Source organism: Populus nigra, chromosome 19, assembly GCF_951802175.1.
Source record: "Populus nigra chromosome 19, ddPopNigr1.1, whole genome shotgun sequence".
NCBI lineage: Eukaryota > Viridiplantae > Streptophyta > Magnoliopsida > Malpighiales > Salicaceae > Populus > Populus nigra.
Genome location: NC_084870.1, coordinates 2704625 through 2848803, shown reverse-complemented (window position 1 = coordinate 2848803; position 144179 = coordinate 2704625). Strand labels below are relative to the sequence as shown.

Sequence of the window (144179 nt, the reverse complement as noted above, 5' to 3'; positions counted from 1 at the left end):
CTGGCCTCTATATAGCTGCTCTAGTAATGGATCCATAAAATATTTTTAAGTGGGGCCAATGACTCAAATGGTATTTATAATACTCCTTACATAATGAAAATGTAAGCGTTGCATAATTTTTTTTTTATATAATTCTGCCTTAATTTTTTTCTTTTGTTTTGTTTTACTTTTTCCGGAACGCCTGATATAAATAAATTTCAGTAATTGACCTCAACTAACTAAACTGAGACAGCACAAGGCAAATTTATTGAAATGAAAATACAGGAGCAAATTGACAGCTGACCACAAAAATAACCTCGACTCCATTAAACGATCGTCCTGGATACATGTTTTGCACCGCAAAAGAATCAATGCATTATCCAATTGTCACCCCACATTCATCATAAATTTCCAATTCCAGCCCTGGGCTGCTGCTCCTCCTAACTAGGGAACCAACACCAGCACATGCTGATGATGAGGGGTAAGGGGAGTTGCGGAGTTAAGAGTTATCATTAGTTGTTTAGTAGTTGAAACGAGGAGGGAAACCGGTGATGAATCCGGCCAGTTTCAGGCAAGAAATGCTTGTTGCTAGCAACTTGCCATTTTCTCCAGGGGGTGAGACACAGAGCTGCCAGCATTTACTGACCTCTCCAATTATCATAAATGAGACCTCCTCAAATCATATCATCAATTCTCTTGGCAGGAAGCTACCACTAATTATTGTTGGATTTTCCAAGCTCAGCATTTTATCTTCTACAATTTTATTTTTTCCAACTCTAAGATATACATATAGTTATTGATTTCTCAAATTCAAATTCGTCTGCAGCAACCAGGATGTTCCTCGATTTAAATTCCAGAAAAAAGAATTACTGACTCTAGCTAGCTGGCTGGCTGGCCAGTCACCTCTCTAACATGTTAAATTAAATCAATTGCCTAAAACAATTAATCAGAAAAATCAAACCCATAAATAAATACATAAAGTAAAATAAAAAAGTTACTTTGAAAGTAACAATACTATCCAAAGGAAAAGAAACAAAACTATCCGCAACCTTTTTTCCTGCCATGATTATTTACAGAAATATCAAAAAAAAAAAAAAGGAAACAAAGCATTCAACTGCCGAGTCAAAGATCCGAAATAGAAAGCGATCCTTTTTTTTTTATTCGGGTTGTACGCTCAGGGACTAACCTTGCTGCGATATAGCTTGCCAAAGACATGGAGAGCAGTGACAAAGCCAATGAAGCAGAGACTTATCACCAGGACTATCGTGGGCGAGATCTTCAAGCCCGGCGCATCATCGGTGTAGAATCGAAGCATGTTGCCGCCAGGGGCTCCGATTCCGCTACCGCTACCACCGCCGGAGGAGGATCCGGAGGATAAGACGCGGCGGCGGCGCATCCCAGCAGTGGCGGCAGCGGAGCCGCGAGGAGCCGCAACTCCAGCACGGGAAGAGGAAGAAGAGGAGGTGGTTTGCGATTGAGAAGCACCTCTCGCCATCGTTGAGGATAACTACAGAAGAAGGGAGAATAAAAATTGAAAATGGCAAATGTGGCAGGAGTGTGAATATATGGAAATTGAAGGGGGTTTGGAGAGAGCTGCGGGTTTTTTGGATGGATGTTATCTAGACTGGACGCGCGGATCAGGAATGCTCACGCGGTTATAATTACTTTCTCGATGTTGACTTTTGTCAAACTTTTTGAGTATTTAATGATTAATTTTTCATGTCCAAAACTTAGCTAGTGTATAGTTATTACAATTACTTTTTATTCTAAAATAGATTTATTTTTAAGCTTTTTCTCCTTTAATAAAATACATTTTTATCTCAAAACACTAAATTAATTTACAATTAAGTCAGTCTGTTTAGGTTCAATGGATGAAACTAAATCATTGCCCACGTAGTGTTGAGAGTAGGATAATTTTTTTTAATGTAAGACGAATTATGCAAGTGATGGTAACATGTTTTTTAATTAAAAATACAAGACTTAATTTCAATTATAAACTAAATATAATACATGTTGAAAGATATTTTAAAAAAATATTAATATAATTATATATTGGATAATTTATTTTTCTAATATTGAAACTGCAATATATTAAATCGACTTGGTTAATCTATCAAATCTATGACTCGGGTCACGAGACCGTGATAACTCTATAAAAAATAAATCATAATAAATTATAAAGATAAATTCTTAATTATTTCAATGTTGAAAAACAAAATTAAAAATAATCAAAAAATAAAAAAAATTTATTCAAGTCAACTCAAGTTAACCTGTCAAATCTGAAATCTAGGTCATGAGATTGGAATAATTTCATAGATAAAAAAATTTAAAAAAATCATAAAATTCAATTTTCAATCATAAAACATGTACCATTTAAGGGTTTTATCAAAACTTTTAAGTATCACCTCTATATAATATTGATTGACATTTAATTTAACTATCAATACCCTAAAAAATCAATTAATTAAAATGTTAAGTTTTCATCCCTGACAATTAAATATTAACAATTAAAATTTTTAAATCGTAGATTATCTAATCTAATTATAAACTATTATGCTTTATATTAAATTTTATCCCTCGAGTTGCACAAATGACAAGACCATTCCAGCTCATGCTTAAGAAAGATGCGGATTCCTGGACAGAAAAGCAGACTCAGGCTGTCAGAAAATTAAAGACAGCCACACAAAATCTGTCTGCTTTAGTCATTCCATCCATAGGCCAGCGCATACTCCAAACTGTTGCAGTTTTTAACTATCCAAAACGATGTTATTAGAATCGATCTGGTTTATAAATTGATAAGGGTGTCGAATCACTAGTTTTCTCTTCTTCTTCTTCTTTTTCAAATCTCAAGGCATAAAAAAAAAAACTTTTTTCTTTAACCATTAAAAGTTTCCTTACAGTATATATAAAAAAAACAAATAACAAGAGAATTTGCTCGTGAGAATAAAAAAGTTGTTGTCCTAAACTTTATTCATTAAAAAAATAGAGAAAAGTTTTTATATTTTATATTAAAAAAAATCTAAATAATAATTTGATGTTAAAACAGCACCAAAATTGTTGAATTAGAGCTTAAAAACCGACCTAAACAAGAAATCTAAGTTAAGTAGAAAACAAATAATTAAAATAAAAAATTTCCTTAAAAAATAATTAAAATAGAAAAAACAAATAATTTGTAAGCCTGATTCTAGGAGATCCAATGGTTAGATGACCAAAAAAAGGCATATACTAAAGAACTTGACCTGTTGAATCATCTGATCAAATTTGAGCATGATCCAACTATTGAATCTTACATTATCGTTATTTTTGTCAAGTTTCATATTTGATGTGTCTCAACTTCTTCACGAACTTCTTTTCAAGCTTAGCTTTGTCTATTTGGCTCATAAACTAGTTTGCAATAAGTTCCTACTCCAATCCCTTTTACTTGCAAAAGACTCAACCTCGAATCAACTTCAAACTCTAGATATAAAGGTTAGTTATCATAAAAATAAAAAATATCTGAAACATTAAGAGTTTTGAAAATACTTATATTATCTAGTGGATCGATAACATAAGTATTGTCATTAATATTCTTTATGATGGTGTAAGGGTTGTATTTCTTCTGTCACAGCTTACTATACAACCCACCGTAAATCTCTTTTTGAGCAGGAATGTCATTACCTTCTTTGAACACTTTAGCACAAAGTATTTTATCGCCAACCTCCTTATATATGGCATTAGCCTTCAACAACTTCTACCTCACATCTTTCATTATAGCTTGTGTACCCATAATCATCTTTTATGCAACCTTGCTAAATCCATCACACCATTCTGAATTCGCATAAAATCCAGCATATGCTTAGGACACCACAAATATATAATTTTAATTTGTGATTTATTTGTGGCATTGTACTTAGTATTGTTGTATGTAAATTCTGCTTGCACAATGGCATAATCCCAATGTTTTGGTTTGTCACCATAAATGCTCCATGTTATATTTTCAAGAGTTTGATTTAGCAACTATGGTTCCCTATATGTTTATGGATGTGCCAAAATATTGAATTATTTATGCAGACCCGAGAAGGTAAGAACCCTATAAATCATAGTCAAGATTGAACACAACCTAGAAAAACTAAAATCAAGTTGAAAAGAACTAGTGATTACCTGAACCAAAGAACCGTAGTTATTGAATGAAAACCTTGACTTGTTGATTATAATGAATCAATAATTAAAGTTATAAAGGTTGAACTTCATATAAATAATAAGTCCTATATAGTTCAATGAAAAACCAATAGTAAAAAAAAAAACCAAGTCTTAATAAATAAAGCTCAGTCTATATAGTAACTTATGAACCTTATTAGAAGGCTTTTCGATGTTTGATCACTACAAAATTGTAGCCTTATACAAAACATAGCCTTTAAAAAATTTTAGCAAAATTTCAGCTTGATGTAACAAGTAAAATGAAAGTGATGACCATTAACATAAAGTTATATAGTCAAGCTCTAGTACATGTTAAACAACCTCATCTCTTGCTTGGATCATGTTGATCAAGGCTTAACCCTTATTGAACTCAATTTCATACTTGATACCATTTTAGAAGGAATTCTCAAGGCTTACTTGGCATAAATATCTTGAATCAATCCATTGAGTGTCTATTTGATCTTATTGGCTTTTACCTTTGTAATTTGTCTCATCGGTACATGCAGTAGATTCTACGGTGTTGCTTATTGATTCTCATCACCTATAGTGATAAATCATACATCTTTCATAATATATGCTAAAAGTGACTGAGAAACTTATTGTCTCAGTCAGAAATAATGATCTTTAACACCCTATATAAACAAAACCACCTCTCAAAAGAAAAGCCCAGCAATTTCATATGTATTATTCATCATTTTACAAGGAATAAAGTGTTTAAGAATCTGTCAACTACAATAAATACAAAATTTGTCAACTACCATCCCAAGTGGTCAACCAAGCCTTTTTCATGTAAATACTTAATCATTTTCTCATGCAATGAAGATTGAGAATGCAAAATTGATTGCCTTTCATTAAAAATCCCTCATGAATATAAATATTATTAACAAAAAAATTTTATCTCTTTATCCACAACTCATCGAAATCCTCATCATGTTGTATAAGACAATGATCTCACCCCTTAAAATAACTACCAAGGTTGTTATCCTACTTATAGCATCAACAATTCTATTTTAAATAATTGTTACAAGTAAGTGACCTACCTTGCATACATATCATTATTAATTCTTCTCTTATTATGTAAGAATTCCAGTGCCTTATGATCAAAACACAATATAAAGTCCTTATTTATTAGATAATGCTCCCACTTCTTAAGAGTCTGAAAAACAATATAGAACTTTTTATCTTATGGGGACCACTTTAACCTAGCATCGCTTAACTTCTCACTAAAGAGTGCTATAAATCTTCTCTTTTAGGATAATGCACCATCAATCATATACCACAAGCATCACATTCCTCTTTGAACAATTTGATAAAATTTAGATGTAACAAAACCAGAGCATTGCTTAATTTTATTTTATTTTTATCAAAGCGAAGTTTTTTTTTTTTCCAATTCTCCCTAATTTTTTTTTTCATGCATTTGATAATGGGTGCAATAATATTGTTGAGATTTTACATGAATCTCTAATAAAAAGTAACTAATCCATAGAAACTACGAACCTCACTAACTATTTTAGAGGTTGGTCAATCTCTAATAGTCTAAACCTTCTCATCAATAATAATAAAGCCTAAAAAACATTAGTTTGATAATTAATAAGCTACACTTTTCTAGGTTCACATATATTTTATTGTCCAACAATACCTCAAGCATCATAATTAAGTGCCCCCACATAATCAACTTCAGATCTACTATAAATTAGAATATCTTTAAAATAAACAAGTGCAAATTTATTTATGAAAAGATGTAAAACTTGATTTATCACTCTCATAAAAGTTTTTGGAGTATTAGACAACCTAAAAGGCATAACCAGCCACATGTACAACACATTTATCTTGAAAATTGTTTATCACTGGTCCTCTGACCAAATTCTAATTTGATAATATTTGCACCTCAAATTAAACTTTGTAAAGATTGATGCCCCATGTCATCTAACTTAGATATTGAAAACTTATATCCCACAGTTATTTTATTGATGATGCAACTATCCATACATATATGCCAACTACCATTATTTTTCAAGATCAACCATGCTAAAACTACATAAGGACTGAGGCTCTTTTGAATTTATCCATTTCTCAACAACTCTTATACTTTCTCTTTTAATATATCATCCTCTATAGGACTCATTCGATAATGTGACAGATTTAGAAAGATAGTTTCTGACACCAAATCAATTTGATGTTAAATATGTTTTATTGGTAACAATACATTTGGTAATTTATTAGGTAGAATCTCTTCAAACTCATCAAGTAAAGTTTTAAATGCATCATGAATGTCTACTCTTTTATTTTATGTTTATCCATCCACTAAAGCCTTCATAATCAGTGCATGAATCTGTATAGTTTCTTGTAGATTAACTTGCATCTCAAGTTTTGAATTGATTAATGTAAAACAAATCTTTCTTTTTACCTTAGAAGCTTTAGGGTTAGGTTCTCCCTTTAATAGTACAAGAGTATTATAATTCACTTCATTCTTTCTAATCTTATACAAATTAATTCTACCGAGGAGTATAGAATCCATATCATATTGTTAAACCCTATCGAATATCAAATTACATGCATCCATATCTATCATATCATAATACATCTCATCCTTATACTTAATAAATAAAAAATAAAAAGGCACTATACAACATTGAGTTATGCTTATCTCTTCAACTGACTTAATTCGTCCAATCTTGTAAGGTTAAGGATGAGGTTCTAGTGGAAGTTTCAATTTATTAGCAATATATTTAACAATAATAGTTTCAAAGATTCCATTATCAATAATTAAGTCCAACATGGTTTTATTTATGGTATATCGGGTACAAAATAACTTTCACTGTGAATATTTAGCAATCTTTAATGTTAGCAACATCTTTCTAACCATATAAGTTTGACTTTTATCATCATCATATATACTTATACAAATCTTCTCCATCTAACTCACACTACCCTTGTCATTTGAGGGTTCTAGCTCATATTACCTTTCAATCGCATTAATAAATTTTTGTCTCCTACAATCACTAGAACAATGTCTTGGCTCTCTATATTTAAAGCACTTATCATTGGTTTGGCATGGAGGTTATTTAGTTTGTTCATTTCAGCTTGCTTTTCTAAACCATGGTCAGGTTTAGTAGCATCTTGTCTTACTAGAGTGAGCTTTGACGGTATATGTTGCCTTCTTCTTATTAGCAGGATCAAATTTGTATGCCTTATATACGTCTTAATAGAATGATCAAATATGTTACTACTACCATCCTTTTTTTTCATTAGCATCTTAGCTTTCAACGTCATATTACTTGCCTCAAAGAGTGTGTACAACATCTGCACTCCAATCTTATCTTGGATTGTTGGCTTTAACCTCTCAAAAACCTTGTAACCAACTGATTCTCCATCTCTTAAGTCTATTATGTTCTATCAACCTTTGAAATTCAACGGTATACTTATTGATAGATTTATTACCTTATGAACAATCTCGGTATCGTTGAAATAAATATTGCTCATAGTCAGGAGAAATAAACCTTTCATGCATCAACTGCCTTATATGCATCTATGACGTAATAGGTCATTTTTTAACTACATATCTATCTAACATTTCTATCAGAAAGAAGCTCCACCCTTTAGATTATATATGACCAGTTTCACCATCTTTTCTTTCATGAAACATGCATACTCATTAACCCTATCACATTCAGTGATCCGATCAAAGAATTCTTATATGTCTAGATCTTTATTGAATGTAGGAATTTATACCTTTATGCAATAATCATGTTTCTATTATGGTGGTCTATCTTGGAATGCTAAGGCTCTACGACCTCCAGCAAATTTATCTTCATTAACACCCTTTATATAGACAACTAGTTGTCTAAGTAGATCTTTAGAAATAGGTATGAGGTTAGACTTGCCCCGAGATAAATCTCCAAACATATTCCTTTCTTCCCCATTATCGTACCTCTAGTCGGTTTAAATCTATTTGGAAACTAAAGCCTCGTTTGTTTGATGAAAAGTGGTTTTCAAGAAACCATTTTTCAAACTTTCATGTGTTTGTTTGTCATTAGAAAAGTTGGTTAACGGAAAACACTTTCCAGTTAAAGGAAAATTTGGCTTGGTTTTCAGGAAAGTGTTTTCCTTTTTTTTTTAGCGGAAAACACTTTCCGGAAGTTATGAAAAATTTAAAAATGTCATATTATTTACTGATTATATCAAATTTTGTCCTCAAACTTTTGATTGCTATTTTTTTTTTTTTGAATATTTTTTTTTCAATTTCATCCCTTAGAATTTGATTTTTATATTAACTTTGATCCTCATTTTTATAATCGTTATTTGCTTTTTCCTTATCATTTTTTAATTGAAATTTTTTATCTATAAAATTTGGTCCTCATTCTTTTGATTGTTACTTATTTTATTTGGAATAATTTATGAAATGGTAATTATTATTATTTTAATTTCTTCATCTTTTAATTTTTTTTTATTTGTTAGATTTGATCTCTATTAGTTTGATAATTATTTATTTTATTTGAGATAATTTATAAAATTATATTTTTTTTCAATTTTATTCTCATTCAACTTTTTAATTTGTAAGATTTGTTCTTCATTATTTTAATAAACTTGAAAAAAATAAAATATTAATAAGTTATTTTTTAGCTCATTTTTCATGATATAACAAAATACTAGAAAGTGTTTTTCAACTTATTTTCAATTACGCTACCAAACATCAAAAAATAATTCACTTTTCTAGAATTCACTTTACAAAAAAAAACTACTTTCAAGCAAACAAACGAGGTCTAAAAATAAAAAAGCTAGCTTTCTGTCTTATAAAAAGTAAGTTGTTTTGCCAATAAAATTACTTGACTATTGAATGATATGTTATTTTGTATTTAAATTTAAAATTTATTGGAATATATATACAGTAGCTACCAAATTCATTATTTTTTGAAATTTGATAAAGAAAAAACATGAATGAATATGTAAAACGATCAATATTCCAAATAAATAATAAATACATCCTAATTTTATTTGATTTTATTATCAATGCTGTCGTGCATCAATTTACATAATGTAACAAATCCAACAAATAACAAGAAATTCGATGGATCGTTGTATATACTTGCACGCACATTTCTGCCTTAAATGGAATAAATAATTAGCAACGGGTACGTGCATGCATGCATCTCTCGCATTTCCAATCTCGATGAAATGAAAGCATGCATGTTCCAGCTTGCAGTGTCTTCTTCATCTATATAAATGTCCCAAACGAGTAACTATATACTTGTTCTTCTATCAAATGAAAATTCCTTTTTCACAATATCAATCTCGTGGTGGGTTGTAGGTGGTTGTGGAAGTTCTGTTGCGGCCACTTGATCGCGATTCAAACCTGTTTCCATGTCATGAATATCCTTGTCATCTTCTACGTAACCAGCTACTGAAGCTAATTCAAGTTGTTGCTGGTGGTGGTGTGACGATGAGCCCTCGCCGGCGTAATTGGGGTGGTGAGAGGGCGAGGGAGACTCTGTCTCCCAATGCTCAACATCAAAGTTGGATCTTCCTGGAGAAGCATGGAGACTGTCCATTTCACCGCGATAGTGGCGCAAGAGGTGAATGGGAGACGTATGGCGAGACGGTGTGGTTGGTCTGCTAGACATAGGAGTCACACTCACAGACCCCTTGTTTCGTTTGATTTGCTTCTTAGCTGTGTGGTGCCAATTCCGCAGTGCTGTTGCTACTCTTTCATTGAATATGGTTGGTTTCATCGACGAGCCCATCTGTTCATATGAAATCAAAAGCCGATCAGTGGAGCTCTAGCTTTTTTATATCTTCTTCCCAGCACTGCACAGAGCATACATCACGTACCTGTGTTACAAGGGCGTAGAGAGGGAGAGTGACATAGCTGCATAGTATTTCTATGAGGACCCTGGGGATTCACAAGTGATTAATGATCTTCTGCTAATTGAAATATTTGCAACATTAATTAATTAGTTTAAGGAAACTAAACGTCTTACTAACCCCATTGAAACTCTAATGACTATGTCCTCCACGTGCTCATGGAAACAAGATTTTATACCAAATTCATACTGCCGGAGAGAAATTAGACAGAGAGAGAGAGAGCTTCATTAAATATGTAAACTCTTAAAAATTACAGCATCAATCTATCCCAGATAATCATCGATCAGACTTACCCAAGACCACGCAAAGAACGCGAGCTGGAAGGCATTCTGCATCGGTGGAAATAAAATAGGATAAATGGATGTCAGGATCATCAAACTGTCATCATGTCGTCATACACTAGACCAGCAAAAAAAACAATCCAGATAGACAAAATATAATGATTTTTGTACGATTCTGTCTATATATCTTACGTTTATTAAGTAGGTTTTGCTTGGACAAAAGCCCTCGATCGTATTGTTCTTGTTTCTAGTTAATCCATATATACTAGCGATTCATCACAGTATATATAAAAAAATCAACTAAGAAAAATTGAATATTCATATTTATTTTTAATGTGTTTTTGCATGTAAATTTTTTTCAATATTTAATTAAATAAATAAATATTTAATTAAAAAATAATTAAAATTAAGATATTAAAGCTTGCAACAAAGGTTATAGGTCACGTAGATAGTTATATCTAGTAACTTTGTTTCTTAGAATAATATTTTTTATTCAATCAAACAAAACAATGATCTATGTCTATAAAAAATAACAAAAATCATTAACAAAAGCAAATTAAATAAAAATATAAAATTTAATTATCGAACAACCCGCTATTAAATAATAAAACAAAAACATTATTCGACTAGCCACATAAAAAGGAAACCAAAAATCAAAAAAGCAAAATTTTTAATAAAAAAGCTTAGTGACGAAGCATAAAACATTAATTTTAAAAAAAATACAACTGAGGTAACCCAAGATTAAAATGATCTCACATTAAAAAAACACACCAATTAAAAAAAAATCAAAGCACCCCTCATCTCTACTGACAATAACAAATTAGTACAAAAATACCAAAATACCCCTTATCCCTCCTGACATCCAAGATTTAATTATAATTTTATTTTATTTTTTATCCCAAGGACATCCAAGATTTAACTATACATCAAAAAATGAGATTCCAATAAAGTCATGGACCATCCACAGTGCCCCCGGCCCCTCCCCGGCGTTTTAACTAGTTTTAAAGTGCACGTGAAGACTTTATACGTACCTGAAAGAGAACAAAGTTGATGAGATAGAGAATGAGGCGTGGGCGGTTGAACCAGAAGAGGTCGTCGCCTGGCTGGACCACCGGCACTCCCTTCACAACCTCTCCCCTCTCTTGTATTCTAAGCCCCATTTTGGTTATGATCACCTGTAGCTTAGTCCCCACCAGTATTATGATCTAATACATTGATTAATCATTAGCCGTTCGATCCTGTTATCGCTTCCAAGGTCTTTTCAAGAATTTAATGAATTAAAATTGAGAGGTCAATTTATTTACACTTACAATCAATGGGATAAATGGAAGCCATAGATAAGAATACCAGCCTGCACAGAAAGAAGCAGCTTTCCTGGTCAAGCTATTTACTCTTGACTTCCGGCCTGGTTTTAAATCTTGTTTCAACTTATTTTTTATATATATAATATCCTAGAAAATTAATGTTAAGGAATTTAATAAGTGATTAATAAAAAGAGTAGACAAAGTAAACAGTGGATTCTAATTTTAAATGGTTTTTTAAAATGTTTTTATTCTTACAAAACATCATATTGATGTTTTATTTTAGTTTTTTTGATAATTCTAATTTAAAAATTTAAAAAGATATATTTTCAAGTGAAAAATTATTTTAAAAAATATATACTTTTGAATTTAATCCCTAAACACTGAAATCTTAAACATTAAAAATAAAGAAATATTAAAGACAACCATCAGATTTAACTAGGTACCCACCATGAGTGTTGAAGAGCAGGAAAACCACGGCAAAGAACCATATTGGTGGACTGAAAATCGACAACAAGAATGATACGACGTTAATTAAACACTTAAAGCAACTGAAAATCGACAACAAGAACGATACGACCGTTAATTAAACACTTAAAGCAACGTATAAATGGAATTAAATTGAAGATTACGTTACTAACCTTATGCCCACAACAACCTTGAAATCCTCTTCCAGTGATCTATTAATGTACTTTTGGAAATCGAATTTCGTATGGCTTTGGGGAGCCAAATGTGCCTGGATTTGTTGACTAATTAATTACAGTGTTGACTTATTCGCTAATATTAATTATTGCCTGTCATTAAACAGCTTGTCTCAATAATTGATGGGGAATAATTAACATTAATTACCATGATAAAGCCATGTCTCAGAGTCAAGTAATCAACTTTAGGAACCGACCTCACAAATTGCCTAAAGAAACAGACCTGCAATCAAGATAGAAACAACCAATTAATAAAGCTTCCTCATAAATTAAATTGTTTAATATTAAGACTAATTGCATGATTTGGGGGGGGGGGGGGATCTGTCTAGAAGGGCAAATCGGTCATCGCGTGATAAAAGTCAATACAACTTAAAATGAGACAGACGTCGATGACTGGAGAGAGGAGATGTAACGGCACAGAATACTTTATAAACTTGGCTGGACGGCCATCTCTGGTCGTTTTCTATCAAAGCATGCCTGGACCGTTACTATCTTTTATTTTCCACCTTCTACCCTCGCCGAGACCTTTTCTCTTTTTTTTTTTCTTTTTTTTTTTGTTTATCTTGGTATTTATTTTCAAATACAATGCTCATCTTTATTTTAATATTTTTTCTATTTTTTTTTTATTTCACTTACTATCCAAATTAGGACGGGTGTCTTGGTCCAGAAGCTCAAGTGCCTTCTTCCAAATGATGTTTCTCTTGCAAACCTGAACCTTTCTGGATCTGTTGTGCAATAACACATATATTTATATATATATATATAGATAACATCAGCAAGCGATTTTAGTCACAGTTGTGAAGGATTATATATAAAAAAATGAGGACGACTTGCTAGAAGAAATACTGATAAAAAAAGGGACTGGTAATTAAATTAATTATAATAAATAATATATACTAATAATTAATTAATTAATTAGAGGTTTGAATTACTAACCGTGTGAGAACTGGTATTCAGCTGTTCTTGTTTCCTTTTCCCATCGTTTCCAACTTTTCATCTATTTGAACAAAAAATAATTCGTAATTAAATCTTATGTGTTCATAAGAATTAGAAAGATTACAGTTTCTGATATGCTAGAAGGAAAATAGCTGGTATATATATATGGTGATTCACCTTGGCTCTGCCCAAAGCCATGGTCAGAATACAGTAGAGGATGTGAAAGATTGCTAAAACGAAGATGAAAATATGGAGTTGATGAATCCCATCTGAAGACACAAATGGAACTTTACCCTGCACGCACGCGTAATTATCACATGAATTAATATGCACATGCATGTTTAAAACGACAACGACTGTTCAAGAGATTAATTGGATATGTATTACAAGAAAAAAAACATAAAAATATGCTTTATGGGCTGTTAAATCTATAACATTATGCATGATTTGATGATTCACATCACAGCATTTTCTCGCAATTTAAAAGGAAAAAAATCTTCCCATGGTGTCACCTTCACAAATTAGTTTTGATGCGTACAAAGGGAGGGGGGAATATAGAGAGGTGCAGTACGTACTTTCAAGTTAATTATTAATAATGGAAAATTAACCATGTTGTTGTTTCCCAATTTGTTGATCTAGTAAATTAATCAATCATCTTTTCTTGATATTCATTACTTATACTGGTTAATGCTAGCTAGCTAGTCATTAATTAGTTTGAATATGATTGTATAGGGTTGAACATTCACGATATGAGGTGAGAAAACAAGTTGGTAAAAGAGAAGAATCTGAAGAGATCATACCTTGGCAGCGCATTTGTCAGTTGATTCGCCAGCCGCCAAGACACGCCGGAGACTTTCACCGGCAGAATCCGACATGGAAAGAAGTTTCCTGCGGTTTTCATAATCTGTTTCTTTTATGTTTTCACCGTTGAGTTTTGCCTCTTCCTTCTTATTGCATGGATGCCAAGTAGCCCCAGCTTTCTTAGATATACATATATTTGATATTGGACTCTGTCCTACTGTTAGCAGCAATGATATAAATCCTAGTAGCATAAGTTCTGCATAAAGAGAATCAGGATCGATGATCATGATGAAGTTAATTTATCCATTCATATACTAAAACAATATCCACCCTTTATTGTATTAAATACCGAGAGAGATTAATCAAGGCGCATGATGATCAGCTAATTTATATGATTAAATATTTACCTGATTTTATCTTTTCGAGTGCTTCATAAAGTGCTTTCTTGCGTTTCTTCGTTAACCACTGCGCATGCAATTTGAGGACCGAATTAATATCACCAAAAGCTAAAATAATTTACGGAAGTTGTTTTTCCTTATTTAATTTCTTTCTTTTTTTGTGATAATTAATTAAGGGCACATGCAGTAGTTATACACCCTGTAAATACCTTTGCAATAAGATGAATGATGAACTCAATGATTATTGAAACGGAAACCAGAACAAAGCAAACTACGGCAACAGCCCATGTTGGTGTTTGTTCCAAAGATCTTCCTGCGCTGCCTCCTGCCATGTTTGGAGCTTCACTCCCTCTGCCCAGCTATGTATCAAAGCTTGCCAGAATATATACAGCAGAAACGAAGCAGCTATATACAAGCTTAAGAAAATCTACTACGTACTTCACCAATGTTATCAAGAAATGAAGAGATTTAAATGAACAGAGAGAGACGAGTGTGTGAATATATTTATAACAAAAAAATAAATGATTTAACTAGTTTGAAACTGAAGGGCATTATATGAAGTATGAACAGAAGGAAAGAGGAATAGAAGGGGCAAGTGGGTGGCTTGACTTTCTTAACGCGTGTCAGAGAGAGAGAGAGGGATTAACTTGATCAAATAATTCTAGTTCAAATATATAAAGGTGTCTTTGACCACGACCTAAAACAGGTGCAGTCTCATCCGTTGATTTCTTAGGGTTCTTTCATCAGCGTTGATCAGTTCCTCCGGTCAACGTACGCTTACCGGAGTTTTTTTTATTAATAGAAATTCCATTGGGCTTGTGTTTTTTACTCAGCTCGGACGTCCCCCCCCCCCCCCTGTTATCATCTCAGATTAAAAATATCAATCAATTATAAATAGTATATTTAGATGGAATATTTCAATTTCACGAGGAACGAAAATATCTCGTAAAGAACCACATCAAATTAAATATATGTTGTTATCAATAGATAAAATTACCCTAATTAATTTATAATTTAATTGTAATTACATTTATTATTTGTGTTAAGAAAAATTATAATTTATATCCTTGATTAGTGTAAATACACTAAATTATAAAATGATTTAAAATACAAATTGTTATTTGCACAGCATAATTATGATATAAATTATAATTTTATAAAGCACGGAAAATAAATATAAAAACAAATTATAAAATAATTAATATAACTTTCCAATTACAACATTACCATGTGGCCACTTCAATAATTAACAACACCATGTATTGGCACTATTATTGTGTGTTCGCCATCACATTATCACCTCCCCCATCGTAATCACATTTTTAATGAGATACCAACATATATTATCATTATTAATTATATTATTATTATTATCATTATCATCCTTAATTTTATCATAATCATAGTAGTTATTGCCATTACCAAAGAATTTTTTATTTTTTTCAATCAACGTTATTTTTTTAATATTATATTTATTTTTTATTGGTTAATCTCACTCTCATGATTTAGATTGCGGGTTTGGCGAGTTAACCCAGTTGACTTGAGGTTTTTTTCTTTTTCTAATTAATTTTTTTCTCAATTTCATTCTTTAATATCGAGTTGATTGAGAAATAAGTTTCATGATTTGTTTTGTTTGCTTTCTGTTAGGTTATTTTGATCTAATAACGTGAAATAGTGTTTAACGAGTTAACTTGAGTTGACTCAGATTGTTTTTTGTGCCCTTATTTTTAATTGAATCTTTTCAATTTTATCATTCAATATTTGATTGATTGGCAATAAAACTTCATAATCTATTATGATTTACTTTCTATGGGAATATTTTGATCTCATGATCAGGATCACAGGTTTTGACATTTTAACCCTAGTTAAACAAGTTATTTTTTTTTATTTTCTCTCTAAAAGGTAATTTTGGTCTCATGATTAGGATCACGGATTTTTGGCCTGAGTCATGAGTTTAACATATTAACTCGAGTTATTTTTTATGTTTTTTTTATCTCGTCCTTCAACATTAAGCTGATTGAAAATTAGACTTCGTAATTTGTTTCGATTTGTTTTCTATGATGTTATCATAACCTTATGATCCGAGTCGCGAGCTTGACAAGTTAACTTGGGTCACTTTTTTAGGTCCTTTTTAATTGATTTTTTTTTCAATTTTATCATTCAACATTGGTTTGATTAAGAATTAGACTTCATAATTCTTTTTATTTATTTTCTATGGGGTTATCATATTCTTATAACTAGGGTCAAGGATTTAACATGTTAACACGGGTTAACCCAAGTTAATATATTGTTATCTTGATATTAAAAACATGTCATCTTAAAAAAAAATTGAGTCAAACTATATTTTAACAGGTCGTTTGAGTTATTTTTAGATACGCAAAGTCAAATGAGTTACATCATGTTAGCCACCACACGGTTTAAATTATTTTCCATTAGAAAACAAAATTAGCATCATTTAAATATATTTTATGTTCAAGAAAAATTTAACCCGACCTAGCACGGGTCAATGATCTAGTTTGGACATATAATTTATAGATGCTAAGTGGTCGTTCTTGTACCCTCTACATTGTTGTTGATGTGTTTGCAATTGTTGTATATAATGCGTTTTAAAACAGTTTTTTATTTAAAAATTTATTAAAAAAATTATTTTATTTTATTTTTAGCATCAATCATCAAAACCATGAAAAACATAACTAAAAAAATATAATTTAATATTTTCTTAGACTGAAAACACTTTTAAAAATTATATAAAACCAATCCGAAAACCTTATAACAGATGTATTAAAATTTGGTATGACAATTTTCCTCAACAACTTATTTGAATAACATCAATGTTAAATCCATCATATGAGATAATTAAGAGTCCTCTGAAACTAGATAAAGAAGGAAAGGAAGGCATCAATGTCTAATCATGGCTGCAGAAAAAAAGGACAAATTATCAACAATATTTGAAAATAATCTTGATTCACATGTCTAATCGTGGCCGTTAACAATTGCAAAAGAATCGCGGCTTCGAGATTTTTCAACAGTGGAACGAATTTCTTCCCACTCCGTTCGTTGTTGTCATCGAACATAGAACTATGAAAATTGTTTAACATGTTTATTGAATGATGCACGTGTTAGTCATTCGGATTTTATTAAAATAAAATTATATTATGGTGAAAATTGTTTAAAATCTTTATTAAATGATTTACTTTTATTCAATCGAAAATATCAAATATGATTTCAACTTTCATCCATAAAATTTAAAACAAAATGACAAATTAAAAACAAAATAAAAAACGCTCGTTAGTTATTAAATACATATTGTATAAACATTATAGTTTTGACAATACTTGAACTTAACCATTAATTATATATAAAAAACAAAACATTTAAAATCCATTATGCACCCCCTTATGTTTTTTCCTTCATTCATTATACAATTCTTCCACATCTTTATATATTTAGTCCTTGTAATTGCAAGATTTACAATTCAATCATGAAAATTCATTTTCTTCGTATTTTAGTTTCAAAATGTTCAAAGAGATGAGAGAGTTGTCCATAAAAGATTATGAGAGATAAATATTTTGGACGACCACATTTCAACAACGAAAAACAACCATCTTGTTTCCAATGGCCTCGTCTTCACGAGGGTCGTTCCAGGAAGGTGATTTTGGATCTCTAATCATGTTAAAAAATATAGATATAGGCTTAAAAAATTTCAAGGCTTAAAAAGTTTTTGTGAATATTAAAAGGTTTTTGGGTGGAATTAAGAAATTACCCATGCCGTTTCAATTTTTTAGCCTTGCATTTAGGGGCTGTGATTGCCATCATATCATGTAACCACTTGAAAAATCAACAACACATGATAGTATTTTCTATTAGTTTATTTTAACCTCATGACCTAGAAATAGTGTTTAACAGGTTAATCTAAGTTGATTCGGGTTGTTTTATGTGTCTTTATTGTTAATTAAATATTTTTCAATTTAACCATTCAACATTGAATTGATTGGGAATTGAGTTTCATAATTTATTTTGATTTACTTTTTATGAGAGTATTTTGGTTTCATGATCAGGATCGCGAGTTTTGACATTTTAACTCCAATTAAATAAGTTGTTTTTTTCTATTTTCTATCTAAAATGTAATCTCGACCTCATGACTTGAGTTATAAGTCCTTCAACATTGAATTTGCTTTGATTAAGGTTGTCATCGTCTCATGACCCGGGTCACAGGTTTAACGAGTTAACCCAGTTGACTTGGGTTTTTTCTCCTTTTTTAATTGATTTTTTTTTCAATTTCATCATTTAATATTGTGTTTGATTGAGAATTAGGCTTCATAAGTTGTTTTGGTTTTCTTTTTATTAGGTTATCCATGCTTCATGACCCGAGAATAGTGCTTAATGGGTTAACCCTGGTTGACATGTCTCATTTTTTGTGTAATTTTTTTAATTAAAAGTTTTACAAATTTCATTGTTCAACACTGGATTCCACAAGGTCGATTGAGAATTGAACTTCATGATTTATTTTGATTTGCTCTCTATAAGGTTATCTTAGTCTCATAATTATAGTTATGAATTTGACAGGTTAACTCAAGTTAAATCATTTAGTTTTTTTATTTTTTTTTCTATGAGGTAATCTTGGTCTCATGACCCGATCATAAGTTTAGCAGATTCACTCAAGTTATTTTTATGTTTTTTTTTAATCTCATCCTTCAACATAAAGTTGATTGAGAATTGAACTTCGTAATTTGTTTTGATCTGTTTTCTAAGAGTTTATCTCATTCTTATCATCTGAGTCACATGTTTGATAGGTTAACTCGGGTCATTTTTTAAGGTTTTTTTTTAATTTTTTTTTCAATTTCATCCTTCAACATTAGGTTGATTGGAAATTAGGCTTCATAATTTTATTTTTATTTGCTTTCTATAGAGTTATTATAGTCTCATATCCGGGTTGAGGATTTGACATATTAACTCGGGTTGATCCAAGTCAATCAAATATATTGTCATCTTAAAATTTTTTTACATTTTTACGAGTCATCTGAGTCGTTTTTAGACATGCAAAGTCCAATGAATCACATCAAAGTAACCACCACAAGAATTAAATTTTTTTTCCACTAGAAAAGAAAATTAGCAAAATTTAAATATATTTTTTATGTTCACGAAACATTTGACCCACCCTAACATGGGTCGATGATCTAGTTTGAATATATAAATGAATAACTCATGTAACTATTTATAGAAGCTAAGTAGTCATTGTTATGCCCCTACATTGCATAGATTTCTTGTGTTGTTGATGTGTTTGTGATTATAATATAGAGTATTTTTCAAAATAGTTTTGTTGTTTAAAAATATATTAAAATAAATTTTTATTTTATTTTTAACGCTAGTTATCAAAACCGTAAAAACATAACTAGAAAAGACATCAATTTAATATTTTCTTAGACCGAAAACACTTTTAAAAGTTATGTAAAACGAATCTCAGAACCCCTATAACAGATGTATTAAAATTTAGTATGGCAATTTTCATCAACAACTTATTTGAATAACATGAATGTTAAATCCATCATATGAGATAAGAGTCCTCTGAAACTAAGATTTGGTCATGGCTGCAGAAAGTAAGTACACCTAAAAAAAGGACAAATTATCAACAATATTTGAAAATAATCTTGATTCACATGTCTAATCGTGGCCATTAACAATCGCACAAGAATCACGGCTTAGAGATTTTTCAACAGTCGACCGAATTTCTTCCTTCTCCAATCACATTCACTGTTGTCATCAAACATAGAACGATGCATTATCCTATAATACCATAGAAATCAAAGCATAAATAGTTACAGTTATAATGGAAAAGAAGGAGCTGATTTGGAGGCATTAGCGGTGTAATTTTTACGTTTCAAAAGAGATTTTGAAAAAATTTGATTTGATTTGGAGGCATCAGCAGTGTAAAATTTTTGCGTTTTAAAAGAGCTTTTGAAAAAATTTAAATTTATAAATTAATATTTTTTTATATTTTTAAATTATTTTTATGCGCTGATGTCAAAAATAATTTTTAAAAAATAAAAAAATATATTATTTTGATACATTTCCAAATAAAAAGTACTTTAAAAAGCAATCACAATCACACTTTCAAACACGCTCTTGTTATATAATTTTTCTAATATGGTTTTTAAGATATCAATTATTTGTAGCATGATTTTTAAGATCAATAAAGAAACCACAATTACACTTGCAAATAAAAAAATTATTGTTATATAATATGCTAGTACATTTCTAAATAAAAAGTACTTTAAAAAATAACCACAATCACATTTCCAAACATGCTCTTGTTATATAATTTTTCTAACATGGTTTTTAAGATATCAATTATTTGTAGCATGATGTTTAAGATTAATCATAAAAAAAAACACAAAAACAATTACTAGCACATGTTTTGAAAATGACAAAGAATGATGAAAAGATATATAGTTGATCATTGTCAATTTCTGAATAGAATTGAAAGTCTAAAAATCATGAATGGGACGACATGAATTCACATGTTAGTTATCCAAATTTGATTCAAGTAAAATTAGATTATGGTGAAAATTGTTTAAAATGTTTATTGAATGATGCACATGCTAGTCATTCGGATTTTGATTAAAATAAAATTAGATTATGGTGAAAATTGTTTAAAATCTTTATTAAATGATTTATTTTTATTCAATCGAAAATATCAAATATGATTTCAACTTTCATCCATAAAATTAAAAACAAAATGACAAATTGAAAAGCAAAAAAAAAAAAGAAACGCTTGTTAGTTACTAAATTCATATTGTATAAACATCATAGTTTTGATAATACTTGAACTTAACCATTAATTATATTTAAAAAACCCAAACATTCAAAATCCATCATGCACACCCTTATGTTTTATTTTTCATTCATTATACCATTCTTCCAAATCCTTATATATTTAGTCCTTGTAATTGCAAGATTTACAATTCAGTCATGAAAATTCATTTTCTTCATATTTTAGTCTCAAAATGTTCAAAGAGAGGAAAGAGCTGTCCATGAAAGACGACGAAAGTGAGAAATTTTGGACGAACACATTTCAACAACAAAAGACAACTATCTTGTTTTTCATGGGTTTGTCTTTATGAGGGTCATTCTATAAAGATGATTTTGAATCTCTAATCACGTTAGAAAAAATAAATCTAGCCTCAAAAAGTTTAAAAGTAGATCTAAACTCAGAAAGTTTTTTTTTAATATTAAAGGATATTTTAGGGTTGTTATTGAGGTTATTGATATTCTTATTGATATTAAAATTTGAGTTAAGTGTTTATACATGTCTGGACCCTGATTTTCTAGTCATTATGCACAACATTTTATTTTAAAATATATAAAATATGAAAAGGATGGAAGGTCAAGCACTCTGGGCTATGAAAAATCAGACTTACGTGTTTAACATTTAAGAAAATCTAGCCCATATGCCACCTTTTTTAAAATAAAAATAAAAAAGAAAGAAAAATTCCGAGAGATGGCATGTCCTTTTTTATTTTTTATTTTTAAAGTAAAAAAAAATAATTAATAAATGTGATGTTATTTGAATTTTCAAAATAATATTTAAGTTTCATAAAAGGCGAGAGCCATAAATTTTATAGGACCAGATCGAAAGCCACATCAAACACGCCTACAAGTGGGGTATGAAAGCGACAAAACACAGTTGAACTTGGTGACCCGCATCTCAGTTATCATTAAGAAACATGTCGGCCCGTTAGCATCGGGTCGTTTCAGAGGAACATCTAGCGAGATTTTGTGATCTGGGTTACAATTTGCCCCACCGCACCCAATAATATCTCTACTGCGCTGATGAATGTGCAGCAAATTACGGATCCCACCACTTTACGATTCCCAGAGCACGGGTGTCTATTATAAATTAGTTGTATCCTCCTCCTCCTTCTTCTTCTTTTTTATGGCATATTTTTTTTTTATGTTTTAAAAATATTTTATAAAAAATTTAATTTTTTATTTTTTTATTTACTTCAAATTAATAATTTTTTTTATGTATCTAGATCATTTTAATATACTAATATCAAAAATAATTTTTAAAAAAATATTATTTTGATGCGTTTTGAAATAAAAAACATTTTAAAAAGCAACCAGTATTACATCCTTAATCATCCTCTAGTTTAAAAATTAATCAATTACTCTCTTTACTAGTGTTGACCATGTTTAATTTTTCAAAAAAAAATTCTTCTTTTCTTATTAATCTTTCTATATTTTGTACTTGTTAAAACTAAAAAAAAATATAAATAACATGAAATTGATTAAAAAAATCAAAAATTATTTCTTAATTTTTCAAAAAAACGTTTCTCATCAATTAGTATGTCAGTTTGTTTCATTAAAAAAAAAAAACTTAAAAAGACGAAAGAAATATATAAACCTTATGGAAATCTCTTAAAAATTATAACTAATTAAGGGAGCATAAGGGTCCGTGGGATATAGATGATTTAAGAAAATTATCCTTTGAACCCAAAACAAATGCCAAATTAGATGGGTCATACTCTCTCCTCCATGTCTGTCTGGGTTCTGGAACAAAGAACATCTACCAACTCAGCTTTGAATTGCTGCCGGTCCAAGTGACTCACTGATTTGAGGTATTCGGTAGTATAGTAGTGAATGTTTTTAAAGTGTGTTTTTATTCATAAATATATTAAAATAATATTTTTAATACTAGCATATTAAAACAATTAAAAAATATAAAAAATAAATTTAAATTTTACCTGACTCTTGTTTGAAACACCGTACCGAACAGGACTTGTTTGAAGAAGATCCCCCCATCCAAATTTGTGAGGACCAAGTTAAAATACTACTAGAAATAATATGCCATTGTGTACATGCTTATACATTTGGTTCTAGTGAAATTAGCCATGTTTGTTTCCTGGAATTCATTTTCCGGGAAACTACTTTCCAAACTTTCCTGTGTTTGTTTGCCATTAAAAAAGTTGGTCAACGGAAAACACTTTCCGGTCAACGGAAACACTTTTCGGTCAACGGAAACACTTTTCGGTCAATGAAAAACACTTTCCAGTCAAAGAAAAATTTGGTTTGATTTCTAGGAAAGTGTTTTTCCTTTTGGCTGTGTTTGTTTTCCGGAAAGTGGTTTCCGAGAAACCACTTTCCAAACTTTCCTGTGTTTGTTTGCCATTGGAAAAGTTGGTCAACGTAAAACACTTTCCAGTCAAAGGGAAATTTGGCTTGGTTTTCAGGAAAGTGTTTTCCTGAAAAATTTGGGCGGAAAACACTTTCCGGAAGTTTTGAAAAATTTAGAAATGTCATTATTTGTTGATTATATCAAATTTGATCCTCAAACTTTTGATTGCTATATATAATTTGTTTTGAATATTTATTTTTCAATTTCATCTCTTAAAATTTAATTTTTATATTAATTTTAGTCCTTATTTTTATAATTGCTATTTTCTTTTTCCTTATCATTTTTTTATTAAAATTTTTTATCTATCAAATTTGGTCCTCATTCTTTTGATTTTTACTTATTTTATTTGAAATAATTTATGAAATGTTAATTATTATTATTTTAATTTATTCACCTTTTATTTTTTTAATTTTTTAGATTTGATCTCTATTATTTTGATTATTATTTATTTTATTTGAGATAATTTATGAAATTATATTTTTTTTTCAATTTCATTCTCATTCAACTTTTTAATTTGTAAGATTTGTTCCTTATTATTTTAATAAACTTGAAAAAAATAAAACATTAATAAGTTATTTTCAGCTCATTTTCCATAACATAACCAAACACTGGAAAATGTTTTCCAACTTATTTTCCATTACACTACCAAACATCGGAAAATACTTTCTCGGAATTCACTTTTTCCGGAATTCACTTTCCAAAAAAAAACTACTTTCCTGAAAAACAAACGGGGCAAAATTAGAAGAAACTTGTAAAAAACAGCACATTTGTTGCTATTTTAGATGCTAATTTCACAAAAACTAATACGAATCTTACCTGAATTAAGGGTGAAAATAAACCATTTATAAAATAATATAAATTCAATAAATATAAATAGCTTCTTTTTATTTTTTATAATTTTAGTATGCATTGATGAGAAAATAAATAAAATTCATATTCAAGATTGCAGTAGCAGTTGCTTGTTATTATTGAGTACCTCTCCTTTACTCTTTCAAATACGTAACTATCTTTATTTTTGAGAGCAGGTTTATAAATTGTTAAGGACATGTATGAAAAACTTATAAGACTACAAGGACTAAAATAAAATCTCGCCCAACAGCCCCAGCCTCCTAAAATAAACAAATCTTGCAATAATTATATTCCATAAGATGACAAGTTATGGCGTGTAGGAGAGCTTGGATAAAGGAGGCGAAATAGGCCAGGAAAAGAACTAGTTTGGTTTAAGGTATTTTTAGTTCTATTGTCTTTTTATTGTTGTCGTGGTGTAGAATTGTTTTACTTAAAAATATGTTCAATTTATTTTGTTATCAATTATTTTTTATTTTTAATGTTAGTATATTAAAAATAAATATTAATTTGATGTTTTTTAAAGTGAAATGCATTTTTAAAATGCAATTAGAAGTAGAACTTATCATATTATGCATGTTTGAGAGTGTAGTAGATATTGTTTTTCGAAGTGTTTTTTTGTTAGAAATGCATTAAAATAATATTTTTTTATTTTTAAAATTTATTTTTGATATCGACACATCAAAACGATCCAAAAATATATATAAATAATAATTTAAAGTGTTACTATCCATTTCAGAGCCCTATATAAACATGAAAAAAAGAAGAAAATAATATATATAAAGAATAAGAATATCTCAGAATGCCCAAGAAATTACCAAAAACTGGTTGAGGAGGATCAAAATACCCAAAGTTGAGAATTTGACAGTATATTTTTTACTGGTAAAGGTCTTATTAGCAAGGAAAACTCCATTTAAGAAGAAAAATTCAAAATTAGATGTTTAAGGACTCAATTAGAATTTTTCAAGGTTTAATTGAATTTTTTTAAGGTTTCATTGCAAGAAAAAATAATTTTTAGAGTCAACTTAGGCTTTAATTGGAAGAAATTAAAGTATGGGGGTCGAATTGCAATTTTAAAGAGTTAATTTGGTCAAATCAAGGGCTTAGCTACATAAATACTAAAGTTTGATGAGCAATTAGGAACTTGATTAAAGAAATCCAAAATCAAGGACCAAACCGAAAATGATGTGTGAATGCAGGGGTTGAAATTGATCAAATCAAGGGCTAAATTTAAGAAATTTGATGCTTGTTGATAAATTGAGAGTCAAAACTCACAGTTTCATAACCAAGTACTAAAATGAAACAAGCGGTCAACTTTAGGGTTGGCAATTGAGTTTGGCAATGGTGGAATTACATGAAATTAAAAGTTTTGGAGGCAAATAGGGGTGTAATTGAAAGCAATTGGGAGAAAATAGACTAAAAGGAAGTTTGCCAAATCCAAAATTAAAAAACCTTGATTTTAAGGATAAAAAATGTACAAAGAATTTTATCCAAAATATTATTTAAAATGGCACGATAGATAAAATTTCAAGTTTATCCTAAAAACCCTTAATGATAATTGAGGACATTTCATCATTGTAGATTAAGTCCTTGACCTAGAAAACTAGGGTTTGTTCATTGTAACAAACCCTCCATAGTGGACTGATAGAAGTAGAAGCATCATTAGACCATAGCAAACAAAGAGAAAAAAATAATGCAACTTAACTCGGGTAGGACGACTAAGGGTGCTAATACATTTTCTTTATACAATCAGTCTCTTGCATAGAATCTCTTAAAGACCAATTATAGTTCCTAGTAACTATAATACTAGGTGACGACTCCCTTATCCAACCAAAGACCATTCTAGGACACCACCCAGAAAGTGTCGTCGCGACGTCGTCCCCCTCACCCCCCGGCGAGGAGGGCACAACATAAAGCTAGAAAAAATATTTTAAAAGTATTGTCATAGTTCGACCCAACTTGCCAGATATTATCTGCTTTGAGCCTTACCGCTCTCACAGATTTGTTTTTGGTGACTACGCATGGTCCCAAAACGCATTTGACAAATCAACAACCAGCACTACTTATAAGGTCAACTACCAAATCATTACCCGCCAATGTGGGATCTTACAATCCACCCCACTTAAGGAGCTCGACATCCCCGTCGGCATAACAAGACAGTTAGTGAGGCCGACTTTGATACCAAATGTCACAACTTGCCCCAACTTACTAGATATTGTCCGCTTTGGGTCTTACCACCCTCGTGGATTTGTTCTTGGTGATCACACATGATCCTAAAACGCATCTGACAAGTCACCAACCGACACTACTAATAAGACCAGCTACCAAATCCTCACCCGTCGATGTGGGATCTTACAAGTACAATTAGACTGCAATGCCAAACTCCTCTTACGGGGTGTTTAAAAGTAGCGATAGAAGTTGTTTTTCAAAATACTTTTCATTTAGAAATTCATTAAAATAATATATGTTTTTAATTTTTTTTATTTTTTTATATCAACACACCAAAATGATCAAAATATATATAAAAAATTTAATTAAATTTTGCAAGACGATAGTTGCACCGCTGCGCCAAACAAACCCTTACTCTCTAAGATGAAGACTTTGGAGAAATTCTTCAACGGTCAACATAGAGTTTAGTGTAATGCGATTTAGTACCTAAGTTTGTATGGTAGCTAGTGTATTATAATACAAATTATCTTTTTAGCGCAATTACAATTTTTTTATTATAATTACAAATGCAATTACAAAATAAACTAAAAGAAAAAATATAATGTTACTGTTATACTTACTCTTTATTATCTCAAACAAGTACTTTGGATTGTTGTAGTGAAATTTAAGATACCTTTTTTTTGTTTTGTTTTGGTCTTTAAAAATTTATACAGGAAATGATCATTGATTTTATTTTTTTAATTTCATTATCTCATGTTATATTGTCATGGTTTTATATTTTAGGATTTGTTTTGATTTTCATGCTTTAGCATATTCAAAGTTTCATAAAATAGTCTAACATTAAATTAAAGGTCCATATTACAAAATAAAATTTTAGGTTATAGTTAAAAAAATTTAAAACAAGGATCAAAATTAACAAGAAAAACAAAGGCTTTGAACTTGGTGCAAAAAAAATTAGTTTGGTCTTTGAAGTTTACTTTTTCCAAACTTAGTCTATATTGTTTAGGTCTTTACATTTTGACACTAAATTTTATTTTTGTCACATTCAGTTCTTTAAATGGGAGAGAAAGTTATTTAAAAAAGAAAAGGAGAGAGAAAATATACGGTTGTCCATGTTACAACCACCAAAAAATCTAATCTTAGTGTCAGTTTGGTCATTTTAGATAGAGAAGTTCAATGAAAATGATATTGCTTTACAAATATCATTAAAAAAAACGATTTGGATTGAATTTACTGTATTTAAACTCATTAAATAGTGTTTTAAGATTGAAAATGATTTTATGAAGGTTTCTATTGTACTTTTAAAGTCTTTTTTATATTAAAACAAACCTATAGCACAAGTCACGAGATTCGGCTAACCTGATAAAAAAAATGAAGAAAATTACAAAACCTAATTTTTTTTAAGAAAAAACAATGTCGAATGATAAAACTAAAAAGGAAAATAAGTAAAAAAACAAAAATAAAATGATGTCAACCTACATTAGCTTTTCAAACCTGTGACCTGAGTTATTCAACTGGAAGCACCATATATGAAAAAATCACAAAGCTCGATTTCCAACCAATTAAATGTTAAATGATAAAATTAGAAGAAAAAAAATCAATTATACGAAAGGATCCAAACCAAAATAGCAATTAAAAGAATAAGGATTAAATTTGAAATAAAAAAAATTAAAAGAAAACCACATATTTTTTACTAGAGGGTGAAATTGAAAAGAAAAATTAATTTAACTAAAGGACAAAAAAACAATTGAAAGAACAAGGACCATATTGAAAAAAAATAATATATCACGAATTGGGATTGAAGGATGGAATTCAAAACAAATAAAATTTTCACAAAAGGGCCAAGAATAAAATTTGAAAATACAAAAAATAAGAACTGAATTTAAAATATCAATAACTAAGAGTACAACTTTAGAATTTTAATCGGTTAGTATGATTTTTAAATAGGTGAGAGAGAAAATGGGGGAAAGGACCACCGGCGACAAACCGTCTCACCACTGCCGACATGTGCATGCCCCACCAAGAAGAAAACATTTTGAAGATTATAATGACACAACATAAGGAAGATTTTGGTCGTCCGAAGATGTCACACGCACAGCTAGAAGGTTGCAAGCACCTTCCAAGCTAGCATGTGTGCTACAAGCACCGACTATTTTTTTATTAAAATAATATTTTTTATTTATTAAAATATCAAATTGCCCTCATTCATGTTGATAATAACAATATATATATAAAGTTTATGTATGCAAGGTTTCAAAATTTTGCTTTAAAGGGCAATTGAATCATTTTGTTGTGTATTAAAACGTGGAAAAAAAAACTTTATATGCCTTTTTTTTAATTGTTTTTAAGGGTAAGTTAGTTATTCCATTGTGCTTTAAAAATGGAATAGAAAATTCTATCCGTACTTAATCAGATAATGATTAATGAGCCTTGTAAAAAGATTGAAATATCCTCAACATCAAAGTCATTGGTTTTTTTAGAAACAACAAAATAATAATTATATTGTCATAATAAATAGTAAAATGAGTCTATGCCTATAATATTTTATATTCCGTTTTAGCTTTTTTATTTGTCATTTTCCTGCTTCGCGTTGCAGATTAGATATAGCATTTTGGATTCGATAAATTAGATAGCTAAATCATGAGGTTTTTTTTTTTCACTATTCCAATCAAATAAGGTTTGAAAATTATAAAAAGTATTTCAGTAATAGGTATAATCCTTGAAAGTTATACTTTTAGTCTTGACAATTCGCATATAGATAGCCTAAACAAACTTGCCATACAAAAAAAAAATCAATGAAAGAGAGAAAAAAAATAAATTCCAAATGATTCAAAAGTCCACGTCTTTCAAATGAAGCACGCGCCTGACACTAAAAAACTACATCATTTGACATAATAAAGAAGCAAAAAGAATATGAGCACAGCTCCCAGTCAAAACAGCTATTGCATTGTTGATTCAAATTCCATCGTTAATATTGTTGATTTTATCATTAAAGTGGTGTTGTTGATAAAATAATTAAATTGATGTCGAGAATTAAATTGGTGATGTGGAGATATTATTAATGGAGTAATTTAATTGATAACAAAATGAATCAACAGATTAGACAAGGTTACAGGAACCATTCAACAGATAAGTTCAGTTAGTAGAATACAAATACCGAGTAAGTGTTTGATATCTTGAAGTTTTTTAAAAAACTTTAGATATTTAAATTATCTATACGATCAATGAAATTTTCTGCACAATTGTGATAAATTTTCCCATGATAATTTGTTTTGTAAATAGACGATTGGTGGACCAGTTATCCTAGTATGAAATTGATGCCCTATGAATGAACGATTGGTGGTCCAGTTATCATGATTTGGAATTGACGCCTTCTAGCGTGGACAATTGTAGATTTTAGATTATTGATTTGTGACTAGTACTCGGGAGATAAGTTGTAAATTTAAAATTTTCTTTGTGAGTAACTAATATATATAAATGCAAATTTTAATTACTCTAATTGATCATGGTTATGTTTTAAATCATCATAATGCAGATTCTTCTCAATATCGCGAGTCCTAGTAGTCTTAGAGATTACTTCTATTACTACTAGATCTGGTCATGTAAAAACAAATAAAAAAATAATAATTCCTATATATTTTAAAGATTATTTTTTTTGTGTATGTATGAACTTAAATAGATTAGCTTATTTAACTTGTACTTTGTTGTATAATTATTTTCCAAGCATAACGGTGATATATATAAGCACTTAGTTAATATCAATTGTTTAATAATAATACTTAAAAGATTAAATATGATTGAAGGAGGAATATTAAATGTATAATATGTGATTATGTGTATAATTGTAAAGATAATTGTTTTTCTTTAATTTAGTTAACATGATTATGGGAATGTGTAATATTGTTGATTGTGAAATTTTGGAGTAAAATTAAAATACTGAATTGTGAAAATGATTTATTAGGGATTAGTGTTAATATTATCAATAACTTGAGATAGATTAAATTAGAGGAAACCTGCCGAAATTTTTGTAAATTGTTTTTGAGTGAATTCCAGATAAATTGTTAGAAATTTTAGGGTTGTTACAAAAAGTTATTTAAAAAAAAAAAGGAGAGAGAAAGTATATGGGTGTCCACGTTACAACCATTAAAAAATCTAAACAAAACAAATAGATCATGATACATGAATTTTATTTTGATTTGGATTGATTTATAGTGCTTAAACTCATTAAATAGTGTTTTAAGATTGAAAATGATTTTATAGAGGTTTTTATGGTAATTCCAAAGTATTTTTATATTAAAATTTGAGTTTTTAGAAACAAAAAACGCAACCATGATTTTTCAGCCAGGAGGTTGAAAGTTGAATCATAAGATGAACTGAAGAAGCGTCATTTGTTTTATTTAGAACAAAATGAAAATGGGGTGGATGATGCTTTGTCTTGCCCATTAAAAAAAAAAGAAGCACGCAAATCCATCCTTTAAAGTTTAGGTGTGTTCGGCCTTTTTGTTAAATAGACAATAATATATTCTTTTCTTTTATTTTTTAATTTTAGACTAAAATTCTATTTAAATAAACTTATTAAAATGATATTTAAAAAATTGTTTTTTTTTTAAAGATTAGAAATTTTATGGTAATATTAAAAATTCACTATATGAATAATTAAATATTAACCTAATATGCAACATTTTAGAAAAAAGATATATCATTAATATTCGATGAGAATAATATATATATTTTGTTATTTATACGTAGCTGTATTGGATTTATTATTGTTAAACTCTTTACATATATGTATAAAAATAATTAATTCATAATTTACTTTTTATTGAAACTTGTTTTCACGATCATGCTAAGGTTTTATAATTTTTAATATTTTTATTCAATAAACCATATTGCTAATTAAAAACAACGTGTTATTATCAAAACAAGAAAAAATACATGAATAAAAAAAGATAATTTAACTAAAAAATACATTTTTTCTACAATTTCATGTATTGTTTTTTCTTACAAATATTTATTTTTACTTTTATATAATTAAATAAAAATAATTTTTTTAAAGTATCCTGTTGTTGTGGATCCGCAATACGCCCCTGGGCCAAGTTATTTTTTTTCTGTACAAAATTATGTTAATTTGTCGCAAGCGCATTTTAAAGAATTAAGAAAAATCTATGAATCAAGTTATAGACCTGATTGAAACAAATAAGTTGATTTTATTTTAATCAGATGATTAAAAAATGGATAACAACAACAAATTGACCAAATAAAAAAACAAGTAATCACGATAACCTGGGTAATAAACCTTTTTCAAGAAGGGAAAAATTTTTGCAACTCATTTCTTAACCAATTAAATATGAAATGATAAAATTAGATGAATAAAGGGCAAAAGAAAATCGGTTCAAGTCAACCTAAGATAGCATAAAAAACTTGTAATCCGGGAAATAAGAGCTAAGCTATTCTTGTTTAACCTGTCAAACTTACCGTCCAGGTCATGAAATCCGGCTAACTTAATAAAAAAAGAAAAGAAAAGAAAATGAAGTAAACTACAAAACCCAATTTAAAAAAAAATGTTAAATGATGAAACTAAAAAGAAAAATAAATAAAAAAACAAAAAATAAAATGATTTCAACATTCATTAATTTTTCAAATTCGTGACTTGAGTTATGAAATTATAAACTCCATATATAAAAAAATTATAAAATTCAATTCCTCACCAATTAAATATTAAAGAATTCAAAATTAAAATAATAAAATGTATCCATGCCCATAATATTTTTACATTCCGTTCTAGCTTTTCTACTGGTCATCTTTCCGCCATCTTCTCGTGCTGTGTTGCGAATTAGATGAAATTACTTTGGATTTAATAAATTAGATAGCTAAATCATAAGCCTTTTTTTTCACTATTCCAATCAAATAAGGTTTGACAATTATAAGAAGTATTTCAGTGATAGGTATAATCCTTGAAAGTAATACTTTTAGTCTTGACAATTCGCATATAGATAGCCCAAACAAACTTCCCCCACCACACACGCAAAAAATTCAATGAAAGAAAATTTCCAAGTGATTCAAAAGTCCATGTCTTTTAAAAGAAGCAAGCACCTGACACTAAAAAACTACATCATTTGACATAATATAGAGGCAAAAAGAATACGAGCACAGCTCCCAGTCAAAACAGCCAATACTATCCACATAGCCATTGATTTATCTGCTGCCAAACCAGGCAAACGCCTTGAGCATAGGCTGTGGTTGATGGAGCTGGTCAGCCCTCTCCCTCGTCAACAACAACAACAACACAAACGTGGCACTAACCTGCACCAGCCCTTGTCTGTCATTTTTTCCACTACAAGCATGATCCAACAGAGAAATGAAAAAAAAAATGAAGAGTAATTTGCAGCCTTGCTATAAGCATTCTCTACGCGAGGTCAGAGCACTTTTCATTTGTTTCACGGCAATATTCATGCAAGCTGGCTAGCTCAATATAGATTTTGTCGAACCAGCTTTTGTTTTTTTAACTCTACACCTAAATCATGTAGGTCTGAAAGGAATGGATTCATAGCGTTAAAGTCTGCAAATCTTGACAACAATCAAAGCAAAATGTCACAAGTATAGGATCAACACTAAGCTTCATTTGACAAAATCTCAAATTTATAGATAATATTGTTATCATTGATGTTCTTAAATTGCTAAGAGAAGTTCAGAAGAACACCAGTTCGATGCAGTTGGTCAAATACCTGCAACAAAATTTAGGTCCTGATTTGTTCCATTCCAACAAAATTTGCTGAATTCTCCATGACTGTTTCGCATTTGTTTCCCCCCCCTGTGATCTATGCTCAGATAGACCTGGATTCGACAGCTTACCAGTAACAAACGAAAATCACATAAATAGAAAGAAGTTGATATAAATTTAGCTCTTAAATACAGTGATCAGCAAAGAGAGGGAGCCCTGTTGTGGTTCTTTTTTAGAGAATTGTGTTAGGAAATTCCAGAAATCAAATAGACATAATTTAAGTGGTTCGGTAATTTGTTTACTCTATAGAACTACTAGTTTGTATTGATTAAACTTAGAAACAATACAAACAACAAAACAAGAAGGAGAAGATTCTACTCAACTCAACTCTCTCTAGCTCTTTCTGTTTCTTTCTATTTTTATGTGTTACACAGCCCTTACTAGCACCCTTTTATTTAGAGCTAATATGGGAGATAATTCTTCCCATTTAAGTCAATTATAGCAGCTATTCTTGGCACCGTATTTAATATTCAGCAACCACTCTTGAACCATGCAGCCATGTTTGACATGGCAGCCAACAATAACAAATTGTATGGAGGGTGGAGATTGAGAGAAGAAGATAGGGATGCTCCAGTGTCTGGAAGGAAGGAAGATAAAAGGCTAAAGCTTTGTTTCCATGTTGAGGTGATAGCTGCTAAGTTATAGGAAATTAACGCAAATATATATTCAACAGACGCATCATGATTTATTTAAATAATTCATTAATTGTTATACCACGAACTTGGTGGGAAATCACCCTTTTCTGGGCAGTCTAAATTATGTTAAACCACCAAGCAACCTTCACCTTGCAAATGATTTAGGTTTTTCTAGTCGAAATTAGCAGGAGTATCTAGTCAAAATCAGATCAATTACAAGATTCTATCACATTAATTAAATATTAAAAGATAAAATAAAAATAAAATCAATACAAATAAATCTTACACAACATATAAAAATAGTAATTATAAACAAAAAAAAGGATTAGATTTGATCGGGAAAAAAAACTCAAAAATGATGAAATTGTAAAAAAAACAAACAATTTCAAAAGTCATTTAAAATAAAATAAATAATAATCAAAAGAATTAAAATTAAATGTAACATAAAAAATCTATTGGTGATGAAATTAAAAATATCCTTAATTTCATAAATTATTCTGAATAAAAAGAATATGGACGATGTCTTAAGGACAACAAACCTTAGGGTCTAATTGGATTTTTTTTTTAAAGTCGGCATGAAAATCGAGTAGGAAAGAGAAAAAAAAAACCAAAAAGCCACACACATCACTTAAATATGGAGGGGATGCTGAGACGCATCGGTCATCGTCCTAAGAGTACAGTTTTGGCCACCTAACGGCATGACATGTACCGTCCAAACCTGACAGATATTGTTCACGTGCTTCTAGCTTTTTTTTTTATTTACAAAATTACGATGTTGCTTCTAATAACTACCAAATAACCAAATGTAAAATACAAAAGAACTCCTAAAATAAAACTAAATAATTTTGCCAACCAATAACAAAATATTAATTTCAAAGTGGAAAATGTTATGATGTAAAATAAGAAGCATTGTGCAACAATATTATTCATTCATCCATTTTTCTTTTTATTATTTTTTAATTTTATATAAGTTTTACTAAATAATAATTTTATGGCTTTCTCGTGGATGATGTTGTTCTCACTCCATTTTTTTTTAGACTAATATAACCTTATTTAATATTTTTATGTGTTAATTATAGCTTTGTCTGTATGTTTTGACAAAGTTAATAATTAATAAATCCTCGTGGTTTGAGAAATAACACTAGACATGCATGCGCTTCTCCGCGGTTGTAACAATATTTTTTTTTATTTATGTAAGAAAAATAACAGGTATTAAAAAAATTCAAGTTAAAATCATTGGATAAAATGACAATTTAAATAATATGAAAAAATAAAACACAATAATAATAAATAAATTGACCAAAAAAACAGTGAGTAAAAGATAGAAAGAACTAAATCTAAGTTTATTTGGATCATTAAACAACTCAATGCTAACCTAACCGAAAAAAAACCGAAACAAAAGGAATCAAAATTTAAAAAAACATCAGCTTTAAACAAAAAAAAAACAAAGCAATCCCAAACGAACTTCTTAAACCTCATCTAATTTAAAAAACTTGCAACTTGTTAAATTATAGACTTAAGTTCAATTAAAAAGCTTAAATGCAATCCAATTTTATTTTAAATGATAAAATCGATGAAAAACTACTAATAAAAAAACTTGCAAAAGAAAAGGAGTAGCCAAAAAAATCGATTAAAATTTGACTGGAAAAAACCAAATAAAGATAAAATTTGAAAAAAAATCAAAATTATCCCAAAAAAATTGAGAGAATGATTAGGACTAAATTTGACATCGAGAGATGAAATTGAGAAAAACAAATCAAAAAAAAAACCATGCAAAAAAAATAGCAACTAAAAAATTTAGGACTAAATTCAACATAAAAATCAAATGAAATTAAATATTCAGGGATGAAATTGTGAAAAACCAATCCATCAAGAAAATGATGTAAAAATAGCAACTAAAAGAAACATGACCAAATTTGACACAAAGATTAAAGGAAAAAAAAGTCTAGGGTGAAATTGTTAAAAAAACAAATCAATCAAAAAAACAATTAAAAAAAATAACAATTCAAGAATGAGCACCAAATTTGAAAACAAATTTGAAAGGGAAAAAAATTAAAAATAAGAGAAGAGGGACCGAATAGAAAGAAAAAACAATTGAAAGGCTGATTTGATTTTCTGCATGGCTTACACATAAATCCAGGAAGAAAGAGAAGGAAAAGAAAGGGAAAAAGAAAAGTCATTTATGGCCAAACTGCATCGAACCACCATACACGCGCCATTCAGAGAGGAAGAGGATGTCGAGACGAATCCAATGATGCGACGAAAGCGTCAGTACAACCACCAGAGTCAGTCGCACGCGCCGCCCGAAGTTGGCGGAGCTACTAACGCGCTGGCTAGTGCTTTACACATGCCAACAGCATTTTCATTTTTTTTTTAATGTCATAAAACTGAAAATGCCCCCAAGACTAATCAACAAACAAACCATGAGGAAATTACCACAAAGCCCTTGAATGCAAGGCTAAAAAATTGGAATGACATGGGTAATGTTATAATTCCACTGTTCAACCAAACATTAAAATGCAAAATTATCCTTGTGCAGAAAATATCAAATTATTTTATTTCAGGGTTAAATTTGTTATTTTACTGTATATTTACAAACACAATTACGAAAACAACCCCACTCAATTCCCAAAAGATATTCACGTCCTATGAAAAAGACCATCATACCCCTAAGAAAAGGTAAAAGAGAAAATAACAAAGGGGCAACATAGTAATTATACTATTAAAAGAAATAGTAAACTTTGTCTTTGAAGCATGGGAAAATCTCCATCAGCTTTAACTTTTAGTTAATGTTCAATATTTTTATTTTTTAAAATATGTTTATAGCTTAAAGACAGTAAGAGATGACTTGGTTTTGATTTTTTGATGAAAAATAGTTAAGATTTTGATGTATTTTTATAATATATAATTATTTTTAGAAGAAAAAATATGCTATCTGAATTTTTATTAAAAAAAAAAGAAAACTAGAAAAGAAAAAATGTTTTACATTAGGAAGCACACCACGAGCTCCCTCAACATCTAAGGCCATGTTTGTTTCCCGGAATTTATTTTTCGGGAAACCACTTTCCAAACTTTTCTGTGTTTGTTTGCCACTAGGAAAGTTGGTCAACGAAAAACAATTTTCGATCAACGGAAACACTTTTCGGTCAACGGAAAACACTTTCCAGTCAAAGAAAAATTTGGTTTGGTTTCTAGGAAAGTGTTTTCTCTTTTAGCTGTGTTTGTTTTCCGGAAAATGGTTTCCGGGAAACCACTTTCCAAACTTTCATGTGTTTATTTGCCATTGGAAAAGTTGGTCAACGGAAAACACTTTCCAGTCAAAGAAAAATTTGGCTTGGTTTTCAGGAAAGTATTTCCCTGAAAAATTTGGGCGGAAAACACTTTCCGGAAGTTGTGAAAAATTTAGAAATGTCATTATTTGCTGATTATATCAAATTTGATCCTCAAACTTTTGATTGCTATATATAATTTGTTTTGAATATTTATTTTTCAATTTCATCTCTTAAAATTTAATTTTTATATTAATTTTGGTCCTTATTTTTATAATTGCTATTTGCTTTTTCCTTATCATTTTTTATTGAAATTTTTTATCTATCAAATTTGGTCCTCATTCTTTTGATTTTTACTTACTTTATTTGAAATAATTTATGAAATGTTAATTATTATTATTTTAATTTCTTCACCTTTAATTTTTTTTAATTTTTTAGATTTGATCTCTATTATTTTGATTATTATTTATTTTATTTGAGATAATTTATGAAATTATTTTTTTTTTCAATTTCATTCTTATTCAACTTTTTAATTTGTAAGATTTGTTCCTCATTATTTTAATAAATTTGAAAAAATAAAACATTAATAAGTTATTTTCCAGCTCATTTTCCATAACATAACCAAACACTGGAAAGTGTTTTCCAACTTATTTTCCATTACACTACCAAATATCGAAAAATACTTTTTCGAAATTCACTTTTCTGAAATTTACTTTTTCAGAAATTTACTTTTCAAAAGAAAATTACTTTCTTGCAAACAAACGGGGCCTAAAAGTGATGAGTGAGAGAGAGGAGATTGTATTTCACGCTAGTGATGAGCGAGTGGGGAGGAATCTGGGTGTGGTATCAAATAGATGAAAGAGAGGAGAGGATGCTGAGTACTATCCATCGGCGCCTTTGGCGCTTCCTCGTAGACCCCACCACATACATTCCTCTCCTTTTCTACCTCGATTTCCCCGACCTCATTTACCCTCAATGTTTGTCTTTATTTTCTAGGTTGCCTTCCCTTCCCCTTTCCTCTTTTATTGCCCATATGCAGGCCAAGCAGAGCAGACGCCACCAGCTTGTTAAAGTCCCCGTAGCACGAGATTATCTGCTTGTATATTTTTGTCTTATTTTTTTAGTCTCAAAAAAGAAAACTTTCGCAAGCTTTTATTATAGGATCGCCTAAAAGATGAATGCTGCTGCTGCTGCGAGTTAAATTGAGTTTCTGTTTGATATTTTAAAAGCTCCGACGAGGGTTTTTACATGCAAGACAGGTGAAAAACAGGTCCTGAAAAACATGTTATTTTAGAGTTACAGAACCAGGATTTAAAAAACAATTATACGAGATTTCATGCGGAGAATATAAGCTATTTGGATAATCAAATAGTGGAAAAAATTCAGAATAGCCGTGAGAGAAATAAATCACTGATCATGGTGGGGGGGGGGGGGGAACAGATCGCCGGTGGTGAAAAATAAGAGGAGAGAAAATAATTCTTGGTTATTTCACTGATCATGGGGGGGGGGGGGGGGCAGATCGCCGGTGGTGAGAAATAAGAGGGGAAAAGGGTTAAACAAGAGGTTTAGGTAACGCGTCCCTACGTGGAGTGGGAACGGGGCTGTCTGTCTGTCTGTCTGTCAAGAATGATAAAAGAACAGAGAGTGATGAGACTGGAGGGAGAGAGAGAGAGAGGGACTGCTTGCTCTGCTGGGTTCTCTGACTCACTGAGTCGTCCTAACAACTAACAACACGCCCCATGATAGTTGCTGACACTGCCAAAGTCCACGGGCCCCCCTTTTACATTGACAACTCTCTCTGTCTCTGTATCACACACTTTTATTAACGCATTGTTGCCGCTCCAAAAGCTTCGCTTCGCTGGGTAGTACAGTTTTTTTTTAAATACCTGAGGCAATTTTAAAAATTAGTAACTATACAAATCTTATTTAACTTCTTAAAATATATTGATTTAATATAAAATATATGTTTTTTCAATTGTTTTAAGAAAATTCACCCAAATAACTAAATAATAATAATGCAATTTTATGGCGTTTTTCTCCTCCTTCTCATCATCATCTTCCTACGCAGTTAAATAATACATAGAACACTCATGTCATAGCCTAGCAAGTAAAGGAACTTGTTTTCTTTTTTTGAATTTGGATCGATTTTTTATATGTATATCTGTCATTTCCAAGATGTTTTACTTATTAATTAAGCTTGTAGGGTATTTAATGAATCCGGAGATTAATTGAGGTACGCATAAACTAGCCCAAACACCCCGGATTATAAATAATAATAATAATACATGGAAATATATATATATATATATATATATATATATAGAGAGAGAGAGAGAGAGAGAGAGAGAGAGAGAGAGAGTTCAACCTTGGATAAAGTTGATGAAAGCTAGGAATTTTCTAAGGCTGATATTAGTTCAACTTTAAAAGATTGTTTTTTTCTGATTGTTTTTATGTAGCAAGGGGAGATTTTATTTATGCAAGAAGAAAGGTTAGTTATTATCCAGGGAATAAATAATATAAAATTTATGATTCATTAAACTAATAAGAATATTTTTATCTAGAATTTTTCTCTCTTGATTGTATATTTTTATTTTTCTAAAATAAATTTAAAAAATAACTAATAAAATATTACTAGTTATTTCTTAAACACCATAAAATTACTCGAAAGAAATAAGAGTTTTATTTTACCTTTTTTTAATTGAATGAAACTGAAATTTTATTTTGATGGACAAGTTTAGAGTGTGTTTTAGATTATGGTAGAAGTTGTTTTAAGAAATGCATCAACATAATTTTTTTTTTTTAGTTTTTTTTTTACATTATTACTTCAAAACGATTTCAAAATACTAAAAAAATAACTGATGAAAAAATTATAAACACAGTTGAACCACAAAAACAAACAAAGCATTATTACCTGTTTGTTTTTGCATTTCAAAAGCGCTTTTGAAAAAAATTAATTTTTTTTATTTTTTTTATTTAATTCAAATTAATATTTTTTTGGTGTTTTTAGACCATTTTAATGTGTTGATATCAAAAATAATTTTTAAAAAATAAAAAAATATATTATTTTGATATATTTTGAATGAGAAATATTTTGAAAAACAACCACAACTACACTCCCAGACATGCTAATTTAAGTTAATCTCAATTTATCCTCCACATATTATATACTTAATTTATTAATCAACACCCTTGAAATTATCTTTTCTATCCATAACCTCTAATGTAGACACGTTTCAGCTTTACCTTGAGCACAAAATAAATAAATAAATAAATAAAGTTATCTAATTTTTTTAAAAAAGGAGATTACATTACAATTACAATTTACAGTTACAACTAAAAAAAAAACCTAAAGCTTGTGACAGAAGTATTGTAGCATATAAGAGAAACACACAGTAGATTGTAATAGTATTTCATAATGTTTTCTTTTTTTCTGTCTTTTAGTTTATTTTTTTATTTATTCTCTTAAGATTGTGATTATTTAGGATTGTTCTTGGTGGTTTATTTTAATTATTTAAATTATGGGATACCAGAGTGTTGAGAAAAATTTTTGTTGCTTGATGCTTAGTTCAAAAATATTAAATGAAATTTTATTTATTTAAAAAACAATTGGAGCTATGAGAAAGAATCTGAATAATAGACAAATATTAGCCTAATTTTTTTATCTGGTCATCCAATTTTTTTTTTAATTTGATCATTTTACGTTAAGTTTATCCATGAGTGAACTTAATAGTGTTTTTTTATTGCCTAAATATGAGGCCCCTACGATGTCACAGAAAAATTATGAGCTTAGTTGATACTCGATTTTACAAAATAAAATTCAATTTCATTGATTTAAAACAATCAAGATTTAAGAGACCAGATCTGAAACATGAAATAATTAAAAAGGACCAGGGTCAACATGTAATGACAAAAATGATGAAACATGTATTGTGTGTGCCAGCGTGAGAAAGAACTCGCTTGTTATTTGACAATGTGTGCAATTTCTTCCGTGGCCAAATGTTGTTTTTCTTGGTGGCATTTGATATTTCTTGGTGAGCCCTTTTTCTTGATGTGGTGTGTGTACATGTTGAAGGGTGTGTGGGTCTTTTTTCTTTTCTCTTTTCTCTTTTCTTTCTTTTTCCTCAGTTTCCATGCAAATTCTCCACAAATAGCTTTGTGTCATGTTATTTTATTTTTATATCAAATTTGATTCTCAATCTTTTAATTGTTATTTATTTTGTTTTAGATTTTTTTATGATTTTTTTTTTCAATTTCATCCATCAACATTATGTGATTTTTTTACGTTAAAATAACTGTGATTTTTTTTATTTGTCTTCTACAAGGTAATTCCAACTCATGACCCAAGTCATGAATTTAAAAAGTTAACCCTATTTGACTTTGATTTTTTTTATTGATTTTTTTAATTTTATCATTCAATATTGAGTTGGTTAGGGACTGAGTTTCAATTTTTTTTTTTACTTTCCTTTATATGTGATTATTCTAGTTTCATGACCTAGGTTGTGAATTTGACAGGTTAGCCCAAGTTGACTTGAGTTTTTTTTTGTAATTTTTTTTTTATTTTGCCCTTTAACATTAAGTTGATATGAGAATTGAAGTTTATATTTTCTTAAAACTTACTTTCTATAGGATTACCTCGGTCTCATGACTTGATTCATAAGTTTTTTAAATTTGATTTTTTTTAAAATTTCATCATTCAACAATAAATTAGTTGGGGATTGAATTTCAATTTTTTTTTCATTTTATGGAGTTATTCATTTTTAATGATTTGGATCACGTGTTTTAGGGTTTAACTCGGATTGACTTATTTTTTATAATTTTTTTTATTTTTGTCATTTAACACTAAGTTGGTTTAGAAACAACATACATATATATATATATATATATATATATATATATATATATATATATATATATATATATATATATATTTTCACGAGGTTATTCCATTTTTATAATCCAGGTTATAAGTTTGATAAATTTACTTTGATTGATCTGGATCATTTTTTTTGTTTTTTTTAAGATTGAATATATATATTTTTATTATATCTACCCTTTAATATCAAGTTTACTTGGAATTATATTTTGTAATTTATTATAGTTTAATTTTCATGATCATCATATATCCATGATTTAATATATCACTGTTTAAATATATTTAAAAAAATATATCATTCAATATTTAAAAATGAGGAAGTCTAGTATGAATAAGATTTTTTCGAAAGATTGCTTTTTTTTTCATTAGAGAACAAATTCACAATGATTTATATTTTTTTATATTAACAAAAAAATTAACTTAATATAAAAGATGAGGGTATTTAAATAAAAAATAAAATTTCTCAATATCAAATCCCTTGCATCTCAACTCCCAATATTTTTCTAAGGAAATTGAATCCCTGGATTTGTTTAATGGCAATTATGATCCTAGAGAAGATAAGACGTGGGATTCTAATAGCTATTTGTTATTTTATTAACAATTATTTTTTAAATTTTATTTTTAATATTATCATATGAAAACATTGAAAATAAAGAAAAATAATTTGAAGAAAAAAAATTTAATGTTTTTCAAAAACTCTTTAAAAACGTGAAAAGAAGGAGAGGAGAAGAGAAAGAGTGATAGAGGGGGATAATTGATAGGAAATCTAAATCCGGGGATCGATTGATAAAATTTGGTGTACGTAGGAGACCAAACACAGATTGAGATAAAAAGAAAAGCAAACGAGAGGGGGAGGGAGAGGGGGGATGGAATGGAATGGTGGGGAAGAGTAGTGTCTAGGCCTGTCCCCTCCACCAAAAACAGTCTTTCTCTCTCTAAAACAGACCAAAAGCAGCCACCACCACCACTACATTGGCTTTTTTTTTTTTTCCTTAAAACTTTTTGCCCTTTTGTTTTCTGTGCTTCCCATGTCTGCTACTTGTGCTCCCTCTTCCCTGTACCTGCAAATGGGGGAGGAATCATTCTTTGAATTTCTTGTTATTATTTGATGCATACTAATCTTTTTGCTCCTTTCTCATCTCATCTCATCTCTTAACTTACTGTGTGTCTAAAGCTAAATCTAAAACTAAAACTAAACACGACCTTCTTGTCTTGTTGTTGTTTTCTGTTCAGCTTCTAGCCAGTCTCATGTTTTGATTATCTTTCTTTCCTTATCCATGGTTTATATCTGATTTCTTAACCTCATTTCCATTCTTCCTTGTTGATCGCATCTCTCTCTGTCTATCAAATTACTTGATGTAAGTTTCTGTTTGGTTATGTGGTTGCTGTACTTGTATTTTTAAGCCCACACTACTGGGACATATTATACACTATACAAACACTGGGTGGGGTGGTGTTCATGGAAATTGATCTGAATCATCCAGTGACTGAGGTGGAGAAGAATTCATTTTGTACCAATGGGGACTCTTCATCTTCTTCTAATTCATCTTCATCTCCAGTTTCCTCTTCAATTTACTTGGAGCTTTGGCATGCTTGTGCTGGTCCTCTCACTTCTCTCCCTAAGAAAGGGAATGTGGTTGTCTACTTCCCTCAAGGCCACTTGGAGCAGCTTGCCTCTTCCTCTCCTTTCTCTCACAGGGACATGCCCAATTTTGATCTCCACCCACAAATATTTTGCAAAGTTGTAAATGTGCAGCTACTTGTAAGTTTCTTTCTTTTCTTTCCATTCTTTGATTCTACTTGTTAAGTTTGCTTCTTTCTTTCTACTACAGTATATTTCATTTGCAGGCCAATAGGGAAAATGATGAGGTCTACACTCGGCTTACTTTGCTTCCTCAACCAGAGGTATCATCTTGAATTTTTACAGTGTAGTGTATATTAGCTCGTTTGTAATCCTTGAAGAAAGTATGCTTCCTTTTTGTTGGCTTTGACTCCTCTTGTTCTTAATAATACACTATTGAATTTGTTCGCTCTAATTTACTTTCTGTTCATATAGTTTCATCTGGAATTAGCTCAGTTTTTATTTTGAAGATGATGGTTTCTTTTCTCTTGGGGATGCCTTATAGGTGGTAGGACAGGATTTAGAAGGCAAAGAACTTAAAGAGTTAGGCGTGGATGGAGAGGGTGACGACGCATCACCAACAAAATCAACCCCACACATGTTTTGCAAAACACTCACAGCTTCTGATACTAGCACCCATGGAGGGTTTTCCGTTCCTCGAAGAGCTGCCGAAGACTGTTTCCCTTCACTGGTGTGATTTTTATGCCTTTCAGTTCATTTCTTTTATCAGACAGTCAGATTAACTTTGTTGCCCAAATTATAACTGTGTTCTTAACCTGATAGTGTTTCTTTATTTGCAGGATTATAAACAGCAGAGACCCTCTCAAGAGCTTGTGGCCAAAGACTTGCATGGAGTTGAATGGAGATTTCGTCATATTTACAGAGGTAAATCATGATTGAATTCTGGGTTTGGTTCAATTCAAGGTAATATTGACAGTATTGTTTAATGTTTATTGCTTCTTAGGTCAACCAAGAAGGCATCTTCTAACTACGGGATGGAGCATTTTTGTGAGTCAAAAGAATCTTGTTTCAGGGGATGCAGTGCTATTTCTGAGGTACGCCCTGGATAATGATGCTGAAAGTGCATTTTTCTCCCTTTGTAGAGTTTGGGCAGAAATCTTGCTTCAAATTTAGTAATTAGTGCATGAGGGAAAATTCTTACTAGAAATCAGAGGTCGCTTGAAAATGGAATCATTTCAATACAAAAGAAAAAGGAAAAAGACAAGAGAAAGAAACAATAGATGAAAGAAGTGGAGAAATGTCAATTGCTGCCAAATCCTCCAGTTTCCTGCAGGGGATGATTGTAACCAAGTGCTTCCCCTTCCAGCAGTTTGAAATTTGTAATCTGTTTGTTATAGGGGCGAAGGTGGAGAGTTGAGACTGGGGATCAGACGAGCTGCTCGACCTAGAAATGGTCTTCCTGATTCTGTTACTGGCAAGCAGAATTCACTTCCCAGTGCTCTCTCCTTGGTGTCTAATGCAATATCCACCAAGAGCGTGTTCACTGTTTCATATAGTCCAAGGTACCAGAGCTATCATAAATTAAATTGAATCAATGTTTTAGTCCTCTCATTTTGTTAGTACTCTTTCAACTTCTGTTGTAAATAACTCACTTTTGTTGGCAGTTGGAAAGACCAATATGCATTGTTTAGTGGGATCTTACTCTTAAGCTAAATGTATTTTAGCATAAACATGTTGTCTACCAGTTCCAAATGGTACTGATAGAGTTCTGTGTCATGCTAATGGCAATTTTATTGTGCACTTTACGATACCATGAATAGGATTTATTTGTTATGATAGTTTGCTGGATTTTTCACCTCATTATTCAAGGGATTAGATTTTACCACATTCTGTGATCCCAAGTTATTCAACTGAGTGATACAAACTGAGTCAGAACATTTGATTGAGATTGTTGGCTCAGGCCAAAAGAGACTGCAATTTAATGCACTGCAATTGGTGAATGTTTTTAAGGTGTCTCTACTTCCTATGGATCAATATCCTAAAAAAATGAGTGGGTGGAACGTATGCTCTTGTAATTTTCATGTTTTGGACTGAATAACAGTTCTTGTTCTTGTATGGAGGTTCAACGCTTTCATTTGATCAAATGTGTAGGCTAATCTGCTGTAGACTATATGTTTATAAATGAACTTCTGACTTGATTACATGTTTTAAAAATAAAAGCTTTTGTTCTTGTAAATGAACATTCACTTACCCCTCACCCCTGTTCATCCAATAAAAATAGACACCAAGAAACATGAGTAACCTAAATGAAATAGGAAATAGGAATCGAAATTAATGTTATCTTCAACAATAACAAAAATCTAAAATATAATTTGCTACTAATAATAATATTCTAGCATTGTTAAATTACAAACAACAAAGAAACTTCTTTGCTCTTGTCCTGTGTCATCATTGCTGTTGCTGTTTCTATGGCTTCTGGGGTTTGTATTTGTTCCACGAGTACCGTGTGACCTCTCAGATGAAAACACTTCCTCTGACAACTAACTATCATTGTTTAGTAGTGATTGGAATTATAGGAAAAGGGAGCATGCAGTTTGCATTGGAATAGGTGCTAATAGAGAGCCTTGAATATAATACAGAGATGTATATGTGTTCCAGAAGGCATTATTTGTTAGAACATTGTCCTCCCCTGTTGATTCCAGTAACATGTATCATATTTAAATGAAATTAGCAGGTTTACCATGTCAGGTGGTGATTTTGCGACTTTGATTCTTTTGACTAAATCAAAGAAAACGTTTAAACTTTCTTTCTTTTGTAAGAAGTTTAGGTAACAGGGGCCCTGGAGGATCGAATAGAAGTGAATTTAAAATCAAATCCATGAGTTCACGTCTTTTGCTAATAGCTATTGCATACATGGATATATTACAGGGATGTAGTTTTCTCTGCAATTCTTGGAAATGTTTTAATTGTTTGTCAGGCTAGTTCTTGATAAAAAAAAGAAGGTTTTTCAAAATTGTTGAATTGCAGGGCCACTCATGCAGTGTTTGTTGTACCCTTCCAAAAGTATATAAAAAGCATCACCAATGCAGTTTGCATCGGGACAAGATTCAAAATGAGATTTGAAATGGATGATTCTCCTGAAAGAAGGTCTAGTATGATTCAGTTAAATGGCAAGACTAATTCATTTTCCTGTGGTGATATTCTTTCAAAGAATATGATATTCTTTCTGCCTTGTTGCAGGTGTAGTGGTGTAGTAACTGGAACAGGTGACTTGGATCCCTATAAGTGGCCCAACTCAAAATGGAGGTGCTTAATGGTGAGAGTTACAGTTTGCTTATGTATCATTCTAATTGGATGATTTTGTTTGCCATGTTTCTTCACATAGTCCTTCATTTCATCTACCACCTCGAATTCAATCTCTTTTGGTTTGCATCTAAATAGATCAAGCCTCCTCGTTGAGCTTCTCAACCATGGTTGCTTTATGAAAAACATATAGTTTCTCAACATTGATTTTCACCTGTCAAGAGACTTTCTTAGTTGAAAGTCTCTTAACAATGAAGTAGAAGAAGAAGAAAACAAGAGAGAAAAGAGAGAATTTATAACTGAAAAATCAACTGTTATTCTTGTTACTTGAGGAATATATCTTCATTTTGTAAGCTTTTTAACACTTGGTCCTGACAAGTCCAAGATCTTTGCAACTAACTAACTAACAGTTTCTGCGACATCAACAAATATTAGAAATAACAGAAATTGCAAGCTAACTAATACACGGCCAGAGCATCTCTAAATGACTATCAGAATCAAGGATCACAACACCAACTAATTGTCAACTCACACAATCCAGTTATTGATGACAATCTTTGTTCTTTCTCAAGATTTTGCGCTCTACCAGGCAGATACTGTTCTCAACATTGATTTTCACCTATTTGTCAGGATCACTAAGGAAATTCCCTTGCCCCCACATAAGCCAATTGTTGATGACAACCTTTGTGCATTCTGAAAATTTTGCAAAATCTACAGGGCACACATATTGTTACATCATTGAATAGGCAGGTTTTTGTGTAGGACTTAATATATCTTGTCAAGGAATACTGCTGCCTTCGCATGCATGCCATTTCTTTTCTTCGCATTTCCATTGTTTAGTAGTGAAAATAGAAGCTTGAAAACTGTTGGTTATCTTTTGACCTTTTTTGTGATCTATTTAGTAGACTCGTGTGCTCTACCATTTAACAGGTTAGATGGGATGAAGATGTCATCAGTGATCATCAAGAACGAGTTTCCCCATGGGAAATTGACGCTTCTGTTTCACTCCCACCCTTGATTATTCAATCTTCACCAAGGTTGAAGAAACTGCGGACTGGGCTGCAAGCAGCCCCACCTGATAAGCCCATAGCTGGTATAAATCTTTAACTAAGAGATCAACATTCCTCTTTTCTTTTTATTTACTTTAATTTCTTTAGCTTTTAAATCTCTTTTTCCTGCTGCAGGAGGGGGTGGGTTTTTGGATTTCAAGGAGTCTGTAAGATCCTCCAAGGTCTTGCAAGGTCAAGAAAATGTTGGTTTGCTATCACCTGTGTATCGATGTGATACTGTAAACCATCCACTGGATTTTGAGGTGCGGAATAAAGCACAACAAAATCTCATATTGTCAGGAATAGAGAAGGCTAAAATCAGTGAGTTAACTAGAGCTCACCCTGCCACCCACACAGGATTCATGGAATCTGATAGGTTCCTGAAGGTCTTGCAAGGTCAAGAAATACGCTCGTTGAGTTCTGTTGGTGCTTTGGGAAAGCCCAATATTGGACGCAGTTCTTTCCAGATGTATCCAGGACCAAGACCCGCTTTCTATCCTGTAGCAGCGGAAAGCCTTAGAAGTATGTACTTTCCCTATGGAGATGTATACAAAAATGGTCAAGATCCCAGAACACAATCTTATGCTATCTTCTCTAGAGAAAATGCCCATTTCAATACATCTTCTATTCAGACTTGTGTGGTTAGGGAAGAAGTTAGAAAGTCTAATCAATCAAGCGAGTATAAGACACAAGAAAGTATTTCTGCTGCACCGGCTTTATGTGCAAATCTAAGAAACCAAAAGGATGACTTTTTTAATGGGAATGCTACTGGCTGCAAAATTTTTGGGTTCTCCTTGAATGCAGAAACATCTCCAAATTCGCAGAACACTAGTAAGAGGAGTTGCACAAAGGTAAGCTACATTAGAATTAAAACTAGACAGTAAATTACGATTTCTTGACCTGGAGCCTGCTCATTTTAACATAAATTTGTTGAAGGTTCACAAGCAAGGTAGCTTGGTCGGAAGAGCTATTGATCTTTCAAGGCTGAATGGCTATAGTGATCTCTTGAATGAACTAGAGCGACTATTTAGCATGGAGGGTCTTTTACGAAATCCTGAGGAAGGATGGCGAATCTTGTATACTGACAGTGAGAATGATGTTATGGTTGTCGGAGATGACCCATGGCTGTAAGTGTCTGATGAAATTAGTGATATGTTATCTGCTATCCAATAAATTGGATGATTACGTCAATTTAACATGCCTCCTTAGCACCTTCATATTATTTTAAGTGAGCCTTTGGATTTGTTTTAATGTGATATTTAGCAGTGCTAAGCTGGCAAGTAGCACGCAAATGCTAGTGGGCATAGGTAGAAATGAGAGGTAGTGCTTTTCTTTTAGATGGTCATTGCCTGAAAACCCAAGTTTTTTGTAGTGAAGTACATGGGAGAAAGATGCATTATTGTTGATATGCAGGAATGGCCAGCTATGCTATGAAGCCTACCTTCTATCTCAAAAGTTCAAATTGTCTCTAGATTCACTTGTGTGCACGTTTGTATATTCAAGGAAGAAGGCAATTCATTGGAGTAGAATGGTATGGGAAGGAGGTTAAAAGCTTACCTGTCTATTCTTAGTGCATGTTCCCTGTTTTGATGGAAAAGCAAAAGCGCCTTATTTTCTCAAGGCATGCCCAATGATTTAAACTTGGGATTTGAACACAATGTTAAATTCCCATTAGAATGGAGGTGCCAGATCTTATTGGTTGGTGGAAAGCCCTCGCACTTTGTACAGCTCAAGTTCTAGATTTCTAATGAGAAAAATGGACGATGATATTGAAAATTGAAGCTTATTTTTCATTATCTTTCTGATTGATTAATAAATGCTGTTTTTGACTCTTTCCTAGGCGATGATTACTTATGGCTAGTTTTTCTGGTGACAGTGAGTTCTGTAATGTGGCAACCAAGATCCATATATATACCCAAGAAGAAGTGGAGAAGATGACCATTGGAATTACTGGGGACGATACTCAAAGTTGTTTGGATCAAGCACCTGTGATTATGGAAGCATCCAAGTCTTCATCAGTGGGCCAGCCAGATTGTTCGCCAACAGTAATAAGGGTTTGAAGTTCGTTAATGAAACGAGTACTATGCTTGCTATGTTTGTGCAACTTATTGTTAAACACCTGAATCTAGTTGTGTATTCTGTATCATTCATGTTCTGAGTTCCGCAGTGAATGGAACCTATTGAAGCTTTTAGGACTTGTATGCCTCTCTTGGCCCTCATATACGAGGATGATTGAAGTCTGTTATGGAACCAGTGATTTCTTTTTCATCTAGTATGTGTAGTACAGGTGGTCTTATTATTCACTGATTGCCGCCATGGATCACTATGAACTTTCAACGTTGGCCTGAGGAAATATGGATTAAACGTCCGAGATAATTCTTGTAGAGTTTTGTGCTCGACAGTGCATCTGATGTCGTTTGACAACTCAAACTACCAAATGGATACGCTAGATGCTTGGGCAGGATTAGATTCAAGCACAGTGTCTTGACGCTTAGATAGGTGTAGCCAAGATGACGAGGCAGGGGTGATTTATGTTGCTTTACCCCACGCGCACCAACGGATTTTATGATCACCAAGAACTCTAATGTCATAGAATCTCCTTAGGGCACCATCTCACCCCCGGGGATTTGTAATGTGCAAATACGACGATAAAGCTAGCGTTGTATGAACAGGTATTTAGCCTGTTCAAGCATAGAGATGGAGGAGCTCACAATTCAAGCTGAAATCAAACCTGGATAGTTCCATTTACTCAACAGAGTTTACCCTCTATTTCTTTCTTACAATCCGAAGAGTGTAGGCTGTGGAAGCTGTGCTGCCAATTTCTAAGATAATTTTTATAGTTGTAGAAAAATAAAGAATTATTCAACAATAAGAGTAACAGTGAAAGAAAAGTTGTTTTACTAGCATTCAACACTGTCTTCCATAATTTCCTGTTTAGCTCGTATACAGAAGCCAATGACAATCCATTCTATGACAATGGTCGCCCCGCTATGAGTTTCATACTGAAACTCATAGCGGGGAAAAATATGCTGCCGCAGGATGCCCTAGGCAACATGCTACCTCTTTACTGCTTAAAGAGTTCACGACCAATGATCATTCTTCTGATCTCACTAGTCCCTGCTCCGATCTCATATAGTTTTGCATCTCGAAGAAGACGACCAGTTGAGTACTCATTTACATATCCATTTCCACCTAAACATTGTATAGCCTGCAAAAGTGGATCTAAAAAGGTAACCAATTTTGAAAAATCATAAAACATAGAACTTGCATATAGCATATAAATCTGCTATCCTGTCTGGATTGCTATTTGCCCTCATCTGAGCGGAAGCACTGAAATAACTTGTCCGTAATCTTTCATCATGGCAGGAATAAAAATGATGATTCAGATGGCCAGGGGCAAAGTGGTGCAGGAAAAAAAAAACGTTGAGGGCTAAAAAAAGGACATGTGCAGTGAAACACAAATATTTCAGGCTCTTTTTATGTTTGTACAAATTCATTCGATTTTAGTGCTCCTACTGAACATGAAATTTTGAAATTCATAAACAAAAGAATGGGAGTGCTCTTTCACCTGCAAAGCAACTTGGGTCGCTCTTTCAGCCGCACACAGTATGACTCCAGCACAATCCTGAAAACATATATCCACAGAAGTTGTTGCATTGCTGAGATCAAACATTTTATAGTTGTGTATATGAGATGATAAACAGCCCATACAAAGGAAAGAAATAAAAGAAAAGGATACGATATGAGGAAAAGAAGACTTTTATCAATATGAAGGCTTGAAAAGAAGAGAGCCTGCATTTACTCCACAAATAAGAATAATAAAGTGGCCAATTAAAGAAAACAAGAAATTTCATGAAACACAGACAGAAGGTCACCCAAGTAAACATTGAGAGAACAAGAACAAAGAGATTTTGGGGTGCTCCGTTCACCAACAAAAGATGCTTTTCATTTTTCAACTCTAGTTTTCTACTCTACTTTTATTTTTCAATGGAAAATCAGAAAACATGTTATCCATTAAAGTTTCATAACATTTTTCAAGTTAGAAAACTAAAATACATGTTCAAACTACAATAGTTTTTCACTAATAGAAAAATAGAAAAAATGAAATCCAGTTCAAAATGCATTAATTTTTAAATTCTATTTTATCCAACAAAATATTAATTCAGTCCAAATTTTACATGTGGTTTATTGTGAAATAAACAATATTAAAATATAAATTCAGAAATTACAGTTAAATTAACCCTAAAAAACACATCATTTCAGAAAAAAAAAAAAAGGTTTAGCATGCCCCCCTCATCTCAATTTGGCAAACAAAAAGAAAAACTTGATAGATAATGTAAATCAAAAGCAAAACAGCAGCCCTTATTTTGCTCCACCAACAATCGGGTGATGCCAACACAAACTTTGTCAAGTATTCCACCAGTACAACTACAATAACACAAATTTCAATCAACCTTCGCTTTCTCATTGAAAAGCCACTCAAAACCTAACCATCAAATCAGATCCATGAATAGATAGTGAAAGAAAGAGATTGGGGATGAGGGGGAGAGAGCCAAAGAAGTTACAAAGGGTGGCGGTGCAGCTGCTTGGTTTACAAATTGAGGAAAGTTTAGATTATATATAGGATTTAATTGACATAACCCAAAAGTGACGAGGACGTTTGTCCAAAAAATATCATTTAGTTATAAGAGTTTGATAAGTTCCTTTTTAGTTCAGCTTTGAAAGGGAGAGAATTTTGGAAAACACGCCCAACATGTTTTCCAATTCAATGCTTTATCATGAAAAAATAAAAGAATTTTTCTGTTTTCCATTTTATAAAAATATGCATTTGGACACAAAGTTCATTTTTCCTTTTTTTCCAGGAAAAATAGAGTGCTACATTTCTGAAAAACCCCTTATCTTTCCAGTCAAGTAGCCATCCTTACCGGGTATATACCACAATAATCATTCCCAGTATATCCCATCAACAGAAACTGTGACAAAAATATTGCAACAAGTGTATCGTGGCAGGTATTCATAATATCTATAATGTGCTGAGACAACTAGCAACAGTACTGAATTTTATGAGTAAAACAAAGAGCTCTCATGATGCAAACCACATTCTTATGGACCTCTACATCCACAAGAAAAAAATTTCAATCAGAGTTCAAGTCATATGGGGTTTCAATATACTAAGTAGCAAACAAAAACAGAAGAAACATCAACATCTAGCTATGTGAATGAGATCATCACCTTAGGGTCAATTCTACCACTGTCACAATCCCTTGCGACAGAATAAACATAGGACCTGAAATGTTCAGAATTATTAGTCGCTACCATACAAACATCCGAATTTAGAAAAGTACAGTACAATATATTATTAGGATACATACCTTGAAGATTGTAAGGAAGTATACATGTCAGCAATCTTCCCCTGCAAATGAAGATCAATCAAAATCTATATCTATCTATCTCTATGCGTGAGTAAACCTGATGCACCAGCTGAAAGTGCATCATGGTGATGACGTGTACTAGCCACATGTGCAAAGGGATGAAGTAAAAGCTTAATATATTTTTTCATGCGTTTGAAATCGCCAAGTGTAAAATCATAATTCTTTATGTTTCTCATTATTCAGTCTCTTAAATTGTTTCTTAAATCTTCTCTTAAAAGTAAAATGATATTTTGGACTAGCAATTTGTTTATTTCAGCTCCTGAATTTAATTTAAGGGGTCACAATTTTTTTATCCTTTCCATTATTATTCATAATTTTTCTTAGTCTTTTTTTATCTTTTTAGGATTGTCGCCTATGTAAAAGGAAAAATCAAATGTAAAACTATACCAAGATATTTTTATTTTCCAACTATAAAAATATGTTTCTCAATTTTGTAAAGGTTCACCGATTTGAAATCTAACTATTTTCTCAATATTTTTATCCTTCCACACCCAACAAGATGAAAAGTGAATATACAAGAACATGAAAAAATTTGAACGCATGATTTTTTTCACATGAGGGGTTTTCAAGGAAGACAGGTTTACTTTAAGTTACTAGAACTTGCAATAACAAATCTTAACGAAGGGCATCGAAACACCATTCATGACAATGTAACTTGCTAAAGCAACAAAAAAAAAAAAAAAAAAAAACCAAATATGATAAATTCAACCATCCCATGTGATGTCAAGTCTATCAAATTACAGTTCATAACAACAGGTCATGGTAAAACATAAAGAAGAAAACTGGTGAAACTCCCACAACACAGGAGCACACTATTAGTTACAGATTAAGACCCAATAAGAACACCAGCTAGACTGCATTAGAAAGTTTGGGTCACCAATAGTTATACCTGAATAAACTGAAACTCTCCAATTGGATGGCCAAACTGTTCTCTTTGTCGAATGTAAGGAAGAACAACATCAAGACATGCCTGCATGATGCCAAGTGGCCCAGCAGCCAACACAAGCCTCTCCAGATCCAGCCCTGACATCATGACATACACACCTGAAAGAAAAGGACAACTATTGATGTTTAGAGAAAAAAGTAAAGAGGAGAGGAAAGCAATCTATGTGATGCAAATTTATTATGATAAATGTGATTTCTCCCCGTCAATTTGAACAAGTACAAAATTGGCTGGTTCTGCACACATAAATCTCTGACTATCTGTGCATCCTTCCTTATGATCATGATCACTAACAAACTAACACAGTCATTTAAGAATGTTTCCTGTGAGAGGCTGAATCCTTGGAGGTATTTAAAACCTAGTTTATCTCCAGTCACATTTATCTGTTACCGATAGTCTGGCTGAGTTGCTTGTGTCATGATCCCTAGACACACATCAACTTTGTTTGCAGTGACAAGCAATCACTGTAATTAGACATCGAACATCTTACAAAGATCTTCCTCGAAAGAAACACAAAATAGTATGAAAGAACCTTGTCTAATTACAGTGACAAGCTGTCACTGTAATTAGACATCGAACATCTTACAAAGGTCTTCCTTGAAAGAAACACAAGAAAATAGTATGAATGAACCTTTTCCTTCCTGCCCAAGAACATTTTCTTCTGGAACAAAGCAATTCTCAAACACAAGCTCACATCTGCTCAGACCATCAACCATATTAGTAGGAAGGAGGGAAAGAGGAAGGTTGATGTACAAGAAAATAGAAAACACCAGTAAGAGCATTCTTAACATACGTATCACTTCCTCTCATCCCAAGCTTGTCTAATTTCTGGGCAGTGCTAAATCTGCAGTCATCAGTAAAAGACCTTCCATAAGTCAAGGGTTCAAATTCTACTTTTCATTTGTCAGTGTTTTTACGTTTACCATGACAAAAAATGCCATATTTATCCTTTCTAAAACATTTAAGGATTTTTTTGAATAGTCTCAGAAATAAATCTTCTCAATTGAACAGTTCTTTTTCTTTGAAAAATCATTTTTGCTTTCAAATTTCTACACAAAACTTATGTAATTATTATCCATTTAAAGACATTCAGGTGCAAATAGTGCTTAGGAAAATTTTAATCAAATGAAAGGCGGTGCCCAGCTCATTCAGAGGGAAGTGTCTAACAAATAAGTCCAAAGAACAAGTGGCTTTCCATTTTAATAGAAAATGATGGTTCAAGTACCCAGGCATTCCCTTCTCAATGATAAATGCCGTGATTCCTTTTGATCCAGCTGTGATATTGGTTTTTGCATAAACAACCTGTCCCAATTCTAGGCATTACTTTCAACAAACAAAAGATGACTTTATAGAACAGAATATGATACAATTAGTCAACATCACACTAATAGTTGCATGAGGTAACCATCATGTAGTAGCTATACAACCAAACATTAATGTCTTCCAAAAAAAGAAAATTGATAGGGATATCAGTCATAGCAGTAGAGTAGGAATTGTCTTTTCAATAGATCAGAAAAGGAAAGGGGGACAACTCATACACAACCAATTATACTTTCGAACATGCTACACAAGAATTCCCAACTGAAATCGGTTTTCTATTGCAACAGGATCATATAAAATAGTTTGTTTTCATCAGTTTGTTTCATCTCCAATGTTCTATGCATTCACATGCATTGGCTTATTATTTAAAGCTCTTCAACAGCATTATAAAAGATATTACACAACTCATGTTCTTGAGAATATAAATAATAAACAATACGAACTGGAAGAACAAAAAAGGATGTTTAGCAATTTGGATCCATCATTGAGTTCATGTGCAAGTCTAGTTTCCCAAGCAACTCATACGTTTATCAATCCATAAAATTGTGCATTATAGACATGCATTTCATAAGAAGGGAGATAAAGGGAGTTGGGAGGCAATACTGAGAAGTTACCAATGTCTGAGCAACTGGCCCATTGGTGCACCACATCTTGTTTCCATTTATGATATAGCCTCCATCTACACGATCAGCTTTGCATTTCATGCTAACAACATCAGAGCCAGCTGAAAGAAGACAGTAATGAGCCAGACTACAAATCACCTAAAAGAATAGCTAGAAATCCCAGCAAAACATAAGCTGTGCAAACATATGGATTACCATTGGGTTCACTCATTGCAAGTGCTCCTACATGCTCTCCACTAATAAGCTTCATAAGAAGAGAATATCAGACAGTAAAGACAAAGTATTTGGGAGGGGGGAACCCATAATTGCGAAAATCATATTTATCAATTTAAGATAGGAAATAGATGGTCCGGGTTCATATCCCTACCTTGTTGAAAGGACATAGAAATTTAACATCATCAACTTCATTTTGCACATAAATTAATAAGAAAACTTTAGTGTGATCTTTACGATTGTAGCATGATGATCATTTATAAATATAAGGTATATTTCTGAGAAACCGTTAGCAGTAGAATGAATTGGTTATTAAAGCGAGGAGACCAAGGGATGTTGGAATGGAAAAGGAGGGAAAAAAATAACCTTGGGCAAGTATTTTTGTCTTTGAGCAGGATTTCCATTCCTCACCTAAAAATCAGAGCAGGCAGCAGGCAGCAGGCATTAAGGAAGTAAGAAGTTTCAAGACAGTGAAAAAAAAATACATTAGAATAATGGGAATATGGAATAAGGGACTTGTCTAGTTTACCAACTGATTGATGCAGAGGTTAGAATGGGCACCATAAGAAAGGCCAACAGATCCTGAAGCACGACTAATTTCTTCCATTGCTACGCAGTGGTATAAGTAACCAAGACCAAGTCCACCATATTCCTCTACGAAGGCATAAGGAAAGGAAAATTAAGAGGTTTCTAGGAAGAAGAAATAGACATTGCTGACCCTAAATCCTAACCTGGTGCAGTAATCCCATGTAGATTAAAGTCTCCCATGAGTTTCCATAAGTTGACTTCCTAGAGAAATTAGGAGGAGATGAATCAAATTGATTGAATAATTCTCAACAAAAAGAAACCCTTTATTTAAATCACCTTGGGGAAATAATTTGATTGGTCTATTGTGGAGGCATGAGGCGCTATGTTTTCTTGAGCAAATTGAGAAACACTTTCTTTAAACTGTGGAAAAGAAAGAAATAACAGATCATTTAGCAAGCAGAGAAGCAAATAAACAACAACAACAACAGCAACAACAACAATTAAGAAAGAGCAGAAGAAGACCTGGAGTTGAGTATCATCGAAGAGAAAAGAGGTAGAAGCGGTGGAGAAAGAAGAGGCAGAAGGAGGAGGAGGATGTGGGAGTTTTTTCTTGTTTGTATTTAAATGAGACAGAGACCTCCTCGCGGCCGCACCAAACACTCTCTGCATCCTTACAATTCTACCACGACAGGACACCACACCAGAAAGACAGAAAGGGGGAGCGATCGAGCTACAACTATTTCGCTTCCCTTACGTTGTTTCTGAACTGTGACGTGGAGGATATACATTTGACTCAGCTTTCATGTCTATCTCCATTTTTTTCTTTATTCTGTTTGTTTTCTTTTCTTTCTAAAACCAAAGAACATGTTTGGTCATTTGTCTTTTAGGTAGTGATTCATTAGTGCTTTGATCTTAAAACAGAGTAATCTTTATGAAGAATACATAAGTTTTGAAAAAAGTAATCTTATTTAATTGAAAACCAAGAATTGGCTATATATACCCTTACAAGTAATGTAAAACTAAAATAAAACAACCATGTCAAGCAAACTTTATGAACATAGTTACAAGCTAATAAATAGATCATTATAACATACACTTTCTAATCAATAGGGATTTAACACAACATTAATTAGAAATAACGGACAACTTAACATTCTCCCTTAAACTGATTGCTACTTAGCGATCAATTTATATCTGGCTCTGGACACACTCCCATCAATCCTCGCAGCTGTAAAAATGCATCTAGTTTTAGTGGTTTAGTCATCACATCTGCTATTTGATCTTGAGTACCACAATAAATCATCTTTACAGTGCCTGTTTTTGTAAGTTCATGAAGAAAATGAAAGTGAACATCTATGTGTTTACTGCACCCATGCATTACTGGATTTTTGGAAAGCTTAATTGCTGAATTGTTATCACAGTAAACAATAGTAGACTTACTTTGAATATGTCTGAGCTTTTCCAGAATTCTTCTTAGCCATACTGCTTAACAAGCACAAGAGGCTGCTGCAATGAATTCAGCTTCGATGGTGGATAAAGTCACCACCGGTTGCTTCCTTAAAGATCAAGACACAGCTCCTAAACTCATTTTAAAAACATAACCTGATGTGCTTTTCATGTCCTCTAAATCCCCAGCATAGTCACTGTCTGTATAGGCTGTTAATTCCTCATCTTCTTCATTTTTGTAAAACACACCATAGTCTGTTGTACCTTTCAAATATCTTAAGATTCTTTTAGCAGCTTGCAAGTGAAGCTCAATAGGATTTGCCATGTATCTACTGATAAGACTCACGACAAACATCATATCTGGTTGAGTAGCAGTTAGATACATTAAACTTCCCACAACTTGTTTGTAGAAAGTACTTTCAACCTTCACTCCATCTTCATCTTTTGAAAGCTTACATCCAGGAACAATGGGATTATGGACTGGATTGCTTTTGTCCATTTTAAACCTCTTCAATACCTCCAGTGCATACTTCTTTTGATTAATAAATATTCCATCTGCCCTTTGAACCACCTTAATACCAAGAAAAAAAATATCATCTTCCCAAGGTTAGTCATGTCAAATTCACGCATCATAGAACTTTTAAACTTAACAAACATTGACTCATCATTCCCTATGAATATAAGATCATTAACATATGGACTTATAATCAGAATTTTTCCTCCTGCCTTGTTTTTGATGAACAAAGTATGTTCATATTGACATCTTTCAAATCCCTCCTTCACAAAATAAGACTCTATATGACTATACCAAGCTTGTGGAGCTTGTTTAAGTCCATATAAAGCCCTTTTCAACTTGTACACCATCTACTCACAACCCTTTTTTATATATCCACAAGGCTGTTCCACAAAGACTTCTTCATTCAATTCACCATGTAAAAATACAGATTTTACATCTAACTGGTAAATAGTCCATTTCTTTTGAGCTGCAAGTGCAACCACCAAGCGAATTGTATCTAATCGTGCCACAGGTGCAAATACTTCAGTGTAGTCTATTCCATATTACTGATATAACCTTTGACTACTAGTCGTGCCTTGTGTTTATCAATTTCTCCATTCTCGTTGAGCTTAGTTTTAGACACTCACTTTACTCCAATCACTTTTCCTCCAGCCGGTAACTCCATCAACTGCCATGTATTATTCTTCTCGATTGCCTCTATTTCTGAATCCATAGCTTTTCCCCACATTTCATATTTCACTGCATCTTCATAATAAAGCGGATCATCAGTCAACAAAGTAGCAAAGTTTGTTGTTTCTTCATCATCAGAAATACCTTTTCCACTGATATAATCTCTCATCTAAACTGGAGTTGTCCTGTGTCTTCCTGCATCGCAGTTGAGTGAGTTTTCTTCAATTAATTCATTTGAAGAAAAATCCTCTATTCCTTCATCTGTAGGAGTAGCTGTCTTTGTCATTCCCTTCATTTGTAGGATCAACAACATTGTCAACAACAATGTCTTCTTCATTGACATCAATTATGCCTGTTTTGTCTTCGCTATCACCCCATTCCAAGTCAGCGTTAATTGCTCCTTCATGACTCTTATCCCAATCCCAACTTTTATCTTCTTCAAATACAACGTCTCTGCTCACTATGATCCTTTGAGATATGGGATCATATAACCTGTATGCCTGTGATTCTGCACTAATTCAAAGTAACACACAACCCCTGCTTTTGTCATATAGCTTTGTTCTGTTATTATTAGAGACATGAACATGAGAAAGACATCCAAAAACCTTAAAATACTCAACTGAAGGTTTAACTCCACTCCATGCTTCTTTTAGAGTCTTATCTTTTACTGCAAAAGTTGGACTCCGATTCAGAATATGTATAGCCCAATTGACTGCTTCAGGCCAAAACATCTTTGGCACTTTCTTTTTTGACAGCATGCTACGAACCATATTCATAATGGTTATGTTCTTTCTTTTCGCAATTCCATTTTGTTGTGGAGTATATGCAGCCGTCAATTGTCTACGTATGCCATTTTCATGACAAAAGTTGGTGAACTCGTTAGATGTGAATTCATCTCCACGATCAGTACGTAGACCATTTATGTTTGAACCTATTGCCTTTTCAACCAAACTCTTAAAGTTTTTGAAACTGACAAAAGCTTCTGATTTTTCAGTCAAGAAGTAGACCCACGCCTTGCGACTAAAATCATCAATAAAGGTAATCATATACATTTTCTTGCTGTTTGAGATAGGTTTGATTGGCCCACAAATATCGGTATGTACCGGTTGAAGAATATGAGAAGCTCTCCATGTGCTCTTATGTGGAAATCAATCTCTATGTTGTTTACCCACCAAACAATCTCTGCACAGTTTTGTAGGAGTCCTTCAATTGTGGTAAACCATGTACCATCTCCTTGTGTTGAAGTGTTTTTAAACCTGTGAACCCTAAATGTCCATATCGACAATGCCAAAATTACGTTGAATCTTCTGTGATTGTGTTGAAACAGGTGGACTCTTGTGGCTGAGATGCAGTAAGCAATATAAATATTCTGTTTGAAGACATCACAGTCTTTATGTAATAGTCCAGCAGCATATTCACGGGGCAATTTCACCGAAGCTGGGGAAAAAAAAAGGAAAGCGTGTTGGGGACGATTTACCTGCAATAAAGAGATAAGGTGAGCACATGTATGGTCAAGATTGGATAAGAATACTTACATGGAAGGCTGGGACGATGAGTCTCTTGTGGCTGACAACTGGCAAGGAGATTAATTCCAAAGACAAACGTCATCGTTTTTAATATAAGAGATAGAGTCCACATACAAGTCAGATGAGGAGCACAGCTGGTAAGTCTATCAATTAGTCTAATTCTCAACTACCAGAGAAAAATAATAAAAAGGGAAGGAAGGGTTGCAAAGAAGCTAAAAATTGCTTTGAAGCAAATCTCATTTATTAGGAGGCCCGGGCTACCTCGAAGCTGCCTAGAAACTTAGTTAGGGTTTATCAATTCACATTGTTTTTTCAATTTTGTTTTTTTGATTATTTATCTTTATTTGTTATTCCAATTTCTTCCTAGCCTTTTCCTGTAAGCTTAGGATAAAGAAAAGCTATAATAAAATTCTAGTATCTTTCCCTTAAATAAACAACCAAGACCATTACACTCTATAATCAAGCCACGTTCATGATGATAGATCTTCAGCTTTCCACGTTGAATGAAAATGGAAAGTCCTTTTTCTTGTAACTGCCCAATGCTTAATAAAATTTTTTTTCAGATCAGGTACATAAAATACCCCAATGATAATCTGAACAATCCCATTTACAAGAAGCCTTACGTTGCCTTTTCCCATCACTGCCATGCTTGAATTGTTTCCTAGCTTCACAGATTCTCTAAAATTTGTATCAAGATCAGAGAAAATTTCTTTTTTCCCACACATGTGATTACTTCATCCTGAATCAAGAAACCACACACTCTCTCAGTTAGCATTTTGACAATTTACATAGGCCATCAACAATATCTCCTCATTAGCTTTCACATAGTTAGCCTCCTTCTTTAGCTCAAAAAATTCATATTGAAAATGTCCTAGCTTATGACAGTAATAGCACTCCACAGTGGCCTTGTCAAAGTTTTATCTCCCTCGTCCTCTTCCTCTTCCTCTAAAGCTTTCACGACCTCGACCTCTTCCTCTAAATGGACTTTTATGAATAGCTTGCAGAGCTTGTTCTTCTTCAATATGAGAGCTCATGCATTGTTCATGCACAAGCAAGCTGCTTTGCATCTCATCAATGGTGAGAGTATCTATATCCTTAGATTCCTTAATAGAACACACCATGTAGTCAAATTTGAGAGTCAAGGATCTCAAAATTTTCTCAATGATAGCAACATCTCCTAAGGTCTCACCATTTGCCTTCATCTTATTGGCTATGGTAAGGGTTCAAACAAAATATTCATTCACATTTTCTCCTGCCTTCATGTGAAGAACTTCAAACTCCTTCCGGAGAGCCTGTAGTTGTGCACGTTTGACTCGTGTGGTACCTTGATATTTCTGCTTCAATGAGTCCCAAATATTCTTTGTTGTGTCTTTGTTCATGATGGTCTCCAGAATGGAGCGATCAATTGCTTGAAAAAGGTAACTCTTTGCCTTCAGGTCCTTCAATGTCTGATCTTCAATGGCCTTCTGTTATTCGTTTGTGAGCACTACTCCTGCGGCTGTTATAGGAATACCATGCTCCACAAGTTCTAAAACTCCTTCGATCTCAGAAAGTTCTCCATGAGCATAGCCCAATGTTTATAATGCCTATTAAAGTTTGGAATCGCTGGTTGTACAAAGTTGCTGCTTGCTGACACCATGTTTTCACTGCAACACACTTTAGAAGATTGTTGTTTCTTGTATTTCAATCAGGCCTAGTGATAAGCTCTGATACCAAATGTTAAAACATAATAACCTTTATGAAAAATATGTAAGTTTTGGGAGAAGTAATCTTATTTAATTGAAAACCAAGAGTTGGCTACATATAGCCTTACAAGTACCGTAAAACTAAAATAAAACAACCCATGTCAGAGCAAACTTTATGAACATGGTTACAAGCTAATAAATAGATTAACATAACAGACACTCCTTAATCAATAGGGATTTAACACAAGACTAATTAGAAATAACTGAGAACTTAGAAATAACTGAGAACTTAACATTTGATAGATAAAATAGAATTAGGATAGGAGATATTGGAATTGTTTTTGGTGGTGACAATTTATCTTTTTATAAAAGACAATTAGTGTTTTAGTTGATATGGGCTAGATTATTAGTCAATATTTTTTTTCAACGCGAAGAAAATATCTAAAATATTGCTAATATTTTATTTAATAGAATAAAAAAGATGTTACTCAATACATTTAATAATTTTAAATATAAGTTGAATGATCAGTAAAAATATAGTTTGACTCAAAAAATCTAAAATAACATCATTTTTTTTAAAAAAAATATTGAATCGACAACATATTGAATTGACATTGGTCAACTCATCTTAACTTGCTAAATTCATGATTTTGAGTCATAAGACAATGATAACATCACCCTATATAAAACGAATCAAAACAAATTAAGAAACTCAATTTCCAATCAATCTAATATTAAAGAATGAAATTGAAAAAAAATCAATTAACAAAAAAGATAAAAAATTACTAGAGTCAACCCGGGTTAACCTGCCAAACTCACGACCTGGGTTATGAGACTAAGATAACCCCATAAAAATTAAATTGAATTAAATTGTGAAGTTCGATTTCCAATCAACCCAATGTTGAAGTATGAAATTGAAAAAAAAATCAATTAAAAAATAGGACACAAAAAAACTATTTAAGTCAACTCTAGTTAACCCAACAAGCTCATAACTCAGGTCATGAAACTAAGATAAACTTATATAAAGCAAACTAAAAAAATAACTCGAGTGAAGCTGAGTTAACCTGTCAAACTCGCAACTTGAGACATGAGACTAAGATAACTTGATATAAAACAAATCAAAATAAATTATAAAGCTCAATTTATAATCAACTCACTGTTGAAAGATGAATTTGAAAAAAAAAATCTAAAAAATGGCATAACATGATGAACCAAATCAATCTGGGTTAATCTACAAAACCCGTGACTTAGGTCATGAGACTAAGATAACCTCATGGAACATAAACCAAAACAAATCATGAAACTTAATTCCTAATCAACCTAATATTGAAGGATGAAATTGAAAAAAAATATTAATTAAAGAAAGAAGAAGAAGAAAAGTTTACGGGGTTAATCTACTAAACCTTCAACACGGGTTATAAGATTGTGATAACCACATAGAACAAAGAACATATTTTTTTTTCAATATACTGTACTAAACACTGTAAATCATGAAGCTCAATATTCAATAAATAAAATGTTAAAGGATTAAATAAAAAAACATATTTTTTTTTTACAAAAGAACAAAGATAAAAACAAAACACTATTGTAATGAATTATGAGGCTGTGTATAATAAAAACATCATCACTTTTAATGTAAAGAGTATATATTGTATTGCTGATATGTATTGCCATCAAATTTGTAATTTTGGAATAATAAATAGAGAATTTACTTTAGTTTATAATGATCATTCATTTTTTTAACTAATTTAAAATAGTAATTTATTCATTCATCAAAATCATGTTAGAAAAATTTGTAATTATTTTCTAAATATATTTAATAATAAAATAAATAAGTAAACCAATCATATGTCAAACAAATTATTTGCACCAGTGTATAGTTAATATCAACATACTTAAAAAAACAAGATAATATCATCACAAATGTGTGTGCATTATCATTCAATCCTTTTATACTTTTTAATAAAAATCATTTTGTAGTTAATTAATTTTCAATTCATAAAAAATTATTTTACTCTAATTAATTTCTTTTCTAATTGTTATAAATTATTAAATTATATAAAATACTTTATCATTTATTTCAAGCAATTAATTTTTTCATATTAATTAAATGAAATAAAAAATATTAAAACAAAAAAATTGAAATTATGAAATATGTAATTGGCTATTTGTGGGGAAGAAATAGTTCTGAGAAATTAACCATAATAAATCTACTATTGTGAGCTGAATTGACCTACTTACTAAAACTAACCCAAAATCTTTACTAGTAAGCCCAAATCCCAATCCAAACAAATATTGGAATCTAACTAAAAACAAAGTATTAAATAAGCCTAAATAAGCTTTAAGCTGTAACTAACAAAATAAAAATAAAGTATATAAGTCTAAATCTTGTTTTGCTGTAGAAGAGAAGAAGAAGAAAAAACATTGCAAAACTCATACAAGATTTATTTATAGCTTATAATACTACCTAATAATCTTATGAATTAAAAGAGAAGTTTTTGCCCCTTTGGTTTCCAAGTAAGATTATGATTATGATAAGAAAAATAAAATAAAAATAATAAATTCTAATATTTTAAAAAAATAATTAATGTTTCCACACATAATAGAAAATTCAAAACTAGTTAGGAATCCAAAAAATAAATGGAAACATTACAAAACAAGGCTGGCCAAAACTGATATAAAATTGGCAGCCTTGTTGTCAAAACTTCATTGCCTAAATTAAGGTGAATTGAGTCCCTCTTGCACATGGATTAAATGTACTAAGGCCTCATTTTGATGCTTTAAAATTACAAAACCAGTCCAGCCTTGGCTAAAAGTTGCATAACCAGTCCATTCAATGTTTCTTTTATTCGTTTTGGACCTTGTGATGGGTCCATTTGAAATGTGTAATGGATCCTTGATGTTCATGGGTTGATCCACATCAACATGGATAGAAACAAGTATATTTGATGCAGAACAAGATATATATATAAAAAACAAAATTGACATAAGGATAGATTAATAGAGCCAAACTTTGATACCAAATGATACGAACCTCGTAATCATGCAGTCAATATAGAAAAATACCTCTAGAATCTTCTTGATGTGAACCTCATGATTATATGGTTACACAAACCACAATTAAGATTGAGATCTGATCCTGAAAAGCCGAAATAGGTTTGATAGGAATGTGACATAATAGAAACTTGCCCCAAGGCACTAGCGAACCTCGTCATCATGTGGTCATACAACCTACAATCAAGAATGAGATCTAATCTCATAAAGCTGAAAGAGATCTGATAGGAGTGTGATATAATGAAAACCTATCCCAAAGCACAAACACTACTGGAATGAAATTGAATAATGCAATAAAGCTAGTTAATCTCCGATAAGTTAGATTTAGTTGTCCAAAAACCGAAGAATGCAAGAATCTTTCTCACTTGTTAAACTGAAAAGTTTAGAAGTATTATGCATCAAAGGTTTTAAAATCTAGGCTTTACGAGTGTTTAAATATTTCTGAGTAGTTAACCCTAATGGATCTATCCTTATGGGCTGAATTGACCCACTTACAAAAACTATTGGTACTGATTTTTGCTTTGCTTAAAGAAATACATTACTGGTGATAATATATATCAGAAATTTAGCTTGAACCTATAGGATACAATCAACATTATAGTATGAAAGAATATGTAAGTTGGACCCAACATAGCAAGAATGACTTAATGTGAACCAAAAGAAAAATAGGTACTATATTATGATGGTGGTTACTGATATGGTAATATGACAACTAATCTTTCGTAATCATTTAATCATGTTTTGAAAGGTGCTTGTGCAATGCATGTTTCAACTCTAGTGCAATTAACATTTTACAAGTGTAATAGTTATTGGGCCAAGCAAAGACGTGAAGTAAATGATTTTATTCAATGTGGAATAATTTGCCCCCTATTAATTCAGGTTGAATTGACAATAAGTAGGGATAAATCAAGATATCATACTGCAATGTTTGACTTCAAACAACAGGTTTTCCAGGTCAACACCCATATTAAATCGGGTGTTGTAAAAAAAATTAGACAAGTAATCATATTGAATGATAGAACATGGACATATGGTAAATAATAGACATTCTAGCATCTATATTCACATGCTCTTGCATGTTGTGCTAAGAATTACTTAGATTTTATATAATTTATTGATGATCATTACCAGGTTCAGAGCTATAGATCATCATATAGCATGTCATTTTATCCATTACTAGATCAATTAGAATGAAGTAATTACATTATACCTCGAGTTGAAGCAGACTCATCTAAATAGAAACTCAAACATGTCAATGAATATCTAATCGTTTGCACAATAAGATGGATGCAAGGGATGGTCATACACATTATAGATATGACATATATAATGAAACATGTCATAATAAGAAAACATGTTCTATTTGACAACGTATGTATGACAAAACAAATATTTGTTAAAGTATATTATGATATTTTTTAAAAAGTATATTAAACTTATCTAACTTCATTAAACACAGGTACACTTATATAGGATGTCGTATATGCAAGGTGGCAAATCTTCTTCTCATGTTGGTCAGACACATTATAACGCTGACATTTTTAGAGAGCATAATTATTTGCATGGAAAGTTTGATTCATAGTACATGCCTATCGGGCTCGTTGACACTTTTATCTTGCGGTTGTAGGATAAACATTGATCGGAAGATGTTTTCATCAGGATTATAAGTATGTTTTAATTTTAATAAATATTTTCATTACTTAAGATTAAAGATATTATATATTTATATAATTATATTTTAAATTGTTATGCAGGATGAGGTTATGATTTATTGTCAAACATATAGGCGAATGGAGTTACATGAATGGGTTAAGCCATATATGTTACAAATTGTTTTTCTATACATCAATTGTTTATAGCACATCAAGTTTGACTATGACTTGATCCACACACTTATTGAGCAATGGAGACATTAGAGACACTGATTAGTAATTAAAAGTGCATTTTTTTATCAAGGTTTTATATCATCATATTGCACTTAAAGTATCATTAAATTCCCTAACTTAAGCATGTTTTATAATAACAAGTCTGATAATATAAGATATCTTTAATTTATGGCAAAAGCTCATTTTGAATGCAGACATATCTCACAATTTAAAGGATTGATTGATGTGTTTAACTATTGAAAGTAAAAAGACAAAGATGCTAAGCTTAAATAAGAGATGCTGGTTCAATTTAAACTAGAACACCATTCGGTTATTGGATCATAATTGGAGTTGTAGAACTTGGATTTAGGTATGGTTCATATGGATAGAAAGCTAAGACATAGGCCTAAAACTTTCATGAAGAGTCTAAGATTCAAAAGGACTATTTTTAAGTTCAAATTATAGCAACAAAAGAGAAGTTGGAATCTATCCTGTAGCCCAGACACTGTTCAGTGTTCAGCCTATATCTCAAGTTCTAAAGTCCAAATGAGCTCATTCTTGTCTTATAGGAAAGCTGAGACAAATGCCCAAAACTTTCATGAATATTATCTGTTCAAATTATGATGTTAGAAATGATGTTTTGTTCAGACAAGAAGATAATGGTTGTCACCAAGTCAAGAGGTGGCCACACACTCAATAATTATTCATCAAATCCATAGTTTTGAATTTTAGCCTATAAAAGAAGGCATTTGCTATACATTTAGACATCTTGGTGTTCAGATCAAGATCACTCTCTCTCTTTGTATTTTAATGTTCAGGTTTTATTTTATATTAATCTCTTATTTATGCTTTTCATTTCATTTCATTTACTTAGTTAATGTATATCATTATTATGTTTTTTTTTTGTTTATTTATGTTTCTTTTCTTCATTATGTTTAGCTAAGTTAATTTTGTCAAGGTGAAAAGGGTACACTAATGGTGTAAGAATAAGTATAATATAAACTCAACATGGACTTTAATGTTTGATACTAACATGTTTTGTATTTGTTATCTTACTCACTCTTAATACCTTGCTTGTTAAATGGTTAATCTAGATTTGTGTTGTATAATTCTTGGTACAACAAATACTTGACACTTTCATAACCTACTGTATGATATTACCGACAGTGGTGCTATGAAAGAAACTTGATTTGTTGTTAACATAAGTTATCACCATGAATACCTGACCACATTTACACGTATTGACATTACTTAAATAAGATAATTAATATAATCATGTTAATAATTTATAATCCGATTGGAACCTCCTTTGCGTGTGGTTTCCAGTTGAGTAATAAAAAGATTTTATACTATACTTATTTGAAATACCATTAGTGGATCATCTAACCTTGACAATTGTTTTATCCTTGTTTAATCCTTACATCAATATCACATCTCAAAAGTTCTCTTCAATTCCTTTTCATTTATTGTTTATAATTTTATATAGTTCACCTCCCTATGGTTCGACCCCGATTTTACGGGGTTATTTATTACTTCGACACTCCTGCACTTGGGATCAGATATCAATCTTTTGATCGTGTCACACGTATATTTCATCTTAAGCATAGAAGGATGACATCGACACTACAAGACATTGTAGTTTTGCTTGGACTTCTTATTGATGAGCGGATAGTTATATTTACTAGTATGTGTAATTGGATTATGTTATGCGAGTGTGTATTTGGATTGACACCCTCTCATTCTGAAGTGAGGGGGGGTAGAATATGTCTTAAATAAATTGAGAATACATTTACTATATCACCAAATAATGCTAACAATGAGGTCTTGCGGAGTTATCCATTAAATTATAATTTGAATATTTTGATTATTTGTTAATTATATGTGAATTAGTATGATAATTTTATTATGTTATGTAGATATGCTAGAACATATATATTGTATTTGTTTAGAGGTGTATTATTCACAGACCTCATGAGGAGATATGTGCCTTTAATTTATCTAATGCTTTTTGATGAGTTTGATGTCATTCCCATATATAGCCGGGGATATGATGTTTTGGCATACCTATACAAATATTTATGTCTTGTATATATGAATGGGGCCAAACAAGTTGGAGGATGTTTGTTACTTTTATAAGTATGAATTAAAAAGTTTAAAATAACTATTTATATTTTAAATGTTTGTTGTTAACACGAAATAAACAACATGTTTTTTTTATTGAATAATATTTATGATCTTGTGAGCATCTTTATGTGGATCTGTCCTAGATACCTAGATTGCCACTTATGATTGTCTAGACTATAGGGATTACACTTCAGCTCCGACTAGGATGCATGTATTACAATGTTATTTTGCAATTATATGCATTTATATTGTCTAATTAAAACTTAAAAATACAATTAAAGTGACATATGTGTAATGCTAGATGGTGTACTGGTAGAGTATTTGATAATAATTCAACATGTGTTGTCATTTTATCGGAGTGAGCTAGATAGGCGGCAACCTATCCAGGTATTTTATGAACCATTTGTTAAAGAAAAGACTTAACTTTACCAAATTATTATTGTTTAATATTTAAGATACTTGTCTTTATGGGTTATATGGGCATCTTATAAGGATGAAAGATTGGCAGTTGTTACAACTATTTGCACTAGTAGGAAGGACATATGGATATCAATGGTCTCATTGATATTTTTTGAGATGATTGAGTTACATTGTCCAAATCGGGTAATGCAAAGTTCAACTATAAACAATTCATTCAAATCGACATTGATATGAGTGATGTGTTGCACGCCATGAATCATCAGGGTAAAAATAATGATTACAACTGGTTAAATCATCATAAAGCTTATGTATTAGAGTGTGATACACAAAGAAATAAGATATTTACAGACACATCGTGTGATTACAAATAAGAAGTATATGATTTGATGTATAGGTACCACACGTCGGGTCATTACATTGAATCTCGAGGAGGTTCCTCCACCTATATACATACAGTACAGGCAACATACCCAGCAAAGATGTTAAATGATTAATATTATAAGTAATCAAATCACTTTAGAATTAATATATGTTAAACAATGCATTTTATTTATTGATCTTTTAATTTAACATTAATATTTTATTAATATTAGGTTGATTGTTGCTACAAAAGGGTCGAGAGGTTGTATCTGTGCTTTGTAATATTAACAAAGAACATGAAAGATACACCTATATGTCTCGGTGGTTCAATGTTTTTCATAGTGGATTTGATAACTTTGGAGTGAGGTTAGCTCTTGATGATATCGTTGTAGAGAAAAAGGTCACTAAGACAGGAGTAAGATGCAATCATGTTATTGATGACTCTAGATCATCTAGTAAATGATGTAGACGTAGATATATAGATGAGTTGTGTTGCCATATTTTGAGATTTGAGTTACTAGAATGTTGTATTATTTAAGTATTTCATATTCATTTTGCATGTAAATATGTTTATTTATTTTCATTGCTAAGACTACTTGTGATTATGAAATATGAGAATTTATTGTGTTTGGTTATTGTGGTTCTTTGCGGATATTTTTAAACGAGATAAAATTCTGGGTATAGTTTCTAAATAGGAGAAACTCTACCTGAATTTTGTTAAAATTGAAAAAATTTCTTATTCTCTAAAATCATTAGCTAATTTAAATGTAAGATTAACAAACTAAATAATAAATTTCATAAAGAACTTTTTTTTTTATTAGATTTAGACACATGGGAATCTTGTTGCTGGATTTTTATAGAATGATTGAAATGGCAACTGAAATGTAATTCATGTTGCATTTCAGAACCACAATATTTAATTAATATCACGATTCAGAAACACAACATAAATTATTTGTAATGTTTCTAAATCGTAACTTTTAAAAGTGTGTTATTTTGCTAAAACTTTTTGTTTTTGTGTTAATTCCTTTATTTTTTTTACTTTCTATTCTAATTGCCCAGTTCCCCAAACAAATACACGATAATAGAAAAAAAAATAAAAGAATAAGAGTTGTATATATTAATAATTATGGTTAAGATTTGATTTGAGAGACAATGATTAGATTAGATTCGGGAAGATGGTGGCCAGACACCAAGTTCTTTGTTGTTAGGAGCAGGACCAACCATTGTTTGTACTAGTAAATTACTGATAATGATGGTCGATGTTATTTATTTGTTTGAAAACCCTCTTTCAATTTTTCTTTGCTGGAAACAAGATATTTCTAGTAGGAGATTGTGTGTTTTTCATTGGTATTTTTAAACCATGTTGGCCTGATGAGTCAAGCCAATAGCTTGTTATTCCAAGTTGTCACTCAACTCACGTTTCAAATTAAAATAAGTGAGTTGTTCAAATTAAAATAAGTGAGTTGATCTAGCATAACTTATTGTTTGAAAACTTGGATAGGCTTGCTTGGTCTACACAAACCTAGTATTTAGACCAATCTAGGTTAAAGAAAAAAAAAATCAGGTAATCTGGTAAAAAATTCAAGTGGACACGATCAAAAACTAATCATTAACTTGTTGATTTTTTATTTTATTTTTTATCAAAATAACATCGTTTTGAATTTTTTAAGAAAAATTAAGTTGAACCAAGTTAACTATCACAACTTGTGACCCTATCCTTGTTCCGAGTCAATCCCAAATCAAGTTCTAAAACCATAACTCCCAAATCAAGTTCTAAAACCATAACATGACCTAATTGACCTAGCAGATAAATCATCAAGTTCTAAAACCATAACTCCCAAAACCATAACTCCCAAATCAAGTTCTAAAACCATAACATGATCTAATTGACCTAGCAGATAAACCTTACGCTGATTGATATAGTAAAAACCTTTCATAGCTTAATTCAAATGTGCATTCTTAACATTATTTTAGAAAAAGATTTTATAAAAAGATTTAATAAAATCGTTGTCCTTCAATATTTCTGTTTTTCTTTTTCGTTTTTTTTTTAAATTGTGAAAATTGGAGTGCCTATGATGATCGTTTTGGCAAGGATAAAAAAAGTAAATGATAATTTCAGATTTTTCCGCGTCATGTACCATGATTTCAGTTGTCATAAGTCATCCTATCACAATTCACAAGTTTCGAATTTAGGGTTTGGCAATTACTCATTTAAGCTTGAACATTCAATAATAATGACAAAACAAAAGATGAACAGGACCAATGTGGGTATTGGATTTCTGAGGAAATACAAAAGAAGAAGAAGAAGAAAAAGTTGGACCTGGATAAACATAATTTATGACATCTCATTAGCAAGCCATCCCCATAAAAAAAATGAACCGGTCCATCGTTGATCGAGCTTCAAGTAAACGAGAGGCAGAGGAACGAAACCTACTTTCCTATGATCCTATCCAGTGTAGAGGAGCCTTTTTTTTTTTTCCCCCTTTTGGCCAATGGATATCTTCTATTTCTAAACAAGTAGACAGTGATGTTTTATATCTTAACTTTCGACATTCTTCTTCTTGCATTTACAAATAGGAAAAGGAGTGCAAGGAGGACGACAATGCACATGGCTGATGAAAAGAATTTCCACATCGTGATCCCACCTGGGTTGTTGAACATGCTCTCCGACTCCTGCAGTAGAAAAAAAAACACGACATATAAGGCACCTCACCTTCACCCCATAAGCTGTTTAAAGATGACCATGAAAAACAAAGAAAAATGTGCGGAATAACACCAGGAAACACAAAAGCAAAAGTTTTAAAACTGATAGTAACCAAACAGCTTAAGCCTGTTTGGAGGTGTTCTTAATTAGCTGTTCCTCAAAATGTGATTATAAGATATGACAAATAGCTTTTCGTGCAAAGAATGTTTAGATACTGTTAACCATCCCTGCTCTTTCTTGGGTGGTGAAAAGCTATAAAGACTTGATTTTGGTGTTTCTCTAATGTTCTACAACTTTTGTGATTGTGCTTTCTGGCATCCTTAATTAACTGCCAGATGCATATCCAGAGCATGGAATGAGATTGCATTTTCAAGTACAGAAAATAATATATGTTGTCCAGTACCAAGAACAGAAAACTATCTTCGAAAAGGACCATGGGTAGCTGAAATAGCAATACTCTTCACAAATACCACAGGACCGCGTACCATTAAAAAAGGTTGGGAGAAATGAACAGCTAAAAGAGTATTGTTGGGGTTTTTTGTTCACAAAACTACAACAGGAGTTACTGCATCCTGATAAGTCATCACATAATTAAAACCTATAACAGAACAGGATATTGGTGTAACAAGCAGGTGAAAAAAAAAACAAAGAAAATAAGTATCGATGACCATGGGTTAGAGACAGGGACAGCGTCAAGAAGAGAGCACTGAGAGTGTTAAAACCCACATCACAATATTATAGAAGTTTCATCAGTCAATATTTTCTTAGGTGAAGCAATAACCAGTATGATTAAGTGTGAACGCCAGCAGAAACATGGAATATATTACATTTCTGAAAGAGATGCTTACCATACTAGACAACTTTTCCACCACATGCTTGTGTTGCTTTGCAAAGATCTCCTGAGCATATTTATATAGCTCCAAATCAAGGTGGTTTAGTGATCTTATCTGCTCAATAACCACCTCAGAAACCCTACTGCGATCCTGTGAAATTTCATCGTGGAAGGGTTAGTAAGTAATAACAGGGGTGGATTCTTCCATAATCAAATCATCAGCAGTGAATCATAACAATTCAAAAAGGCAGCCTACCAACATTACAAAATGTTTCAACATGCAAACCACATGCATACACAAGTGAGACAGAAAACATTCAGCATAAACTTCAAAATGCAATACATTAAATGAAGATGTTTGGAAATAAACAAATGTATAAATACTATGAGGCAAGCAGAAAAGGAATTTCTACTTCTGAAGGGTAACAATCTGGAAAATGGAAAAGAAGCACTCTCAAAATAAAGAGCATTCCAGTCCAAACCAATTCAGCTAAATGTCCGCCAGAGAAACAGCCTTAAAAGTTGCAACAGCATTACCACAAGGAAGCAAGGTTAGAATCGCTGTCCTGTCCCGCATGACCAAAAAGAGAAATGTTCCCTGAAATTTTGCATCTCTCTTTATCCTAACATAATCACTTCTAAAACAGCATAGCACCAAAAAATCTTCAAAGCCACGTGGTGCCACAAAAAACAAATATGCAGAGATGTGGTTTTCTGAGATCTACTACTCTGCAAGATTAATGCTAGACTTATTGAGAGCCTCTGACCACACAGCTTCAACTATGGAGTGCCCTTCAGATTCCACATAAAATCTGCTAAAGGAACTGTTGAGGATCAGAGGTTTAGGAAAGATGGGAAATAAGAAAAGCATCCCCCCCCCCCCCCCACTAAATAACCAGTCATTCCTCCTATCCTAATGTTTGATGTGTTACACATTTCTCATTGAATTTATTTATTAGCTTCAGCTAGACTTCACATTTCAAGACTACCCAGAGCAAAGCATGACAGTAAGCATCATTTTTGGCTGCAGTCTGCTCTATCACACAACAATGAATCCTGTCACCTGTTAATTCTTCAAGAAGCATTGAAAATGTCGAAGTTCATAGAAATTTGACAAATTATGAGACAGGTTGATGATATGAAAAAGAAATTTGTTTAAACAAGCAAAAAAAAAAAAAAAGAGGGCGGTTAGACTAGCAGAAAGAATGGTCAGTGAAAGAAAGTCTTGAAAAGTGCACCTCCTTCGAAAAGTTTGCTGGAGAGATTCTCTTCAAAGAAGATTTGCGGCGACGTGACTGGGTCTTTCGTAAACTAGAAATGCAGCCTTCATAAGCTTCCATAAGTTTACCCACAGTCATCTAATGTGTTGGAAAGATGATCCAAGTTAACTTTTAACCTTTTAAAGGAAAGACAATTCATTATATGTATACAATGTGCCTTACAGTTTCTTTCTTCTCTTCCAGATCCTCTGTGGAACCAATTTCATCTGCCTTGTGGTCTGAAGTGCTATCCTGTCATGAAGCAATAGCAAGAATACATGCTACTCTGCTTAGTATTCAGTGTCACATTTACTAAATGAACTACCTTAATTACCAAATATCACTAGTGCCAAGAGCAAAGAGTTCACTGCTGCTCACCTGATTATCATCATTGTCAGGCAATGATTCAGAATGTGAAGAACCCTGCCCTGTACCTCAAGCAAAGAATAAAAATAAAAATTATGACTTGGAAGTGATGAAACCACTTGAGGGAAGGGCTAAAGTGGAAATGGAATTCCTCCCCAAACCAACCTGATTTGCTATTAGCAGCACTCTCCATGCTAGAATTTTCTGTTAATGCCTGAGAAATCACCTGTGCACCAACTACATTTGCAAACATAGTTGCAGACTCTCTGTGGTCCTCAGTGAGTCCAACATATAGCATATCATCCAACCTCTTCTGCAAGATTTACAAGTATCTACCATGAAAACAACCATGGAGGGAAAAATATCAGAGGAACAATATCGTGACACAGCATTGTCCAAAACGCAGAAACCTATTGTAATTACCTTTGCAACTTCAAGAACATGTTCACCAAGAATCTTATGCTTCTGCACACAACAACGCACTTCATGTGATTCCGCAAAATAAGAGTTGTTTGTCAATCCTGCAACCTGTTAATTAAAACAGTTGGTAAAACTCCAAGAATTCAATGACTATAGTAGCCTGGATAGTGAGATTGTTTAAAGAAAAAAGATGAAGTACTGCATGCTGTGAGATTTAACAGGACAAGTACCTGGAACGTCTCTCCATTGTGTACAAGCTCATGGGCTCTAGGGTCATTGATATATTCCTGTAAAGGCATCACCATTTCCTCCATGTCGTATGGGTCATTCCTCTTAATGTCAATTGAGCCCATCATTTTTCTAGCATCCCTCTGTCCATGAGAATAAAACATATTAACATAACATGCAGCTCAAGGAAGAAAAAGCCTAGTCTTTCAAAAAATTATTGCATTGTCATGACAAGTTTTAGTGGTCCATGCAGAATTGGTCCTGGTCATAGTAAAGAATATGTACATGCAGGTTAGAGAAATTAGAGTGAGATGATTACTGAAGAGGGACAAATAACATGGAGTATCTGTGTCTTCAAAATGGTCAGATATAATTAGAACTTAATTAGGTCTTGTTTTGAGTTGTATTTTTCCTGAAGGACAATAATGTGGAAGGGCATTCATGATAAGAGCATACGTCCAAACAGTTATGAACAATGAAACAAAAGAATCAAAAAGAAATACCATGTTATTGAACAAACAGAGGAAGTAAGAAATCCAACAGGTGGCCGCAGAGCAGATTACATGAGAAACATACCCGAGCAAAAAGGTCTTCCCTCATCCACGGAACCAAATATTTCCACGGCCATATATCCAATGTACTGACTCCAGTAGCTCCAGGGCGCAAGCGGCCAACCATTTTTGTAGCAGAAGTTAAGTTAGGATGCACCAAAAACCTAGCTGCAACTTCAATTGAGAATTCATAAGTGCTAAAGATGCGGTCAACTGGATTTCTAAGAATGGTCACCACCGAAGTTTTCTCCTTGGGAAGTTTGGACATCATGCTATAGTCATCATGAGTTGCCAACAACCTGCATTCCTGCTTTCTGCACAAGATGCAAACTACATCAATAAAAATGTCATAAATCAATAGATAGCCTTTTCCCCTTTTTATAGTGTTACAATATTTAAAATCCTGCCATATGGTTGCTGCAATCAAGCCTTTCATTCTTCCTACCTCTGCACTTATAAAATTATAGAGAGCAAGAACTTGCTTGATTAGAGGTGAATCTAGAGATGGGATGAGGTAGAGTAATACTCAATAGATAGAGAAAACAAACCCATTAGGATTACCCATTGTATGTAATATATATAAGAATGGTGTCAATTCAGCCTCCAAAAGAGATTTCAAAGAAATCAATTTTATCAATAACATCCACAAAAAAACTGAACATTTGGTTGAACAAAAAGATGGAAAACCAGAATTATAAGAAATAAGGAGTTGCTGAATAGGAAAGTGATACCTTGGATCAAACCGTAGCTTATCATAAGAACGGGGGCATTCTTGAGCATTAGCGTACAACCTTTTCAAGAAACTGCAAGCACAAAACATAAGGTAGTAGAGCTGTAAGTAAGGCCTCGAATTTGATCAAAATGTGATGTTCCATAGAGGAAATACCAGTGAAAATACGTGCGGCCACCAGTTCTGGGGACATGAAGGAAAAACAACAAATCTCGAAGTGTATGCTTGTCCTCTTTAACTCGTTGTTGAAGGGAAGAGGATGCCCAGTTTTTAACAACCTTTTCACAGTGGCTAAAATCACTCTTGATGGGACAGATATTGGCTAACACGGAAACAAACAAACAAGAGGTAAATGCAGACTGACCAGCAAAAAACAATATGTGAAAAACTTTAAACAATAAAAACATACCCAAAACAAGAATCAGAAAGGCAAGCAGCTTCAGAGTAGGATCCATCCGGTTAAAGAAAAAAAAATCCCTCTACTCCTCCACCTACTGCCAAAACAGACTAGGGTTTAGAAAGAATAGCAGAATGGAGAAAACTATCAAACAAGAAACAGAAATTCACCTGTATCAAGTTAAGGAATCTTGTGCTCATAAATTCTGGAACACAACCCAAGCCCTTGCCTTTTCTTTTTTGATGGGCTGGTTGGGATTCACTCCAGCTCCCAATCAATCAGGAGGTTCGTCCGATTTTTCTTTTCACAACTCGAAAGACCAAACAAAATTTGTGTTTTCCCGAGAAAACTGGTGAATCAGGCTTTGGTCTTCTCTTGAGTTGTGTTTTGTCCCAAAAACAACAGAGAGCTTGCTCTGAATTGATGCACCGAAGACAGACAAGCCGATTAAAAATATTTGATCTTGGTGGGAGTTTCCTTTTTGTTTCACAGGGGGCATTTCGTCAAAAGCGTAAAACAGCTTAAATCACTGTCAATTAACTAATTAATTGTAAAAAGTTTAACTGATCAAATGAGCTGTTTGTTTTTATAAAGGTTTTGGTTTATTTGTTTTATTAGATGAATTATTCATTTTTTTATTTATGTATTTTTTTGTATTAATAGCTTTTTTAATTTTAAAGTAAAGACGAATAAATGTTTATAACAATTTAAATAACTTAAAATAAGTAGGAAAATGTGTATCTCTTCTATCTATATTATATTTTCTTATTAATGTACTTTTGTTTTGTTTTAATGAAAATATCTTTTTAAATAAAAAATATTTTAATTAAAAAAAAAAAAAGTCATTATCTTCTCAAAAATTAAGTTTTAATAAGAAAAACATTAAAAATCATGTCTTAAGATTTTATATGTAATTAAAACAAATAATTTTCTTTTCAAAATAAAAATAATAATATAACTTAATTTTCAACGAGTTAAATATAAAATGATAAAATTTAATAAAATTTAATTTAAAAACCATCCAAGCCAATCCGAGTTAATATAAAAAAAACTTGTAAATTGAATTGCGGGTTTGGTAGATTGACTCGAGTTGTTTTTTATATTTTTTAATTTTATTTTTTAAATATTAAATTAATTAAGAATTAAACTTTATAATTTATTTATAAAATTAATTAAATCATATTATTTATAAAGTCAGCTCCTGGCCGACAATCTAATAACAAATGAACTTTCTGAAAAAACTATAAACTGTTTTCAATAATCAATTCAATTACTTTTTTCTTTACGAAAAGAACAAAATCATCATTATAACTCTATCCGTGAAGAATGAAGTTGGGGAAAAAGAAGTTCATGAACAAGATAGAATGAATTTACATCTTCACCCTCAACAGCCAATCTTCCATGAACTACAGAGGAAATATGATAAACTACCAAGTCCGAGACTTTTTTACCCCATCACAGCCTCCAACAACACCTCGTTAATGAACGAGAGGAAAAACAATCTCAAATTACAATCCAAGCATGCTCCTCGGATAAAATCATTCATGAGCGAGGTGGAGCAATCTTTAAGGAAATCTTGAGACTTCGCGAAACGTTTTTAGCCATTGTCGCTCGTAGATCTTCAAACAGAGCTGATATTGCCCTATGAAACTGAGCCATTTCTAATTTCATTAACCAGTTCTTGATGGTCTGATTGAACTTCGAGGTTTTGTTATCCCATTCTTCAATCTTTTCCAGGAAACCGAAACACAGTTTCGTCCCAAGTGAAATACTCAAGAAATCATAACTTCAAAATCAACAGCAGAAAAGAAACTAGGGTTTTCTGGGCTTGAACAGGTAAGAAAATCAAGAAATAACCTTCATGTAGATTTTAACGAACTACAGAATTTACAAGAGTAGCAACAAGGAGATAGAACTATCTTCCTCCTCTCTACACATCAAACTAAATTAAAACTTGCCCATCTCATCTATAAAATCAGATTAAATGACAAGCTTTTATTTTACCTAACATGGTGGATTGACTTTTTGGTTGAAGAGTTGAGAGATCCACCTCATCCCTGTAATTGATACTTAAAAGGGCTAGTGGCTTTTATGCGTTTAGCTTAAAAGCAATATTTAATTTAATGTCCGATTTGCTTTGAAATCAAAGTATATGATTTCCCACTTTTAATATTAAAAAAAATGAAGAACGGTTCCTTTTTATTTAAGCAAGAATATATATTTTAAAAGGTTTGGTAAGTGTGGTAGATTTTATTTTTTAAAATATATATATTTTTAAGAATATATTAAAATAATATTTTTATTTTTTAAAATTTATTTTTGATATAGAAATGATAAAATAATTTTAAAAAATTAATTTTAAACAAAACAAAAATAATTCAAATTTTGACAGAACCTCGTAGCTAATTAACTAAGCATTGTTTTTACTAATGTTATTTTCATCTCAGAATGCACACACATCAATACCAAACAAACATTTCCATGTTATCTTACAAGTTTCGAATTCTTGAAAATGGTGCAACGAATAATGTTATATACTTAAACCTGATTTAAGCTATTTGGAAATGCGGTTTAATTTGTATATTTTAAAAGATTATTTTTTTTATTTAAAATTAATATTTTTGAATAGTTTTGATGCGTTGATATTAAAAATAATTTTTTAAAAATAAAAAAATTATCTTGATGTATTTCTAAGTAAAAAGTACTTTGAACCGCTATCACAATTCCAAAAAAAAAATGTGTTTGAAATTTAAATTATTTTTTTAGAAAATATTTTTTATATAAAAATATCAAATTAATATTTTTATGTATTATTTTAATAATTCTAACTTATGCAGATTAAAATTATTTTAAAAAAATTATACTTCATACTAAAAAACTTGGAGGCAAGGCATCTCCTTCTTTATTCTTATGAAAAATGAAAGAAATGAGTTTTTTTTTCCATCACCTCTTTTTTTTCATCTTCATCTCTACTTTTTTAATCTTATTCTTTATTATTTGCTTGATTTTAAATCTATTTTATAAATTGTTTATTTTTATTTTTATAAATTTATCACAATTTTAAACAAAATCATGATATTTAGTTTGTACTTAATTTATACTTGATTTTAGGAGCGTTTATTTTTTTATTATATAATTAAATAAAAAATAATATGAAAAATTCTTCAATCTAATAGAGTTCATATCTAAATAACATATCTAATTTGTTAAGCCATGAAACCTGAATTAATTAAACATATTATTTTCTTAATATTAAAAAAAATATTCTCTTAAGTTTTTTTTAAAGCTAAACATGGTTTTTACTAGTTATTTGAGATACTTTTAAACTCATTAAATCAATCACATCACATTACATCAAAATAATTTATATAAAATTTAATTTTAAACTTGAAATAAATAAAAAGTATAACATATAAATTTTAAAATTAATTTTCTAAACATAGGTTAATATCAATAACAAATACTTTCCAATAAACTATCCCGAAAAGTATCTTGGCATTATAAACTAGTAAAATCTAAGCATATTAAAAAAAAAAAAAAAATTCGAAACCGTAATAGGAAATGGTGCGCAAGATGACTCGTAATAAGAATAGCGTAAACCAATATATTAAAAAAAGAACGAAGCCTAGGAGTGCGTTTAGCCAACTCAGCAGCCAGCACCATCTACAAAAACTTTCATAAATATCGAGGTGGTGGGGTCCTCCACCCTCCGCCGCAGTTTGTCGCCCCCTTGCAATGCTGCTAGTTTCCTCGCCATTACCAAGATCATGGGACTGGCGAGGTGAACAACTGTGCTTGGAGACCGCATTCCCCGCTCAAATCAAGAAATTGTGATTCTTCATCTAGGAGGTAGGAACTCAAACCTCCGTTTGAAACTATGCCAAGGAAAGCATTCTCTGGCACCCAGTTTTCAGGTGCTGATTTTAGCAACATGCTCTACTTTATTTATTTATTAACAAAGACTTTAAAACATGTGAGATTTTTTCATATCAAGATACAATTAATTATAAATTTGCACAATTACTTAGGCACTGTTGACAACACTATAGATATAGAGTATTTATATTGTGAATGACATTGTAGTGTCTGAAGGGGGTGTTTCTCTATTGTGTTTTTAGTTAAGAATTGCGACTTGTGGTGTTGTCTTTTCTGCCAAAAGTTGTTGGGTCTGACTTGACAGCTGAACCTAACGCTGTTGGGTCTGGCTGCCAAGCGAGACCCAAAACACTTCCAAAAAGTATCAATAGTGTTGGGTCTGGCTGAAAACACTTCAAAAGGGGCTGGGTCTGACGGTCCAGATACTTGTGTTCACTCTCTGCTGAGCTCTTTCAAAATACGTGGGAGTGGACACAGACACATTGCATTGTGGACAACACTGTAGACATAGACTGCTTTCACTGTGGACAACACTGTAGCGCCCTGGAGGGCGTTGCCTTTTCTGTCAAAAGTTGTTGGGTTTGGCTTGACAACTGCACCCAACGCTATTGGGTTTGGCTGCTAAGTCATACCCAAAACACTTCCAAAAAGTGTTAACAAAGGGGTTGCGTCTAGCTGCCCAACCAGACCCACCGATCTTGGGTCTGGCTGGGCAGTTGGACCCAATATCATTGGGTCTGGCTGCGAGGCCATACCAAGTCTAATGGGTTCGGATTGCAGCCAAACCCAATGTCATCACCCAATTTTGGGTGATTCCCCAAAATTCATTTTTTTCCAAAAAATCAAAAAAAAATCAAATTCAAAAAAATAAAATAAAGGCTGGCAATGCGGAGAAAGCCGACCAAGAAAGGCTGCAAAAATAGGCGAAAATCAAGCTGCAGTTTTCGGAAGAATTTCAAGGCCTAAGTGTACGTTGTTATGCCCAAAAATAGAAAAATACAAATTCAAATGTCAAATTAAATGAGTATTGGATGAATTTGCATAAAAATTAAGTCCAATGACATAATTAAATTTTTAATGGGCCAATTTGATTTAATCATGGGCCAAATTGAATTTTAATTATGTTTAAGAATTAATTTAGGTCCAATTGAAGGAGTTAATTAAGTGCAAGGACTTAATTATACTTTAAGCGAGTCAAAATTAATTGGAGGGCTTAATTGGTGAAAATTAAGTTTGGGAGCTTAATTTGGACTTAATTGAAAAGATCAGAATTTTAAGAGACCAAATTTAATTTTTACCAAGTGAATCAATTGAAATCAGGGGTCAAACACAAAACTTGAGGGACCAATTTTGAAGCCCGAAAACATATTTTGCCTATAAATAGCCTACAATTTCAGCTAAGCAGGGGGCATTTTTTATAAAAAAAAAAAGAAGAACAAATCTAACCATAAAATTTTTTTTCTCTTCTTCTGGCATCCGGCCGCCCCCCCCTTTTGGCTGAATTTGGGGATTTTTGGTTTTTTTCTCCCCAGCCGGCCACGACAACATCATCTTTTCCCTTTCCTCCACGCCATTTCACCATTTTCCTTCCCCTCTCCACAGCTGCTCCCCACTCCATTTTTCTCCACACAAGCCGCTGCTCCCCTCTCACAAGTTTTTCCTTCGGTTTCTCCTTCCCTTCAGCCGCCTCCCTCACACAGCCTTCATTTCCTCTCTTCACCTTCAACCGGCCGCAGCTCCTTCTCATAGAGGCCAAGCCAACCGTCCACAGCTGCCCAACACCACTTCCCTTCATTTTGTTGACCCGGACGGTTCCCCCATTTCCTTATCTCCCTCTCACAGTCACTGCCCCTTCGGTCAAAAAAGGAGAAAGAAAGCAGAGCCGTTGCCACAATCCAGCCCCCCTCTGCCATTTTTCCTTCTCATCTTCCCTTCCCCGGCGTCTTCAACCTCCAGCACCGAAGTCTTCCCCTCAGCAGCGTCGTCTCCTCCTCCAGACCATCAACGACGATCCTCAACTCCCACTCGCGGTGGCTCCTCCCACCGAGACACAGCCATCCCATCGCCACCGCAGCTCCGGCCTTCAGCCAACCGAAGCAGATCCAACCGACCTGAGAAGAACAAATCTGAAATAAAAGAAACTAAAATCAACTGCCTGTGATTGTTGCGTTTCTTTGTTGTTTTGCAGGTCACCGGCGTTGCAAAAGGGAAGAGAAGGAGAAGACAGGGCAGATCCGCCCATTTCTGGCACTGGCAGTGGCGGCGCGTGAACCCACGCGTCGCCACGAATTCCTGCAGTTCCAAAAGCACTTCCTGGAGTTTTGGGGGACCATTTTGTAAATTGTGGATTATTTAATGTAATTGTTATTTAGTTTTGAATTGTTATAATTTGTATTGTGGATGTAAAAAGAAAAAAAAAGAAGAAAAGAAGAAAAAGCAAAAAAAAAAGAGGAAAGAAAGAAAACAAAAGAATATAATATAATAAAAAAATGTGTGTTTGTGCTTGTGTTTTTTTATTTATGATATTTAATTATAAAAAAAAACAAGAAAGAAAAGGAAAAAACAAAAAATGCATGTTTGTGTTTATTTCAGGGATCCTTTTATAATGAGACGGCAAAAGAAAAAAGAAGGATTTAATATTTTGATTGGATCACGGTGTAGAAGTACAAACTTGTACGGAAGTTGTATTTCTAAAATCCGATGAAAAAACAAAATTTTTAAAACTTCTTTAACACATCAAAGCCATGAAGCAGCTTACCTCAGGTAGGGTGCGTTAGGGGTGCTAATACCTTCCCTAACCACAATCAGTCCCTTACCCGCGAATCTCTGACAGGACCAGTCAACCTGGGTTTCCTAGTAACCCTCAATTAAATACTAGGTGGCGACTCCCAACAAAATCAATTCCAATTAATAGAGAGCAAAAACCGCCATCGCCAGGATCGGGGACGCCGCGCGGGGTGTTTTCCGACGTGCGACACCCAAGGCTCTTGGCTCTGTCATTTATAAGGGGCTCAAAGCTCTTATACCTGGTGTTATAGTCAAACTCACTTAAACTTAAGTAAGTTTAATATTATTAGTAATATTAAAATATTATTATTTGTATTATAATTAATATCTCAATTAATAAATTTGAAAAAGAATTAATATTGAAAAACAACCATAGATTTGATTTGAATGGTAAACTTAAAAATTATTACTATTATTATTATATTTGAAAAAAATATTATTACTATGGAAGAAAAACCATAATTGTTTTTTGAATAGATTAAATAATAAATGAATTTGGGCTAGATAAGTTATATATTATTGTTAATATTATAAATATTACTGTTAGGAGCCAGACCTAATCCTCTTTGGTCTCCTTTTATAAACAGACCCAACGCTCTTGGGTCTTAAATTTTTTAAATATATATATTAAAACGCGAGGGGAAAACACTAAAGTGAACACAGACTCATTGCACTGTGGACGACACTTTAGACACAGAGAGTTTGCACTGTCGACGACACTGTAGCACCTATGAGGGGGTTATCTTTTCTGTTTATAAGCCAGAAAGGGTTGCTGGATCATTGCAATAGGACCTAATATCATTGGGCTTTGCTGCCACCAGGATCCAATGGCTTCAGGTCCTGCTAGACCCATTAAAATTGGATCTACCCCTAACAGGACCAAAGACTTTATTTTTATTTTTTCATACGATAAATAGAAAATAAATAGATGAGAATTTTTTTTTCCATTTGAGGTTGAGTTGAATTTTTTTTATTGCATGTTTGTTTTTTCCTTTGAAAAATACGTTTAAAAATAAAATAACAATTATTTTTTCTTTGCTTCAAATTAAGATTCTTATTTTTTTCCTCTTGAATTCTTTTTCAAAATAAAAGAATTCAGAAAAATTATAATTCTAATATTGTCATATTAAAGTTGATGGAGCTCTAAATAAATTTCTTATTAACATAATATACTTTATATTTTGTATTATATAAGAGAATTTTTTAACAATAAAATCCATTAAAAAACAATTTATAAATACTATAATATAATATTATTTTGGGTCAACACTGCTAGGTCGTTCTGTCAACCATGATTCAATGATGTTGGGCCCTGCTACCTAGCAGGACCCATCGCTGTTGGGACCTTTTGCCAAGTATGACCCATTGATGCTGGGCCCATATGGATACCTAGCTGTTGCGTCTTTCTGTCAAGCATGATCCAATGATGCTGGGTCCTGCTGCCAAATAGTGTTGAGCCTAGATGGGTACCCAACTGTTTGGTCTTTCTGTCAAGACCCAAGTTTGTTGAGTCTGACTTTAAGTCAAACCCAAGTTTCTTGGGCCTAGCTTCGTCGCCAAACCCAATGATAGTGGGTCTGGGTGCCTAACAGACCCCAAAAACGGTGGCCCCAGTTGAAGCAAGTTCCACTAAAGTTGGGCCCTGCTTCCACCAGGACCCAACAGAGGTGGGCCCTGCTGCCAGCAGGACTCTAGAAGAAATTTAGGTCCTGCCCCCAACAGAACCCATTAAAGTTGAGTCATGCCATCAGCAGGACTCATTAGCGTTAGGTGCGGCTTCGCAGCTAGATCCGAAGATATTGGGTCTGCCTGTATAGCCACACCCATATTTATTACGTGTGACTATGCAGTTACACCCAAGTTTACACCCAATAGCAGGACCCAATTGGGTTGGTTCTTGCTATCAGTATGACCCAACACTTTAAAATTTTATTTTCTTTAAATTTTCACTTTAATAATTGTGAATTATAGATATTATTAAATACATAAATAAATTATGCATTGTGTCCTGCCCCCAGCAAGACCAAAGAGCTTTGGTCCAACTACCTAGTAGGACCCAATAGCAATGAGTCCTACTAGCAATTGGACCCATCAATGTTGGGCCCTGCCCCTAGCAGGACCCATTGTTGGGTCCTGCTACTCAGCAAGACCTAGCATTGTTGGGTCCTGCTACTCAGCAAGGCTTAGAAACTTTGGGTCCGGTTGCTAGACCTAAAACACTTAAAAATTCTCTATACTTTTTTTTTTACATTTGACAAAAAAATTGTTATTGACTCGCTGTGGAGCGTGGGTCAATATGCTAGTATAGACTATAGAATGGTTGAAACAATTAGTCAGATGTAGGAAATTTCTAATGATTAACATGATTTTGACTTTTTCATGTTTTTGTTTATTTGATTGTGATTATATTTTCAAATCAATTTAATGCTACATTTATTCTCAAATAATTTCAAATATGCACTTATCATATCAATTTAATAGATTTTTTTAAAAAATAATATTTCCTTTTATATTATAACTGATGAAGTTCTAAAAAATCCAAGTAGCCTAAGAATAAAACTTCTGGGTTGGATAATTGTTTAAACATGGGTCTGACAAATATGTCAGTCCCAAGGCACTTGGGCTTGACATTCCACCACATCCAAGGCACTTGGGTCTGACATGTTTGTCAAACCATGTTTTCTTGGACTTGGCTGATTTTTAAGTCCAAGTGCAATGAACTTGGCTGACTGCCAAGTCCAAGTGTCTGGGGTTTGACATGTTTGTCAAACCAACGTTACTTTGAACTTAACTAAATGTCAAGTCCAAGTACTTTAGGTTTGTCATGTTCACTAAATCCACACTACCTTATTCTCCTGAGCGTGCCTAATGGAGGATGTGGTCATTCCCTTAGGCATCCTCGAGGAGGATGGTTATTCATTTGGGCGTGCTCAAAGGAGGATCCAATCATTTTCTTGGGCGTGCCAAGGGAGGATGGTCATTCCTTTGAGCATGCTCAAAGATGATGCACATTTTCTTGGGCATGCTCAAGTCTAGCACACTGACAGACCCAATCTCGTCTGGGTTTGGCTAGCATCAGATCCAATGTTCCCTAGGCTTAGCACACTGCTAAGTCCATTTGCACGTCAGACCCAATGTGTCTAAGGCTTGACATATTGTCAAACCTAATCGCGTATGGATCTTGCTATCGCGAGACCTAGCGTGCCCAAGGCTTGGCACACTGCTAAATTCAAAGCGCCTTCACTGGGACGTGTTTGTTTTCCTGGAAATTTATACCCGTAAATCTTTCTTAATCCAATGTTTTTTGGTTAAGATAAACTGATAAAAATTTGGTTCATTAGTAGCCCCCTAATATTTGCGATATAATAATATGCAAATACTTTATTTAATCTTCCAGTTCAGGTATAGTAATGAGTTTTGCTCGTATAAAAAGAGGGATAAGCTAGGGAAAATATAGAAAAATATGCATCTGGACTAAAAGTGGCCTTCATGATTTTTTTATATGGCATGAGCATGTAGCTTTCCCAGCATTGTCAAGAGGCTTAAAAGCCATTCACTAAAGAGTGACCATCATGAATTTTTTTGACGCAGCATGAGCCTATAGCTTTCCCAGCATTGTCATAGGGTTTAAAAGTCATCCACTAAAAAGTGGCCATCATTATTTTTTTTATGATGAGGTATGAGAGTCCCTTACTATGAGTGGTGATTACATGATATTGTTATTTGTACTAGAGAGACCAATTGCATACATCCATTGAAGATTAATGCATATAACATTGTAGAGATTACATTTATCCCTTGAAGATTGATACATATAGAACTGAGGAGATGAAGTATATCCCTTAGGGGTTGATGCATATAACATTAGGGAGACCAAGCCAATCCCATAGAGAGTGGTGCATATAACACTGGGGAGACCAAGTTCATCATTTACAAGGTGTATTATTGAAACACCCTTAGGCATCACCTAGAGAACATGGAAACAACCATTTTGAATAAGTCATTTATATATAAGAAACTTATATTCGTATTCTTATTTGCTATGGTAATTTTTTATTTGAGCAGAGTATCTGGTGTGGGGGAGACTCTTCCCTTTCTTTTGGATACTTGTAAAAAATACTTCATATGTTTTACAGTTTGAATCAACATTCCACTTGTACTTATTAAAATCTTTTCAAAATCTCAAGGCTCCAACTGCATTTATGAAGTTGGCAAAGTATAGCTTAAATTTGCTTGTCTCACTTTGAGTGACTAGCATTGCCTTAATGGGGAGTTGGACTTGATTGAAGAGTTGTTGAAGCTTTGCTTGGGCAAAAGTGTCTACAGAAATGAAAAGACTTGTCATGTGTCCTAGTTGAGGTGAGCATTGGTTGTGTGCTATAGAATTATTTGAAAATGTTAAAAGCAACCTTTAGGAAAATACCAATGGCTTTTTTTATCAGTTTCCATAGACGATACAACTGATGAAGTCCCAAAAAATCCAAGTAGCTTAGGAATAAGGCTCTCGAGTTAGATAATTGGTTAATCAACTGGTCATAACAATCTCATCCATTCTTTCTAGCCAAGGTAGTTGATAGGTTATACTTGGTGCTTGGTAGACAAAGGTGGTTTGTGGTTAGTATTTGTAAAAGGTGTTTTTTGGTGGAGGTATGGACTATTTGATGCTTAAATAAGTATCTTTTTAGAAAAAGAAAATACAATAATATTATAAAGAGAGATGCTCTGAAAATATATGTAAAATAGAGAAGGACGATTGTGAACCTTTGATTTGAAGGTATCATGGTGTATTTATAACCCATAAGTCTTGTTTTTTTATGAAGAGGAGGGTCTAAAGTGTAATTTTATCTTGATAGCATTTAATGAGGTATAAATACCCCTTACATTTATATTAATGTTTGATAGAAATATGGTGGGTTCCTGAAGGACTTTTATACACCTAAAAGATGTAGGGAGATTAGGGTCCAAGATATCAGATGTCGCTGAGCCCATGAAGATTGAGCTTTTTCCCTAGGCTAGAGACCCAAGGGACAAGAGTCATCCCTTTAGACTTGCCCCAGGTAGGATAGTCATCCCCTTAGGCATACAAATGCAGGATGATCATTCCTTTAGGAGTACCAAAGGACGATGATTGTTACCTTGGACTTGGTTAATTGTCAAGTCTAAATGTATTGGGTCTGACATGTTTGCCAAACTCACGTTACCTTGGACTTGGCAAATGACCAAGTCTAAGTACCTCCAGTCTGACATGTTTGTCAGACTCACGTTATCTTGAACTTGGCTGACTGCCAAGCCCAAGTGCATTGGATTCTAACATGTTTGCCAAATCCACGTTGTTTTGAACTTGGCTAAATGCCAAGTTAAGTGCCTTGGATCTGACATATTTACCAGACCCACGATACTTTGAACTTGGCTAAATACCAAGTCTAAGTACCTTGGGTTTAACATATTTGTTAGATCCACATTACCTCATTCACTTGGACGTGCCAATAAAGAATGATTATTTTCTTGGGCGTGCCCACAGGAGGATGATTATTCCCTCGAGCGTGCTAAAAGAGAATAGTTGTTGCTTTGGACTTGGTTAGCTGCCAAGTCCAAGTGTCTTGGGTTTGACGTGTTTGTCGTCTACCCATGTTACCTTGGACTTGGCGGACTGCTATGTCCAAATGCCTTAGGTCTGACATGTTTGCTAGACCCACATTATCTCATTTGCTTGAGCGTGTCAAAAGAGGATGATCATTTCTGTAGACGTGTCAATGTAGGATGCACATTCTCTTGGCATGCTTAGGGCTTGGCACATTGCCAAGTCTAATCACATATCATTCCCTCGGACATTTCAAATCTGTAATACTAATTATTATTTATCACTAGATCCCAACATTTTAAAATCAAACTCTAATTACAAATAAAGAAGCCTACTTAGTATTGCATTTATATTTATTTTTCAAATTATTTTTTACTTGAAAAAATATTGATATTTTTTAAATATTTGTTTTTGATGATTTTAATACAATAATATCTTGAAATGGGAAGGAGAAGGAAAATTAACTTATCCAGCTATATTACAAAGAAATTTACAGGGATTCCAGCAAAGGTTATACAGAAAAAATCTTTTTTCTTTCTTTTTGAAGGGACAAAAAACACGCACATCATATAACTATCAAAGAATGAGCTCTAACATGATATAGCATCGTTACTAAAAAGCAGCCATCAACTCTACCGATAAACAGCAACAATGGATTGAAGCCAATAGTAAGCTCAATTAATCAAAGATTGATTTTGGTGAAGTTAATTGGCAAAACATGCACTTCATGAGATGCCATCTTCATTTTCTTATATTCAATTCCATGATCCTGATCATGATTTCAATAGAACTGCTTTGGAGGCATCCAGATGGTTGAGACGACAGGTTCCAAGAAGATATTCTGGGAGCTCTTCATCTGTATTTGCCTGTAAGAAAATGACTTGCACTAGTGAGTTGTGGCAGGCAAGGAAGACTATCAAGAAAATGACATTGCAGAAGCAGGTCAATGATATATGCTCTTTTAAAAAAATTGTACTCATTTTCCATTTGAACTCTTCAATGGACCCAGGGCTATAAAGATGGGGTGGAGAAGTGTCTTCTTAAGCTTGAATTATTTAGTTTTGAAGAGCTATTCCAGTTGCAATGCTGTTCATTTGTTTCACGGTTTGAAAATATAGTTGTTTTACCTGTATCAAAAATGCCATTTCGATAATCAAATTGCTGAGGTAGCCAAGAACAAGACTGACCACGCCCCTTGCAACTGTTGATGACCCAATATCGACTCCAAGCTGAAAAGGATGTTGAAACTTCAAAATTAGTAAACTTCTTTTTTGACAACTGCCCTTCTCTGTGTTTTGGTTAATGATTACAGCACATTGCAAGAGTTTACTGAGGAGTTATAATTTCATAGTTTTCGGGAATTATCAGGGCAAATAGTTACTCATAATTCTATAAAACTGAATAGTGTAGCCGGCTGCTATAATTTCACAACAAGGATCAAGCCAAGCCCTTCTTTTCTTCATCTTTGCATAAAAAAAAGACCATATTGTTTTGAGAGGTTATATGAATAAGGCATTCAAAATTTCCCATTAGTTGTGAACCAAAGTTTTCAGCATTAATTTCTTTCATAAACCATAGAGATATTTTTTCTTCAACTTTACCTCCAGGTAGTTCTTCCCACGGAAATAATTCATTTCAAGAGCTTGGCCAATCAGGCATGCTTTCTTTCCCACACTTTGCTTAACTATCCAGGAACCCTGAGAAAACAAATGTCAATTGGCATTAGAGACATACAACATGATGGTGGTGCATGTTCCCCTTCCAATTTCCATTATGGTTTGCAGCTATCAAAATCACAGTAAGCATCAGGTTCAAGTATCTTGAAAACGTTTGACCTAAAATGACATACAAAGTGCAATTGCAGGAGAAAAAGACAGCCTTTAAGCACATCATTAAAACCTAGAAGAAAAGAAAAAATTGAAATCACTTGAACAGGGAACCAAGAGAGAGGAGGATCAGGATCTGAATACTTCAAAAACATTAAAAGACAACCTTCCTTTTTGTAAAGAAAGAGGTAAACATACTCCCTTGCTTGGTGGTGTGAAATACCAGCAAGCCTTCTCCTCTGAACCTACTGAATCACAGCAATCGGAAGATTTACCAACCTTAGATATATATGGTATGAGTTTAAATCTTGAATTTCTATATGCATCGTCCCCCTCTATAAAGCTCTCCAACAAGGGTGCATCTTCCACAGGTGTATTCATCATATAGTACAGGGCAAGGCTATATGTTGTTGAACCAGGGACCTGTTTGATTGTCAATATCTTAGATTGTGCAAGAACAGATAAGAAGAGTGATTGATAACAAGCCCTCATTGAACAGAGAAACTAAGCAGGAACTTACTTGAATATTTACAATGAAGAAGAACTCTGGTCCACCTTGCGCTGCATATTTCTGCAATGCAAAAAAAATCTTAATATTATAAGCATGATTAATGACATGAAAATATTTGAAAGTTAAGAATTTGATCAATTAAAATACCACCTGAACAATGCTCCCAGGACGGCCAGCAAGATCATCTTCTCGCTTGTCAGATCTTAGCCAATCTGCAGCAACCATTTGCATCAAAGTGCCATTGGCCTTAAACTGGAAGAAAAAAGGGAGCGTAGAAATATAATAAGAGCCACCACATAAAGAGATAACACTACTTCTATATGTGAAGGGAAGCTGATGGCTGCCATGGAGGCAATTTACCAGGAACCAATTTTTTTTTTTTACATGTGCATTAAGAACTTATAGCAGCCAATATAGAGTGGTCTTTCTCATCTCTAGATAGTCTTGCATGTAGCGCTAATCAGAAAATCAATATATAATTTGATGAGCCCTGGGCAGGTAAAGCCTAAAAACACAATGATTGATTAATGAAATACCTAAGTAGACATAGCACAAGTACTGGCCCTAGTTTTGTACTGTTTCTTTCTCTAACAAAATTGGTTGATCTATAAAAAAAAACAAGAGATATTATAGAAGCAAACAAAGAGTGCACAGAGTGATAAAAACAGATGAGAATCAATCAGAGAAAATTTGCAGTTGACAAACGAGAGGGTATCAGTTTAAGTGCAGAACTCTAACCAGCTGCTTCAATTGGTGGTCACTATTGACATGCTCTTTTCCGATAAGTACTAAATTTATTCTCACTAAATTGAGGTCTGGTTCATACCTTCTTCTGGTCTTCAAGGTAATTTTTTCCACGAATTAAAAAGCTAGAAGGATCAGCCGTTGCCCAACTAGAAGGCAGAGTAAAAGTTGGGTCTTTCAGAAGAGTGGTTCCATAGCAGCATGAAATACTGTCTTCCCTCACCATCTCTTGCAAGTCCACGTAGCCCCTCTTCTGAACTGAAGCATGCATTATCTGAACATCATTAAATCATACAAAACAATCTGACAGAAACAAATATGATCTCCATCAACTTGTTAACCTCAATATACATCATCCAACTCAAAATCACCTGCAAGTTCATGCAGTTTCTTCACAAAACCAGCAGCAGTGGATAACTTTGGCTGCCGAGCATCCTGAAACTCTCAAAGTGATGAACAAAGTGAGAAGCAAAGCAAGCCACATCCAAAAATCTATTCAAAGAAGAGTAAAGTCAATGATGCAGCAAAGAGGCAAAGGGAAAAAAAGAAGAAGAGGATTTTTCCTTCATCAGTTGCTGCCAACACAAGAAATTAAAACAGAAAAAAGTAGAAATTAAAACAGTGAGAGCTCTCTACAGTTGACCAGGTGCATATAGATTATGGAAAAGTGTCAAAATTAGCTGCAGTAGCCTCACCAGAGATAGAAAGCACCTATAGCATAACTGTGCTGATATTACAATAGGTAGCAAATCCAACCAGGATAAACCACTCACAAAACAGTTTATTCACCAGGGATTCTTCCCAATATTAAACACGATCCAAATTTTGCACTTTCATTGCCTTGTAAAAGATCAATGCAGATGTCCCTTAAGCATGAATCCTAAATAACCTTTACATGTGAGGAGCGGAAAGTACTTTGCGATAAATACCTGAGAGTACATTTCTGGATCAAAATCTGAACTCCAACCATTTTCTAATTGATCATAATCTGATGGTTCTGGAACATCAAAAAACTCATCAGCAGGATCATTAAGGCCTACTAAGCTAGCATGTTCTGAAGGAGTCTTATCCACTTCTTCATTCATGCATTCCTTAGCCATCCCATCATTTGTTGGTGTTTGAACGTCAATCCTCTGATCCCCTTCAATCTGATGCAACCTCATATTCCCGACCAACTCTCCTGAAGAAAAATCAGAGGAAGGACAATTCCCTAGTTTTGCTTTGAACAACTCTCGTAATGCTGCAAGCACAATGTAGATGCAATTGACTCAACACCCAGATCATAAAATGACAAAAAGCACAAAAATATTAAGACTCATAACTCTGTATCATTAGATGAAAATTACCAGCAACTCTCCCAAGCATTCGAATGGTAATGGACCGGGCTGAAGAAGTCCTAAGATATGATTTCCAGGATTTCCAGTCAACAGCAAGCATGTGCTTTACAACAGATCGTCTCTCATGGTTCACAGGAGATATGACATATCCTCCACCTGAATGAAAGTGAAATTTTTATCATCTAAATGGCTTGAGCCAAGCAATGCATAACTCCCGCTCCCATACCTAAAAAAAGAGGGAAAGGAAAACCAGAGAACAAGTTCCTTACAATCACCAGCAGATTCATCATATACAGCATGTAAATATTATTATGAGTTGGATGATGATGATGATGATTAAGAAGACAGAAGAATCAGTGAACCTTTCAGGCTTTACAAAAAATGGAAGAGTACAATACATGTCAAACTGCTTCTCTTAAAGAAACATATATGTATCATTAGTACAGGATACCAACTGCTCTAATGTACCATGCATTAGATTTAAACAAGCACATTAGAGAGACAAAGATACTACATATAATTCTATGTGCATCCTGCATTAAACCTTTATCAGAGATTCCATGCAATACAAGAAACTTCTTAAAGTAGACGAATCATTTTCTTTTCAAATCTTAAGCATACATTACTTTTAAGGCAAGCACGAACATAGCCTTTCTGGGGTGGACACTTCTTGTGATACACAGAGTGGTAGAGAATAACTGCAGCAGAACAAAGTGAAATGAAGTTAACCTAGCCTTTATTCTGACAAATCTATTGTAAAAATAATAAAAAAAAAATTTCAGCATAGCATCACTACCATATGTTCCATCATCTTCCCTTCTCCAGTAACGCCGCAACAAAAAATCTCTTCGTTTCATTCCCCTGGGAAGTACGATGCACCAACAAGTATGAGATTTCAGACTGCTGAGCAATTGCCTTAGAAAAGGAATTAATATATATATATATATAAGCTTCAAGAAGTACGGATCTACCAAGGTAACCAATCATTGTATAATTCCTTGTGAATAATGTCCATGTGACCATCGAGGTGCTCAACCACACTACCCTTGTAGAAACAAAAATCCCATCTGCAAGCAAATTTGCAAAGTGAAATTTATGGAATGACAAATATGATTTCCACAAAAAAGAAATATCAAATTGCTTAAGAATACAAAACTTCGAGAAGAAAAGTTGCCAATATATTTCTGTTCCATTGAGCAAGCAGGTTTTCTCATGTCCTAGGTTAAAAGATTATAAGGTTCCAAAACTGTTACTCTCTGCAAACCATGATTTGTAAACATGTTCAGATAAAAATTCCTTTCTTTACTTCTTCCTTTGTCTACATACAAATGATGCAACATAACAGATCAACAAAAGATTGGGATTAAAATCTTCATTGTAATAAATACTCACGAAACTTACTTGGATCTTGAAGGACCAAGAGACATGAGAGTTTGAAAAATGGCTTCTGAGGTTCCATCAACCACACCCACAGCCATGATTGCAGGATGATCGTCCCACTGCCACCAAAAGGAACATTTTAACTCTGTGATCATGATTAAAACCAAATAAATTTGTAAGCAGAAAATCAATCCACCTTTCCATGAGAATCCCTATCTTTTGCTTCTTTAAAGAGACGGAGACCTACAAAAATCCATTTTATTAAAAACACAACTTCAGTTACCTCGAACAGCATATAACTAACTTTATTCTTACCATTCTGACAACCAAAGATTGTCCACGGTGAAGGTGCAATAACATCAGTCACTAAATCAGTGTGGGTGGATGAACAATGAGTCCAGTCTATTGGTTTATTATGATTTACCCAACTGGGACCGCTCAATCTGAGAGCAAAAAATGTTGATAATAGTTCCAAAAAAGAGGCAGTATATAATAACACAGGCACCACAAAAGTTAATCATAATTCATAGAAATAAATTTTAAAACGAATTCAACTAGAAAAGATTGATTCTAGATTGAAATATATCAGAAGACCAGGTGACCATCAAGGTAAAAGCAAATAAGCATGCATGTCTCAAACAAGAATGCTGGACAGTGTTACCTAAAAGACTGACAACTGCTCCTTGAACAACCAACAATGCTATGAGCACCCTGCAAAATAGATATAAACATTAGTCCTTGTTTTAACCATAATTTCTTTCACTGTAAATTACAGAAGCAGTTTGCAACCTTTAAAGCTGCCTCCTGAATAGAATGGATCCATCTTGCTGCTTCTTCAGGACTGCTTGCTCCCAGCTAGGATATTTAGATTTCAAAATTTATGCGTATAAAACTTATATACAAATAAGAATCTCTTTCTAGACTAGTGACCTCACCTTAAGTTGATCATTGTGATTAGAAGTGTTATAGACAGTAAATATGAAGAATACCTGCAAGTTGCATAACGAGCTCAAAAAAAATATTGATTCCACAAGAAATCAGAAAACATATGACAACCAAGGAAACACAACTTTCATACTTTTCGATGAATGCTCTCTCTCCCATTGTCTGTGACACGAATGCAAGAATCTATGATTGCGCTTCTCACAGGATCCTGAAAAGCAAGTCAAAGTACTTTCTTTTTTATCTCCATGTCTGACATTATCGTATCTTAAAAAAAAAAAACCGCAGAGACTAAAAATAAAGCAAATTTCCTCTATGAAGGGCCAGGGTCTCTCAAATAGACGACAAAACAAAACACAGAACAACATCCCACTCAACCCAACACAAGCTTAAATTCAAAGCATATCTCTCATATTTTTTCACACCCAACGACAAAGCAATGAGTTAGATATGCAAAGAGACTTGTCATTTGTACTATCTTGTTATGGATATATTTAAACATGTAATTAGACAATTCAACTTGTTTTTTTTTTTAAAATAATTATAGCTGTTTTCGTGTTTCTTGATTCAAATCAGGTACGCAAACATTGGTGTTTGTCATAGTATACATTTCTATGATTTGGATTCTAAAATCATACCTTTATTTCCCACTAATCTAAAATGTATGCGGCACATTCACGCATGTGCGCGTGTGTATGATATGCCTTGTAGTGAGACTTTAAAGTTCACAGCAGGAGGGTTACAAAGAGAACCACTGAAAATGACCCATGATGCCTAAAGTAGAAACAAAAATTCTCGACGTGACATGAAAAAGACGATAGGGAGATAAATCACTGGATGCACTGGTTTCTTAGTGGAAGTGCTTTTTTCCAGCTTGTTATGGGTTCCAGCCAAAAGCAAGGCCTCCTAAATACTTGAAATACAACAGGGCAAAATCTGGCACTAAGAAGAAACACCTTTAACTTAGAATTCCAATCAACCAACAGACTTAAAATGTTCGAGACAGATCAATGAATCTTAAATGTGCTAACACTTATACCGTGTGGTTTCTGCATGAAAGGATTCCCGGTTGAAACACAAGGAATCATAAATTTTACTTTTAAAAAAATCAAATAAGTTGAGCAGTGATATCAACCTAAAACAAAGAATCAAGCAACAACCTACAAACAAATTCTAAATAAAGCAATATACAATAATAATAGAAATTCCAAACTGCGCTACCATTGCAAAGCAAAAATAATTACTAGTACAGCAATTTATATTATAAAAATAAAAATACGTACGAATAAAAAAAAAAGAAAGAAAGAGAAGAAACCTGGTTCTTAGAAAGAGGAACAGACTTGAAGCTCTGGAGGAGATGATGTTGAAGAACAAAATAGCGTTTCCTTGAGTACTGTAATCCGATCCGGTTCGACCGGATTAGATATAACCAACCTTCCATTCTTTCATTGTTGTTGTTATTATTATCATTATCATTATTATCATCATGCTTCTTCTGCTGTGATATTACTATTCCATCCATCTTCTTCACTTCAAGGTGGCAAAAGGAAATGCTGGTGATAGATGATCACTGATTCCCTCCGCCCCCCTCCGGTCAATTTGAAGAAAGAGTGAGAAAAAAGAAGTAAATCTCTCTCTCCCGCTCTGTTTTTTCTGTTTTGATTGTTTTGTCTCTCTGTTAAAAAGGTAACTGAAAATGAGAGGAATGGGGTGGGGTGGTGAGGTGCGCGTATAGTGAGACAGAGATTGAGGAGGATCGAATAATATATGGTATCTTTTTCCTTTTTTTTTTTTTTTCCTTTTTTTTAATTCGAATGCTATTGTATTTTACGATAATTAAATATTTTTATAATAATAATAATAATAATAATAATACACGGCTGGTAAGGTCTAGCTGGGGCCGAATCTTCAATTTGATTTCACCCAATCTTATCTACCCATTCCTGTATTTTTGTATATATATTTAATGAAAACTAATAACATATGAAGATGCCAGAGAGCACTCTTACCAAACTTTTCATATGGATGAGTCAACCCGGTGAATCATATACTCGGAACTTAGATCTTAATTTAAATTAAATTTAATGTTAAATTAAATTAAATTAATGAGAATTGATTATGTTAAATCTAATTGACTAATCACTTAACATATTAGTCCATAATAATTAACGTTGTTAGAATTTTCCAGTAAAAACTAGTTTGATTTTTTTTTCAAAACGACTTTTTTCTATTTGTTTTTTAAAAAATATATATTAAAAAAATATTATTTTAAAAATTAACTTGAATTGCTAGTTAAAACCCGAACCAACCCTTGGACCAAACGACCTGGTATATGTTTTTTTTTCTTATTATTTTTATTTTTAGTGTTGGAATTCATTATTAAAAACAAAAAATACAGCAGTAAAAACATGAATTTATTATTTTTACTCTTGTATTTTTTTTTTACATGAAGGGTTGTATCTTGTAATAAATACATAAAGAAAAACAATAAAAGAAAACAAAAAAAAAACGAAAATAAACACGACCACATCCTGGAAGGATTCAATAACTTTCCCTTCCATTTCATACAAACTTAAAATCCATGTCTTTCTTTATTATACTCTCTCTTCATTCGCCTGCTAAAAGACCACGCGCTTCCTTCTCCTGCGTCACATTAATCAACAATCAAGCAACGTTGCAAGATTACTAGTTTGATGATGGCCTTGCGGACTGCAGATTAGTCTCGTCCCTGTTAAATTATTATTTAAATTAAAGCTATGAAACTAAAACAAAACCAAGATTTCACTCTTTATCAACCTCTTGTGGGTCCCACTGTTGATGAGACCTTTTTTTTATTTTAGTCCTTATAATTTCTTCCATTTACGATAGATTTATAAATTTTATTTTTATTTACATCTTAGTCCCCAGATTGTTAAGAGAGAAAATAAAAGGTTATTGAGCAAGAGGAAGAGCAAAATACAAGAATTTTAGTGTTGATGGGTTCTTGAAGAGGGGTTGAGGTGGTTTGCATCTCTAAATATATTAGAAAAAGTAGATCGGGGCTTGAACTTTATTTTGATTTTTTTATTTTTAAATGGATTAGAGAGTTTTTCTAGATTATAAGTGAGTTTATTAAGATTTTTACAGTATTTTTTTAGATGTTTTTAGATAAAAATAAATCAAAATTTCAAGTGTTTATATATATATATATATATATATATCTAAAAACCTTAAAACCTAATTTTTCAATAACTCAATTAGTTGGAATTTGTTGCAGTTGATGACACAAGTCATTTGCCCAAGAAAATAACTTTCCATTTATTTATTTATTTTTAAAAGAAATTAGACACTTGTTTGTTTATGGGCTAAGCGGGTGGGCCTAATAGCCTAGGTCCGTGTTTGACCTCTCTTGACCTTCATCTTCTTTTCTTTTAATTATCTTCAGAATTCTCTTTAAATAAATAATTACAATGATATTTTAAAATCATTCAATTATGTTGTTTTTAAATAATATAATAAACTCTCATGGCTATATATGTATCTTTTCAATAATATATATAAAAATAATATGCGCAATATTATTTTTCAAAAAATATATATGAATATTAGAATATTAAATGAGAATAATACATATATAATCAATTTCTTATATCCCCCACATTATTAACTGCTGCGATTTTGTTTTCAATTTTGCTTTTCAGAAAAAAAAACAAAATAAACCTACCTCCATACAGTAGATAGCGAAGAGAAGAAGTTTGTTACGTTTTATATTTTGACTTGTTTTTACCATGCAAAACCACCTTCTCCATCTAGAAAGTGTAACTTTCGATTGATTTTTTTTTATTTCATGAAAAAAAATGTTGATGCTCTTACTTCTATTGTATGAATTTGAAGTTTTAAGATTTAAAAAGTATAAAATTGGATTTTTTTTTAATAGTTGTTGAAAAATGATTTTTGGAGTTTTAGTTTGAGTTAAATGCCTCTTCCGAGTATATAGATATTTTTTATTAATGCAAAACAAACTTAAAAAATAAATTTAAGGGAATTTTGCTAAAATTCAACAACACTCTTGAATTTTAGTAAAGTAAAGAAGATTAAGGAGTGGATGATATATTATTCACACGGAATAAAAAATAATATGTCATTCGCTTGGATAACTTATAATCTATATAGAAGAACATATGACACTGGATAGGACACCTGGGCTTCGCCGCATGTTGACCTAAATTGTTTTCAATATAAAAAAAATGCTAAGACATAAAAGCATTTCTAAAAAAAAAAATAGGTTATTGACTCATTTGTGTTTAATAAGCTTGACTAGTTCAAATATCATGAACAAAAAAAATACAATGCCAATTAATAAACTTGAAAAAATAACAACATAAAAAAGCTAAGAAAAACCCAATTTAAACCCATCCGAATTAGCATATCAAATCATGGACCTGATCATAATACCCGGATAACCCCGCGAAAGCAAACCAAATAAAATTATTAAGCTCAATTCTTAAACAACTCAATATTGAAGGGCATAACTGAAAATAAAATAATTAAAAAAAAAATCTAAGTTAACCTGGGTTAACCGGCTAACCTCATAATCATGAATACAAAATAATGATAACCTCTTAAAAAGAAGATTGAAGAAAACATGAATACCTATTCCTAAAAACTCAAAAGTTAAAGGATAAAACTGAAAAAAAAATCAATTTTAAAAAAAAATCTAAAAAAAAACCAAAGTCTACTCATGTTAACCTTCAGAGCCGTGGCCTTGATCATGAGTTTAAGACTAACTTCATAGAAGGCAAATCCTAAAAAATAACGAAGCAAAATTTTAAATCATGAAAATACTAAGGGATAAAATTAATGCAATAAAAAAATCCAAAACAAAACAAAAATAACAATAAAAGAATAGAGATTAAATTTGATATAAAAATAATTTGAAATCAAGTGCTGAGAGGAGAAATTGAAAACAAAATTCAATTAGGAAAAAGAATTAAAAATAAACAAACAACAATCAATAAAATGAGAACCAAATCTGATATAAAAATTAAACTAAATGATGAGGGGCGAAATTGAAGAAAACAATCAATCAAAAAATAATAAAAAACAAATAAAAATCAAAAGATTGAGAATTAAATTGAAAACAAAAACAAATTAAATATACATTTATATTTTAACAAGGGGAAGATAGAGAAAAGAAGGATGAGAAGAAAACAGTTTACCAGTACTCAACCACCACGCCACCATGCACATGCGAGACATCAATGAAAAGAGGATGGCAAGGCATTTCTAACATCGCCCTGGTAGGTGGTGTTTGGAGGAGGAGTGATGTTGCACAAGCTGCTCATTTGTTGGCGTGTGCCTCACACGCATGATAAACTCTTTTTTAATAATATTTATATTAATCAAACGACCAAATTATCTTTATGAACTTGTTTATTACAAAAACAAAAATGAGAAGATATAAAAGCTCTTAGAAGCAAGTTTTACATTTTTTTGCTTGTAATGGTAAAATAATGTTTACATTGTGCCTTTAAAAACATAAAAGATCTTTTATAATATTTTGCTTTTTAGTGCAATATAATCATTATAGTGTGCATATGAAGGGTAAAAACATCAATTTGTCCTCGGTCAATATTATAATTGCTTATGGACCTTTAGAAAAAAAGACTATTCTACCCCTAACACCAAAGATATTGATATTTTTTAAAAGGGAAAATGATAATTATACTTTTGTAGTGAATAATAATTTGTGTATAGGTGCAAAATGAATTCTCCATGTGTTTTAAGCTTTTTTGTAATGTAATGATGTTTGGTATTTTTTTTTATTTTTTTATTTTTAGCTTTTATATTTGAAAAAATTGTATATTATTTAAATATTTCTGTTTTTATTTTTCATGTCTTTTTTATTATATATCTTAGATATATATAAAATATAATATATCTTATTCAAACATTTCAGCAAATTAATATTAAACATATATTAATAAAATAAATAATAATTGATAAGCTGTATTATATTACTAAATAAAAATTCGTTTCCTTCCAAAATTCTATTTTTTTGGGAATAATTTTAGTGACTGTGAATCGGTTTCATTTAGGTTAATAAACAAAAGAATTAATTTGTTTACAAATCATTCTCTTCTCATAATGACAATGCATATTTAATTAATAAAAAATAAGTTAATTCACCTTTTAAATCAAGTTTAATTATTATCCTTTTATATTTTCCTTAACAATATTGTATCATTTTGTACTAGATTCATGTTCTTTACATAATTCGTACAACTGTGATTTTGTTCAGATAAATTAGATAAAAGTAGTACAAACCATAAAAAATAATAAATTAGGAATAAATATTTTAGTATAAAGTGAGCCACTTCTCATATGAACATCAAACCTCCTGTCCTTGTTTTTTTAATTTTAATTTTTTTTCCTTCAAATTGCATCATTTTACACTCTAATTAGATAAAATTAAACTCCAAATTAAAACATAAAGAAAATACATGACTCGCCTTAAATTCACAATAATTTTTATTTTGATCTAAAAAATTATTTTTCAGTCTCTTAGTTAAAGGAAAGAAAGAAAAAGTTGTTGGAAATAACAAAAAAAAAAGAGAAAATAATTGGTTGTCGCAATATTAACAATAAAAATAGTCAAATTTTGTGTCAACGAGTTCTATTGGAGAAGGAGAATTTGATGGTGGTTGCTTTTTTAAGGCCCTGATACACTAGGCCACTTAGACCTGTGTGCTTGACTTGTTTTTTTTTTTTTTAAAAAAAAAACCTTCAACATTGGAGTTTTGATGATTTTTTTTAGTTTTTTTTTCATTTTTATTCTTTAATATTGAGTTAATTTCGAATTAGTCTTTATTTTTTTATCATGTAATTAAAATAAAAAAAATATTATTGAACCTATTGGAATTCACTATCAAGATCTTTGATTTGACTAGCTAATCCAGGTTAACCAAAATCGATTCAACATGTTATCTTCTCCGTGTTTAAAAAAAGAAGATGCGAGCTTCAATTTTTTTAAAAAGTCAAATCCCTTTTAAACGGTTTTCTAAGTTGAATTTAAACTAGTGTGTCTAGTTTTTTTTTGTATTGGGACCCATCAAGTCGACTAGATCATGTTAAGGTAACTCCTATATGATTTAATTAAAAATCTGAACTTGACAAAAACTCAAGTCAAGAGTTTCAAGTTTGACTTGCTGGACTAGATTTAGATTTAATGGCAATATCAAATAGTTTTCCATAACTTGAATATTTTCATTTTTATGTTCAAAACTTTTTTAGTCTAATCCACGACATAGTGCGAGAAGTAAACTAGTAGAAATACTTAAAGAAAGCAATTACTCTCTCTTTTTGTCTTTTTTTTTTTATAAAAACTAATCTCTCACTTAAAATATGTTGAGCCTAATTAAAACTAATAAATAGATAGGTGGCTCATGCTACACTAGGGGTCATGTTAAATTTTTTCAAATATAAAAAATGTTAAGACAATGCCTGTGCTTTTAAAAATTCAAGAAAAACATGAGATTCATGTAATTTATTTGAGTGACTTTGATAAACTTGGTTAATCTATCCGGTTAATATCTCACACCTGTGACAAAGTCAAATTCTCAATCAACAAAATAATGAGGCGTTAGGTTGAAAAAAAAAACAAGCAAAAAAGGATAAAAATATAATTAAAAAGAATGAGGATCAAAATTGATATATAAAAAAATAAAATCAAATTATAAGGGATGAAATTAAAATAAAAAAATTCAATCAAGAAAAGTATAATAAAAAAACAAATAACAATCAAAAGAATGAGAATCAAATTTGATATAAAAATCAAATGTCAAGAGATGAAATTGAAAAACAAATAAATCAAATTTGATACAATTAAAAGAATAAGGATCAAATGTGATAAAATTAACAAATTAACAAATTAATAAAAAATAATATAATTCTAGTTTAACATAATTTATATCAATGCATATAAATTAATGACTAAAATAAATAATTGTTTCATATAGTTTCATGTCAAGTTACATTTGAGAAATACATCTTTAGTAGCTTTTCTTTCATATAGCTATAATCATTTACATTGTTTTACTTAAAATTGTAAAGTTGGCAAAACATTGCACAACATTATTATCAAAAAATCATCTTAATTCAATAATTTAAATTTTTAAGTGATGTTTCAAGATATAATTTATATTATTCTCTAACACACATTCTCAAATGAAAGTTCTTTGAGCTTGAAACTTACACAAACTTATCTACACTATTATGTGCTTAATTTTTATCAAATAATAGGGATGATGAGATTAAGGCTCTGATACCATGTCAAAGAACTATCTCAACCCAATAACTTAAGTTTTTAGGTGAGGTCATTTATATTATTCTTTAACAATGATTAAGAAATAAAAAAATAATTTTAAAATAATTAGAATTTTTAATAATGCTTATAAACAAGCTGTTTTTTGGTTTATTTTTACTTTTTATTTATGAAATAGTTTCAAAAAATTATAAATTTCGTTTTCTCTTAACTATATTAATGGTGCTTGTTTTCAAATTTAATTTCTTGGTGTCTTTCATTTCCAATTACTAGATTCCTTTGGACTTCAAAACTACATGCTGCAAAACTGGGACATTTATTTATTTTTACTTTTTTTAAAAAACCTTTTTCATAGAGGAAAGTGCTTAGATTCTTCTTTTTATTATTACTTTGTTTTGTTTATTTTTAACTTTCCATTTTGTTTTCAGTGATGCAAACAGCTATACACAATGCATCATTAAACTTATGACAGAAATAAATAACCAATACAAATAACTGAGGATGGAACTTATTATTAATATTTTATTTGAATAGAAAAAAAATATTAATAATCAATATTTCTATTTTTATGAAAACAATGCACCATAGCCATTTCTTGTACAAATTAATCCCACCAAATAACAAAAGAAAAGGTTTAGTTATAAATTATTTTAGGGGAAGCTACTTATCTTGGCACACTTAGTCCATTTATTTATTGGTTTCTATGAAATTGAATTATTTATTTCTTAAAAATATAAAATTAAAATTTTAGTACCCCAAATATATATTACACTAAAATCTATAAATTATTTTTTAAAAAATAATAACAAAAAAGAAAGATTATGAAAACGTTATATACAAATATGCTAACCTATATAAAAAAACTAAGCAGATAAAATACAAAAGTATTCACAAAAAAATATTTATAAAGGATAAAACAAATAAATAAAAAACTTGAAGACTATATTAGAAAATTAAGAAAACAGAAATATAACTTCAAAACAAATACAGATGTAAGGAATATTAGAACATTAAGAAAAATTATTATTATTATTATTATTATTATTATTCAAGAAACACAAATACAAACTGCTTGGTCAATTTTAAATTCATGTAAAAAAGTATTTTTTGGTCTATTTATTTATTTTTTCTTTTCTTATGGTCCTTTTTATTTTTGAATTTGTAATAAGAAAATAGTTATCGGAGAGGTATATTATAATGCTATTTTTTTTTAAAAAAAGATGAGGATTCTTTTTTACACTTTATCAATTTCTTTATCGATAATTACATATTAGTTGAATTTTTAGGATAATCTGCTCATTAATATAAAATGAGAATATAATATCATGTTATTAATAAAAAAATATTTTTTTTTGTTAAAATAGGAAAAAAAATACATAAATAAGAAATAGGTTTTTCACTAAATAAACACTGTTTTTCTTCATAATTTTAATCTTTCAAATATTTATTTTAATTGTTATAAAATTCAACTTTGAAAATAGTCCATCTGTCTATGCTTTTACCTCCATTCCATATTTTACTACACGCATGTTACTATTAATTAGCAATACTTTTTCTGGACTCCACTTATGAAATAGTTGCACTTTTGCTTTTTACTATGACTTTAGAATTTGAATTATCCTTTATAATTTTTTTTATGATTTTTTATTTTATTATATTAAACTATATATAATTTTTTCATTCTATATATAATTAAAAATTAGTTTTAATCTGTGTAGAGTGTAGTTAAAATTGTTTTTTAAAATATTTTTTAATCAAAAATATATTAAAATAATTTTTTTTTTATTTTTTAAAAATTATTTTTTATATCAGTACATCAAAATAATTAAAAAATATTATTTTAAAATAAAAAATAAAAATATTTTAAATTTTTTTAAAAACAGTTTTAAAACATAAAAACAATCATATCAATTCACGTATAACTAGTTTAGGCCTGAAACAAAATGAGTAACAGTGAAAGGGTACTGTTTATTGAAAGAATCAAGATCATTTTATACTCGATCAACAAATTGTTTCTGGGAGAACAAACACCTGATCATACATGAAGCTTTTCTCTTTTTCACAAATTAAGCCTATTCATTTTAATTAAACAAGGGAGACCTTTGTTGATTTCTTTGCCTCGTGACCTTCTTTGTCTGGCATGCCCAGGAGTGGAGTGCTATCCTTGTCTTTCATCTGAAACAACACAAACAATACCATTTTCATTTCAGTTCCAAAATGTCTAACGCACGTAAAAGTCAAGATTTGTAACGCAAACACACACAGAGTACCTACCTGAGAAGCTAGAGAAAGGTCAACTGATTGTTTCTTTTTGTTGTCTTGGACGCAGAAATATGAATATAAGCCCATGCCAATAATAGCAACAAGTATTCCAATGATGTTTCTAATCGTGAAAGGGTCATGCAGCAGAGTATACCCAAAGGCAAGAACAAGGCAAGTCTTGAGGTGTCCAAGCACTTGATATGTGACTGGTGAGGTCTTGCCAATAACCATGAACGTGCTGAAGTTCACGGACACTGATATAATGCATGAAAGGATAATGAATGCCTGCATGGAATCAAATCATGCACCGCATGAGATCATAATCCTTGCACCCAAAATGTTTGTGTATATTGATAGTCAAATTAAGCAAGGAAGCATGGAAAAGAGATCGAGAGAGAGGATCTATACCAAGACTATTGAAGAATACTTGTATGCAAACACATTCTTTTTGGTGAGGAAATGATCTACAAAGGGGCCTGAGACAAAGAGAATGGCTGCTTGAAATGGGGCGGACTGGTAAAGCAGCTGTGTGGAAGACACATTCAACCTCTTCTGTATTGTATTTGTCAGCTGATCAAGAATTAAGTTAAGAATGAACTTGTCCCTATAGGAGCTAATGCTGCACCTATAGTAATAAGATTATTATTTTTATGTGAATATCGATGAGTACTGAGCTTAAACATTCAAACTTAAACATGTAATGTATGTAGTCTTTGCCATTATATTTGCAAACAGTCATTAGAACAGTGATATTGATGCTTTGTTCCCAGTAGTACTGTCATAATCAAGCACCAATTTGAAGCGAAAAACATTGATGGTGCATGCAAATTAAGAAAGGATACAATTTGCCCAACGCAGGTTGTTACGATGGCTAGGAGAGAGAGAATTGTTCCAACGAAATTGAGCTGGAGATCTGTCACAGAGGCAATGGCAACTCCACCAAGCAACACAAGGAGTGAAAGCTTTATCTTCTGGCTGCAACAAGTAGAAAATATAAATTTGCCTGTTAGAAACTTGGAGAAAAATCATTTAAAAATAATGCAATTAAGCAGTGTGTTTGTGTGTGTGTAGATTGTAGTTGAAACCTGAATTGCTTTTTCAGGAACAGAGTTTCCAATAGGACAGTGAATGGTATGATTGCAAGTTTGGTCATCTGCAATATAAAGAAGAAAAACCCCTCCAGGATGAAGATCAAGTAGAGAAGAAAGGCTAGGTAAACCACTTTGGAAGTCTCAAGTAGCAGTAAAATTGAGGTGTACCTGGTAGAAACCGATGGAATTGAATCCCAGGCTCAAGTTGAGAAGTCCGATAGAAACACCATTTAGAATTCCAAAGAGCATCACAGTCTTCATGTCAATGGCCTTGGCATCAAAGAAATGGAAACGTTGTGCCGCATGAAGTGTGCAGAATGTTACTATGAGGTGCCAACTAGTGAGAGTTGTAGCTGTGACATTATACAAGAAAGAAAAAAGAGAAAAACAGTCAAAATTGTTATATATATTATCGCAGTAGCAAATCTTCAGATTGAATGCATGCCCTCTCCAAGAAGCTAACAAAGTTACCAAATGGGAACCCAAGATTGCTCATTAAAGCTTTGTTGCAAATGACAATGGAGACAGATGATGCCACTGAAAGAAACAGGGCCCCGATAACACCCAATTGGAAGCTCGACATTTCTCCCATCTTACTGAAATCAGACCTACAAAAAAAAAAAAAAAACAAAAAAAAGGAAAAAGGAAAAAAAGAGTATGAGAGATGCCATGCCATATTTCTAGCTAGCATGTGCTTAGAGCCAATATATAAATAAATAAATAGATTGTTCTATATATAATATATAAATAAATGTTCTTACATACTAAAATTAACCAAGTAGGCAAAGTGTAAACTACTAGAGAATTAGATAACAAGAAAAAAATTTCAAGGTTAAGAATAGCAAGGCTTCATAAAGGAGAATGGAGTGATAAACAATGAGTAAACTATCATATTAATCCTTGTGTTATTTGCCAAACAATTAGCCAATCCCTTTAGTTTAAAAAACTCAATATTGAGTTTTCGTATTTTGTTTCTAAATTAGTTCTTCAATTTGATTTTTCCCCTGAAACATCCTCCATTTCAGTTAAATTTCCAATCTCACTTACCATGAGAAAAATTGAAAGTGCATTTAAGAAATGCAATTGGGCATGTAAAAAACAATCAATAATCAACTGTGGTAAATATTGTGCTTAACTCAAAGTTTTCGATATCATGACTAACTCAACAAAAGGGACTGAACTATAAACTCAAAACAATTCTGGTTGGTGACGATGGTGATTGAAGGTAGTTGGACGTTCATTGTCAATGAAGTGTTCAATTCATGTATGACATAAGGATGATGATACATTGAATCTTTTATTTGCAAGCACCAATGAACGTGAGATTCTTGTACTTGGTTGCTTGGATAACAAGGAAACTAAAGCTTATTATATGCCTGAGTAATGATTCCAAGTGTTGATCAAATTAGCACACCAACTTTTGTTCAGAAGGAGAAATTCTTAGGCTATATTGATCATGAGCAAGAAAAACATATATATAAACAAACTACCTTCAATGAAGATAAATTTGTTGGAGTTGTAAGGAGCCCTGGAAACTCACAAAGAAAATCAAAATGTTAATGTAAATTAATTAAAAACTGTTTATATGAATAGCCATGTACACAAACCTTGGAACTGATCCTTTTTATTCGCGTGGTGCTCTGTGTTTACAGGAATGTAGGGCTCCTACAATTCCATGCAATCACCGGAATCCGGCTGGTAAAATTGAAGCAAGATGTTGGAGATAGACTGGCCTGCTTGAATCGTGTGTGTGTGTGAGAGAGGGAGTTTGGCAATGGCGGAGCTTGTATGAGAATGCAACTTTGGCTCTCTTATATTTTTAGCAACCAAGGTTGGTGCCTAACTTTGTTATATTTATTATTATTATTATTATTTAAGATTGTTTGGTTTTGGGTTTTATTTTTTTCCCATATGGTTTGACTTACTTCCAGAAGGAAGGAGGTCGAGGCAAAACTACAGTCAAACAAGGTAAAATCTTCAATTTCAAATGACCAAGACACCGTTTTAAGACAGAAATTACTTGACATGCACTTTACAAAGGGTGTTCTGTTCTGGTCCAACACATTCTTGAGTATAATAATAATAATAATAATAATAATAATAATAATGTAACTAGTCTTTTTACCAGCATCTCTAAGCACTTCAGAGGATGGCAAGCAATTCTTACCGCACAAAAGAATGGAAGGTGAGATGAACATATCTTACCTGTTAGCGAGAGGTATCTGCCAATGTAAGCAAAAGATTTGGCACCCTCAACATCAATTAAATGTTAGGTGAGAGAACTTACTTCAATCTCACTCCAAACAGGACTTTTTTCTCCTGCTCTATTCCATCGAAACATCACCATCGCCAACCAGGCAAAACCTTCTCATAATTCACCTGATTCTGACTTGAAACCCACGATCCAGTTGAATTTTGAAGACTCCTTGGCATTTTCACTCTTACCTCGACTTGGAATATCCATCACCTTGAAGGAACACTCAATACTACCAGTTTAGCAGCACCTGTTCCAAAGTAACTCTGTCTAATATTGTCCACTACTTTGAGACAAACTTGATAATATCAAAGAAAAAAAAGGGGGGGGGGGATTTAATGGGGTAATATATTAAAGGTTAGATTGAGGTTTTCTCAAAAACTTATTTGAGCCTCTAGCTAGATAACATTTTGCATTACCCACTAATCTCGAGTTCCAAATTCACGTATGATTTTGCATTACTTTGCTTCTACAGTTATGTCAGGGCTCAAACCTACAAGGCCGCCCTCAGTTATCGACCATTCTGATCTTGTAGCGGCCACTGCTTCGGATCCTGCTCCTTGTCGTCGAATATTCTGGCTGTGTCATGGGAAAATATTCCCGTGATGCATTAATGCTTCTATGATGATCCCAATAAAAATCATTGCTTATCGACAAATATCTCATCTCTATTATGAAGACGTGAAACTTATCTAGAAAATGATGTTTTTTTATTTATTTATTTGCATTATACAGGGGCCAGAAACATCTCCTCTAGTTTAAATACTAAAATTAGAAGAAACTGTTCAAAAATCCTTATATCAGTTTAAAATAGAAATTTGTAGATGAGATTGGCCACTCCCCATCAAATTTCACTGCCAAGTTCAAAGTCTAAAAAGAAAGAATTATGCTGTCGAAAAGATTACAAAATAATACCAATTCGACAAGCATGCCATCTGACGACAAATTGCAAAATTTCAAACATGCTCAGCTCTTGTTTTTCAACGCAAGAAACGGTATTTATCACAGCTCCAAAAAGCTGGTGGAGCATTTTATAAAACTTAAATATAAAAAAAAAGAGAGCCCATTAAATCAGCCGATTCCTATATCAAGTCAAATCATCACTGACCCAAAATTCACGGAATGATAGACATATTTAATGCATTCCTGAAACCATTGCGGTTTTTTTTTCTGTTTTTTTTTTCTCTCCCTCCTTTTACCATATTCCATTTAGAACAGGCTTGCCTTGCCTACCTGAGTCACAGGCTGTAGGAAAAAGGGACCACACTACCGAATATGTCATCAAGACGATGTGCTAAACTCTAAACCCATCAAAGAATGGATGATGAACAAGCCGTCTGAAGACAACTTTCTATCAATTTAACTGAAATGTGAAGTCCGAATTTCATCTCATGTCCCGATGGACAACTACAACAAATATGGACAGGATACTCAAAACGTGAAACAGAAACTAAGCATGCCACTTTAAGCAAAAGATCTTCTGCGGGTTGAATCTCATACACATTTCAGGGCCAAGTGAGATGCAAGGAAGGGGCAGAAAGAGTTGGGGCAAAAAAATCACCCCTTCTTAGTCTGAGAGATGTATGCCTGTTCAGCATCTGCAAGACGACTCCGGAATAAAGACCACTCGTTTCTGCATCTTGCTCTCACCTGAAGAGGGGTGGAAAAGGAAATCTTAGAAAAAGAATAAACAGAGAGAGAGAGAGAGAGAGAGAGAGAGAGTCACTTCAGATCTTCTCCAATCTTGTATAAAAGGAAAACAACGATTGGTCTAACATGCGTGTGCATAATTCAAATTCAAAAGTGGATATGGATTTCACACTCATTTTGCTAAAGACACGCACCCCTTCCCATGGAGCTTTCCCCTTCTCTGACTTCCCCTGGACATTTTACAGAAAATTCCAGGGTGGTTAGACTACAAAAGAGAGACAGACTTGACAAGGAGAAGATAAAAATAAATAAATATAAATGCTTATATTAGCATCTTAGGAGGCATAGCACCAGGCACCAACATTCATGCAGTTGGTGGTTTTGATTGCAGAGTACCAAATGAATTCACTTCAAAATAAGTTTCATCACTATAAAACACGACTCACCTGGCTGCCAAGAGAAGGAATCACTTGATGAATAATCCACTGTGAATCAACCACTCCAATTTTTTCATGTGCAGGCTATTGTGTGAAGCAAAAAGAATTAATGTCATCTCAAAATGAAGGTTAAATAGCTGATCTAAAATATAAGACTTTTGTTTTTAGATAAAGGAGCCGGCAAACTAGCTTGGATCTTGTGTGGTGAATATAAAGATCCCAACAAACTAGGTTGGATCTTGTTTTTAGATAAAAGGAGCCAACAATTGGTGTCATTTAGCAAAATTACAAAATCCCAACTTCTGGGTTTATGAACGGCCCAGTTTTCTCACACAAGACTGATAAAAAGACACTTGGAGAAAGTTTATTACCATTGTTCAGCATAATGAGAACCCGCATTAGTGTTAACATGTGCAAGCGAGGGGGGAAGAGAGTCATTTATCATTTTTTGGCATTCAAATTTTTTGATTGTCTCTTACATGGGTTTGTGGAAAAAACTATGTCCAATACCCTTGACTTAAGTTGTGACATTGGCATCCACATACTTGATGTCTTGCATGCATGTGAGTGAATATAAAAGAGAAACGAAATACACCCTGATGTCTTGCATGTGTCTCTGTGAATAAAAAAGAACCAAATACCTTTTGTGTACCACAAAAAAATAATATTCGACATGAATTGTTGCATTTATAAAACCAACACATGTTTTGAAGAAGTTAAATATGTTGGGTTTCAAGTGATATTGTGTACTCGAAAAGAGGTAGAAGGTCAAAACACCAAGTAAGCCTTCAACAAAAGTTTGATCCAAGTCTATGCCATACCACACAAACATCATCAGCATGGTAGTTGGCATCTTCTACACATGAAGGTTCACAAGAAAGTAGTTGAAACATAATTTTCCATTAATTGAAAAAAAATAAATGAGAATTGATGAAAAACACTGACCTCTACACATCTTCTGAGAGCAAAATCCAATCCCCATCCATGCACCAAATCATTCTAAAAGCATACAGTTAAAACCATTACTTTAAAAGTAGCTGAAAAATAAAAAACACGAAGAAGATGATTTAAACACAGACTGGTGGCAATGCTATGTGCATGCTAACCATTACTTTAAAAGCAGCTGAAAAATAAAGCACACCGACAAAGATGATTTAGACACAGACTGGTGGCAATGCTACGTGCATGCTCTCCTTATCTCGTTCTATCTTCCACTACCTCCAATTGAGAATAGAGAGTTTTTTCCTTAAAAGACATAGACATCTTGCACCGTTTTCAAACTTCCAACATTACAATTATGCATGCTGATCCCAAAGGCATGTAATTATGCAAACAATTACAGATAACCTAGTATCACAATCTTTGAACATAGAATACCTGAATCATATGCCACACACAACGCCAAGCCTCACGAGAGAATACAGGTGCCATTATTTCCACAAAGCTGAAAGAACATAGCATATTTAAATATCACACACATGCACATAGGAAGTGAGTGTGTGTGTGTGTGTGTGAGTGTGAGTGTCAGAGAGAGAGAGAGAGTGAGAGAGAGTACGCAGCACATGGAGGCAAATGTGGGTCACTACACCAGCCTGGTTTCTCCTCTGTATCCCTGTTCATCAAAGTAGACAGCAACTCTTTATGAAAAAAGTTAAAAGAAAAAATTCAAGTCATATAAGACCACCCAGATCCAATAAAACACAGACACACAGAGCAAGCCTACTTGTGAACCTCTCTGTCTCCTCTCCTCTTCGTCATCTGCCATGTAAGTCCATTATTAGGCTCAAGACCTGGTTGAGAGATCTCCAGACCATGTTTCTTGATCAACTGTATATACCTAAAATTTGCATAGATGAATTAAAAGAAACATGTAGCTGTTGAAGAGAAAAAAAGCTGAGGGAAAACTTACTTCTCTCCATTAAAATGTTCTACTCCAAGATCTTCATCCCATATAAAAATATATTCATAAGCTCCAACAATATCAGGATGCAAAAACCTTTTTGCATACCACCTGTAAAACATAGGCAGGCATGAATGGCAGAGCAGACTACAAAGTTATCAGCTAAATGATAAGTATCAACATCCTCACAGTACAATGGGTAACTAACTCTACTCAAGGGTGCATTAATGAATATGGTATGTAGCCTGTTTTTACAAGTTCTTAATAACAGATATTGCAACACTGTACAGCAGAGCATAAACTTTACCATTTTGTTTGTCTCATTACGCTAACATGGATTGCACTTTTTGACCACTCAAACTGGTCCCACTCGCTTGTCCGGCCATCATAGTGGAAAAGCAAAATTTGGAAATCATCAGAAAACTATCACAGAATTAAGAAAAAAAAAAAACAAGGCTCAGTATCCATGGAAACAAGAACAATTTAAAAAACGAAGACTTGTGCAATGATCTTTCTGTATACCTTTTTAACTGCTGCGTTAATGTTGTTCCTCTGATCATAACCGACTGTAAATGTTAATAAATACTTTGGCTTCTTCAACATATCCTGCAAATTTCACTTGCTATAAGAATCTATTTCTGTGCTAATGATATCATTAACAGGAAGTTACACTTCAGTTTATATTTGACAGTATGATTCAGAGCTTATATATTGCATTTTAGATCTGCAATTTTGAAAATTGTATCACGTGGTTTGTAAAATCTGGCAGATTTATGATATTGATCTAATGTTATGATTTTAAGGAACCTCTATTGATCTCAAATAAAGAGAAAGTTTGACAACCTTGAGAGCCATTATGACCAAATGGTTTGTATTGAAGAAATTCCATCTAAAAGCTTAATCTGTTAATTGGAGGCCTAACAATATCAATATCCAACAACTAGATTTGCACCAGAACTTGAATAAATCCAATTTTCCATGCATGGAGATCATTCATGGCTCATCCATTTTGAAAAAAACACATGGCCTATGGAGTGTAGATGCCAGTTTCTTTCATTTTATTTTAATGTGTTACAGACAGATGGCCGCCACCTATTACATTAGCCATATGCAACGATATTAGATAGAAATGAATCAACAATTCAAAGATAATCCACTTGCTACCGCAATCAATTACAATGAAAACTATAGAATGTTATCTTTTTTATTCACAATTTCTAAGTATACCTCACTAGGTTCACCCCATAATCTTCGCAAGTAAAAGTCAGATTCGGCCACAACAATTCCTGGAGGCAATAACTCAGCACCACGAGGATTTGTTGGAACATAAATCTGAGAGCAAGTAAACAAGGCACAAGCATATCATTGAATGAACATGAAATGAACAAAACGAATGAGCAGTTAAGCAACATAGGTACATACTTACATTAGTGACATTGCTGCCTGATCCAAGAGTTTCAAGTGATTTGCTTCTTCTAAATTCATTCTGATTCACAATGGATATATCGAGAGATAATGTAAAGCTTGAATGTATGTGAATCTGAAATAGAGAAAACTAACTAAACCAAATGGAAACTCCAGGATTCTCCCGGAATAAGCTAGTGATCAACAAACCTTTGTAAATGTCACTGCTGGAAATGATATACCAACAAAAAATCCAAAAGCAACTCCGACGATTGTCACGATAATGAGCCTGGCACTATCATTTGTTTTCCTATAAACTCCACTGCAGGAGAAACTGGAGATTAATCAACCTAGATTAGTAAACTAATTATAAAGATACTACCTACTTGAACATCATAGTAATCCAAACCTGCGATGTATAGTCCCCATCTCGGCACGTCTTTCGATAGTCAAATCTAGAAACAAAAAATAAAAAACAAAAAAAATTCACATTCCGAGAAAAAAATTAAAAATAATAATCACATTGACATCCTGCAGCGCATTTTGTGAATCAAAGTAATACATTTCTTCAATTTGAAGACGGTAGATGAAAAAAAGATGATCGATAACGCAAGGCAGCCTAACTGACACGGCATATATGAATGATTCTTCAAGCTTCAAGCCAGCCAGCCAGGAATTTCAAATTTAATGAAGAGAAATTCAAAATCAGAATTCGAACTAACAAATCATTCAAAACAATTCGCAATACCACGAAATCTTGAAGGCTTTAGGGTTCGAAACTTACGCGATTTGATTTTATTGATGAAATGGCGAATTTACAGAGAGAGATTTGGGGAGAGTAGGTAGCCTGGCCTCGTCTCCTCCTCGTTGGGACTTTTTTAAGTTTTTTCAAAAACTCGTAAGAAGACAAGTTAATTCTATTCTTTTCTTTTCTTTTTTTTACAAAACTCGAATATATGTTCAAAATTATATATCAATTTTATTATTACATTATTTTAATTAATTTTTTTTGTGAGAATCATTAAATAAAAAAATTAATCTCTTTAAATTTTATATATTTATTAAAAAATATTATTTAGATAGAAATAAAGATATAAAAAAATAAAAATGAATGAAAGTCAAGACTTTGATTAATTTGTTTTTTTTTAAATTTAAAGATAAGTTAAAATAAAAAATATTTATAATAAACTTAAAGAAAATTTTATGATGTTGGAAATAGTGGATATTTACCATATATGAGAGAGATAAACCTAACAAGAAAAGAAAAGAAAAACTTTTAAAAATATTTTTTTAATAAAAAATTAATTTTATGATAGCAAGATGTTACTATAAGATAAATAATCTACATCATTTCTGATTCTAGTATAATAAAAAAAAATTATATGAAAAAACTTTGTCTCAAAAATTATGATTTTACACAGGATAATTTCATAATATTATGTTCATTCGCAACAAAATATTTTATTTGTGATAGTAAAAAAATTGCTTTTTTGGAGATATATATTATTTTATTAATCAAGTCACGAGTATCTAATATATTCATACCTAATAATTTTTCACAAAATGATGTGAAATTTAACGCAAACTATTTGTCCATAGAACTATTTATTTCATCATGAACATTTCTGTAACACTTTAAACAATGGTAAAAAAATTCAAATTTTAAAGAACTTATAATCAACCTCATTTAGATATTAATCTATTTGATTCAAAAGGGAAGAGCTTATATCGGTATCTCAATTTCAAGTTAAATATGAGTTTGATTCACATTTTATATTCTGATAAAATATTTACTATCTAAAATAAAAAAAAAATAAAGTCTTTGTTTGAAAAAATACGTTGAAAAGAGCATGTATATATATAATATTTCAACTAGATAGTACTTTCTCGGCTCTCTTTAAATGAAATCTTTTCCAAACATACATGTAATGGTTCCTTACTTTGATATGGTACAAATATCTTAATTTGATATTCTTAGATATCTTTTCAGACCACCTATTACTGATACTAATTAGCAGTCAAAAACTTTTATATATATATATATATATATATATATATATATTTCATGATATTATGCATGGACCATATATATCATGGTGACTCCTTTAGAAAAAATTATGGAAGACATAATGAAATGTGATAAGTGAGATTTTAAGTAAGTGTTTATATAATTTTTTTTCTATCAGAAGAAATGATTAATTGAAATAATGAACTATAATTGATACTGACATGTTTGAGATTGCTACATGTTCAAGATTTCCTTTCTTTAATCCTTTTCTTTCTTGTTGCAGGATATCTTGTTCATAACCATCTTCTCTTTGTTTCCCGAGCCTATAATGAGTTACAGACAGAGTTTGAAAATGTCAAATCTTTGATGATTCTATCCATGATTGAGAAGTAATTTGATTGGTATTACTCGTGATTTTTTCTTATATGTGTTGCAAAGCATCACAAATTTTGAAAAGAACCAAAATTCTAAATTTGATGTGGGATAATCTAGTATTTCTTCATTTATCCCTATCCAATTAAGAATGATCTTTTTTATTTGGATTCATTATTGATCCAAGATTCAATATCGAATTTCTTTCTAAGAAAAAAAATGGAGAATTCTCAAATTCAAATATTTTCTATACAAGATTTTTTTCATATCTATTGTACCATCCTTTACTAGATGCTTATTGACAGGGATACCTCCTGACATATCAAATAATTTGCTTTTATATATTTTGTAATTATAAAAATATCTTGCTTATAAATGAGTCTTTATTGTCTTCATAATTAATAGATTTATATAATAAAATATTACATATATAGTATTTTCTAAAATTATCCTTTTGGTTCGATAATGAATCTTCTTCAAAATTATTATTTTTTTCATAATGAATTAATTGGTCTTTTTCATATAAATTCTATTTATTTAAATCTTTATTTTGAATCTATCATTGATTCATTCTATTTTGCCATTTTTGCAATATTAATCTAGACCATATGATCTTATATAAATCGTATTCATTTTGATAATTATTTCTTACCCAGCTTTTCCATTCATTCATTATAAGATTTATATCTTTTAATTTGAACCGAAATCTTCCTTGGTCTCCAAAATAATTTTTTATTTAATTCTTGAGAAAAAAAAGATGCTCTATGATATTGAAGGACAAATCTTAACTAATATAGGTTGATAACTTGGACTTGTGATAATTTGTAAAATACACATACTTGTGACAAGGTCGTTACATTATAAAAATGAGTTCTTATTAATATTACTACAATTAAATTCCTTTTTTTTATAATCAAAATAAAGTGAATTAGTGTATTTTGAATTATTTTATTAATTCTTTTGTGATTTTATTTTTTATTATACATATAAATATATTTATTAATTATTTTTCTTAATGATTCAACAAAAAAAATGTACATTGATCCTTAGAATTATATATATATATATATAATTCCTGATTTTCAATCAAAAAGTAAAAGCTCTTTTCTAGGAGAACCAAAAGGAAGTTCATCTTACATTCCTAAAACCATTAAAAAAAAGATTTTTTTTTTATCTTTTCTTTTTTATTAGATCTTTTTAAAGGAATTTTAACTTAGATCTGAACTAAGATTGTAGTTGAAATAGGATCTTTATTTGAATATCATATGTTAATTAGTTTTTTTTATAAATTGAACTCTGTTATAGGTGCATTTAACATGCTTTTTATATTCCAATTCTTTAAATCCTTGGACCATTCAAGAATTTGAAATAATGACATTCAAATGATATTTTTAGCTATTATTAATGAAGGTAATATAATATATTTTTTAATAATTGATTAAATTACTAAAACATAATCTCTTATTGTTTCAGCAAGTAACACCTACACGCATCATTCTCATATGAGACGCTCTAAACAATTCATCACCATTGATCCTCATTTGAGTCTTATTCACGCACCAGAAAAAGACTTAGGCATGAGATAGGCTCTATGACTTTACAAGTTTATGAGCAAGAACATAGCCCCCACCATGTAAACCTTGATAAAAAATAATAATAATCCCAAATATGAAAAACATTTTTGGTAAAAGACTTGACAAAAAGTAGTCATATATGGTAGATAATTAAAGGGTAAATTTGTAATTTGAAAAAACAATTAAGCATGTAAGGTGCAAAACTAAAAGGGTAAAGTTGTAATTTTAGGAAACAAAATGCCTTTCCCGTTTGTTTTTTCTTTCTTTTTAGATTGATTGCATAAGTGGTTTAAAGAATGTGTTAATTCCACAAATAACAATATAAGTTTGTGAGACTTAGAGAGAAATTGAGAGAGAGAATTATTAAAGTGGATTAAACTTCGATGAGTAAAGATTTTCAAAAGAGGTAAAGAAAAAGGTTTGTCCTTAAGTTAAACTTTCAAGATCCATTAAATTGATTTATTAAAAGTATTAAAAGGGGATTTATATCTCTTTAGTTTAATCATTTATCTTAGTTTTTTTTAATGGGAAATTGAATGCCCCTTAATTGGGTTCGCTTGTAGAGAACAAAAATGGTATTATGAGTTGATTGAAAATAAATAATGGAAACTTGATTTTTGATTGAATACTTATAGGGTTTGTTCTAGAAATTATGTAGATGAGATAATTAAGTGTGTTGGAGACCAACCATAGGTTCTCAAACCATGGATGGCCAATCATGGTTGAGGGAATTTAAAGAAAATCTAAAATTTAGAATTAAATTTATGTATCATGGATGTGATGATATTGATTTATAGATTTAAGTTTATTATGATTTTTATAAATCAATTAGTATGTGATTGGGCTATTGTTGTTTTGGATTGAAAAGGTTAGGTATGTCCAAATGCCAAGTATATGATAGTTTAAATCCAATACCCACCATATATTTGATAAAATGTTAGACATGAGTTTTTATCGATGAAAAATTTAGACATTTAGATATTGAAATTCATCGAATAAAAAGTTTAGAAATTTAGACATTGAAATTTAGCAATGAAAAGTTTAGACATTGAGTTTTGTTGACGAAATAATTATATATTAAATTGGATTATATAAATGGTTGATATAATGCATGGATATTAAATCATATTATAGAAAATGGTTACACATAATATTTAGACATTAAATTGGGATATGCAATTAGTTGATGAAATGTTTGGACAATGAATTTGAAAATGGAAATAGTTGACAAAAACTTAGACATTAAATAAGATTATGGAAATGAATAAATTGATAAGCAAGAGTGACAAAATAAATAAGAATGAATGAAGTTTGTAAACAAAAGTGATATCCATGAACTTTATTATGAAAATGGATAAATAATATGTATAAGTAGTTGCAATAATGGTTTGAATAAATTGAGTGTGGACTTGGATATCTTATTGAATATTAGAAGGGACATCTAAAATGAGACCCATTATAGGAGAGGCTTACACAATGAGAGCACCAAGTATGTGTTCATCACCTTTCTTTTTTATTTTTAAGAAGTACTTTTTCTTAATTATATAAATATGAATACAATGTGAGTAAATGAATGACAAATTAATGAAAAGTACACAAATGAAAAATTGATCAAAGTAAACGAATTGAGAAATTAAGGTGAGTATAAGAATATGATTCCAAGTTAGGAATGAGAGTGGAAAAATGATGAGTAAATGAAGTACGATGTACGAGCATGAAAATAATGAATAAACAAAGTACAATACACAAACATGGAAAAGATGAGTAAAATTAAGTAATGTGAATGTGAAAATAATATCAAATGAAATATGCATTCAAGGCTATAAAATGGTATCAAATGAAATGTCTTTATGATAGGAAAATGATTTATAACTAGTAAAATGATTTATACCTAGTTGGCCATAACGATGGAGATTATAATTTGTAACTAGTCGGCTGTAATGATAAAGATTATGATTTGAAATTAAGTTGGTCGTAATAAGCAGAGGCTTTTATGAAAAAGGTTAAGTCGACCATAATGTTAGGGGCAATGAATTAAAAATAAGCCAATCAAAATGACGAGGGCTATGAAGTCTTTATGAGATGAACCCAATCATATAGGCTGGAAAGTAAATATGAACCAATAAAATGGCAGAAAGCCAAAGAATATTTTGAAAACTTGAGTTTGAATATCTTAAAAAGAATAGACAAGTTAATGTTATTGGAATGTGAAATTATAGGTAAATGTAAAGGCATCTAAAGTAAAATAAAAGATGGAAGTACTTATTTGTTAATTAATAGAATGAAATAAATCAATGAACGTATAGATCATAAATACTGAAAAGAATCAATGAGTACACAATCAAAATAAAAGTACAAGCTATGTATATTGATATAAAATGATAAATATGGCTGATGTTTCATGCCTGAGTTACGGGTATCAAGTTGAAGCATTATTATGGTTGCTTAAACATGAGCTAAGTGTATAGATATATAGGTTTAATAAATCTATAATTAAGTTAGAACCTAGGTTACAGGCATGAGGTGAATTAATGAACTCAACTAATGAATTAAAACATGGAACAAGGACTTTGATTTATATTGATGAATCCATAATTGAGTTAAAGGATAAACCATTGGCATTGAATTAAAATAATAAAAATGGTCAATCTAGGGCAAGACTCTTGATCTCTTAAATGAATTAAAAAAAACATAATATCGTCTCCTCTAAGTAACACTAATGGATTCCTTTTGAGTGACATACTAATGAGCCTAAACTAGTAACCAATTAATATAAGTTCAATAATGAAATAAACCCCTAAAAAATGTCTAATGGGTTAGAACAAACCCAAATTAACAATAATTATTAAAAATTAAATAAATAAATCAAATAGAATAATAAAAACAGAGTTTTCATGCTAAATTTTTTTCATGTAGCCCAAATCTCTAATTTTTGCACATTCTTGGTAGATTTTCAGTTCTGGTTTCAAACACAATATTCTCTTTTGTCTGAATGAATTATTGGCCTTCCCATATATGATATTAATTCTTGGGATGTATAGTTTTCATCCCAACTTGAATCGTAGCAAAATTCCATATGTAACTCTAGATAGTCCCAAATAGTACACAAAGGTCTAGTTTAACAGATTTGACAAGATTTATCTAGTAAATTCAACCATTTAAAATAATATGTTTCTAAACTCTATTTAATCTGAAAATTTACCATAATAGATTTTCATGTGTCTAGTATCTTTCTGTAAAAAGTTTATCTAGTTTCGATATACGGTTTAAGAGATATCCCTAATCTCGCAAAACTAGTTAGCAAATATTTTAAGTCTAAATTCGAACCTCACTTTGTTCATATCACTTTCTCTCACCTCTCTCAAACCAGGGATGGAAAAATAAGGAAAATAAAGTTTGGGACCACAACTGATTTTGCCCTTAATTTCTATAAACCTGAAGGGACCTAATATTTATAATTTAGAAAATATAAGGACTACAATAAACATTTTGCCTAAACTTTGTTAAAGCCACCTATTCCCTTCATATTTTTTATTTTAGTTTTCCCTTTATATTTTTTATTTTAGTTCTTCATCTTTCAATCCCATCATTCCCCAACAAAATGGCCATTAATTGGTGCAATAAGGGGCAAATTAAAAAAAAAAGACAAAAAAGGCATTATGAACAATTCGTCCATAATACCACGTGAGGGGTTCCACAATGCATTTTGCATAGTGGATTACTCACACATTTTAGATTTTTAGTTAATGATAAATAAAAAAGGAAGGATGAATTATTTTTGTTGTTGTGGATATTGTATGCTTTTAAGTAAAAGTTGTAGTTTTTGTTATCATGAATATAAAATATATGTGTGTGTGTATTTTTTTGAGAATGATGGATGGTGATCCCCAATGCCACCTTTGTTTTGATGGTTGTTATTTGAGATTTGTTGGTAGAGCTTTCATACAAGGGAAATGCTATCCAAAATTGAAAAAAAAATTAAGCTTATTTTACATGAGAATCCTTACTTTGTCATAAAATATTGCACATGAATCACCAAAGATTGTGTCTCTATAAAGGCTAACCTAGAAAATTATAAAGGGCTTATAGACTCTCGAGAGCATATACAAAATATGAGAAGAATCCTAGAGCTCATCACACAAGACCATGATGCTATGTGTAAGGTCTTTCCAACAAGTCTTCGTGGATCTACACGAGCATGGTACCATAGTATAGAACTTGGCCTTATTCTTCACTTTCATGATTTTAGCTCCAAAGTCATCTATCATTTCAGTGCAATCATTTCAACCAAAAAGATCATAATAAAACTCTTTGTCATCACACAATAAAAAAAATAAGAGTATCAGGAGTTATCTCTAAATATTCAATAGAGAGATGCTCAACGTGAAAGCACTCATTGAGCCTATTGCTACAAAAACCTTAATTAATAGAGTATAAAAGTGTTCTTTATATGAAAGGTTACATACTCTCCCAAACCAAAATCTCATCAGTGTCAAATATATAATAGAAAATCACTTTAGGGTGGAATAAGATAGCATAATTAGACAAGAACACTCTCATTTCCACTCATGAGTTAAGTCTTCACAACGTCATCAGTCTCCATCAAGAGTATCCAAAAAGAGCAGCAAGGGGCACATCCATAATTGCCTGACATTTTTAGGGCTTATGATTACACCTTTAACCACCACATGGGGACTAAAGAGCTAACTTCTATTAAAGAAAAATAATTTATGCAATATCCATCTACCTTGGAAAGTGGCATGAAAACAAGAAATCCTAATAAGTTGTCTTTTTTATCATGACCATGAGTATGACATTGATGAATGTTATGTCATGAAAAAAGAGATAGAAAGATTAATTGCTAGAGATTACCTTCACCAGTTCATAAAAAAAAAAAAGAAACAAAACTAGAACAAGATAAAAAAAAAATTGCACATTTGATGAGCTACCTGGAATAAGATAATTCCTTGATTATCCCATTTAGTATATCTCAATCTTGTGAATTTTCAATAAAAATAACAGTTTTTCTCCATATCTTTATTTGTGTCTCCAACATCTCTAAAAAAATTAAGAATGCTTTAACAAGTCCCCATGACCACTCGTCTTCATGTCCCTATAACCACTTGTCTCTAGGTTCCAGTGACTGTTTGTTTCCTGATTCCCATGACCATTTGTCTCTATAAAGATCAAGCATCCTTCTCCAAAAATCTTGGTAAATTCTCATACACAAAACATTAACGTGCAGACATAACTTTCATCTTTCACGTAGGCCTAACCATGATAATATTCTCATATAAACGTACAAGTAGCATATGTACAAAACAAGTAAGTTTTCTTTTCCACTTATGTTTATTAAGTCTTTCAAATGTAATGTTTAAAAAACTTGGGGGGAAATGATGATATAAAAATAAGATTTTATGAAAAAAAAAACATTTTTTAGCACTATTTGAGCCTAGGTCCAAACAGTGACCACATCACTATTTAGGCCTCGACCTAAATAGCTACACGCAATAAATTCTCACTCATAGCACACACATTTTCTAGTCTTGATGAGTGAGGAAACAACACCACAGATATGATAATTGTTTATGATTAACTGATATATTTTTTTTCCAAATACATATTTTTATGCAGGGCACCATCCTTTTCTAGCTGATGGTGATAGAGCACCACACTTTATGCAAGCTAGGCGCCTCTTTCTTGACTAATAACTATTTTCTCCAATGTATCACTTACATTCATCAATTACTCAGCTAATGACAGTCCCAGATGCTACTATCAAAGGTGGGCACCAACATTTCCTCCAATCAAACGTAACATCACTCTTCTTATTCAAGGTGAGCCGACGTGATCAAGGTCTATAAATTTCTTAGGTCACCAAGTAAACAAAGAGGGCTTTTCATACTCAACATTCTCTCTTCAAAAATTCTCTTATACTATTATCGACTTAAGCATTAGAGAGTCCGTCATTCCACGAGAAACTCATTTTCTCAGGATTACTCAAGCTCGGACACAAGCTAAACACGAAGCCCAACTTACACACTTAGTCCAGGTTTTGTAGACCATGGAAAGCCCAATTTGAATGACGAAGTTTTTTCTCGATTTTATTACAACTCTTAGCTTTCTCAACCCCTAGCCTTTACTTTTCATCCATTAAGATTGTGGCTCCTTTATTTTTCTATTAATTTGAGAAATGCGTTATAACAAGAAAAACTCAAAATAAAAAAAAAATATGTGACTTGAATTAATGAAAAATAATAAAATTAGTGATGAGGGACTATATTCATAACTAACCAAGAGTTATATGGATGCACATGACAAGAATATAGGTAGAATGATTATATTAAGAAAATCTCAAAAGTAGAGGGATGAAATATCTCGAGAATCTCATTAGCTATTGATGAAATTAAGGAATTGATAAAAAGACAATTATAAGTGGATCATGTTAAGAAAATACTAAAAATATAAGGATGGAATATCTTAAGAGAATCTCTTTAGTGAATGATGAAAGGAGATGATAGAAAGACAAACACAAAAGTAAAAATACCACATTAAAAAAAAATGAAAAGTTGAGGGATGAAATATCTCAGAGATTTTCAGTAGCTATTGTGAATGGAGATGATAAGAAAATGTAAGAAGATTTGCAGTAATTAAAGAACATAGTTTTGTTTTGAAGACATTTAATTATGAAAGCCTCTTTTGGCTTCATAAAATTACACATCTCATTTTCCCCAACAACAATTCTGGTCCGCAGTACCTTTAATTAGTTGGGAAATCCAATCAAAGGAAGAAACTTTTGTCCACCTTTGAATCCAACTGTTTCCTCCACTTGATATCTCCAGTAATCATGTGTATGGACATAATAAATGTTTCAAAAGAACAAAGAATATTAATCGATCACAAAAATCTTCAGTCATCAGAATTTTGCGCATTGTTTAGGCAGGCCTGTTTCATGATCCACACTCACAATTTCTGTGGCGTTGTCGCACCTGAGTACATCTTGACCCAACTTAGCTCCAGCTGCCTTCAGACCCTTGAGCGAAACAGGTTGGTTGAACAAGTTAAGTGATGGCAATTTTGATGCTGGAGGAAACTTACCATTTGGCAAAAAGGATCTAAAATCTTCCTTCAACAATGGCACCTCAAAATCTGTCTTGTCATGCTTAACAACATTGTCCTTTGCACTAATGTGAGCCCCTGGTTCCATATGGTTAGTCGAGAAGCTTGCCTGGTTCGGAAAGTTGGGGTAGAGACTAACATAGCCTCTGAGGTACATCATGTCAATGAGGAACTTCTTCCATGAAGCTTGCCATCCATTTGTTCTTGACTTTGGGATCTGAACTGGGTTTGCCTTGGCATCTTCAGTGAACCTCATGTTCATGTAAACATAGAATTCTCTCCATTGTTTAGGGAAGAACACTGCACCCCAACTGCAAGGTAGTTGGTGGAGATAAGGGGTGTTAGGATGGATTCGTTTAAAGAACTCAGTTGCATTCCATCTTGGCCTTTCTTTCACCACCTCCACCAATTTAGGCGTGTAAAGGGAGATGGAGGAGAGCTCAGGTAGTGACACTTGTGGATCATAGTGATAGGCCAAAAGAGCATATTTGATCCATAGATAGTAGAATGGAGAGACTTCAATATCATCTTCGAGTAGGAGGCCATAATCATCATCAGATGAAGGGTACCAACTTTCACTGACTGCTCGAATTAGGCCTCCTTGGATGATTCTTCTTCTGAGGGTTTTAGGACCATGAGGCCAATTAAATGAGCTCACTAATCTTATAGTTTCCTCGTCAACTTTACTGTCCACGTTGAAGCTGATGGGGATTTCATCCCCCACATAATAAGCATCGCTGAGAGATTTGAGAAGCCTTGTTAAAGAAGGAGCACGATTTTGGGTGATTATGTTGACAGAAATCCGCATTTTATTCCAATCTGCATAGGCAAGTTAAATGTATGGTTAGTTGAAACAGCTTGGCATTTGCTTAATGGAGCTGAATCAGAATATTTATCATTAGGCTGTTACTTATTTAGAGAAAATAGCATATAAGGGCTGAAAAGCTTGGATGCGTTCTTACTTGGCAAAGCTGTTGATCTTAGATCAGCCATCCAAAGAACCTTTGATATTGAAGGCCTTGGCAGAAGAACCATTGTTGTGCCATTAGTATTTGTCTCCGTCGCCATTTTCAAGGCTTTCTTCACATTAGGATCAATGTCATTCACTGCGATCAAAACACTGGGATTGTGAATCTTGATCAATCCTTTCACGCTCGAGTACACTGCTTGTATCACTGGCACTTCTGAATTTGATATTTCCGTCTGCGCCGCAACTGCCAAATCAAATATCTTGAATCTTCGCTCTTTGCAGACCATCTTAGGCCAATTTAGAGAAGTTGCAGCATCTTCACAGGGGCAAAAATTGCCTCCAGAGACAACAATGTACGCCTTTTTGCCAACAGTAGACCTGAACTTCTCAATAAGCGGTGCAAGTGCTTTAACTTCATCGACCGAGTGGGCATAGAAGAGTGCGTCTATCTTTTGAGGGTGCATTGCTGCCCATTGAGTCACATAACCAGTAGACAGTGCTTTCCACCACTGATCATCTCGGACTTGAACAATGTCCTTGAAAATTACAGTGGTTTCAGAAACATAAGCTAGCCTGTGCTCACTATCACCCCATGTTTCCTTGTCGTTTGGATCAACCGGAAGCACAAATGAACCAGCATTTCTGTACTTCTGTAGCTGATAGCTGCATGCGTTAAGGAAAAAGTATAACATCAGAACTAGTTACCTAACTGGAGAACTCGTCATTCCTCCACAATCAAGTATCATGGTACCATTTTTACCATAATTTCTTATCTTGGTAATGATCATAGCAGTTAAATGACTTAAAATTTCATGGATAACAATAACTTCAGCTTTGAAAACCATTTGCACAAATTCAAAAACTAAAAAATAATAAACATTAATCCATTTGAATGGTTGGTATTATGCTTATTATACAAGAGCCACTAAAATCAGTAATGGAGCACTCTCCATTCTCCATTGATGGTACACTTGAACTTACTCCTAAGCCCTGACCAAAATAATACTCAATAATGAGCAGATAGTGCTACAAGGAATCTCAAAAGGGAAGTGCTAATTCCAACTAATTTTTCTTTTTCATCTCATTTATCAAATTAAACATGTATATAATTAAGAAGAGACAGATTAGTGGATACATAAATATCAGTAGTGGAAAGAGGATACAGAGTATCATCTTGAAATGGAAAATATTATATTAGTAATGATAATAATAAACTAACAGAAGAAAGGTTGACCCCATGTTTAAAAAAGGGAGGCCATGCTAAGCAGATTCTTGTGTCGGATGCTTGCCGAGATGATTATACATTTTAGATGAAAATTAGTTGTGTATCATTTTTGTATGAAGCAAAACCATTAATCTATTACATTTTTCAAACCATTAATCTAGTAAATTTATGATTCTAACCATATATTATTGAATAGGTTACCAACCCAATTAAAGATCAATTATTGTCATAGTCGGACTTGGGTAATGTGATGATAAAACAACTCTTCTTTAAAGACATTTTTTCACAATGTTTTATAACTATGGTACTGGCTTACAACTAGCTTAAATCAGATAGAGAGATATATGATATTATTATTAATGTATGGAAACTCCAGTGCCCAGAAATCTAGGCGACTCCTCAGGTCAAAGTTTACAGGAAAACCATCACATTTAATCTTAACTAGGAAATGAAAGTGATCAAAATGCAGTAAGAAGTGGACATACCTAAGATGCAGATCTTCTCCTGTCATGAAGGTCATAGGTGCCTCAATGAACAGTGTCTTGACGAGCTCTGCAGATAAAAACCATGAACTGGAAAGAAAATCCACCTGCACAATTTTATCAACTGTTATGTCATAAGCAGGGTCAGGCAAATAGAGCCCTGCCTCTTTGGACCGGAACTTTCTGTAGCTAGGGAACGTAAAGTCCTTTTGCCTGAAAGGCAAAATCCTTCCTATGCTGCCCAAAACCGAGTTCTTGTATTTTTCTGTCCCTGCTACGTGAGATAATATCTGTAGCATTTTCCTTCCTGGAATCATGTCATCATCAACAATATATACAAGATCGGCTTCGGTTTGTAAAGCCATCTGGAACCTTCCATAGTACTTGAAATCATAGCTAGAACTAATGAAACTGATTCTTGAATCATTGTAGCTGTTTACAATTCTCTTTAGTGAGAGCTCATTTGGGCTCCCAAATGAAAGTACCCAGACATGGTGGAAAGGAAGCGTCTGGTGAAGCAAAGAATCAAGCTGGGCACAAAGCGTCTTTCTCTTGAAATGGTTTAAGATCACTGTGACCCTCGGCTTATTGGGACCTCGCAAATCCCACTTGGACTTCATTGCCATTAGCTCAGACAGAGTTTCTGTTCCAATCGACTTACTTTGAAAATCCAATACCTCATCATAAAGCTCTCTCTTCAACTTAATCATTTGAGCATCATTTGACTTCTTCTGCTGGAAATCAATTTTTTCATGCTCACAAACTTCTGATGGATTGATTGGCCGGATTTCTGCTGTAACAAGAGAAGCAGCTTCCTGGTACCGACCAAGAACATGGGGTGGGATAATGAAGTGTTTCCATTGCTGTGCGATTCTTGTAGCCCATGTAAAGTCTGGTTTGGTTCTTAAATCTATTGTAGGGCTCATGTAGTATAGTAAGAAAGTTGCATAAACTGCAAAAGCAAATTGGAGACAAGTAAGAGCAGTGACAAGCCTTGCCGAGGAACTCCTCTGTACCTTGGACTTGGCCTTTCCTCCCACATAATCACTAAGCATCCCTTCCAAGTAATCCCCACTTTTCATCGTCGAATTCCGGATTAACCCCATATCTTGAATTCAATTAAAATCAATGTTTACCTGCAAGAAAACGCAAAATCAATCAATCAATCAAACATACAGAACTCCACAACTAGAATATCAAACTTTCATGCTGGGTTCCTTGACGCTAACCAAACAGTATAAATTCAAAATATGGTGAAAGATTCAACGATGTTAGACTGATCAGGAAAGCCCCGAAGGACTCTAGTACTTGAAAACGAGGAAGAAGAAGGCAAGTTGATGGTGTTGGTAAGAGTTCGTGTAGTAACGGATCCAGTGCCTTTGTACACACTTATATATGAATGTATGGAAAGGTGATAAAAAGTGCAAGAGAAGCAGCACCCCATGAGAAATGCATCAATGGTCACATGGTCTAAACGTTGATATTAATAAAGTATCAATTTAAACAATGTTTCAACAACTAATAGTTTAGTACTGTTAATTACTTGTTCAACAAACGCGTTGCCTCCATTGCTTGCTATGCATCTCTCCCTCCATCATGCCCTTAAGACAACATTTTAAAGCCAGTTTTGATGCCGCAGAAAAGGGCTAGCCCAGCGTTTTTTGGCACTAGCCCTTGTGGTGTTATTTACTCTCTCTAATAGATTAAACAGGATATTATTAATAAATTAAGCTAATTAACGATCCAAATCCCAAGAGACCCAACTGACAGAGAAAAGACTTTTACTCCAATTAATTAACTAATGTCAAACTCTAGTCCCTAGATCAAGAGCATCTGTCCAAACTCCAAACTCAGGTTGAATGCATGAAAAATACTCCATTGTGCACAAAAAACACTGAAAGAAACGAAGAATATTAAGGCATTACCTTGCGTACAAAGAAAATGAACTACAGACGACATGCAAAAAGCCCTTTTCTTCTCCAGCAAATGAAGCACGCTAAAAGCTAGCTAAAACCTCAAATACACACAAACAGTAGTAATATTAAATCAATGGCTGATAAGAGACCTCGTAAGATTGCAGAGAAAAAAAGCAAGAATTATTACATATGAAAGATTTGAGTGTAAACTGGATCACGTATATCTATATTATATATTGGTTTATATAGCCAAGTTTGACTTAGCATATCGTACATAGTAGATGAACGTGGCAGCAAAACTTTGTTAATGGGCCTCTGCCAAACTTTCGCAAGTTGAACGCAAAAAATCATAGACTAGATTGAATTTGCTTGTGGGAGGTAGCAAGTTTTGTCGCTTTCTTTAGAAAGAAAACAGAGAAATTAAAGTTAGAATTTGATCATCTATATGTTCATTCTTCCTTCCTCTTTTTGTGACAATCAGTCAAGTCCTGTTTATAGGTGAGTTGCCATTACAGTTGCAGCAGATGATCGGTGAAGTATATAACCTTGATCTTAAGCAAATTATTGAGTAACTAACTAAAGTACATTAGTTATAGTTTATAATTGATTATTGGGCTTCTAGGAATTAAGAAGAGGAAACTAATAATTAACTAAAAAGTTTAACAAAATACAATAGTGCATGGGAGAATAGTTGTAGCAGTAATTTTTTTTTTTTTATAAATGTATTAAAATAATATATATTTTTAAAAAATTTATTTTTAATATAAGCACATTTAAATAACTTTTTTAAAAACTTAATTTAAAAAAAAACTTCGAGTTTTAACATACTTAGGCTTAATGTACAATGAGTGATTTTATAAAAATATATTTGGCAACAAAAAAATATTATCGTATATTTATTAAAAATATCAAATTAATACTCTTACCATTCAAATTCAAATGTATTTTGAAAAATACTATAAAAAACAAGGTATAAATATGTTATAAAAAACTACCTTAATATTTTTTTTTAATTTGAGATTCAATCTTTCACAAATCACACACACACGCGTTATTGAAAAAGAAGAGACTAGATAAAATTCAGGTAACAGATACATCATGGAATTTATTTATTTATTTACTTTAATGAATCTTTGGCCTTCTTTGTCGTCCAATCTACCTGATAATGAGTCACCAGTCACTACTTATATTTATAACACACACGTGTATAGAGTTATTAATTATTTTTTTTCAGTGAACATCGTTTATCCTATAGGTGAGAAAAAAATCAAAAAACTAATTAAATAAAAAAAATTAAAAAATAATAATAATAAAAATCAAATCATGAAAAAAAACCGATTAAAATTTTAAAAAACCCGACCGGTTCGATTTCGGTTTTATAAGCCTGAAACCGAAAAAACCAAACCGAACCAAACCCCAACCGAAAAAAATCAAGCCTAACCAGAAAAAAACCGAGCCAAACTGAGTCAAAACCGAGCCAAATCGGTTTGAATCGGTTTTTGTCCTAAACAACCAAACCGAAACCGATTGGTTTGAACCGGTTTCGGTTTTTTTGTTTTTTAAATTTCAGTTTGGTTTTTATCAAAAAAAACCAAACCAAACCGAAAATGATCACCCCTAGTTCCTTCCCAGCTTTTAATTATTCTAGTGATTTTTCCTCTAAATTTTAGTTCTCCTTTCTGAAAAAAAAGTTTTTACTAATATTATATGTCGTAAAGCTCAACAAATAATGAAAAATCCCCAACCATAAATATTCATAAATCAATATATATATATATATATATATATATATATATATATATTTGCCTAAAACCATGTTTAAAAGGGTCAAAGTGAAAATAATAATCCAACATACCTAAGCTTACTAGAATGCTAAATTTAGAAGACATGAGCCTGGCTTGTTTTCAGGCTTAACATCCATGAGTACAAATATTTGTTGAGTTTATGTAAATATAGATTTGGTAAATTGTCAGACCCAACATCTTTCGATTTAGTTATGTGTTGAGCCTAAATATATATGTGTTTGGTGAACTGTCATAATACCCAGCGTTTTTGAGTTCAGCTACGCGCTGAGCCCAAGTACATAGAGTCTTATGAGCTGCCAGACCTAATTCATTTGAGTTCAGTTACGCGCTTAGCCCAAATACATGTGGGTCTAGCTATACACTGAGTCTAAGTATATGTAAGTCTGACAAGCTGTCAGACCCATCACCATTGGGCTTGAGATCATTCCAAGTCTAAATGTGTATGAAACTAATGATCATTATATACCCCGTGTTGGGTTGAGGTTTTTTTTTGTTTATTCTTATGGCTTTTAACATAAAATCTTAAAACTCAAGAATAATTATCTCTCTACACCCTTAGGTGTATAAAAGTCTTTTAAGGACCTACCATATGTCCATTGATATTAATATTGTGTAAGAGATATTTATCATTCATTAATATTATGTAAGTAATAGTTATCCCTCATTAATGTTGTTAAAAGAAAATGACACTCCAACCTCTCTATTTAAGCAACATGACAAGGTTCAAAAGTTATATATATATATCCCCAAACCACCAAGATAAAAGGTTCATATTTTTCTACTTTTTAAGTATTTACACTTTTATTTTCAGAGCATTTATTATACACAAACAAGAACAACCACTCTTATTTTTAAAAATTAAAATTCATTCTCTTATTTATTGCAATTCCTTATTAAAAGTCAATGACTTTATCATCGGATGGTCCCTAAACCCCATCAAAAGGGACTATTTTGTTGGTGGCAGGTCTTCTGATGCGAACTTTGTGATCATGTGACCATGCAACCCATAATCAAGATTGAAATCTGATTATGGAAAGTTAAAATGGGTCTGATAAGAGTGTGACACAATAAAAACTTGCCTTAAAACACCAACACTATTAGAATGAAGTTGAATGACACCACAAAGCCAATTAATCTTTAATAAGTTATATTCAGTTCATTCAAGAACTAAAAAAATATAAGAATCACTCTCACACAAGTTAAAAAAAAAAAACGTTCTGAATTTTTATTGATAAAAAAAAGAGAGTCATCCCCTCTTTAGGTTTTACAAGGGTTTGTTAGGCCTAAGGCTTGTTTGAGTTTAATTAATAATTAGCTCTTAGCTATGGCTAAAGACTTGTTTGGCTCCATACATTTGAATTTATTAGTATAGGTTTTGGGTCAATTTGTAAATGAGCCAATTTAGACTACAAAGGTAGATCCATTAAGATTTTTATTTTTAAAAGTTTAATTACTATTTGTATAGAGAAAAATATTAAAAGACTTGATAATATTGTTGCTACCGAATTTATTCAGCTTGTGTGAGAGAGATTCTCGTATTCTTTAGTTCTTTAACGAACTAAATTGTCTTATCAAAGATTAATTGATTTCATAGTATCTGCCTTATAGTTTTCATTCATGAATTGATATTTTGTAGGGTTGAGGTTCTTATTCCTATAATGTTCATGTCTTGGGATATCTTTTCACTGTGTCAAACTCCTATCAGACTTGTTTTGGCATTCTAGGATTCATTGTCAATCTTGTTGTGGGTTGTATGATCACGTGATTACGAGGTTCGCATCACTGATGAGGTCTAAAAACTTTCTATCAATTTAAGTTTCATAGCTTTGGATTTGCTATCTCAATCATAATTTTTTTTTTCTCTTGAGAGAAGGGTCTTTCTCTTTTTAGTTGGTAGGCAAGGATGGATTCAAACCTCTGACATTGTGGTTCGTAACCACATGCTCTAATCCTCTGAGCTATAACCCCACCTCATCTCTACTAGATATGTTCCCGGGAATACCTTAAAAAAGGAATCTTTCCTCTCCCCGACCATTTCATTTCGGGTTAAGAAGATGTGAAAATTAACACCTCTTTCTTTATAAAAACATTGTGTTTCAAGGTGTGAAGTGAGAGAAAGGGGATTTTATTATTGGGGTTTGTGTGAGTATATTGACAAAAATTTTCCTTTAAATGCATAAAAATTAAATACAAGAACTAACAGGTGCAAGTTAAAATAATATTTTATTCCAATCCCTGCACCAACATATATTTGTTTTGTGATCTATGATAAACCAACAATGGAAGAGGAAGAGTCTGTTACGTAAATAACAAGTTAATTAAAGTTAGTTGCATATAACAGAAAGTTAGTTATGCAGTTATGTTAGTTAAGCCAGCTGTGCTGGCAGTTAATCTTCTTCTTGTAACAACCACCTCTAACAGCTTGCATATATATGGTTATCTCTGATCTTAAAGATTAGAGAAACAAAGATTAATATTCTCAAATTCTATCTTGGTATCAGAGCCTTTTTTTTCTTGTTAGCCATGTCTTCTACGTTTAATCAATCTTCATCTACCTCTAGTCCGGTTGGCTCTGGACAAAGCACAACAATGACGTCCATCCCCACTCATCAGATGCTCAATCATACATTACCTTTGAAACTTGATCGATCGAATTATGTCTTATGGAGGTCTCAGATTGATAATGTTGTCTTTGCCAATGGGTTTGAGGATTTCATATATGGCACAACCATCTGTCCAGAGAAGGAGTTAAGTTCAGGAGTGATTAATCCATCATTTGTCGCTTGGAGAAGACAAGATCGCATAATTTTTAGCTGGATATACTCATCTCTCACGCCAGCTATCATGGCACAGATCATTGGCTATAATACGTCTCACACTGCCTGAAATGCTTTGGAAAAAACTTTTTCATCTTCCTCAAAAGCCAGAATCATGCAACTCAGGCTTGAATTACAATCTGTGAAGAAAGGATCTCTATCCATGATAGATTACATCATGAAGGTTAAAGGCGCTGCAGACAATCTAGCAACCATTGGAGAACCTGTATTAGAACAAGATCAGGTAATAAATCTCCTTGGAGGCCTTGGTTCTGACTATAATGCAATAGTTACTGCCATCAACATTCGAGATGACAAGATCTTTATTGAAGCAGTTCATAGTATGCTACTAGCATTTGAGTATCGTCTTGAGCAATAAAGCTTAATTGATCACGTCTCCTCTATGTCTGCTTGTTATGCCTCTTCCTCTAATAACAAAGGTGGTGGAAGAAAATGCAACAGCAGCTGAGGATAAAGCCATATCTCAAATACCAACAACTACACCTACAGAGGTCGTAGTCGTGGGGGTAGGTATAGCTATAATAGGACACACAATTCAACCAGCTCTGAAAAGCCACAATGTCAATTATGTGGCAAATTTGGTCATACTGTTCATGTTTTTTACCATCGGTTTGATATCTCATATCAAAACTCACAAAACAATGGTACTTCCTCTTTGAATGTTGGGAATCAAAACACAATACCTGCTATGGTTGCATCTTCTCATAATCCTGTAGGTGATGATTGGTATCTTGACTCTGGAGCAAGTCATCATTTGACTCAGAATGAAGGGAACCTTAACAATTCTACACCTTACACAGGCACAGACAGAGTCACAGTTGGTAATGGTAAGCATCTATCCATTTCCAACACTGGTTCTCACTGGCTAGTCTCTAATTCACATTCTTTTTAGCTCAAAGTATTTCATGTTCCTTTTCTCTCAGCCAATCTGATCAATGTTGCTAAATTATGCTCAGACAATAATGTCTTAATTGAGTTTCGGTCTAATAGTTTCATTGTGAAGGATCTGTATATGAAGAAGGTGCTAGTGCAAGGCAGACTTGAGAATAGGCTTTATAAGTTTCCAGTGCTGTACAAAAATAAGAAAATGGCGTATGTTGGAGTTCATAATCCTTCTACTTTTCATTCCCATAAACTTAGTCCTGTTTATAATAAAGTAGAACTTTGGCATCACCGACTAGGTCATGTTGCCATTGACATTGTAGTTCAAGTAATGCAAAGTTGTAATGTCTCTTATGAAAGGAATAAAACTATTGTTTGCTCCACTGTTTGTTCTCCTTGTCAAATGGCTAAAAGTCACAGGTTGCCTACTCATCTTTCATTTTCCTGTGCTTCCAAATCTTTGGAACTCATTCACACTAATATTTAGGGACCTGTCATGCTCAAGTCTACATCAGGTGCAAAATACTTCATCCTCTTTCTCGATGACTATTCACGTTATACATGGTTCTATCCTCTGCAAACCAAGGATTAAGCCCTCTCAGTCTTCAAACAGTTCAAACTTCTAGTAGAAAATCAGTTTGATGCAAAAATAAAATGTCTATAATCTGACAATGGTGGTGAATATCAATCTTTTATGAACTTTCTCCAACAATCTGGCATCCTGCATCGGTTCTCTTACCCTTATACTTCAGCTTAGAATGAGAGAGTAGAGAGGAAGCACAGAAATGTTGTGGAAACTGGGTTGGCTTTACTATCTCACGCCTCATTACCAATACAGTTCTGGCAATATGCATTCTAATCAGCCACTTTCCTCATCAACTGAATGCCAAGTAAGGTACTAAACAATGACTCCCTTTATTACACTCTCTTTTCACAAAATACCTGAGTACAAGTCTTTTAGAGTGTTTGGTTGCTTGTGTTATCCATTCATTCATCCCTATAAAAGTCACAAGTTGCAGTACCGATCTCTTCAGTGTGTTTTTCTTGGGTATAGCTTCCAAAACAAAGGATATTATATCTTGATCCTCTGACTGGACGTGTACATGTCACACCCCATGTTGTATTTGATGAAACCAAATTCATTTTCCCTACACCTTCCCTTACCAGTGATTCCTCAGCAGAGATCCTCACTCCAGTATCTTTCCCCGACTCTTCACCTACAAACACCAGTCACTCACCACCACAGTCTATTTTACCCCTCCCAAGTGATAGTACACATTCTATAAGTGCTTCCACCCCACTCCCAACTCTCATTCTGAATCTGCATCAATTCCTGAGGATTAGAATACTTGTTCTGCTCCAACTCCATGAATGACCATGCGATTGATGCATGGTATCACCAAGAAAAAGATCATTTTTGATCTATCAACTACAAAAATCTCAAAACCACACACTCTTAGTCAAGCTCTCAAAGATTCAAATTGGACTCAGGCTATGGATCTAGAAATAACTGCTCTACATAAAAACCATACCTGGGATCTTGTTGACCAGCTTGCTGCTGTTAATATAATCGGTTGCAAGTGGGTATAAAAAGTTGAAGCAGAAGCCAAATGGAAGTATCGACAGGTATAAAGCCAGGCTTGTGGATAAAGGGTATCATCAAACCCTTGGCCTTGATTATTTTGAAACATTTAGTCCAGTTGTTAAGGCTGCCACTATTCGAATCATCTTAAATGTTGCAATCAGTTTTCAATGGGAAATTTGCCAGCTTGATGTTCATAACACATTTCTAAATGAAGAGTTAGAGGAGGAGGTTTATATGGCTCAGCCTCCAGGCTATGAGGATCCTCAGTTTCCCACCAAAGTCTGTAGATTGAAGAAAGCCTTATATGGTTTGAAACAAACTCCACGAGCTTGGTTTCAACGACTTAGCTCTGCCCTTTTACAATGGGGATTTAGTAACTCTAGGACCGACAACTCCATGGTCCTTCATTTTGGTGCATCCACAACTCTAATAGTTCTCATCTATATGGATGATATTCTTATCACCGACAACTTATTGCAACAGATCTCTTCACTCATCACTAGACTTGATTCTGTCTTTGTTTTACGAGACTTGGGGTGACTTTCTTATTTTTTTTAGAATAGAGGTTTCTTACCATGAAGGATCTATGCATTTAAACCAAACTAAGTATACCTCTGACTTACTGCATTGCACAACAATGTTTAATACCAAAGCTGCCAAAACTCCTGGCACTGTTGGGTAAAATTTGTCCAAATTTGATGGTACTTCTGTGGAAGAGGTCACTTAGTATTGCAGTATAGTAGGTGCTCTTCAATACCTTACCATTAACAGACTTGACATTGCTTTTGTTGTTAATAAGGCATGCCAATTCATGCAACAACCAACCACAACTCACTGGCTTTCTGTCAAAAGAATCCTTCGGTATCTCAAAGGCACGTTGCATGATGGATTGCTGCTAAGTCCTTTAACTCATTTGACAGTCGAAGGTTTCACAGATGCAGATTAGAGAGCTCAACCTGATGATCGGCGCAGTGCGAGTAGATATCTCGTTTATCTAGGGGATAACTTAGTCTCATGGTCCTCTATAAAACAAAAAGTAGCGTCTCGCAGCAGTGCCGAATCAGAGTATCGTGGCCTTGTTTTAGCTACTGCTGAAATCATTTGGATACAGGCTTTACTACAGGAGCTATGTGTTTCTCCTCTTGCTATTCCTCTTCTCTGGTATGACAATATTAATGCTTATCATATGGCAAAGAATCTTGTTTTCCATGCACGAATGAAGCACATAGAGATTGATCTCCACTTCATTCGTGACCAAGTTCTCCAAGGCAAGTTATAGCTACAATTTGTTCCCACTGAAGAGCAGCCAGCTAATCTCTTAACCAAGCATCTCTCAAGTGCAAGGTTCTTGTCCCTCAAGTCTCAACTGTGTATCGTTCCCAGACCCTTTCACTTGCGGGGGGATGATAAACCAACAATGGAAGAGGAAGAGTCTGTTACGTAAATAGCAAGTTAGTTAAAGTTAGTTGCATATAACATAGAGTTAGCTATGCAGTTATGTTAGTTAAGCCAGCTGTGCTGGCAATTAATCTTCTTCTAATAACAACCACCTCTAACAGCTTGCATATATATATGGTTATCTCTGATCTTAAAGATCAGAGAAACATAGATTAATATTCTCAAATTCTATATATCTATTTACTTAAAGATGTATTTTCATCAAATTTATAATAAAACTACTCACTTAACCACTAATTAATTTTAACAAAAATAATTTACATATGGTTGTATTAAAAACAAAACAAAGGTTGAAATTGCTTTTTTTTTTCTTTTTATAAAATGATTGAAAAATGATGCAATATATATAAGATATATTGATAGGATTTCCTTATAATAAATATACGAATATAAATATACACTTGGATATTAAAATAATACTTAAAATGATGGTTATGATGCATGACTTGCAATACGAATACCATTTAAAGACTTTAGGCTAGAATATTGAGATGTGATGCTATCCCTTTATATTAAAAATAACTTTGTAATTAACCAGGCCTTCAATCTCTTTCACCTGGCTAGTTTTATTTTTTTTATTTTTTATTTTTTCTTTTATCGTACTGATAAAAATTTCAAGCCGACAAGGGTTATGAATTTATTGACTGACAAGTCAATCTTCAGTTAATGCATGCAGGTGCCGTATCACATGCCATGCAAACATGATCTCACACTCGCGCACATGCCTAGAGTCCTATAGCCATCACCAATCATGGAATCCTTCATTATTTTCAGAAGATCCATTCCTCTCAAATTCACAAGCAAATCACTAACTTTAAGCATTTTTTAAATCTCGACAGTCCAAAAAGTCCAAACCCTGTATAAACCCTAAGAAAAGTCAACCTTCTTTGCTGCAAGACAACCCAGAGCCCTCAAGATTAAGCGCACTGGGACGTTTTGACTCGAACCAAGCGGCAAACTTTGACAGGCCATTCCTGGGGTTTTGACGAAGCTTAAGAATGATTCAAGTGGAATCCAATAGGGTTAGATCCAAGCAAGTTCCGTGCTCTCTCTCTCTCTCTCATATATATATATATATATATATATATATATATATATATGAGAGAGAGAGAGATCAAAGTCTGAAGGGTCTCGCTCCGATCTCCACGTGCATCCCTTAATTATTCCATTATCAATATACGTAATGGTGTCGTATGCTTGATTTGTTCTACACTCAGATCGGTCAATCTCTGTGAAGGCTCAGGTCGTCATTAGTGTGCTTAATAATTTCAACAGATTCACGAGTGGACTGGCACCTAATTAGTAGACACTCGAGGAATTTCACACATATGGTTTGTTCAAACCCTATGTACTCCTTGCAAGTCTCCTAATTAAAGATCATTAGTGCATGAATGGAAAATTGTCTTCAGATTTTGGTAAGAAGTACGAAGAAAAATTTAGAGATGTTTGGCTGACCTTAATTGAAGGCCCGGAGGTAACTGACTTTAAGTTTTTTTGTTCATACGTGATTGAGTTTAATTAATGATGTACTAAACTTGGTTTGAAAACTTTAATCTCTTTGAATTTTTTTTAATCATACAATGAAAAGGAGATGTTTGTAAAATTGAACCTTAACTAAATATCAAGGTATTTATTTGAAACCATGAAAAACCCACAAATATCAAACTGAAATAAATTATGTTTCTTAATTTAAAACAAATAAAATATTGAATGATGAAACTGAAAAACAAATCATCAAAAAAATAAAAAAAAATCAATAAAAAAATACTAAAAAGTCTAGGCACACGGGCTGAGGGTAGCCCACGAGCCTATACCCATTATTATTACTTTTATTTTTTTAGGGGTGAATAATAAGTTGTTTGCTGCATCTCATTTTAAAAAAATAGCAGGTGACGCGTTATCTATTATCATAGATTCTAACCACTACATATGGCTAGAAAATCAAGCAACCAACCTTTAAGGGTAAAAAAGCCATTTTTGATCCAATTTTTTCCAGTCAAAAACATCTATAAAAACCATAGGGACTCAAAGATACTCAATCTTCATATTAAATCACCATTTAATTGATTTAAAAACAAAAACTTAACTTGAATCAAAATAAAATTCAGAACCCAATCTATTTTTTAGACAAAGTAAGTGAAAAATAGACCTAAATGAAACTCTTTTAAGCAAAAGAAACTCATTAACATAAAAAACAACGAGTTTTTTCATAAACAAATAGGCGTTGTCAACTTTTCTTCGCTATAATCCAATAACACTCTCTCTCCTTTCTAAAACTTAAGGATTGAGATGAAAAAAAGATAAAAGTTTTGAACCTAATCATATAATTTCAAAACCAAAGGGACCAAAAATAATTTTTGACAAAACCCAAAGGCAAAAAAATAAAATTAAAAAAGGTGCTTACCCATTTTTTTAAAAAAGGTCTTTTAGATATTTCACTAATATAATTGTGGTCCTGTATTTTTCAACCATTCTAATACAATAAAATTGGATCATTTTTTATTAACTTGAGCATGAAAATAAATGACAAGATGAGTTTTTGTGATTGAAATAACTAATGAAAAAAAGAGCCAGAATTGACACTTTTTTTCCTCATAAAACATAAAAAGCATGCTATATATTTTTCTTTTTCTTCAATTTTGATCCCCTCACTTTTAATTCCTTGCAAAAAACCATATCAAATCCTTTTTCATGAATCCGAGTACTAATTTGATGACAAGTTAACCTCAAAAACCATATAAAAAAGAAATAAAAATAAACTACCAATCTCATAATCAACATAACATAAAGGATGAATTTGAAAAGAAAAAAAAGGATAATAAAAAAAGGATCAAAATGAAAAAAATACAAAATATTATTGCAATCCACAATAAATTATCTCACAATCCACAATAAATTATCTATCTCTATAGTTTTTTGTACTAGATAGGTGGCCCACACTATAATGGAAGCCAAGTCAAAACTTTTTTAACATAAAAAAAGATGTCTAATCGGCAATGATATCATTTTAAAAGAGTAAGAAAAATTTAGGACCTGAATAATTAATTTTAGTAAGAAATATCTGGGACCAGTTGGGTCATTGATTTTAATGAGTTTAATAGTCTTGGTTAATTTAATAATGTGATTAAAAAAAGTCAATGACAAAAAAAAAACCTACAAAGCGCCAATGACTAATAATAAAAAATGAACGCTTGTCAATATTATAAAAATATACTCTCTAAATACTATTAAAAGGTCTCAATGATCTTATTTAATAACAAAGTAAGAATTGAATGAGAATGAGACAACCTTATAAAGAGAAAAATGAAAGAAATCCAATAATGAGTTACC

The 144179-nt window shown here is 32.3% G+C and overlaps 10 protein-coding genes across 22 annotated transcripts in view; 2 read left to right on the top strand and 8 right to left on the bottom strand.

Moving 5' to 3' along the window:
- Positions 1 to 151, top strand: part of LOC133679538 (fasciclin-like arabinogalactan protein 12) — a 969-nt gene extending 818 nt beyond the window's left edge. Inside the window, exon 1 of the mRNA XM_062102157.1 lies at positions 1 to 151. This exon is cut by the window's left edge and continues 818 nt beyond it. Coding sequence (XP_061958141.1) covers positions 1 to 38 — 38 coding nt within the window. The 3' untranslated portion in view covers positions 39 to 151.
- A 792-nt stretch (positions 152 to 943) lies between these two features.
- On the bottom strand, positions 944 to 1618 carry LOC133679539 (protein transport protein Sec61 subunit beta). Its single transcript, XM_062102158.1, has one exon. The coding sequence runs from the start codon at positions 1472 to 1474 to the stop codon at positions 1154 to 1156; it is 321 nt and encodes a 106-aa protein (XP_061958142.1). The 5' UTR covers positions 1475 to 1618; the 3' UTR covers positions 944 to 1153.
- Positions 1619 to 9123: 7505 nt separating this feature from the next.
- LOC133679443 (MLO-like protein 6) lies at positions 9124 to 15062 on the bottom strand. Its single transcript, XM_062102048.1, has 15 exons — positions 14645 to 15062; positions 14445 to 14502; positions 14037 to 14293; positions 13414 to 13530; positions 13237 to 13297; positions 12937 to 13025; positions 12449 to 12523; positions 12241 to 12335; positions 12050 to 12099; positions 11609 to 11649; positions 11330 to 11503; positions 10311 to 10346; positions 10138 to 10205; positions 9985 to 10045; positions 9124 to 9896 (listed from the first exon to the last, which is right to left on the bottom strand). The coding sequence occupies exons 1-15, from the start codon at positions 14765 to 14767 to the stop codon at positions 9396 to 9398; spliced, it is 1806 nt and encodes a 601-aa protein (XP_061958032.1). The 5' UTR covers positions 14768 to 15062; the 3' UTR covers positions 9124 to 9395.
- A 27972-nt stretch (positions 15063 to 43034) lies between these two features.
- LOC133680010 (auxin response factor 4) lies at positions 43035 to 50385 on the top strand. 2 transcript variants are annotated; one of them, XM_062102788.1, is made up of 12 exons: positions 43037 to 43945; positions 44032 to 44088; positions 44310 to 44495; positions 44605 to 44689; positions 44769 to 44859; positions 45163 to 45327; positions 46793 to 46912; positions 47006 to 47081; positions 47999 to 48161; positions 48253 to 48968; positions 49054 to 49244; positions 49994 to 50385. In XM_062102788.1, the coding sequence occupies exons 1-12, from the start codon at positions 43643 to 43645 to the stop codon at positions 50175 to 50177; spliced, it is 2337 nt and encodes a 778-aa protein (XP_061958772.1). In that variant the 5' UTR covers positions 43037 to 43642; the 3' UTR covers positions 50178 to 50385. The 2 variants fall into 2 exon arrangements, with proteins under 2 accessions (XP_061958773.1, XP_061958772.1); XM_062102789.1 differs by lacking the exon at positions 49054 to 49244 and having other exon boundaries at positions 43035 to 43945; positions 49994 to 50132.
- A 540-nt stretch (positions 50386 to 50925) lies between these two features.
- Positions 50926 to 58087, bottom strand: LOC133680011 (isovaleryl-CoA dehydrogenase, mitochondrial). Its single transcript, XM_062102790.1, has 15 exons — positions 57699 to 58087; positions 57513 to 57596; positions 57380 to 57437; positions 57178 to 57302; positions 57015 to 57059; positions 56631 to 56679; positions 56427 to 56536; positions 55718 to 55794; positions 55286 to 55336; positions 55124 to 55188; positions 54439 to 54593; positions 53490 to 53530; positions 53350 to 53404; positions 51686 to 51742; positions 50926 to 51325 (listed from the first exon to the last, which is right to left on the bottom strand). The coding sequence occupies exons 1-15, from the start codon at positions 57843 to 57845 to the stop codon at positions 51182 to 51184; spliced, it is 1263 nt and encodes a 420-aa protein (XP_061958774.1). The 5' UTR covers positions 57846 to 58087; the 3' UTR covers positions 50926 to 51181.
- Positions 58088 to 73095: 15008 nt separating this feature from the next.
- Positions 73096 to 78878, bottom strand: LOC133680514 (protein-tyrosine sulfotransferase). 3 transcript variants are annotated; one of them, XM_062103505.1, is made up of 13 exons: positions 78503 to 78878; positions 78345 to 78429; positions 78092 to 78257; positions 77937 to 78008; positions 77231 to 77519; positions 76657 to 76797; positions 76430 to 76534; positions 76172 to 76319; positions 76019 to 76074; positions 75824 to 75892; positions 75620 to 75739; positions 74398 to 74532; positions 73096 to 73518 (listed from the first exon to the last, which is right to left on the bottom strand). In XM_062103505.1, exons 2-13 carry the CDS (start codon positions 78388 to 78390, stop codon positions 73378 to 73380), a joined length of 1488 nt encoding a protein of 495 aa, XP_061959489.1. In that variant the 5' UTR covers positions 78391 to 78429; positions 78503 to 78878; the 3' UTR covers positions 73096 to 73377. The 3 variants fall into 3 exon arrangements, with proteins under 3 accessions (XP_061959489.1, XP_061959490.1, XP_061959491.1); XM_062103506.1 differs by having other exon boundaries at positions 78345 to 78426; XM_062103507.1 differs by having other exon boundaries at positions 73171 to 73518; positions 76019 to 76068; positions 78503 to 78876.
- Positions 78879 to 91031: 12153 nt separating this feature from the next.
- LOC133680606 (protein ENHANCED DISEASE RESISTANCE 2) lies at positions 91032 to 99062 on the bottom strand. 2 transcript variants are annotated; one of them, XM_062103632.1, is made up of 21 exons: positions 98632 to 99062; positions 97453 to 97527; positions 97310 to 97363; positions 97164 to 97229; positions 97036 to 97085; positions 96690 to 96817; positions 96571 to 96617; positions 96396 to 96493; positions 95966 to 96061; positions 95791 to 95855; positions 95621 to 95692; positions 95004 to 95150; positions 94587 to 94897; positions 94029 to 94092; positions 93740 to 93915; positions 93064 to 93165; positions 92923 to 92973; positions 92682 to 92825; positions 92178 to 92273; positions 91704 to 91805; positions 91032 to 91442 (listed from the first exon to the last, which is right to left on the bottom strand). In XM_062103632.1, the coding sequence occupies exons 1-21, from the start codon at positions 98836 to 98838 to the stop codon at positions 91350 to 91352; spliced, it is 2244 nt and encodes a 747-aa protein (XP_061959616.1). In that variant the 5' UTR covers positions 98839 to 99062; the 3' UTR covers positions 91032 to 91349. The 2 variants fall into 2 exon arrangements, with proteins under 2 accessions (XP_061959616.1, XP_061959617.1); XM_062103633.1 differs by having other exon boundaries at positions 97164 to 97215; positions 98632 to 98771.
- Positions 99063 to 107566: 8504 nt separating this feature from the next.
- LOC133680270 (UDP-xylose transporter 1-like) lies at positions 107567 to 110771 on the bottom strand. Of its 4 annotated transcripts, XM_062103104.1 has the most exons (9): positions 110579 to 110771; positions 110462 to 110499; positions 109443 to 109579; positions 109140 to 109324; positions 108966 to 109033; positions 108723 to 108855; positions 108289 to 108450; positions 107893 to 108165; positions 107567 to 107793 (listed from the first exon to the last, which is right to left on the bottom strand). In XM_062103104.1, the coding sequence occupies exons 3-9, from the start codon at positions 109561 to 109563 to the stop codon at positions 107704 to 107706; spliced, it is 1032 nt and encodes a 343-aa protein (XP_061959088.1). In that variant the 5' UTR covers positions 109564 to 109579; positions 110462 to 110499; positions 110579 to 110771; the 3' UTR covers positions 107567 to 107703. The 4 variants fall into 4 exon arrangements, with proteins under 4 accessions (XP_061959088.1, XP_061959089.1, XP_061959085.1 ...); XM_062103105.1 differs by lacking the exon at positions 110462 to 110499; XM_062103101.1 differs by lacking the exons at positions 110462 to 110499; positions 110579 to 110771 and adding an exon at positions 110019 to 110138.
- A 1749-nt stretch (positions 110772 to 112520) lies between these two features.
- Positions 112521 to 117537, bottom strand: LOC133680268 (uncharacterized). 6 transcript variants are annotated; one of them, XM_062103100.1, is made up of 17 exons: positions 117401 to 117537; positions 117179 to 117270; positions 117026 to 117071; positions 116827 to 116938; positions 116639 to 116698; positions 116440 to 116544; positions 115735 to 115818; positions 115520 to 115635; positions 115222 to 115323; positions 115036 to 115149; positions 114868 to 114924; positions 114690 to 114756; positions 114258 to 114311; positions 113322 to 113396; positions 113070 to 113105; positions 112787 to 112875; positions 112521 to 112632 (listed from the first exon to the last, which is right to left on the bottom strand). In XM_062103100.1, exons 2-17 carry the CDS (start codon positions 117249 to 117251, stop codon positions 112536 to 112538), a joined length of 1287 nt encoding a protein of 428 aa, XP_061959084.1. In that variant the 5' UTR covers positions 117252 to 117270; positions 117401 to 117537; the 3' UTR covers positions 112521 to 112535. The 6 variants fall into 6 exon arrangements, with proteins under 6 accessions (XP_061959084.1, XP_061959081.1, XP_061959079.1 ...); XM_062103097.1 differs by having other exon boundaries at positions 112564 to 112875; positions 113070 to 113140; positions 116827 to 116950; XM_062103095.1 differs by having other exon boundaries at positions 112564 to 112875; positions 116827 to 116950.
- Positions 117538 to 127220: 9683 nt separating this feature from the next.
- Positions 127221 to 131813, bottom strand: LOC133679457 (uncharacterized). The gene is made up of 4 exons (XM_062102059.1): positions 131596 to 131813; positions 130370 to 131502; positions 128652 to 129322; positions 127221 to 128508 (listed from the first exon to the last, which is right to left on the bottom strand). Exons 2-4 carry the CDS (start codon positions 131470 to 131472, stop codon positions 127487 to 127489), a joined length of 2796 nt encoding a protein of 931 aa, XP_061958043.1. The 5' UTR covers positions 131473 to 131502; positions 131596 to 131813; the 3' UTR covers positions 127221 to 127486.
- Positions 131814 to 144179: the final 12366 nt, after the last annotated feature.

What these genes read in the sequence shown, in the direction of transcription:
- LOC133679539 (XM_062102158.1), bottom strand. Translation starts at nt 1,474, where the DNA reads ATGGCGAGAGGTGCTTCTCAATCGCAAACCACCTCCTCTTCTTCCTCT.
- LOC133679443 (XM_062102048.1), bottom strand. Translation starts at nt 14,767, where the DNA reads ATGGCAGGAGGCAGCGCAGGAAGATCTTTGGAACAAACACCAACATGG. An exon ending in TCATTCATCTTATTGCAAAG is followed by an intron (nt 14,503 to 14,644) that starts GTATTTACAGGG and finishes TTGCATGCGCAG; the next exon opens with TGGTTAACGAAGAAACGCAA. An exon ending in ACTCGAAAAGATAAAATCAG is followed by an intron (nt 14,294 to 14,444) that starts GTAAATATTTAA and finishes CTCTTTATGCAG; the next exon opens with AACTTATGCTACTAGGATTT.
- LOC133680010 (XM_062102788.1), top strand. Translation starts at nt 43,643, where the DNA reads ATGGAAATTGATCTGAATCATCCAGTGACTGAGGTGGAGAAGAATTCA. An exon ending in CTTTGCTTCCTCAACCAGAG is followed by an intron (nt 44,089 to 44,309) that starts GTATCATCTTGA and finishes GATGCCTTATAG; the next exon opens with GTGGTAGGACAGGATTTAGA. An exon ending in ACTGTTTCATATAGTCCAAG is followed by an intron (nt 45,328 to 46,792) that starts GTACCAGAGCTA and finishes GTTGAATTGCAG; the next exon opens with GGCCACTCATGCAGTGTTTG.
- LOC133680011 (XM_062102790.1), bottom strand. Translation starts at nt 57,845, where the DNA reads ATGCAGAGAGTGTTTGGTGCGGCCGCGAGGAGGTCTCTGTCTCATTTA. An exon ending in TCGATGATACTCAACTCCAG is followed by an intron (nt 57,597 to 57,698) that starts GTCTTCTTCTGC and finishes TCTTTTCCACAG; the next exon opens with TTTAAAGAAAGTGTTTCTCA. An exon ending in TCTTGGGCAGGAAGGAAAAG is followed by an intron (nt 54,594 to 55,123) that starts GTTCATTCATAC and finishes CTTTTCTTTCAG; the next exon opens with GTGTGTATGTCATGATGTCA.
- LOC133680514 (XM_062103505.1), bottom strand. Translation starts at nt 78,390, where the DNA reads ATGGATCCTACTCTGAAGCTGCTTGCCTTTCTGATTCTTGTTTTGG. An exon ending in CTTTCTGATTCTTGTTTTGG is followed by an intron (nt 78,258 to 78,344) that starts GTATGTTTTTAT and finishes TTTCCGTGTTAG; the next exon opens with CCAATATCTGTCCCATCAAG. An exon ending in ATGTTCTTGAAGTTGCAAAG is followed by an intron (nt 76,320 to 76,429) that starts GTAATTACAATA and finishes TAAATCTTGCAG; the next exon opens with AAGAGGTTGGATGATATGCT.
- LOC133680606 (XM_062103632.1), bottom strand. Translation starts at nt 98,838, where the DNA reads ATGGATGGAATAGTAATATCACAGCAGAAGAAGCATGATGATAATAAT. An exon ending in TTCAGGAGGCAGCTTTAAAG is followed by an intron (nt 97,086 to 97,163) that starts GTTGCAAACTGC and finishes TCTATTTTGCAG; the next exon opens with GGTGCTCATAGCATTGTTGG. An exon ending in GTGGGAAGAACTACCTGGAG is followed by an intron (nt 91,806 to 92,177) that starts GTAAAGTTGAAG and finishes CATCCTTTTCAG; the next exon opens with CTTGGAGTCGATATTGGGTC.
- LOC133680270 (XM_062103101.1), bottom strand. Translation starts at nt 110,041, where the DNA reads ATGCACTTTCAATTTTTCTCATG. An exon ending in CACTTTCAATTTTTCTCATG is followed by an intron (nt 109,580 to 110,018) that starts GTAAGTGAGATT and finishes TTTTTTTTGTAG; the next exon opens with GTCTGATTTCAGTAAGATGG. An exon ending in ATTCCATCGGTTTCTACCAG is followed by an intron (nt 109,034 to 109,139) that starts GTACACCTCAAT and finishes TTTATATTGCAG; the next exon opens with ATGACCAAACTTGCAATCAT.
- LOC133680268 (XM_062103100.1), bottom strand. Translation starts at nt 117,251, where the DNA reads ATGCCGTGTCAGTTAGGCTGCCTTGCGTTATCGATCATCTTTTTTTCA. An exon ending in GTAATGAGACAAACAAAATG is followed by an intron (nt 115,324 to 115,519) that starts GTAAAGTTTATG and finishes TATGTTTTACAG; the next exon opens with GTGGTATGCAAAAAGGTTTT. An exon ending in GGAGACAGAGAGGTTCACAA is followed by an intron (nt 114,925 to 115,035) that starts GTAGGCTTGCTC and finishes TTTGATGAACAG; the next exon opens with GGATACAGAGGAGAAACCAG.
- LOC133679457 (XM_062102059.1), bottom strand. Translation starts at nt 131,472, where the DNA reads ATGGGGTTAATCCGGAATTCGACGATGAAAAGTGGGGATTACTTGGAA. An exon ending in GGAGAAGATCTGCATCTTAG is followed by an intron (nt 129,323 to 130,369) that starts GTATGTCCACTT and finishes TAACGCATGCAG; the next exon opens with CTATCAGCTACAGAAGTACA. An exon ending in AAGATCAACAGCTTTGCCAA is followed by an intron (nt 128,509 to 128,651) that starts GTAAGAACGCAT and finishes TTGCCTATGCAG; the next exon opens with ATTGGAATAAAATGCGGATT.